Here is a 144179-nt window from a genome sequence, read left to right as displayed (position 1 = left end):
TAGGCATGGTGGTAAAAAGGAGCAATTTCTTACATAAGAACATAAGAAGTAGAAGCAAGAGTAGGCCATTTGGCTCCTCGAGACTGCTCCGTCATTCAATAAGATCATGGCTGATTTGATCTTGGCCTCAACTCCACTTCCCTGCCCGCTCCCCATAATCCTTGACTCCCTTATCATTCAAAAATCTATCTATCTCTACCTTCAATAACCCAGCCTCCACAGCTCTCAGAGGTAGATAATTTCAAAGAGTCATGACCCTCTGAGAGAAGAAATTCCTTCTCATTTCCATTTTAAACGGGCGACCCCTTATTCTGAAACTATGCCCTCTAGTTCTAAATTCCCCCATGAGGGTTAACATCCTCTCTGCATCGAGCCTGTCAAGCCCCGTCAGAATCTTATACATTTCAATAAGATCACCTCTCATTCTTCTAAACTCCAATGAGTATAGGCCCAACCTTTCTTCATAAGACAACCCCTTCATCTCAGGAATCAAACTCATAAACCTTCTCTGAACTGCCTCCAAGGCAAGTATATCCCTCCTTAAATAAGGAGACCAAAACTGTACACAGTACTCCAAGTGTGGACTCACTAATACACTGTACAGTTGTAGCAGGACTTCCCTACTTTTATAAACATATATGTGCACAGTAAAGCCATTTTGTTATATGAAATCCAGTACATTAACCTACATATCGATTGGTCAAATCAAATCGCACGGGGTAGCCTGGAGGAGGAATTCATAGCATGCATACGGGATTGTTTCTTAGACCAGTATGTTACAGAACCTACAAGGGAGCAAGCTATCTTAGATCTGGTCCTGTGTAATGAGTCAGGAATAATAAACGATCTCCTAGCAAAAGATCCTCTCGGAATGAGTGATCACAGTATGGTTGAATTTGTAATACAGATTGAGGGTGAGGAAGTAGTGTCTCAAACGAGTGTACTATGCTTAAACAAAGGGGACTACAGTGGGATGAGGGCAGAGTTGGCTAAAGTAGACTGGAAACACAGACTAAACGGTGGCACAATTGAGGAACAAGTGGAGGACTTTTAAGGAGTAAAAACAGTAAAAAGGAATATTATTTGAATTGGGAGAAATTACAACATGCTGCGGTGCAGAGGGACCTGGGGGTCCTTGTGCATGAATCCCAAAAAGTTAGTTTGCAGGTGCAGCAGGTAATCAGAAAGGCAAGTGGAATGTTGGCCTTCATTGCAAGCGAGATTGGGTAAAAAAGAAGGAAGGTCCTGCTGCAACTGTACAGGGTATTGGTGAGGCCGCACCTGGAGTACTGTGTGCAGTTTTGGTCACCTTACTTAAGGAAGGATATACTAGCTTTGGAGGGGGTACAGAGACGATTCACTAGGATAATTCCGGAGATGAGGGGGTTACCTTATGATGATAAATTGAGCAGACTGGGTCTTTACTCGTTGGAGTTCAGAAGGATGAGGGGTGATCTTATAGAAACATTTAAAATAATGAAAGGGATAGACAAGATAGAGGCAGAGAGGTTGTTTCCACTGGTCGGGGTGACTAGAACTAGGGGGCACAGCCTCAAAATCTGGGGGAGTCAATTTAAATCTGAGTTGAGAAGGAATTTCTTCTCCCAGAGGGTTGTGAATCTGTGGAATTCTCTGCCCAAGGAAGCAGTTGAGGCTAGCTCATTGAATGTAATCAAGTCACAGATAGATAGATTTTTAACCAATAAGAGAATAAAGGGTTACGGGGAGCGGGCGGGTAAGTGGAGCTGAGTCCACGGCCAGATCAGCCATGATCTTGTTGAATGGCGGAGCAGGCTCGAGGGGCTAGATGGCCTACTCCTGTTCCTAATTCTTATGTTCTTATGTTCTTACTTCAATGTATGTCTGCTTTTCTGTGGCTGAGAGTAGATATGGAGGTCAATTTGCTATGGGAGATAGAGTTCCTTCTATGACAGCATACTGAACTGTCGTTTCCCTAAACAAACTTCTTCTGAGACATCATTAAGGGAGTGGTGCACTTTGTAGACTGTGGCTCCTAGTTGGCCTTCCTCTCTTTAGATTGTGCATCTAACCAGGTTTGGGCAGGACTCCGTGAATGTTATGAGACCTAGCCATTAAGATCAGTTGGGCCTCCGTGTCCACGGACTCCCCGGGTGTGCTGTCCGCTTCGGGGCACCCGCGCACCGTACCCATCCCCATTTAATATTTGGGCCTCTGCCTATGTTTTCTATATCTTATTCAGCTAATTTGGATTTTATAATTTCTGATCCTTCTTTAACATATTTTTTTCAGCCTTTCCAATAGCTGAGTTTTCTTTCATTTTCTTTATTTTAATATTTTTTTCTTTCTCTGTTCCTCACCCTGCTTTGTTCTTGTCCATTTTCCAGCTTTCAAAGGGCCAAATTGTGTTTTTTTTAAATCTTGTTGTCATGTATGTAACCACAATGTAACACCACTGTATTACTGTATACACTCAACCTAGATGCACACCTTGACCTCAAGGGGTGAACTTGCTGGAGACACTCCTTACCTGATCACACAGGTATAAAAAGGGAGGTCCCATGCAGGGTCGTCGTCTTTGGAGTCCTGTGAATAAAGAGTTAAGGTCACAGAGTGACCTTGTCACCTGAATGTGCCTCGTGTAGAGTAAGGACTTTACATTGGCGACGAGAAACGGGAATTCACGACCCACGAGAATGGCCACCGGTAGCACAGAGGAACGGTACTGTGTTGGGGAAGACTGGGACGAAGCTTCGTTACGAAAGAATGGCTGGGGGATGCAGTGGCCGACAAGCGAAGGGCTCATCTTTTGACCAGCTGCGGACCAAAGACTTTCGCACTCATGAAGGACTTACTAGCACCCGAAAAGCCAGCGGACAAAACCTTTGAAGAACTTAGCAAATTGATCGGGGAGCACCTCAAACCGGCGAGTAGCATACATATGACCCGACACAGATTCTACACCCACCGACGTTGTGAAGGACAGAGCATACTGGACTTCGTAGCGGATCTCCGGCGTTTGGCCAGTTCACAGACGCCTGCAGAGGGAGATGCTAAGGGACTTCATTATCGAGGGCATCGGTCATGCGGGAATTTTCTGCAAATTAATTGAGACCAAGATTTGACCTTGGAACCGGCGGCGTTGATAACTCAAACTTTCATGGCAGGGGAGGAAGAGACGAAAATAATATATGTGATGTATGTAGCACTCAAATCACTGACTCCACACAGTCTGGTGTTGTAGTAAGTGCTGTGACCTTGGTCCTTTATTGTGTAACTTAAGAGTCCTCTTCAGGTGTGGTGGTCTGCCTTTTATACTCTGTCTCGCAGGTACTTTCGGATCTCCCACCACGGTGCCCCTTGTGGCACACCATTGTAACTATACATTTAATGTACATGGACAATACATAACATCTCACTCCCTCGCCCCCCCCCCCCCCAGCTCCAAAAACAAATTGCCGGTAACCTCGGCCTGGTTCGTCCTGGTTGATTTGTGAGTGTGAGTTCATGACCATCCACTTCCCTCTTCCCCCCCCCCCCCATATAGAGATTATGCTTGCGATCTGGTGCAAGCATGTGGTATTTGCAGTCCTTACATGGGTGATACAAGTACACAAACATAATCTCCAGTAGAAAGCAGGTATACATAGACAGTACTTCAGTATGCATTGAAGAGTTATATCAAAAGGTTTCAGGTACACTGAACAGTTATTAAATCCCAGCTCCACTGGGTGAGGTGTGGTGGCGGCATACTGCCCCTTTTTGCCCGAGGTAATGGGCTGCTCTGAGACAGGGTATGGCAACTAGTGCATTGCCTCTGTTCTCAGAAAATAGTTGCCTTTTGCGGCTTGTCTGCAGCTGTTGAACAATTGCATAAATCACATAAAATCAGAAATCGCATTAATCCATTAGTCATGTTAGTCACAGATCCATTAACCCTTTTAACTGTGCATTGTGATATTAAATCTTCACCAATCATCTCAATCATTTTAATCACAGTAATCATTTTAGCATCAAAATATTAACTCTTGCCTTAAATCACGTCATCATACAAATTACAGTAATCATCTTGACTCATTCTTGCCCTTACAAAAGTTTCTTTGTGGGGACCGCCAACGGTGTAAGGCCCCTTTAAGACTCCCGGGTACATTTCCCTTTTAAGACGCCATTTTGATTTTTCCACGAGGTTTCTACTGGGCGCCGCCGTTGTAGGTGCTCTGCTGGTGCCTGCCTGCCTCTCTCTGCAGAACTCTGCTGCCACGAACTTGCTGTGCTGCTGCCTTCTCCCCCTCTCTCTCTCTCTCCGCAAACAGCTGGCGACCAAAGCGGCCCGGAAGAGCGCTCCGGTCACGGGCGGAGTGAAGAAGCCTGATCGCTACAGACCCGGCACCGTGGCTCTGAGGGAGATCCGCCGCTACCAGAAATCCACCGAGCTGCTACCTGCTCTCCCTCTCTCTTCTCCAGCTCGCTCGGCGCTGCTGCTGGTTCCAGCGCCTCTTTCTCACTCTCAGACTTTGCAGGGGAGAGTCGACGACCACCGCTGCTCTGCCCAACCCCACACACGCTTCCTTCGCTGCCATCCGATCCGAAGGTGGAGGCCTGCTCTGCCTGTGAACATGGGGGACAGCGGTCTGTGGAGGAATGAAGACTTCCCAGCTCTCACGGACCTTCCCCATCCATCTCCTGCCGAGTAGCGTCGGCCCATCGCCTGCAATGATCCACAAAGGTAAACCGTGCGTCTCGCCCCCGTGAGATACCTGCACATCCGCTCTGCCAAGAACAGGTATCAGTTCCCTGGTGTAGGTACGCAGCTTCGCCGTGACCGGGACCAGCTTGGGTCGTGCAGCTGGGTTGATCCACAGTTTATCAAAAGTTTCCTGACTCATCAGCGACTGACCCGACCCCGTGTCCACTTCCATACTCATTGGGACTCCATTAATCTTGACTTCCATAATCACTGGAGCCGAATCGTCGGTACACGTATACAGTCCAAACGCATCATCTTCTTCTATCTGGGGCTGGGATGCCCGTCGAGCCAAACCGCAATGCTCCTTGCTGGATAGCAGATCATCTACCATCTCCTCAGCCACACGGTGAGTCGTGTTTCTTTTGCACATACGCTGAAGGTGGCCTTTCGTGTGGCAGGTATTGCACGTATACTCCGCAAACCTGCACCGGTGAGCCCCATGGCTTCCTCCGCAGCGCCAGCATGGTGCTACTCGATTAGCCCCCCATGGCGGACTCTGAGTTCCAGGACTCTGACGTCCGTGCTCTCTGCCCTGGGCAGAGCCACATTCTGCAGTTTTGTCCGTGACAGGCGCTATTCTGTGAATAGTACCTGCTGGGTTCGAGACCGTGTGGATCATCTGCTTGGTGCTGCAAGTCGAGGTCACAAATGCCCGGTTGATGGTGATGGCTTACTGCAGGCTGACTGTAGGTTCAGTAGATAGCAGCTTGTGAAGGAGACCCTCATGGCCAATCCCCATAACAAAGACATCTCGCAACGCCTCGTCAAGGTGTGTGCCAAAATCACATGGCGCCATGAGTCTCCTGATGTCCGCAGCATATTTTGTGACATCCTGGCCCTCAGGTCTGCAGTGTTGGTAGAATTTGTGCCTGGCCGTGAGGATGCTCTCCTTCGGTTTCAGTTGGTTACGAATGAGTTCAATCAGCTCCTCATATGACTTGTCCTTGGCTCTTGCGGGTGCCAGCAAATCCCTGACGAGACGTTAACTGGACAGTAATATCGCCTTACGCTTCAATATCAGTGCGTTCGTGTCCCCTGTCAGGTCGTTTGCTATAAAACAGTACTCGAGCCTTTCCATAAAGGTATCCCAGTCATTACCATCTGTGAAATCCTTTAGCGTGCCCAAAGTAGCTATGGTTGCGTGAAGAGCTTGTCCATGATGTATGTAGCACTCAAATCACTGACTCTACACAGTCGGGTGTTGTAGTAACTGCTGTGACCTTGGTCCTTTATTGTGTAACTCCAGACTGCCCTTCAGGTGTGGTGGTCAGCCTTTTATACTCTGTCTCGCAGGTACTTTCGGGTCTCCCACCACAGTGCCCCTTGTGGCGCACCATTGTAATTATGCATTTAATGTACATGGACAATACATAACAATATACGCGCACAATTCTGCCTCTAACGCGGCGATGGATCAGGGAGTCAACATCATCGATGCGACTCAGAGCCCGCAGGCAGGCAGAGGCAGGCCGACACTCCCCAGGCAGCAATAGACCCCAGAGTAGGATTTCAACAGAGACAATGGCAGGCTGAACGGATATTCACGCCATCACAGTGGACAAGGCGGCCCGGGATGGGGCCATTGACACCCACTAATAGGGCACCTAAGAGCAGTCAAAGGGACAGTCAGCACGGAATGCCTGGTCATAGTCCCTTTGTTCCCAACAATGGAAACTTTAACTCATGCTGGAGGTGTGGGGGAAAACACTCAGCCAGATCTTGCAGATTTCAACAGTTTGTCTGCAGGAACTGCAATCTCAGTGGCCACTTAGATCGAATGTGCAGGATTCGTGGGTGTCAATGGCCCCATCCCGAGCCGCATTGTCCACTGTGATGGCGTGAATATCCGTTCAGCCCGCCATTGTCTCTGTTGAAATCCTATTCTGGGGTCTATTGCTGCCTGGGGAGCGTCGGCCTGCCTCTGCCTGCCTGCGGGGCTCTGAGTCGCATCGATGATGTTGACTCCCTGATCCATCGCCGCGTTAGAGGCAGAATTGTGCGCGTATATTGTTATGTATTGCCCAGACTAATATATGAGGCGGATGGACCAGAAGAGGGTTCTTTGAGGCAGGATGACTTTTGGGGCACATCGATGGATGCCGAGGTTCAGCGGGTCCATGTGGCGAATATTCACAGTTCATACACCAAAACGCCACCAATGATGATGAGGGTTTTATTAAATGGTAACCCAGTACGCATGGAGCTGGATACTGGGGCCAGCCAGTCACTCAGGAGCGTTCAGCAATTTGAGAAGCTATAGCCACTTAAAGCCAGCAGACCCAAATTAACACATATTGAGACACAATTACGGACTTACACTAAAGAAATCATTCCGGTGCTAGGCAGTGCAATGTTGGCTATCACACACAATGGGTTAGTGAATCGGCTGCCGCTCTGGATTGTCCCGGGCAATGGTCCCGCACTGTTGGGGAGGAGCTGGTTAGCCGAGATGAACTGGAAATAGGGGGGATGTTCACGCAATGTCATCTGTGGAGCGAAGTTCGTGCTCACAAGTCTTACAACAATTCGATTCACTATTCCAACCTGGCAGCGGGACTTTCAAAGGCACTAAAGTAGTGACACACATCACCCCAGATGTCAAGCCAGTGCACTACAAAGCCAGAGCGGTGCCGTATGTGATGCGGGAAAAGACCGAGAGCGAATTGGACCAGCTGTTGAGAGAGGGCATCATCTCGCCTGTTGAATTCAGCGGCTGGGCGAGCCCCATCGTTCCCGTCCTAAAAGCAGATGGCTCTGTCAGGATCTGTGGTGGCTACAAGGCCACCATCAATCAGGTGTCCCTACAAGATCACTACCCGCTCCCGAGAGCATAGGACCTCTTCCCCATGCTGGCAGGCGGCAAGCTGTTCACCAAGTTGAACTTCACTTCAGCCTATATGACCCAGGAACGGGCCGATGAATCTAAACTACTGACCACCATCACCACGTACAAGGGACAGTTAGTTTATAACAGGTGCCCGTTTGGCATTCGATCAGCGGCCATGATTTTTCAAAAAAACATGGAAAGCCTGCTTAAATCAATTCCTGGAACAATTGTATTCCAGGATGACATCCTCATCACGGGTCGAGACACTGAGGAACACCTCCACAACCTGGAGGAGGTGTTACGCCGACTGGACTGGGTAGGCCTGCAACTCAAGAAGTCTAAATGTGTGTTCTTAGCTCCTGAGGTTGAGTTTCTGGGCAGGAGGGTTGCTGCAGATAGGATTCGGTCCACCGAATCCAAAACAGAGGCGACTTGACGAGCACCCAGGCCCTGCAACACATCGGAGTTGCGTTCATTCTTGGGACTGTTGAACTATTTCGGGAACTTTCTGCCGAACTTGAGCACGTTGTTGGAGCCGCTACACGTGCTCCTGCGTAAGGGTTGCGATTGGTTTTGGGGGGACTGTCAGGAATGGGCTTTTGATCAGGCGCGAAACCTACTGTGTTCAAACAAGTTGTTGACCCTGTACGACCCCTTAAAAAATTGGTTCTGACATGTGATGTATCGTCCTATGGGATTGGGTGCGTGTTGCAGCAGGGCAATGCTGAGGGTCAACTACAACCTGTGGCTTATGCCTCCAGGTCGCTCTCTCAAGCAGAACGGGGATATGGGATGGTCGAGAAGGAAGCGCTTGCATGTGTCTATAATGTAAAAAAAAATGCATCAGTACCTCTTTGGTAGGAAGTTTGAATTAGAGACGGACCACAAGCCACTAACATCCCTGTTGTCAGACAGCAAGGCTATCAATGCTAACGCATCTGCTCGCATACAGCAATGGGCTCTCACGCTAGCTGCTTATGACTACTCCATCCGGCACCGGCCCGGCACTGAAAATTGTGCTGACGCGCTCAGCAGGCTTCCACTGGCCATCACTGAGGGGTCAGCGGAGCAAAGCGCCGAGATGGTCATGGCTGTCGATGCCTTTGACAGCACAGGCTCCCCCATCACAGCTCGCCAGATCAAAATCTGGACAAACAGAGATCCCCTCCTATCCCTGATTAAGAAATGTGTCCTGACTGGGGATTGGGCGCCTGCACACGGAGCATGCCCTGAGGAGGTCAGACCGTCCCACAGACGGATGGATGAGCTCTCCATCCAAGCCGACTGCCTACTATGGGGCAGCCGGGTAGTTATGCCCCAGAAGGGCAGGGAGGCATTCATTAGGGAACTCCACAGCGAGCACCCAGGCATTGTGCTGATGAAGGCCATTGCCCGGTCACACATTTGGTGGCCTGGAATTGATTCAGACCTGGAACACTGTGTTCGCAGGTGCACGACATGTGCCCAGCTGGGTAATGCCCCCAGGGAGGCCCCGCTCAGCCCGTGGCCCTGGCCCACCAGGCCATGGTCACGCATTCATGTTAACTACGCAGGCCCGTTCATGGGAAAGATGTTCCTTATTGTGGTAGATGCGCACTCGAAATGGATCAAGTGCATCATTCTGAATTCATGCACGTCATCCACCACCGTGGAAAGCCTACTTGCAATCTTTGCAACCCACGGCTTGCCGGACATCCTGGTTAGTGATAATGGCCCATGTTTCACAAGCTACGAATTCCGAGAGTTTATGTCGGGCAATGGCATCAGGACTGCGGCGTTCAAGCCGGCCTCCAATTTCCAGGCGGAACATGCGGTCCAAATCATTAAGCAAGGTATGCTCAGGATTCAAGGACCCTCCCTACAATGCCGCCTATCGCGTCTCCTGCTGGCCTATAGATCCCGACTGCACTCGCTCACGGGGGTCCCGCTCGCAAAGCTACTAATGAAATGGATACTCAAAACTCGGTTGTCCCTCATTCACCCAGACCTGACCGACATAGTTCAGGGCAAGCACAAGTCACTAAATGAGTACCATGACCATAATTCGAGGGGGAGATGTATAGAAATAAATGATCCTGTATTCGTCCTCAATCACGCCATGGGGCCCAAATGGTTTGAGGGCACTGTAATTGACAAAGAGGGGAATAGGGTCATCGTGGTAAAACTCAACAATGGTCAGATATGCCACAAGCATCTGGACCAAGTAAAAAAATGGTTCAGCATGGACACGGAGGAACCTGAAAAAGACCATGAGATGGAGCTCACAACACCGCCAGTGAACGAGCAACAAGAGCAATCAGAAGAATATACAGGCCCTGCGGTCAGCCTGGACAGGCCGGAATCACCACAGGTGACAGACACTCACGTCAGTGTCCAACAACCAGAGCCCCACGAGGGAGCGTAGACCACCTGAAAGACAACCTATGATTCCAATAAGACTTTGGGGGTGGGGGGGAGAGATGATGTCATGGATGTAACCACAATGTAACACCACTGTATTACTGTATACACTCAACCTAGATGCACACCTTGACCACAAGGGGTGAACTTGTGGGAGACACTCCTTACCTGATCACACAGGTATAAAAAGGGAGATCCCACGCAGGGTCATCGTCTTTGGAGTCCTGTGAATAAAGAGTTAAGGTCACAGAGTGACCTTGTCCCCAGAATGTGCCTCGTGTGGTTTCATACTGTAGAGTAAGGACTTTACACTTGTAATAAGTTGAATTGGATCTGTACCACACAGATTCCTTCTGTTCTGTACTCTGCACCTGTCATAAACAGTTGCTCTCAAGATGGACTCTTGCTCACGAACTGCTGCTCACTGCATTTAAAACAGTTTACGAGTGGCCATTTAGCTCTATCGCTGTGTGTTGGTCTATTCAAAAGGCCTTAATTTGAATTCCTCACAATGGGCAACATTTTCCAGTTAGAATCATGGAATTTAGTCATCCTGGCTACGTTGATTCTCTGAATTAATTTAGTCTCATTCTCCTGCATTTCTAATGATCTATCAGATTTTTCTTTTTCTTCACAGAGCTACTCTGCAGTCACGGATGGGAACTATCTCTGAATCCAAGTCAATCTCAATCAGAAGAATTTGGAATTATTTTAAGAAGTCAGGATTTTGACACAATTCGGATAATCTAACTTTCAACACTCCATTTGCTAACCAGTGCTATGCATGTTCAGTGTGACAATTTGTGAGGCGTTGTTTATTTTGTACACAAAATGCTGTTATGACTGTGTGTCTCTATGACAGCATTTGTTTATTGTTAGGTTTTGATATGTCTGCCGTTATTGTTTGATTCCATAGAGTATTAATGGTTATGCCACCAAGGTGTCTGTTTCTATGGTTATATCTCTGTGAATGGGTGGTGACCAAATGCAAACATTAGCTTTTATCTATTGATCTTGGGGATTATGCATAAAACACCACAGGTTCCTTATTTTTAAATGCATAAAACACCACAGGTTCCTTATTTTTAAATAATAGATGTAAGGGATTATTTTGTATTGAGGGGAATACTTTACACTGAAAGTACTCCCCTAGGCATTCTGGCTTCTTTAATTCTTAACCCACAACCAAGGAATGCTAATTAAAGAGTGTTGTTAACATGACAACTGCAAGTGGCCAGAGACAGCTTCAAGATAGAACACAGCGCCAACAATCCTAGCAGACTTGTATTAAGAAGGAAATGCCGCACCACTGGGAGAATCCTACATCACCGGGAGAGCTGCACATCATTTTATCATAATGATTTCATACACAAGCAATCCAATTATGTTTCTGACTGAAAATTAAGCCATTGCTTTGTGTGTTCATCAAGAGCATTGAAGAGTTATGCAAGCAACTTTCTGACTGCTACAATGTCCCTTTGGGGCCTAATTGACTGAACAAACATATACTTACTTACTTACAAGACATTCTCTAAAGGGTATTGAAGCAATGGTCTGAATATTAACAAGAGCGGATTTCGGAGGGGAAGCCCAGAAGGCTGTGTTTCCCTGCTGCATTAGTGAACATCAGCAGGCCGGGGTCATTGGAGGGATCAGCGTGCGACGGCCCGGCACGGAAATCGGCGCGGTCCCAGCTTGTAAGATCATCAGCAGGCCGGGGCCATTGGAGTGAGCTACATGCAGTGGCATACCACTGCAGGAAGCAGCGCGTGCTGCTGCAGGAGGGTGACGGCTATGAAGCCAGGTCGTTGATTGCAGTGCGGGCAGGCACAGCAGGAGGGGCGAAAGAGCGGCAAGAGTCTGTAGAGGGAAGTGACCGGGGCCCAGGAGAGGCGTAAATCTGGGGCCCAGAAGAGGCGAGGGCCCAGGGGCAGCACGGGCCAGCCCATACTGCGATATGTGTGCATGCTCGGTCTGTGCAGCAGAGCTGGTCTCCAGTCATTTTGGGTAATCCTCGCCACTGGACCAAGACCTAGCTCTGTCAAGCCCGTGTGGTGGCTGGTGTGCAACGGCCACCACACGTTAAAAAAAATCCAAGCACAGGCATCTTCCACCCTTCACAATGTAGTTCAGGATCTGGAATATTAGGTCCTTCATTGAAACACCTGTGAACTCATCCCTTTTTGGCATGGAAGCAAGTCATCCTTGCTTTGAGGGACTACCTATGATGATGGTGGGGACTTAACTCCACAGCGTGTGTCTATTGTCCTTGACAGGTTCCTCATCTGGAGGTCAGCCTGAGTGCAGGCCACAGGACCATGTAGGTTCAAATCCACGAGCCGGGGGAGGGATGTCTGATCCCCGTTCCGGGGGAGGAGGCGGGGAGTTCCAATCCACAACCCCGGGGTAGGAGAATTCTGATCCCGACCCCGAAGAATCTAATCCCTGACCCAGGGACCTTTGTATGGGGTGTGGGTGGTCTGATGGGGAGGGGGAGCTTGGCGGGCCAGGATGGCACGCTCCTGATCTTTGAGCATCCAGTGCGGAGGGGAGTGGGCAGGTCGGAAGGCCTCCTCGTAGGACTACTTCTGTGCATGGCCACGGTGGCCATGAACCGGTCCAGGCAGTGGCCGGTCGTGGGAGTCCTTTGCCCAACTGCCTGCCTCTCTTCCGCGGTTACATTCGAGCCAGGGTGTCCCTGGAGATGGAGCATGCGATGTCCACTGGTATGCTGTCGCCTTCCGCGAGACGTGGGCGCCGGAGGGACTGGAGTGCATCATCACCCCCGGGAACAGGATTTTAATTTAATTTGCTAAAGTTCCCAAGTTAATTCAGATCTATGGGTTCTAATGCCCTATAAAAAAGGGGTACTTGATTTAAATATTCTTACAAACATAGTTGAAGCACTTCAGCTGTGTTCCTCTATTTCCTCTGCTCCACCTTTAGTGGCAGACCCTTCAGCTTACTCTCTGGAATTCTCTCCTTCTGCATTAGTGCCTCTCTGCCGACCTTCAAAAATCTCTGTGAAACTTTCCTCTTCAACCGGGCTTTTAATCAATATTTCTACTACTGCATACTTATATACCAGTTTTATTGAAAGTGAACTCCTTTTCCCATACTACTCATAAACATGAAAGGAATTCTACTGGTGCTGAATAAATACTAAAGTAACACTTTTCCCAATACTCACAAATTATTGATTCTTCTGAGCCAAGTCATCTATCTCTATGTACTACTGGAATGAAGAACAAACCACAGAATGAATGACTCTAAAATAACTGGAAAAGAAGTGTTTCCAGCCGCTTCCACCACCAGCTTTCCCCGAGCTTGTTCAGGGAGGCATCTGGCCAACATACCAGTCTGGATATTTCCACAGCTCAGGTAACATAAGGTTTTGCAAAATATATAAAAATGGGATATTTTCCTGCTTCAAGGATTTAGGCTGGAGTTACATAGATAATGCTACTATTCAGTGCTGGAAACATCATACCCTTTTCACTACAGGGGAAAGACTTTAACAGGAATATTCTTTAATATTGCGATACTACCTTGAACAATCTGCCAATTAAAAATCCATGTGTAATTGTACATTTAAATTAGTTTCAAGTGGGGTCACACTCCAATGCTAATCAGACTGTTGTTTCAAGCTCATGCACCTGCAATTTACTTATTATACAAGCGAATGTGCAGCAGAGACAGAAACAGTTAGCTCAGTATTGTTCCTGTCAATCTAACTGACCTAGAGGGAGGAGAAGCCAGCCAGGTTGGGGGTGCACTACAGATCTAACAATGTTTTAAATAATAAATATTTTAAAGTGCTGTCTGGAGAGACAAAGGTACAGATTTTCCTCTGCCCTACACTTGGGGAATTAACATTCCCCAGACACATTGCAAAGGAAATAGACATGGAGATCTGTCATGTTGGGTTCCGTCCCCTGTACACTGCCTCAGAATTTCCGGGGGCTTTGTTAACAACATAGTTGGGCCTGTATCCGTAATAGACACAGACCTGGCGTACCTACTCACATGAGATGGGAGAGCCATACCTGCTCTTTACCTCATTCTTCCTCTGGTAACACAGGTTTGGTGTTCTGGCAGAGAGACACCTATGGAAAGGTGATGCAAGTGCCTATCCCCAACTTGCTGCGGATTGAAGAGTCTGTAAGGGAACTGTGAGCTGGCTGAAAACACTGGGGGAAGTTTCAGAGTTACATTTAATTAGACCCCAGGTCAAATGGTAGCATCCAGCTGGAAAATCTCCCCTACAATCTACTCACATTAAACAAAGAAACCAAGAAATAAATAAAGCATACACATACTTTAAGATCTTTTGGATTCTTTATTGAAAACCGGCAAAATCACTTGGACTGAATGCTTGAATATATATATATATTGCCTAACACTTTCTAGAGCAACGATATCAAGAGTGTGAGTCTACATAACAATGCAGCAGAGGAGATTATTTTTAGATTTTTGTAACTTCCCCTATCATATTTCTGACTCTGCCGTCTGTCCTCCCTTTCGGACTTGCTTCATTAAACATTCTGAAGGACCTGCGATGTTCTGGGGCAAAAAGTTATGTTCAAAATGATGTTGCGTTGTCAAAAACCAGGAAGTTACAATGGAGGTAGTTGCAAACGCTATGTGAACATAGTAACAAGTGACATTTTAACATCCCCACCCGCACCATTCCCACTGGATGGGCAGGTTTAAAATTGCAACTGTAGTTTTTCTTGATTGGTCTGCTTAGAGTTTCTCCTGGTTGAGTCTGGGCTTGGATCAAGCTATAAAAAAAAATTCTACTTGACCCCAGATTATTAATGAGAACTCACTGTCCAGACTCACGACATGAATAATGCTGCTTGGGTGTGGTACTGAAGTACATTGGCGCCCGTGGAACTGTAACCCAGTAAGGAATCAACAGCTTCAGCAAAAGAGAGTGGGGAGAAATTAATGGGAAAAATAGTTTCTCAATAAATTCCTTTAATTTTTTTTCAAAGTTTGACAAAGAGGATAGGGCCACTTAATTTCTAGGATGTTGTGAAAGATTCCTCTGCAAATGCACATATGAAATTCAAGTGCATCCATTAAAATTAAATAATTATTACTTGTTTATCAGCAGAAAATGTCCATTTTTCAGTACTGAGCAGAATAACTCAAATCATACATCAGAGCCCACTCCCATACATTAGGGAACAGAATCCAGCCCATTTTGCTGCACAGAGGGAAGGTGCAGATTATAAATGACTACCGCTTTCATATTGGTTTCCTGTTTTTTTAATGCTAGGGGCTCAGATACAGGAGAAACAAGTGTCCCTTGGGCATTTTGGATGTCACATTGGACTACCACACATTAGCACCAACATTTTTGGGTTGGGAAAGGCTGTAAGCCAGCAATTGCACCTTTGTGGGGTCAGAATTTTTAGTGGGTCCGATGTATATTGGGTTTCTATTGCAGTAGTGCCCAGCATAAATTCTGTGGAGGTTCAATGCGCACTAAAAAAGCAACCACATGCAAATGACAGATGTAAGGATGGGTTGATATCACCTGACCTAAATGTCAGGACCCATTCATCAAGGTGGAAGTACATGGTTAAAGGGACACTGCAGAGATTGGTTGTGGAGACATTTAGCTATACCTTGGGACTCGCTGTTATACTCAGGACGCCTTTCTGCATTACTCCTGGAAAGCATTGTATTTCAAAATAGTTACTGAGTTCGTGTCTGAGGGCTGCACACTTTCTTCCTAATAGGATTCCCACTTTGCATGATCTATATGCTGGGGGAAGAGGAGTAGCAAGAGGCAGTAAAGGAAGCCACAATAATCAGGCAGCATCAGAGGAGAGCTAGGCACCACGTTCCTACTCACCCAGCCGGATATAATGACCCACGTGCACTTTCCAAGACCTTTCCCAGGAGCTTTGTTTCAGGAGGTTGTGCTTCAGTCATGAAGTTTTGGAGGCTCTCTGTTCATTGCAGCAGCCAGATCTACAACCAAGGTCCACTGTATGCACAGCACTGACTGGCAGAGGATGTGACCACAGCTCTCTACTTTTATGTCACAGATTCAATCCAGAGCGCCACAGGGAACTTTTGCTAAATCAGGTATTTTGCTGTGCACTCCTCTATAAGGAAAGTCACCAATACTCTCTTTGCCAGGGCATCTCAATTCAAAGGCCATCACATTTTTCAGCACTTTAAAAGGGTAGATTTTCCTTGATCCAAAAATATTTCAGTCTAATGGAGTAATGAATGTAGTGCTTGTATTTTTCAAGCTGTTCCAATTTTCTCCCAGCCCAGACTGGACTTGGTGCTGGGAGCTCCCAAAAGTGGGAACAAATTGCTAGAGCGATCCTTAAAGGGCCACTGGGAAAAGCTTAAGGGGTGCAGTGAGGTAAAGATATGTGGCTCCATAGAAAGGCAAAAGTTGTTTAGTTGTTAATAAAGGCTGTTTGGAACAAAAGTGGCTGGCAAAAGCCACCTGATAGCAAAATGAATGTGTTGGCATAATACAGAGTCTTGAGTAATAACTGCCAAAGTGGCTGCGCTGCTGCACGTGGTGGATGAGGGGAAGGTTGCCCTGTTTGGCACGCTGAGGCACTGTCTCCAGAGGATAGCCCTGCAGAACACCTGGCAGAAGGTTATGGCAACAACATTGAGACAAGTGATCTTAATTGTCGTAGGTAGTATTGTTCCTGTAATTCATGTTGGAGGTGGCATCTTTGTAGCAGATGGCACAGATCTGTAATTGGCTCCATGCTGACCCAAAACCTGTGGAGTTAGTTCCTCTTGTATGTTAGTTCCTCTTTATGTTAGCCAAGACCTAAGGATTTGGTTGATCGTATAATGCAGGCACTCTGGCTCTGGTGCCTGCTGATCTCTCATCTTGTACCAGTTCAATCATGAAATACTGTCACGTCAAAACCCAACATCACGATTCACTTGAATTTCCTTACGATTTGTCGGGGTCTCTTCACTTAGATGCTCTATTGCTCCCGTTGACCTTTGTACTGTAAGAGCTTGTCTTCATGCCATCTGGTTTTGTTAATATGTGTTCTGCTGAAGTCTTGTAAATGCTTCAATTGCTGATGAATTAGCAGACATTCGAGCCGATTCCCCGTCCTGAGCCGAGGATGGCACTCGCAGGTAGTGCTGCTCAGGAAATTGTCAGCCCACGCTGAGCAGAGCTGGTTGGGAGCAGTCAGCAGCACAAAGAGCAGGTTGGAAGTTGCCTGCTTCATGGATAGCAGATCTAGAATTTCCACTGTCCCAAAGACAGGTCATGAGTGATCAGCATTGAAGGAAGTGGGAGCAGGCAGTCAGCACTGAGGGCAGTGGGAGCAGATAGTATTGATGGGTGCAGAAGCTGTCTGCTAGCTAGTATCATGAAGAGCAGTCACCATCTTAAGGAATGGGGGGAAATGAGTGGCAGCACTGACCATGCTTGGTGATCAGTGGGGTTAACACTAAGAATTCGATTGTCCTCCCATTATGGGCTTCCGTCTGTCTACATGATTCCACTACTAATGCCCTCAGGTTTCCTAAAAAGGGCCTCATATTGTAATAGGGGCAAGATCGCAGCAGTAAAACTGCTGGTACTGGATTTACCACCAGTGGGAGGGAGAAAAATTGAGTTCTGCTACATCATTTAAAACAGACATAAAATGGCCGCATGGAGGGCCAATTTTGGGGACCAATGCCTCTCGCCCAAAGGGGCCATGAAAGATATCTTGATTCAGGCCATTTTTCTGCCGACGACCTAAAACAGGCGTTAGGCCCCCTACAAATGTAAATGAGGGGCCTAGTGCCTGTTTTAGGCCCCTTCTGGGAAACTGGATATTGGAGAGCGAGGCACGTTCCAGACAAGCTCTGCTCCGAATTCTTCATCCGAATTCTTGATACGGCCTAAGCAGCGGCCATCAACAACCCCACTGTTCCCCATGCACAACCTGTAGAAACGATTAAGCCATGACTTACCTCCTTATCTCTTGGGGCCTCTCGGTCTCATTATCTAGGTTAAAGGAATATTGACTTATCCACAGGGAACCTTTGGAAACAATAATACATCATGTTAACTGCAAACTACCGTGAAAAGTCATAGGGCTAGACTTTCCACTTCACATCACACATATATCGCCCAAAACAGCCCGCCTATCACCATTTTGACCAAAAAGTGGAAATTCAGGCTGGAACATCGCTGGAAAATTAAGCCCCCAAGTTTTGGTTTCGCATCACCGAGCTGATCGTTGAGGTGATCGCCCGCACATCTCCGAGTGGAACTTTCGGCACATCGCCAACACATCGCCGGGCTGATCGTTCGCCGAGAACATCGTTGGATAATAGTTGCTTTTCCCGGGCCTTCCTCACCGAACTGGGCACTACGGACACCATTTTGAATTTCGGAAGAAGGGAGGAGGCAGCTAAAAAACTCGAGCTTATATATTGTGAGTTATTCAAGAGTCTTTTACAGATAGATCTACTCACATTTATACTTGTATTTAATTATACTAATATTAGCTTAGTAGATTAGGTATTTTTTTACTAAAACATGCATTTATAGCAAGTGAAAATAATTATTGCTAGTGATGGGGCATTACTCGTAACTGCCATTACTTGTAACTGCTCACACGCTGGTTTCTGAAAGGATCAATCGATGAGATGGCAGAGTAATGCGGAGATAGAGTAAGCGAGCGTACAGCCAACAAAGGTACAAGGAAAAGCAATCTTACCTCAACTTATCTGAAAATGGGCGTCTTAGGAGGCTGCGCTTCCGGAAGGAGGTCATCGATGAAATTTGCCAGCTCATCAAGCGGGATCTGCAGCCTTCCAGCACCATCAGAGCCGCACTATCTGTTGAGGTGAAGGTTACTGTGGCACTATCCTTCTATGCATCTGGATCCTTTCAGGTTTCAGCTGGTGACATCTGTGGTATCTCTCAGCACACCACACACTGCTGCATTCGGCCGGTGACTGAAGCCCTTTACACTCGCAGGACGGACTTTATAAACTTCCTTATGACCGGGAGGGCTTTGGGTTTCTCGAGAATAGCAAACTTCCCCAAGGTGCAGGGAGCAATAGACTGCATGCACATCACCCTGAAAGCCCCTTTACAGAACGCGGAGGTGTTTCGTAACGGAAAGGGATTCCACTCCCTGAATGTGCAGCTTGTTGTCGACCACACCAAATTATTATGACAGTAAATGCGACATTTCCTGGCAGCATCCATGATGCGCACATCATGCGAGAGTGCTATCCCTGACCTGTTTGTCAATCAGCCAGAAGGTCATGGTTGGATGTTGGGGGAATAAAGGATATGGCCTTGCCAGCTGGCTGATGACCCCACTGCGTAATTCTGTTACTGAAGCCGAGAAACATTACAACAAAAGCCACATAGCTACAATCAACATCGTTGAAAAGACAACTGGAGTCCTAGAGCAGCGCTTCAGATGCCTGGACCACACTGGTGGCAATCTACAATACCACCCTGACCAGGTCGCTGAGTTTATTGTGGTGTGTTGCATGTTGCATAACCTAGCTATAAGGAGAGGACAACTAATGCCAGATGGGGCTGCAGGTCCACCTCCAGAAGGAGGGGAGATGGAAGAGCCAGACAGCGAGGAGCAAGAGGAGGAGGAGGAGGCTGGTAAGGACCTCGGTGAGGACAATCAGCCTGGCGATGAAACCATGGTCCCACCATTGACTTCCACCCCGCCCCCCCCCCCCCCCCCCAGAAGACCAGAGATACCTCGTGGCAGGTATGCGACTGCAAAGCTGAAAGCTGTTGTACCAGCAGCTCATAAATGAATGCTTTGCATGAACTTACATTGGGGACAGTCACATTTACAGTCACAGTTACGGTTAAACAGAAGTTGCATTGCGTTGAGTTACTTTTTAGCCTTGCCTGCACTGGCCTGTCCATTGTTGTGCAACATTTGCATTAATGCTTAACTTACCTAAACTTATGTTATTATAAGACAATGCACAACAATTGTTCAATTCAATAAAAAATGTTATTGCAACAAAGAATTTAAAACATTTTTTTATCAACACACCCCCCACAACTATGAATGCACATTAACAGTAACAATTTAACACTTTAACATTAATGCTAAAAAATTTAACAGTAACAGAATAAGCTAACATTGCATAAACACCCCCCTCCCTACCTGCGGCCACGTTTCCCTCAAGATCCTTTCCCCCCCCCCATATCTTAGCCCCATCCGCCCGTTTTGGTCCCCGGAGACCGAGATGATGCTGGCGTGCAGCGGGCCATGGTGGGGGTGTTGGAGTGGTAGATGAAGCTGGCGGTTCGTCTTCCGAATCAAGAGGAAGTGTTTCTTCCGTACTCACTTGAGTGCTCAGGGTTATACTCCGACCCAACATGAAACCTTGGAGTGCAACGCCGTGTTCAGCCAGCAGCGCATGCCGAAGGGCATTTGTTGCGGCGGTCTGTTCACGCACCCCTTTCAGGGTCTGCCGTGCTACCTCCAGTAGTTCGACTTGCACAGCAGACACCTGTGAAAAGTCACGCGCGAACTGAGAGAACCCCTGGAGAAGCTCGTGACCTATCGTGACCGTCTCCGAGCACATGGAGATCAAGCCCTCCAACTGATCGTCCAAGGGAGGCGATTGCTGACCTCACTGACCCGGCCGCAGTGGGGTCGGCGTGCGCAATATAATGCGTCTCGGTGTTGCCGGCTGCACACCGCTTGGTCCTGGTGTCTCTTCACTCTCAAATGAGATGACCGCAGGTTCATCCCCCTCAACAATTGTCTGCTGCTGCTGGTGCTCCTCCTCCTCGGGCTCAGTGGTGGTGATAGTGGTGTTGCGCTCCTCCTCCTCCTGTTCACCAGGTGCAGGTGCTGGTTGCACCTCGACCAGCGTCTCAGGAAGACCTTAAAAGCACATATGAGCTTATTACAGAGCTTTTTAGAACATAACGGTACACATTAACGAGAGACATTACATATCAATACATTTCACTACCCCAGAAAGCTGTAGCGGCTGCATCTCCTGCTTCTTATGCACAAAGGCTGCATGAATGACATGACAACATCATTCGTATATTGCATATTGCATTATAATTACAGGACATTACATTACTTTTTAACACTGTTTGACACATTACTCACGAGACGCATAGCTGGGCTCCACCAGACTGCGGGTGGTGGCCGAACGGCTTTCATGGCCCACCAGTGCGGCAAAGGTTGAAGCTGAGCAGAGCCCCCTTCAGTGTGCCTCTGCTCAGCGCCATTGTTAGATATCTTCTGCAAACGAGAAACGAGCATAGCATAAGCTAATTGACTAGGTAGTATCATGGAGTCACAACAGTTTAAAATGTTACATGCTACAGCTTGACACATATACATCTCTCTATACTGCAGCAGCCAGAGAGACTTCCATCCCATCAAACACTCCCAGGGTAGGTACAACACGGGTTCAATACAGATTAATGCTCCCTCTACACTGTCCCATCAGACACTCCCAGGGCAGGTACAGTACAGGTTAATTACAGATTAAAGCTCCCTCTACACTGTCCCATCAAACACTCCCAGGACAGTTACAGCATGGAGTTATTTACAGAGTAAAGCTCCCTCTACATAATCCCAGGTTCAGAGCCCTGTCCGGATCTTGTTTATGTAATACATGTATGAATAACAAGCTTAAATTCAATCCAAGAGATTCATTATAATTATTATTATAATTACAGTTAGCATCAGTACAATATAAAATGCAACTTACTTTTGCTGCAGCTACCAAACTGTCCCAGCACTTCCGGCACTGGTCCGACCCCCTTGTCTCATGGGAAGCCGAGGACACCACGTTTGCGATCTCGGTCCAAATCTTCCGATACACACGGTGTGGGGGTTTCCCGTGTGCACTCTGCATCAATTGGCCCCACCGGGACTGTACCTCATCAACAAGGGCCTCATTGGCCTTGTCACTGAAGGGTTTCGCCCTCTTTCTCTCCCCCTCAGCATTGTTAAAAGTTCTCAGACATTTTTACTAATATATCTTTTAACTGTATATCGTAAAGTCTGTAAACTATCTTATACGTCTGTAAACTATTAAACATCTTTTCTCTATTTCGCTCCTCTAATTCACTCCCTTCTTGGTATCTCCTCTCTCTCTCTCTCTCTCTGACCCTCCCTGTGCCTTCTGCGCATGTGGGGATGACCCCTGGCCTCCTGAAACGCGGGAAAACCAGTCAACAAGAAAAAGAAAAAAAAAATGGCATGCACAGAAGACCATTGCTAGGGAAGCTTTTGCCTTCCACATTGCTGGCCGTTCGCTGGGCGCATGTCACATCGCTGACCTTTCGCATCGACCATTTCACATTGCTGGCCTATCACCGAGTGGAAAATCACGATCCAAAAAATGGGCGATGTTCCAGCAATTTGTACAGCTGAGAAATCGAACACCGCTGGAACATCGCCCATTTTTTTGGACGCTAGCCAGCAAAGTAGAAAGTCTAGCCCATATTGCCTGCCACACAAGGTTTTGAACAAGAAGTGTTTAAAGGGTTAACTCTGATAACAATGGTATGCATGCAAACATATGAGTAATGTGTCCTTGCCAGTCACAATCCTTTAATTCTGTGTTCTCTCATTGCAAAGGAAAAGGTATTGTATAACGAGTGCCAAAAAACAGCAAACAGTAGAGGCTATAGGGAAGTAGGAGGCGAGGAGGCATGGTGTCAAGATCAAAGTGGTAAAGAAAGGTCATCTTGGATAATCCTTGCTTCTGGACCAAGACCTAGCTCTGTCAAGTCCGTTTGGTGGCTGGTGTGCAACGGCCACCACACGTTAAAAAAATACAAGCACAGGCATCTTCCACCCTCCAAGATGTAGTGTGGGATCTGGAATATTAGGTCCTTCATTGAAACACCTGTGAACTCATCCCTTTTTGGCGTGGAAACAAGTCATCCTCGCTTCGAGGGACCGCATATGATGATGATTTGGCCATTTTCATCAACTCTATCATGGCACTTTACCTGTCCAAGAATCAGCTACTTAAGAGGAAGTAGTAAGTCAGAAGGGTTTTCATTGGGTGAAGAACTGAGCACATGAGCATGAGGCCCTGGGAATGGAAGATTGGGAGAGGGCCATTCTTCCATGCAGGGTGCAGAAGTGATCGCACTAACCTGAGGATCCCATGAACCCTGTTTTAAGAGGCCCAGTCTTCAAAAGAATAATTATTCAGGAGCATTGATCTAATTTGCAGGCAGTGGAGATGGTTTCCATGTATATGGTAATGAAGTAGGGGGAGTCCACGACACATATCTATAACACTGGAAAGCGTGACAGTCCAGATTTCTGCAGTAACAAGGTGTCAGGAAAAAGTTTTAAGGACACTGGCAGTTTCCAGAGTGGCAGCTATCATTGCTTCAGTAGATACTTTGAGGACCAGCCTTTTGTGAGGCTCCCAAAAGTTGGTTACATCAGGTGTTTACCATTTCTGAGAGTTTGTAAAGAGCCTTGTGAGAGGTAAACTCCCATCCATCCCTCAAAAGGCAAATGACAAACTAAGCAGGGTCAGGGCAACGGGTGGGGAGATCCCATTCCTATCTATGGAAGGGATCTAGGTGTTGCAGTGGTGGCCATATGCACGGTGTGGTGAGGTATACGGACCTCCAAAAGTGTTCTATGTGGACCGCACCACTGGTGTCCAGAACTGGAAAGCAGCCTGGACTCCCAAAGGCAAAGGGGTTGAAATTGGTTATGGCCATTTTTGAGGCAGTCTGAGTGCTGATTTTAGTGCCAGGCATTAGGTGTAGCCTCAAACTGCCAAACTGAGTTTTTACGCTCAAAGATGAGAGCGTAGCACTTAAAGTGGCGTTGCACAATCATCCTCGGGCGCCAATGAGGCGGGAGCTCAGGAGGCCGACTCAATTTTGCACCGGAAGGCTGCCGGCATGCGAGCTGGAAAAACGGAGAGAAAAAAACCCGAAAATTTCTCCGACCCACACCCACACTTCCCCACTGGTACAATTAATAAATAAATGCTGAAATAAATAAAGAAAAAAACTTACTTTGCTCTCTGGGCGATTCCGCCTGAGATCCCCGATGTTGGAATGCCTGCCGGTAAGGCCACCGTAGAAAGCAAATATCGCGACAGTGGCGCCAAGGGGGCGTTGCATGCTGGATGACGTCACCACGTGGGTGACGTTAGAGGGCGCACGATACCTCTTGCCGCCTCCACCAACGACCAACTCAATTTTCAGGGAGGCGTAGACGTTGCTTACCGCGATGGTAAGCCTTTGCTGCCCGTTAGCCGCCCATTGCTGGTGTTAACGAACGACGTTATCAAAGGAATTTCGGCCCGAGACACTTTTGTAAAAACAAATTCTGGATATACCCACTTGCTCAAGAACCAATGGAGCAGTGTTGGAGTTGGGGGGTCTGGGAAATTCTGCGCCTCCAGCCCCACACAAGCAGGGTTTCTGGGGACATGAGACAAGCCGGTGCCAAAGATGTCCCATCATAACAGAAGCCAGTCTTTGGCCAATTCGATTCACTCCACATGATATCAAGAAACGGCTGGGTGCAGTGGATACAGAAAAGGCTATGGGCTCCAACAACATCCTAGCTGTCGTGCTGAAGACTTGTTCTCCAGAACTAACCGCGCCTCTAGCCAAGCTGTTCCAGTACAGCTACAACACTGGCATCTACCCGACAATGTAGAAAACTGCCCAGGTATATTCTGTCCATAAAAAGCAGGACAAATCCAATCCGGCTAATTACCGCCCCATCAGTCTGCTCTCAATCATCAGCAAAGTGATGGAAGGTGTCACCAACAGTGCTATCAAGCGGCACTTACCAGTAACCTGCTCACCGATGCTTGGTTTAGGTTCCGCCAGTACCACTCAGCTACAGACCTCATTACAAAACTGAAGTCAATGGGAATCAGGGGAAAAACTCTCTACTGGCTGGAGTCATATCTAGCACAAAGGAAGATAGTTGTGGTTGTTCTAGGTCAATCATCCCAGCCCCAGGACATCGCTGCAGGAGTTCCTCAGGGCAGTGTCCTAGGCCCAACCATCTTCAGCTGCTTCATCAATAACCTTCCCTCCATCATAAGGTCAGAAGTGCCGATGTTCGCTGATGATTGCAGTGTTCAGTTCCATTCGCAACTCCTCAGATAATGAAGCAGTCCATGCCCGCATGCAGCAAGACCTGGACGACATTCAGGCTTGGGCTGATAAGTGGCAATTAACATTCATGCCACATTCAGGAAGGATAGAATAAAAGGAAAAGGAGGTGGGGTAGCATTGCTGGTTAAAGAGGAGATTAATGCAATAGTTAGGAAGGACATTAGCTTGGATGATGTGGAATCTATATGGGTAGAGCTGCAGAACACCAAAGGGCAAAAAACGTTAGTGGGAGTTGTGTACAGACCTTCAAACAGTAGTAGTGATGTTGGGGAGGGCATCAAACAGGAAATTAGGGGTGCATGCAATAAAGGTGCAGCAGTTATCATGGGTGACTTTAATATGCATATAGATTGGGCTAACCAAACTGGAAGCAATATGGTGGAGGAGGATTTCCTGGAGTGCATAAGGAATGGTTTTCTAGACCAGTATGTCGAGGAACCAACTAGGGGGAGGCCATCTTAGACTGGGTGTTGTGTAATGAGAGAGGATTCATTAGAAATCTCGTTGTGCGAGGCCCCTTGGGGAAGAGTGACCATAATATGGTGGAATTCTACATTAGGATGGAGAATGAAACAGTTAATTCAGAGACCATGGTCCAGAACTTAAAGAAGGGTAACTTTGAAGGTATGAGGCGTGAATTGGCTAGGATAGATTGGCGAATGATACTTAAGGGGTTGACAGTGGATGGGCAATGGCAGACATTTAGAGACCGCATGGATGAACTACAACAATTGTACATCCCTGTCTGGCGTAAAATTAAAAAAGGGAAGGTGGCTCAACCGTGGCTATCAAGGGAAATCAGGGATAGTATTAAAGCCAAGGAAGTGGCATACAAATTGGCCAGAAATAGCAGCGAACTCGGGGACTGGGAGAAATTTAGAACTCAGCAGAGGAGGACAAAGGGTTTGATTAAGGCAGGGAAAATAGAGTACGAGAGGAAGCTTGCAGGGAACATTAAGATGAACTGCAAAAGCTTCTATAGATATGTAAAGAGAAAAAGGTTAGTAAAGACAAACGTAGGTCCCCTGCAGTCAGAATCAGGGGAAGTCATAACGGGGAACAAAGAAATAGCAGACCAATTGAACAAGTACTTTGGTTCGGTATTCACTAAGGAGGACACAAAAAACCTTCCGGATATAAAAGGGGTCAGAGGGTCTAGTAAGAAGGAGGAACTTAGGGAAATCCTTATTAGTTGTGAAATTGTGTTGGGGAAATTGATGGGATTGAAGGCCGATAAATCTCCAGGGCCTGATGGACTGCATCCCAGAGTACTTAAGAAGGTAGCCTTGGAAATAGTGGATGCATTGACAGTCATTTTCCAACATTCCATAGATTCTGGATCAGTTCCTATGGAGTGGAGGGTAGCCAATGTAACCCCACTTTTTAAAAAAGGAGGGAGAGAGAAAACAGGGAATTATAGACCGGTCAGCCTGACATCGGTAGTGGATAAAATGATGGAATCAATTATTAAGGATGTCATAGCAGCGGATTTGGAAAGAAGTGACATGATAGGTCCAAGTCAGCATGGATTTGTGAAAGAGAAATCATGCTTGACAAATCTTCTGGAATTTTTTGAGGATGTTTCCAGTAGAGTGGACAAGGGAGAACCAGTTGATGTGGTGTATTTGACTTTCAGAAGGCTTTCGACAAGGTCCCACACAAGAGATTAATGCGCAAAGTTAAAGCACATGGAATTGGGGGTAGTGTGCTGACGTGGATTGAGAACTGGTTGTCAGACAGGAAGCAAAGAGTAGGAGTAAATGGGTACTTTTCAGAATGGCAGGCAGTGACTAGTGGGGTACCGCAAGGTTCTGTGCTGGGGCCCCAGCTGTTTACATTGTACATTAATGATTTAGATGAGGGGATTAAATGTAGTATCTCCAAATTTGCGGATGACACTAAGTTGGGTGGCAGTGTGAGCTGCGAGGAGGATGCTATGAGGCTGCAGAGTGACTTGGATAGGTTAGGTGAGTGGGCAAATGCATGGCAGATGAAGTATAATGTGGATAAATGTGAGGTTATCCACTTTGGTGGTAAAAACAGAGAGACAGACTATTATCTGAATGGTGACAGATTAGGAAAAGGGGAGGTGCATTGAGACCTGGGTGTCATGGTACATCAGTCATTGAAGGTTGGCATGCAGGTACAGCAGGCGGTTAAGAAAGCAAATGGCATGTTGGCCTTCATAGCGAGGGGATTTGAGTACAGGGGCAGGAAGGTGTTACTACAGTTGTACAGGGCCTTTGTGAGGCCACATCTAGAGTATTGTGTACAGTTTTGGGCTCCTAATTTGAGGAAGGACATTCGTGCTATTGAGGGAGTACAGTGAAGGTTCACCAGACTGATTCCTGGGATGGCGAGACTGACATATCAAGAAAGACTGGATCAACTGGGCTTGTATTCACTGGAGTTCAGAAGAATGAGAGGGGATCTCATAGAAACGTTTAAAATTCTGATGGGTTCAGACAGGTTAGATGCAGGAAGAATGTTCCCAATGTTGGGGAAGTCCAGAACCAGGGGTCATAGTCTAAGGATAAGGGGTAAGCCATTTAGGACCGAGATGAGGAGAAACTTCTTCACCCAGAGAGTGGTGAACCTGTGGAATTCTCTACCACAGAAAGTTGTTGAGGCCAATTCACTAAATATATTCAAAAAGGAGTTAGATGTAGTCCTTACTACTAGAGGGATCAAGGGGTATGGCGAGAAAGCAGGAATGGGGTACTGAAGTTGCATGTTCAGCCATGAACTCATTGAATGGCAGTGCAGGCTCGAAGGGCAGAATGGCCTACTCCTGTACCTATTTTCTATGTTTCTATGTTTCACACAAGTGCCAGGCAATGACCATCTTCAACAAGCAAGAGTCTAACCACTTCGCCTTGATATTCGACAGCATTACCATCGCCGAATCCCCAACCATCAACCTCCTGGGGGGTCATCATTGACAGGAAACTTAAATGGACCAGCCACATAAATACTGTGGTAACAAGAGCAGGTCAGAGGCTGGGTATTCTGACAGTGAGTGTCTCACCTCCTGTCTCCCCAAAGCCTTGCCACCATCCACAAGGCACTAGTCAGGAGTGTGATAGAATACTCTCCACTTGCCTGGATGAGTGCAGCTCCAACAACAGTCAAGAAGCTTGACACATGCAGGACAAAGCAGTCTGCTTGATTAACACCCCATCCACCACCTTAAACATTCACTCCCTCCACCACCGGTGCACCGTGGCTGCAGTATGTACCATCGACAAGATGTACTGCAGCAACTCACCATGGCTTCTTCAGCAGTACCTCCCAAACCCGCAACCACTACCCCTAGAAGGCGCATGAAAACATCATTACTTGCAAGTTCCCCTTCAAGTTACACATCATGCTGACTTGGAAATATATTGCGGTTCCTTCATCGTCGTTGGTTCAAAATCCTGGAACTCGCTCACAGCACTGTGGGAGTACCTTGAACTGCAGTTCAAGAAGGCGGCACACCATCATCATCATAGGCAGTCCTCTGGAGTCGAAGATGACTTGCTTCCACATTAAAAATGAGTTCTCAGATGACTGAGGTTGGACAAATGGTGGTTGAAAGGACATTGGTTGAAGTGCTTGGGTTGTCATGCGCTCCTTCCGCTGTTTGCGTTTGGTCTCCACTTGCTCTCGCCGAAGAGACTCAAAGTGTTCGGGGCCCTCACGGATTATTCTCTTCCACTTTAAGTGATCTTGCACCAGCGATTTACAGGTGGTGGTGAGGATGTTGAACTTCTTCAAGGAGGCCTTGAGGGTGTCCTTGAAGCATTTCCTCTGCACACCTGGGGCTTGTTTGCTGTGTCAGAGCTCCGAGTAGAGCGCTTGCTTTGGGAGTCTCGTATCGGGCATATGAATGATGTGGCCCGTCCATCGGAGCTGATCGAGCATTGTCAATGCTTCGATGCTGAGGATGTTGGCCTGGGCGAGAACACTGACGTTGGTGCGCGGATCCTGCCAATGGATTTGCTGGATCTTCTGGAGGCAGCATTAGTGGTACTTTTCCAGTGCTTTGATGTGCCTACTGTATATATTCCATGTCTCAGAAGCATACATGAGGGCAAATATCACTACTGCTCTATAGACCATGAGCTTTGTGCTGGTTTTAAGGTTCTGGTCTTCAAACACTCTCTTCCTTAGGCGACCAAAGGCTGTTCTGCCACACTGAAGGCGGTGTTGGACCTCGTCATCGATTTCTGCCCGAGGTATGGAAAATGGTTCATGTTGTCCAAGGCCTCATTATGGATTTTGATAATTGGGAGGCAGTGCTGTGTGGCAGGGGCAGGTTGATCGAGCACCTTTATTTTACGGATGTTTAGTGTAAGGCCCATGCTCTCATACGCTACGGTGAACGTGTTGATGATGGTTTGGAATTCGTCCTCCGAGTGAGCGCAGACGTAAGCATTATCCGCATATTGTAATTCGATGACAGAGGATGGCACGACCTTAGACCTGGTCTGAAGACGACGAAGTTGAACAGTTTCCCGTTTGTTCTATAGATTATCTCCACTCCAGCGGGAAGCTTACTGATGGTAAGATATAGCATTACAGCAAGTAAGATTGAGAAGAGTGTTGGTGCAATGACACAGCCTTGCTTCACCCCGGTTCGTACATGAATTGGATCTCTGGTGGATCCATTGGTCAGGATCATGGCTTGCATGTTATCATGAAGCAAGCAGAGGATGGTGACAAATTTTTGAGGACATCCGAATTTGAAGTGTACGCTCCATAATCCCTCACAGTTAAGTGTCAAAGGCCTTTGTGAAGTCAAAGAGGGCCATATACAGAGGTTGGTGTTGTTCCCTGCATTTCTCTTGAATTTGTCAGTCGGTGAAGATCATGTCGATTGTGCCTCTTAGTGGGCGGAATCCGCATTGCAACTCTGGGAGGAGCTCTTCTGCTACAGAGAGAAGACGGTTGAGGAAGATTCTTGTGATAACTTTCCCTGTGGTAGACTGCAGGGAAATTCCTCTGTAATTACCTCAATATCGGACTTATCCCCTTTCTTGAAGTTGGTCATGATTACGGCGTCTCTCAGATCCCTTGGCATACTCTTCTTCCAAATAAGAGAAATGACCTCATGTGTTTGCGCCAATAGTGCTTCTCCACCATGTTTTAGTGTTTCGGTGGGTATTCCATCTGCTCCTGCGGCCTTGCTGTTCTTCAGTTGTTGAATGGCCTTTTCAAACTCATGCAGAGTTGGGGTTGTGCTGAGAAGATGGCACATAGCATGCTGTGGGATGGAGTCGAGTACACTCATGTCAAAGCCGGTGTCTCGGTTAAGGAGATCTTCAAAGTGCTCCTTCCAACGAGTACTGACTGCCTCTCTGTCCTTGATGAGAACTTCTCCGTTCTTCGACCGCAGTGGGGTAGGACCTTGGGTGCTTGGGCCGCAGGTGGTCTTTACTGCACTGAAGAATCCACACACACAGCACACCACCACCTTCTCAAGGGCAATTAGGTATGGGCAATAAATGCTGGCCTTGCCAGTGACGCCCACATTCCTGTGTAATGAGACAGGAATAATAAATGATCTCCTAGTAAAAGATCCTCTCGGAATGAGTGATCACAGTATGGTTGAATTTGTAATACAGATTGAGGGTGAGGAAGTAGTGTCTCAAACGAGCGTACTATGCTTAAACAAAGGGGACTACAGTGGGATGAGGGCAGAGTTGGCTAAAGTAGACTGGAAACACAGACTAAACGGTGGCACAATTGAGGAACAGTGAAGGACTTTTAAGGAGCTCTTTCATAGTGCTCAACAAAAATATATTCCAGTGAAAAAGAAGGGCGGTAGGAGAAGGAATAACCAGCCGTGGATAACCAAGGAAATAAAGGAGAGTATCAAATTAAAAACCAATGCGTATAAGGTGGCCAAGGTTAGTGGAAAACTAGAAGATTGGGAAAATTTTAAACAACAACAAAGAATGACTAAGAAAGCAATAAAGAAAGGAAAGATAGATTACGAAAGTAAACTTGCGCAAAACATAAAAACAGATAGTAAAAGCTTTTACCGATATATAAAATGGAAAAGAGTGACTAAAGTAAATGTTGGTCCCTTAGAAGATAAGAAGGGGGATTTAATAATTGGAAATGTGGAAATGGCTGAGACCTTGAACAATTATTTTGCTTCGGCCTTCACAGTGGAAGACACAAAAACCATGCCAAAAATTGCTGGTCATAGGAATGTGGAAAGGGAGGACCTTGAGATAATCACTATCACTAGGGGTGTAGTGCTGGACAGGCTAATGGGACTCAAGGTAGACAAGTCCCTGGTCCGGATTAAATGCATCCCAGGGTATTAAAAGAGATGGCGGAAGTTATAGCAGATGCATTCGTTATAATCTACCAAAATTCTCTGGACTCTGGGGAGGTACCAGCGGATTGGAAAGCAGCTAATGTAACGCCTCTGTTTAAAAAAGGGGACAGACAAAAGGCAGGTAACTATAGGCCGGTTAGTTTAACATCTGTAGTGGGGAAAATGCTTGAAGCTATCATTAAGGAAGAAATAGCAGGACATCTGGATAGGAATAGTGCAATCAAGCAGACGCAACATGGATTCATGAAGGGGAAATCATGTTTAACTAATTTACTGGAATTCTTTGAGGATATAACGAGCATGGTGGATAGAGGTGCACCGATGGATGTGGTGTATTTAGATTTCCAAAAGGCATTCGATAAGGTGCCACACAAAAGGTTACTGCAGAAGATAAAGGTACGCGGAGTCAGAGGAAATGTATTAGCATGGATCGAGAATTAGCTGGCTAACAGAAAGCAGAGAGTCGGGATAAATTGGTCCTTTTCGGGTTGGAAATCGATGGTTAGTGGTGTGCCACAGGGATCGGTGCTGGGACCACAACTGTTTACAATATACAAGATATGGAAGAGGGGACAGAGTGTAGTGTAACAAAATTTGCAGATGACACAAAGATTAGTGGGAAAGCGGGTTGTGTAGAGGACACAGAGAGGCTGCAAAGAGATTTAGAAAGGGTAAGCGAATGGGCTAAGGTTTGGCAGATGGAATACAATGTCGGAAAATGTGAGGTCATCCACTTTGGAAAAAAAAACAGTAAAAGGGAATATTATTTGAATGAGGAGAAATTACAACATGCTGCGGTGCAGAGGGACCTGGGGGTCCTTGTGCATGAATCCCAAAAAGTTAGTTTGCAGGTGCAGCAGATAATCAGGAAGGCGAATGGAATGTTGGCCTTCATTGCGAGAGGGATGGAGTACAAAAGCAGGGAGGTCCTGCTGCAACTGTACAGGGTATTGATGAGGCCGCACCTAGAGTACTGCGTACAGTTTTGGTCACCTTACTTAAGGAAGGATATACTAGCTTCGGAGGGGGTACAGAGACGATTCACTAGGCTGATTCCGGAGATAAGAGGGTTACCTTATGATGATAGATTGAGTAGACTGGGTCTTTACTCGTTGGAGTTCAGAAGGATGAGGGGTGATCTTATAGAAACATTTAAAATAATGAAAGGGATAGACAAGATAGAGGCAGAGAGCTTGTTTCCACTGGTCGGGGAGACTAGAACTAGGGGGCACAGCCTCAAAATACGGGGGAGCCAATTTAAAACAGAGTTGAGAAGGAATTTCTTCTCCCAGAGGGTTGTGAATCTGTGGAATTCTCTGCCCAAGGAAGCAGTTGAGGCTAGCTCATTGAATGTATTCAAATCACAGATAGATAGATTTTTAACCAATAAGGGAATTAAGGGTTACGGGGAGCGGGCGGGTAAGTGGAGCTGAGTCCACGGCCAGATCAGCCATGATCTTGTTGAATGGCGGAGCAGGCTCGAGGGGCTAGATGGCCTACTCCTGTTCCTAATTCTTATGTTCTTATGTTCTTATGGAACAAATTTTTAAAAAATGTGCCTGAAGTGACGCCTTTGTCTGTGGAATTTCAGAGCCTATTTAACAGATGCTGTTAATCTAGTTAAGGGAGAAGCTGAAATAGATTTGAGAGTGACAGTACACTGAATGTTTAGCATGTTAGTCATTGTGGAGCAGAGATGAATACAATTAACAGAATGCTGAAATATATTGTTAAATCAGTAGATTACTTATCTGAGGCTGTCATACTGACATGTACAGCTTTCTTGTCAGGCCATATTTTGAGTACGGTGATCATCTGATCACTGATCCACATGGAAGGTCCGAGAGACAGTGCAGAGAAAAGCCATGAGGCTGATTCTTATTGTCAGAGCACTGAGTAATGAGGTAAGGTGAGAAAAATTCACGGCTCTTCAAACTTGAAAGACTGAGAGGGGGATCTATAGTGCTCTGAAATTTGTCCTTATACGTGAGAGGTGCTACACAAATGTGAGCTTTGTTTAGCTATGAAAATTCTTAAATTAGTCGGCCTCAATATGCTAAGCCTCTACCACTCTATTTTCAGTCTCAGACAGTATTCAGCCTTTGTGACTGGATATGACTTAGTCTACAGGGTGGAGGGTTGAATTTGAGCCATACAGATGATGCATGCACAGCACAGTAAATAGCTATTCCATTCCCTTCATCAGTATGTATGAGTCACATGACATTACACGTAGACGCTGCAGAACAGTGATATGTAAACCTGATACTTTGTTTTGATGATTGTAATGGACAGGTTTTAATTATAAAATATACATTACTTTCAGTAATTAACTAATGGTAGTTCATTATATTTGTCCATGTGGAATCAGTGACACAAATTCAGTATGAGTTACTTACCTGAATTAAATAGCACCTTTTAAGTGCTCTAACTGAAAATTGAAATGTTAAGCTTTGACTATTACATCTGGATGGGGCCCTAAGCGTCTATCTCCATATATCTTCATAGGCTACAAACTATTGTTGTTATTAGCAGATGAATACTTAAAGCATTCACAATGTCTTTTCATTCTCTGCTATTTTAGCAAAGATCTTAACCCATAGAATTATCAAAGTTTATATCATAGAATGAGTCTGTTCAGCACTTTATTTCCTAGAGTAATCCAAAACTAATCTCACTGCCCTGCACTCATCCCACCGCCCTGCATCTTCTTCTGATTCAAATGTTTATCCATTTTTCCCTTAAAACATACAATAGTCTTCCTGTGGCAAACGTTCCATACTCTACAACTCTCCACATAGAGACATTTCTCCTAACCTCTCTCCTCATTTTCTGAGTGACAATTTTAAATCAATGTGTGCTTCTCTGCTGACTGCTCACCCAGGGGAAATAGTCTTTCCCTATTAACCCCATCAAAGTAATTCTTAAATTTCTAAAACAAAAACTCTTATTAAATTTCCTTTTAACTTTCTCTGCTGCAGTGGAAGTGGCCTTAGTATCTCAAGTCTCTCCTCATAAGGGATAATTTTCCTGGATTTAGCATCCACATGGGCACTCATTTTTTTGCTCTGTTTTGCGTCTGAATAGCACTGCAGTTGAATCTCTTTATGACTATTCAGGTAGTCGCACCTGACTGTGCCTGAAGGGAACATAGAAATGTAAATTTCATGCACATGAATGTCAGAAACCTGTGCGCTCAGATTTCTGGGTGTACTTCAGGAGGAAACTGCTCTCAAAAAAAATCTGCCACTATAGCTTTCAGAGCTGCTCTTCATGTGATATGTATCTTAAAGGGACAAGATGCTCTTGTCAAGAGAAGTCTTTGAGGTCGATTTTCATGTCTGCGTACATTGGGTGGGTGCCAAGCATGTCAACTGTACCGCCCACCACCCAGTGATGTCAGTGGGAGACCCGATCAAGTTTCACCTCTGGGTCTCATTTAAATATAACAGGCAAGCTGCCTGTCATAAAGCAGCTTGTCATTTGGGAGGGCAGGAAGTCCAGCAGGACATAGACTGATGTGGACCTGCAACAGCATCTGAAAAGATTGAAAGTCAATGCAGTCTCTAATGCCATAGTCCCCCAACGTCACATAGCCCGCTTCTACCTCCTCCTCAGGTCCACGGACAGGACTCTCCCAGTACATCTATCATTTCAGCCTGCTCCTGCCCCATGGAATTTATTTCCTCTAACCTTGACTTCATTTTTTCTCCCCTTATCCAGTCTCTAGCCACTTAAATCCACGGGTTTTCTGACGCCCTCAGGACTTTAATTGTCTCCTTTTCACTACGATGTTCAGTCCCTCTACACCTATAGGATGGCTTTCTAGACATTGGCTTTAGCCTTGAACAGCGGCCCAGTCTCCATCCATCATCACCCTCCTCCATCTGACTGAACTCAATCACACATTTAACAGCTTTTCCTTTAACTCCATTCTTCCTCCAAATAAAAGGTGTTGCTCTGGAAACATACATATCCTAACTATGCTTTTTTTTTGTAGGACATTCTGTTTCAGTCTTACTCTGCAGTACTGCTTTCTGTTCTAGTCCTGAGTTGGAAAGTGCCATTAACTTCCACCCCTTCCTTACCTTTACATGGTCCATCCCTGACTCTTCACGTCCCTTCCTTGACTTCTCTATTTCTTTCTCTGGGATAAATTGACTACTGATAACTACAACCCCACGACCTCCCACAACTACCTCAATTATACTTGCTCCCACCCTGCATCCTACAAGAACGTTATTTCCTTCTCCCAGTCTCTCCAGCTCATCTGCTCTGACGATGCCAGCTTCCACAACAGATAAGGTTGCCAACCCTCCAGGATTGACCTGGAGTCTCCAGGAATTAAAGACTAATCTTCAGGAAACATCTGTGAGCAACCTGGGAGGGAAAAAAAATCATCTAACATCATAAGAATGGTGCAGCAGAAATTCTGATGCTTTGAGAGATTTGGAGACTTCTCCAGTACAGGCCAGCCATCGTGTCTTGCATACTGCGATTTGCTGTATGTTGCACAACTTTTCTGTGCAATATAGAATAACCATAGAGCTGCCATGGGAGCAGAGCCTTCAGCCTTCCGAGGTGAAGATGCACAGGGGATTGATGATGCTAAGGATTCTGCTGATGAACCATAGTTTCTAGCTGCCAGAGCCATCTGTCAGAACCTGGTTTAGGGGTCATAAGAACATAAGAACATATGAATTAGGAACAGGAGTAGACCATCTAGCCCCTCGAGTCTGCTCCGCCATTCAACAAGATCATGGCTGATCTGGCCGTAGACTCAGCTCCACTTACCCGCCCGCTCCCCGTAACCCTTAATTCCCTTATTGGTTAAAAATCTATCTATCTGTGATTTGAATACATTGAATGAGCTAGCCTCAATTGCTTCCTTGGGCAGAGAATTCCACAGATTCACAACCCTCTGGGAGAAGAAATTCCTTCTCAACTCGGTTTTAAATTGGCTCCCCCGTATTTTGAGACTGTGCCCCCTAGTTCTCGTCTCCCCGACCAGTGGAAACGACCTCTATCTTGTCTATCCCTTTCATTATTTTAAATGTTTCTATAAGATCACCCCTCATCCTTCTGAACCAGTCTACTCAATCTATCATCATAAGGTAACCCCCTCATCTCCAGAATCAGCCGAGTGAATCGTCTCTGTACCCCCTCCAAAGCTAGTATATCCTTCCTTAAGTAAGGTGACCAAAACTGCACGCAGTACTCCAGGTGCGGCCTCACCAATACCCTATACTGTTGCAGCAGGACCTCCCTGCTTTTGTACTCCATCCTTCACACAATGCACACCTCAGACCTCCTCACATCTTCATCCTGCCCTCACTTCCAGATTTAACAAATACTTGTCAGATGCCAGGCAGACTATTTCTCAACTGACATTGCAATACGCAATATGATTCCAAAAACGCTCTCAGCACACAATGCAAATGAAATGCCATTACCTTTTATTTGACTACATGTGATCTTTGTCTCTTGCTACTGCTTGCCACTCCAATATTTTCTTGCTGCTGTTTTGCTCAACTCCTAATACAGTTATTTTTTGATCTGTAGCCCTAGTTTCTGGAGAATGGCGATTGTGTTTCATTTCTTGAGAGATGCTGGTCTTCGCCCTCAGTGTACAAGTGTCCGAGATGTCCCAGATGTATGCTGCACTACTCGGCAGCTGCATGAAAAATTCTTAAAGGGCTTGACAGGGTAGATGCTGAGAGGCTGTTTCCCCTCGCTGGAAAATCTAGAACTAGGGGTTCATCTCGGCTTTTAGGACTGAGGTGAGGAGAGATTTCTTCACTCAGAGGGTTGTGAATACTTGGAATTCTCTACCCCGGAGGGCTGCGGATGCTCAGTCATTGAATATATTTAAGATTGAGATCGATAAATTGTTGAACACTAAGGGAATTAACGTACATGGTGTAAGGATTGCACACTTTTACAGAAGGCACAGGAAGAGGCCACAAACTAAAAATGATTTAATACTAGCTTTTGGGATTGCCTGGACAAAGGGAAAAAAAGGTGCCAGCCTGGGGCAGGTGGTGACTCATCACCAATTAAGAGCAATCTCTGCGGTCGAGAGCCAGACCTGTTCATGCATAGAAACAAAGGGATTGATACATTTCATAAAAACCCACAGAAGAGCCCCTGAATTGATTGGCCAGAGGGGGAAAGATAATTCTCTCCAGAGACTCCAAGTCTGCAAGAAACCAGGACAACAAAAGGACTCCACAAGGTATACATATTTGGAGAGCGGGGTACTTAAGATAAGGAGTTATCTTTTGCACTGTAAACTCCGTGTGCAAATTGGGGACATCCAGGCCCATCATCGCAGTCAGTCAAACGGATCACCACAAACAACATAGACACATAGAAAATAGGTGCAGGAGTAGGCCATTTGGCCCTTCGAGCCTGCGCCGCCATTCAATAAGATCAAGGCAGATCATTCTCTCAGTATCCCTTTCCTGCTTTCTCTCCATACCCCTTAATCCTCTTAGCCGTAAGGGCCATATCTAACTCCCTCTTGAATATATCCAATGAACTGGCATCAACAACTCTCTGCGGCAGGGAATTCCACAGGTTAACAATTCTCTGAGTGAAGACGTTTCTCCTCATCTCAGTCCTAAGTGGCCCACCCCTTATCCTAAGACTATGTCCCCTGGTTCTGGACTTCCCCAACATCGGGAACATTCTTCCCGCATCTAACTTGCCCAGTCCTGTCAGACGTTTCCATGAGATCCCCTCTCATCCTTCTAAACTCCAATGAATAAAGGCTCGGTTGATCCAATCTCTCCTCATATGTCAGTCCAGCCAACCCTGGAATCAGTCTGGTAAACCTTCGCTGCACTCCCTCAATAGCAAGAACGTCCTTCCTCAGATTAGGAGACCAAAACCGAACACAATATTCCAGGTGAGGCCTCACTAAGGCCCTGTACAACTGCAGTAAGACCTCTCTACTCCTATACTCAAATCCACTAGCTATGAAGGCCAACATACCGTTTGCCTTCTTCACCGCCTGCTGTACCTGCATGGCAACTTTCAATGACTGATGAACCATGACACCCAGGTCTCGTTGCACCTCACTTTTTCCTAATCTGCTGCCATTCAGATAATATTCTGCCTTCGTGTTTTTGTCCCCAAAATGGATAGCCTCACATTTATCCACATTATACTGCATCTGCCATGCATTTGCCCACTCACCTAACCTGTCCAAGTCACCCTGCAGCTTCTTAGAGTCCTCCTCACAGCTCACACCGCCACCCAGTTTAGTGTCATCTGCAAACTTGGAGATATTACACTCAATTCCTTCATCTAAATCGTTAATGTATATTGTATATAGTATAATGTATATAGAGCTGGGGTCCCAGCACCGAGCCCTGTGGCACTCCACTAGTCACTGCCTGCCATTCTGAAAAGGACCCGTTTATCCCGATTCTCTACTTCCTATCTGCCAACCAGTTCTCGATCCATGTCAGTACATTACCCCCAATACCATGCGCTTTGATTTTGCACACCAATCTCTTGTGTGGGACCTTGTCAAAAGCCTTTTGAAAGTCCAAATACACCACATCCACTGGTTCTCCCTTGTCCACTCTGCTAGTTACATCCTCAAAAAATTCCAGAAGATTCGACAAGTATGATTTCCCTTTCATAAATCCATGCTGACTTGGACTGATCTCTCACTGCTTTCCAAATGCGCTGCTATTTCATCCTTAATGATTGATTCCAACATTTTCCCCACTTCTGATGTCAGGCGAACCGGTCTGTAAATACCCGTTTTCTCTCTCCTTCCTTTTTTAAAAAGTAGTGTTACATTAGCTACCCTCCAGTCCATAGGAACTGATCCAGAGTCGATAGACTGTTGGAAAATGATCACCAATGCATCCACTATTTCTAGGTCCTCTTCCTTAGGTACTCTGGAATGCAGACTATCAGGCTTCGGGGATTTATCGGCCTTCAATCCCATCAATTTCCCCAACACAATTTCCTGCCTAATAAGGATATCCTTCAGTTCCTCCTCACTAGATCCATGTCCCTTAGTACATTCGGAAGGTTATTTGTGTCTTCCTTTGTGAAGACAGAACCGAAGTATTTGTTCAATTGGTCTGCCATTTCTTTGTTCCCCATTATAAATTCACCTGAATCCGACTGCAAGGGACCTATGTTTGTCTTCACTAATCTTTTTCTCTTCACATATTTATAGAAGATTTTGCAGTCAGTTTTTATGTTCCTTGCAAGCTTCCTCTCATACTCTATTTTCCCCCTCTTAATTAAACCCTTAGTCCTCCTCTGTAGAATTCTAAATTTCTCCCAGTCCTCATGTTTGTTGCTTTTTCTAGCCAATTTATATGCCTCTTCCTTGGTTTGAACACTATCCTTAATTTCTCTTGTTAGCCACGGTTGAGCCACCTTCCCCATTTTATTTTTACTCCAGACAGAGATGTACAATTGCTGAAGTTCAGCCATGTGATCTTTAAATATTAGCCATTGCTTATCCACCGTCAACCCTTTAAGTATCCTTTGCCAGTCTATTCTAGCCAATTCACGCCTCATACCGTCGAAGTTACCTTTCCTTAAGTTCAGGACCCTAGTTTCAGAATTAACTGTGTCACTCTCCATCTTAATAAAGAATTCTACCATATTATGGTCACTCTTCCCCAAGGGGCCTCGCACAACAAGATTGCTCATTAATCCCTTCTCATTACACATCACCCAGTCCAGGATGGCCAGCTCTCTAGTTGGTTCCTCGTCATATTGGTCTGGAAAACCATCCCTAATACACTCCAGGAAATCCTCCTCCACCGCATTGCTACCAGTTTGGTTAGCCCGATCAATATGTAGATTAAAGTCGCCCATGTTAACTGCTGTACCTTTATTGCACACATCCCTTATTTCTTGTTTGATGCTGTTCCCAACCTCACTACTACTGTTTGGTGGTCTGTACACAACTCCCACTAGCGTTTTCTGCCCTTTGGTATTCCGCAGCTCCACCCATACCAATTCCACATCATCCAGGCTAATATCCCTCCTTACTATTGCATTAATTTCCTCTTTAACCAGCAACGCCATTCCACCTCCTTTTCCTCTCTGCCTATCCTTCCTAAATGTTAAATACCCCTGGATGTTGAGTTCCCAGCCTTGGTCACCCTGGAGCCATGTCTCTGTGATGCCAATTACATCATATCCGTTAACTGCTGTCTGCGCAGTTAATTCGTCCATCTTATTCCGAATACTCCTCGCATTGAGGCACAGAGCCTTCAGGCTTGTCTTTTTAACACACTTTGCCCCTTTAGAATTTTGCTGTAATGTAGACCTTTTTGTTTTTTGCCTTGGGTTTCTCTGCCCTCCACTTTTACTATTCTCCTTTCTACCTTTTGCTTCTGCCTCCATTTTATTTCCCTCTGACTCCCTGCATAGGTTCCCATCCCCCTGCCATGTTAGTTTAACTCCTCCCCAACAGCACTAGCAAACACTCCCCCTAGGACATTGGTTCCAGTCCTGCCCAGGTGCAGACCGTCCGGTTTGTACTGGTCCCACCTCCCCCAGAACTGGTTCCAATGTCCCAGGTTTGAATCCCTTCCTTTTGCACCACTCCTCAAGCCACATATTCATCCTAGCTATCCTGCGATTCCTACTCTGACTAGCACGTGGCACTGGTAGCAATCCTGAGATTACTACTTTTAAGGTCCTATTTTTAAATTTAGCTCCTAGCTCCCTAAATTCGTCTTGTCGGACCTCATCCCATTTTTTACCTATATCGTTGGTACCTATATGCACCACGAGAACTGGCCGTTCACCCTCCCCTTTCAGAATGTCCTGTACCCGCTCCGAGACATTCTTGACCCTTGCATCAAGGAGGCAACATACCATCCTGGAGTCTCAGATGCGGCCGCAGAAATGCCTATCTATTCCCCTTACAATCGAATCCTCTATCACTATAGCTCTCCCACTCTTTTTCCTGCCCTCCTGTGCAGCAGAGCCACCCACGGTGCCATGAACTTGGCTGCTGTTGCTCCCCCCGATGAGTCATCCCCCTCAATAATGCCCAAAGCGGTGTATCTGTTTTGCAGTGGGATGACCGCAGGGGACCCCTGCACTACCTTCCTTGCACTGCTCTTCCTGTTGATCACCCATTTACTATCTGGCTGTGTACCCTTTACCTTGGTAAGACCAACTCGCTAAACGTGCTATTCAAGTCATTCTCAGCATCATGGATGCTCCAGAGTTCATCCACCTGCAGCTCCAGTGCCGCAATGAGGTCCGACGGGAGCTGGAGGCGGATGCACTTCCCGCACACATAGTCGTCAGGGACACCGGAAGCGTCCCTGACTTCCCACATCGTACAGGAGGAGCATAACGCGTGTCCGAGCAGTCCTGCCATGACTTAACCCTTTGATAAATGTAACTTAGAGAAACAACGTATCGATCCAGACACATTAACGGAAACCTCAGCTCAGCGGGTGTTTAATTCATAAAATGGATATATATACACAAGCTGGGAGCAGCTGGGCGGGTGATTTATTGATAAAAATGGATATATATATATGAGCTGGGAGTGGCTCAGCGGGTGATTTGATAAAATGGATATATACACACATGAGCTGGTAGTGGCTTGGGGTGAACGAAAAGGAACGGAACGAATGCGGAAGAAACGGAAGAGAAGAGAATGACTAGAAGAGGGAAACTTCGAAGAGGAACAACCGGTCACGGAACCAACGACCACGAACCTACAATCTACGGTTGCAGCTACTAACTGGACGGGTGATTGTATGTCTTCGGTCAATTCTCTCAGAAGTCTTGTTCTGTAGTTTTTAGTTCGTTTTTGCGTAATAGAACTGACAGTTGGGTTAAGCCTAAATTTTGCTTCACGTGTAGTCCTTTCCTGTAATTCCCGAGGTCAACGAATCAAGGTAAGAGTGTAAAACGAATACCCTACAATGGGGATAGGGCGAGAAGGTGGAGATGATGTAAATCAGTCATGAACTTACTGAATGGCGGAGAAGGCTCGAGGGACTGTATGGCCTATTCCTGCTCCTATATCTCATGTTCTTAACTTCAGGGCCATCTCCTCCTTCTTGAACAAGGTCGGAGATTGCATTGATAGACTTCACTAAGCTCATTATTCTCATTGAGTCTGTTCTCACCAGATCAAAGGTATGCACCCTCAGAGTTGACCACTGCACTCTATCTGCCTTGGACTAGTTGGTGGCCGCTGCTGCTCCCCGTCCTGTACAAAGATGTGGCAGTCTTCCCACCCTGCATTCTGGTCCATTCAATATTCATATTATTGCTGGGAGAAACAGAATTCACCTGACACCCTCAATTGGAATATAAGATACAGTCACCTATTTAATTTGGGAAAGATAGATTTAGGAAAATCTTGTTTTTGTCAATTTCTCCACACATAAAGGACAAGAAAAAATATTTATGTTAGATGATGTGGCTTATTCCTCCTCAATCTCCACCCTTTTCTACCTTATTCACTGCATCCACTTCTCTCTGCTGCACTGCCTCTCCTCCTTTATCCTCCCTTCGCCCTCTTCATCACTCATTTCTTTCTGGCCCTACCCCTTCCTCTTCACTCATCCTCCTCTATCCTGCCCTACTTTCTTCCCTCATCAACCTACCTCTCCTCTTTCTCCATCCCTACCTATCCCCCTCCCTTTTCCTCCACCTCCCTCCGCTCTTCCTTCCCCTCCTCTCTTCCTTTCACCTCCCTTCCCCTCCCCTCTTCCATTATCCCCCTCCCTTTCATCCCCTCCCCTTTTTCCTCCTTCCCCTATACCCCAACCCATCCCCCCCTGCCCTTCATATCCCCTCCCCTTTTCCACCACCCCAACCCTCTCCCATCCCCATTCCCCACACCCCAACCCTCTCCCATCACCTCTGTCCCTCATACCCCCTCCCCTTTCCCCCACAACCCAACCCTCTCCCATCCCCTCTGCCCCTCATACCCCCTCCTTCCTCTCATACCCCCTTCTCCCATTCCTACCCCTCTCCCTTCCATCAGTGACACCCCACTCTATCTGCAGCCCTCCGCCCAGCCAGTGCCAGGCTCCCATTGACAACACTCCTCACAATAGGGCCCCTCAGCTGAACTAGCGTGTCATAGGCGATACCAACTGTGATTGGCCACAACGATTTCACAAGCGACCGATTGCGATTGGCTGCGCTGGTTCTCAGCAGCAGTCCCGGCCATGCTGATTGGCTGCAGTATGCGGCACTATCCCGTCACCGGGCGGCACGTTTGCTGCGATTGGCTGGGGCCGTGTGTGGGAAGCTGCGCCGTGCTGCTGTGGGCGGCGGGGCTGGGCTCAGTGCTGTCGGCTGAAAATGGCGAGCGTGGGGCGGAGGGAGCGGTCGGCCATGGCTGCCGATGGGCCGGATTCCCACCCTGCCGAGGAGAACTGGCAGCAAGACGGGGATGCCGCCGTGCCCCGCTGGGGCCCTCAGCATCCAGGCGCCAAGGAGCTGGCGCAGCTCTACTCTCCCGGTGAGTAAACCACAGAGGGCAGGGCGGCGGCGGCGGCGGCATCTCCCGGACACGCCGGTCCCAACCGCAGCGGCCTTGGGCCCCCTTCGCCCTGCGGAAGCTTCACACACACTGCACGCTGCCTGCGGTGGCATTGGCCACCATTGGGCCCATGATCCCGGGGAGCCCGGAATTCCCCGGGTATAGGGCAGGGAGTCTGTGTGGGGCTGACCAGGGCGGGAGACTCCGCCAACCGGTGGTGGGGGAATATGGAGACGCCCCCCCCCCCCCCCCCACTGTGATGGGGGGATGAGGAGAATGAGGAGACTGTCTTTCCCCCCCCCCCCCCCTGTGATGGGGGAATGAGGAGACTGTCTTCCCCCTTGTGACGGGGGGAATGAGGAGACTGTCTTCCCCCCTGTGACGGGGGGAATGAGGAGATTGTCTCCCCCCTGTGACGGGGGGAATGAGGAGATTGTCTCCCCCCTGTGACGGGGGGAATGAGGAGATTGTCTTCCCCCCTGTGACGGGGGGAATGAGGAGATTGTCTTCCCCCCCCTGTGACGGGGGGAATGAGGAGATTGTCTTCCCCCCTGTGATGGGGGGGGAATGAGGAGACTGTCTTTCTCTTCCCCCAACCCCCCGTGATGGGGGAATGAGGAGATTGTCTCCCCCCTGTGATGGGGGGAATGAGGAGATTGTCTTCCCCCCTGTGATGGGGGGGAATGAGGAGATTGTCTCCCCCCTGTGACGGGGGGGAATGAGGAGATTGTCTCCCCCCTGTGACGGGGGGGAATGAGGAGATTGTCTCCCCCCTGTGATGGGGGGGAATGAGGAGATTGTCTCCCCCCTGTGACGGGGGGGGGGGGATGAGGAGATTGTCTCCCCCCTGTGACGGGGGGGGGGATGAGGAGATTGTCTCCCCCCTGTGACGGGGGGGATGAGGAGATTGTCTCCCCCCTGTGACGGGGGGGATGAGGAGACTGTCTCCCCGTGTGGAGTGATAGGGAAATGAGTGGATGCTGGAAAGGGAGGAGACATCCAATTAGGGAAAGGAGACTTGTGCATCAATGGAGGGTGGCCTATGAGGGAATGAGACTTCCAATAGAGTTTGGAGGGAAGGAGCTCAAGACGTAGAAAGGTGACTGCTTTACTATGCAAGAAAATGTAACAAGGCTTGAGAGATTTAAATGATGTGAATCTTGAAATCAAAGCTTTGAGCAACTTGTGTAAAGCAAGAGCAAGAATTTGCATTTATATAGTGCTTTTCATTACCTCAGGACGTCCCAAAGCGCTCTTGCAGCCCATGAAGTCGTTTTTTGAAGTATAGTCACTGTTTCAATTAGGAAACCTGGCAGTCAATTTGTGCGCCACAAGGTCCCACTATCCAATAAGATAATGATCAGATAATCTGTTGTGATGTTGGTTGAGGGATAAATATTGGCCAGAAGGTGGGGAGATCTCTCCTGCTCTACCTCTAGTTCCATGGGATCTTTTACGTGCACCTGAAAGGGCAGATGTAGTCTCTTGAATTTTAAGCAAGTAGCAGTCCTCCCAGCTTTTTCAGTTTCTGAGCATTTCTAACTTTACTATTGCATTGAATCTTCTGGCCTTGCCTTCAGCCATTTAGGCTTAAGCTCTGGAATTCCCTCCCTAAATCCCTCTGCCTTGCTACCCCTCCACCTTCAAGACCCTCCTTAGAACATACTGTTTTGACCAAGCTTTTAATCAGCCTTTCTAATATCTTCTTTGGCTCGATGTCAATTTGTGTCTACTGGATGGCTGGGGGAGTTACTGTGTTGTTTGATTTTTTTTTAAGGGGCAAGGCACATAGTGTAAAAAAAATCACTACGGTAATGTATTCCAATTGTGTTTTGGGGCACCACAAATGGAATACTTATTACTTGAAGAATAACAGAGCTAGGAACAGTAGAATGGAGCTGTGTTCAATGGCTGTCCCTTTAAGGCAAGAATGTAATTGTTGTAAATAAACAAAGTGTTTCATTGGTTGGTATGGGAATTTTGCAGATTGGAATGTGCTGGTCAGTTTTGGATTGCAGCTCGGAAGTATGTATCATTAAGATTGAACTGTGATATCTGCAATGACTAACATACTGGCATTAAATTTCCTGAATGGATGTATCCAAGTAGTTAGACCCAGGGATGCACCCATTGTCCCGTTCTCAGGATGCTCCAGAATTCCCAGCCAATCTAAAAATGGGCATATATCAATGTAAACAATTGGGGCCCAAGGAAAGCACCAAACTTATCTTACAATCCATCTTTAAGTTTGAAAATCAATGATTCAACTCATTTAACATCATTCATGCACTTTAGGCACACATGTTTAAGAACCTACAATGGGGGAAGATTTTCAATTTTTAATGTACTTTTTTGTAATATGTAGACCAGAACTGAGTGCAGTATTCTGTACAGTGTAACCAAGTTTAACATAACTTCTCTGTTTTGAATTCTGTGCCTCTAGAAATGAATCCCAATGCTTTGTTTGCATTTTTATGGCTTCCTTGACCAGCATTGCTACTAATAATTTGAGATTCTGTCCCACTAGAACCCTTTGCTGCTTCAGCCCATTAAAACTCTTATTTTCCAAGGTGGCCGCCTTATTCCTCCTCACAAAATGTACCACCTCGCACTTAACTATATTAAAATTAATTTGCCATTTATACGCCCATTCAGGAAGTTTAATATTTTCTTGTATTTTGTCGCAGTCATCCTTAGTATTAACTATAATTCCAAATTTGGTATTGTGTACAAATTTTGATATTTCGATGTTTTGATATTTCAAAACATGTCTGTATATTTTTAAATTGAGTTGTGGCTGGCAACAACATTTTGGTTAACTAACAGGTATTGGAGCTAAATATACATGATGTCGTCGTCTGATGATGCCGTGGTTTTTCATACTCACTTGGGTGGCCAACCATTCATATGATGGCCGTATGCAGTAAAAGCTAACCAAATACAGTTAATGCAGATTGTTTGTGAACTTTTAGTACAGTGAATACTTCTCGATGTCGTCGTCTTCTTGGGCAATCCCCCGGAGTGGAGGATGACTTGCTTCCACACTAAAATGAGTTCTAAGGTGACTGATGAGACCAATGCGGGATCTGCAGTCTCTGTCGCAGGTGGTGGTTGGTGGGACAGGTGGGTGGGGTGCTTGATTTGTCGTACGCTCCTTCCGCTGTTTGTACTTGGCTTCCATGTGCTCCCAGCGAAGAAACTCGAAGTGTTCGGTGCCTTCTTGGATGCTTCTCCTCCACTTTGCGTGGTCTTGGGCCAGAGATTCCCAAGAGTCGGTGGGGATGTTACATTTTTTTCAAGCAGGCTTTGAGGGTGACCGTGAAGTGTTTTCTCTGCCCTCCTGGGGCTCGCTTGCCGTGACGTCGCTCGGAGTAGAGTGCTTGTTTCGGGAGTCTAGTATCGGGCATGCGGACAGTGTCCTCCTCATATTATAGCCAGTCCCTTGGAATCGATGAAGACTTGCTTCCACTCTAAAAAAATTAGTCCTTAGGTGACTAAACAGTTCAATACGAGAACCACAGTCCCTATCAGGTGGGACAGACTGTCGTTGAGGGAAGGGGTGGGTGGGACTAGTTTGCTGCACGCTCTTTCCGCTGCCTGCGCTTGATTTCTGCATGCTCTCGGCAATGAAACTCGAGGTGCTCAGCGCCCTCCCGGATGCACTTCTTCCACTTAGGGCAGTCTTTGGCCAGGGACTCCCAGGTGTCGGTGAGGATGTTGCACTTTATGTGGACAATGTGGCCCGTCCATCGGAGCTGATCGAGCGTGGTCAATGCCTTTATGCTGGGGATGTTGGCCTGAGAGAAACGCTGATGGTGTGCCTATCCTGCCAATTAATTTGCAGGATATTGTGGAGGCAGCGTTGGTGGTACTTCTCCAGTGCTTTGAGGTGCCCACTGTACATAGTTCATGTCTCTGAAGCATGTAGGAGTGCAGGTATCACTACTGCTCTGTAGACCATAAGCTTGATGCCGGGTTTGAGATTCTGGTCTTCGAACACTCCTTTCCTCATAAGACCGAATGCTGCATTGGCACACTGTTGGACTTCATCATCGATGTCTGTCCATGCTGATAGTAGGCTCCCAAGGTATGGAAAATGGTCCACATTGTCCAAGGTCTCGTCATGGATCTTGATAATCGTGGAGCAGTACTGTGTGGTGGGCGTAGGTTGGTGGAGAACTTTTGTCTTACTGATGTTTAATGTAAGGCGCAGACTCTCGTACGCTTCAGTGAAGGTGTCAACGATGGTTTGGAGTTCGGCCTCCGAGTGTGCACAAACGCAAGTGCCGTCTGCATACTGTAATTCAATTGACAGAGGTTGGAACAACCTTGGATGTGGACTTGAGGCGTTGGAGGTTGAAAAATTTCCCACTTATCCTGTAGATTAACTCCACTTCAGCAGGGAGCTTGTTAAAGGGAATATAAGAACATCCACTGCATGTAAAGACCGTAATGGTGTTGGTGGCTTATGCTGGATTGCTGTGAGGTCTTGGGTTACTTCTCGGCTTTCCTGGAATTCACTGGTGCTCAGTCAAATGTAGTCGTTGGACTTTGAGTATATTGGGCAGCATAGTATGACTTGTCTACACCATCAAAACTGATTGACTGACTGGTACATACTAGCCACATTTGGATCGATCCTTTCCGAGGTTTACCAGCCTATCCCAAAATAATACTTTCTTTGGTGTGACTGGTTTTAATTAATTTGCATTTGTGGTTAGTTGAAAAACAGTAATATTTTAAGTTCCATGTCATTATTTTCCTTTTCTTACTATCCAGCTCCCTTCTGAGGCTCTAGACTGGAACCCACCCCGCTAAAGAATTGTGAGGATGCACTAATCCCCTGTACACTGCTCTGAAACAAAAACAGCAAATGCTGGAAATACTCAGCAGGCCAGGCAGCATTCGTGGAGAGAGAAACAGTTAACATGTCAAATCTGAGACCCTTCGTCAGGACTGGAAAAGGTAAAGATGTAACAGATTTTAAGCAGAGGCTGGGGAGGAAAGAACTGTCCCGTTTGTTCTTTCCTCGCCTCCCCCTTTCCCTGCCTCTGCATCTGCTTAAAATCTGTTACATCTCAAACTTTTCCAGTCCTGACGAAGGGTCTCTGACCTGAAACATTAACTGGTTCTCTCTCCACGAATGTTGCCCGGCCTTCTGAGTGTTTCCAGCATTTTCTGTTTTTGTTTTGGATTCCAGCATCCGCAGTATTTGGCTATTGTCACTTATCTGAAACATTGAGGCACCAAAGAAAGTACCTAATTTAATACTGTAATGCAGAATATAAAACATAAATGGCAAGTTAAGTTTGTGCTGGGAGAAAACTGAAGCTAAACTTCAGTCAGATAATAAAAAAAAGGATTTCCAATCAATTTCCATGTTTGCTCAGTTATAGAAACATAAGTAATTAACTTCTGTTTTCTTTTTCTCCCACAGTGAAACGATTTCAGGAATGGGTGTGTGTTATTTTAAACATTGCTCTAATGAACTGTAACTTGTATCATCTGGTCATAAATTTCAGCTGGGACCACATCCATCTGATCCTTATTGGAATTAGTAAGTAAAAGTTTAGTATGTATAAGTTCCTTTTCTGGCTCCCACATTAGCTGACATTGTTAATGGCTCTTTCTCCTCAGGTACTGTCCTCCTCTCCCTCAAATCTGCCATCACCACCCTTCTCAAAAAAACAATCCTCGACCCCTCCGTCCTTGCAAACTACCGCCCCATCTCCAACCTCCCTTTCCTCTTCAAAGTCCTTGAACATATTGTCGCCTCTCAAATCGGTGCCCATCTTTCCCGCAATGACATGTTTAAATTCCTCCAATCTGGTTTCTACATCTGCCTCAGTACCGAAATGGCTCATTGAAGTCACAAATGACATCCTTTGTGACCAAGGCAAAGGTAAACTATCCTTCCTCGTCCTTCTTGACTTATCTGCAGCCTTTAACACGGTTGACCACTCTATCCTTCTCCAACGCCTGTCCACCGTCGTCCAGCTGGGTGGGCCCACACTCGCCTGGTTCCATTCTTATCTATCTATTAGTAGCCAGAGAATCACCTGCATCGGCTTCGCTTTCCACCCCCGCATTGTTACCTCTGGTGTCCCCCAAGGATCTATCCTTGGCCCCCTCCTATTTCTCATCTACATGTTTCCCCTTGGCATCATCCGAAAACACAGCATCAGTTTCCACATGTACACTGATGACATCCAGCTCTACCTCACTACCACTTCTCTCGGCCACTCCACGGTCTCTAAATTGTCAGATTGCTTGTCTGACATCCAGTTCTGGATGAGCAGAAATGTACTCCAGTTGAATATTGGGAAGACCAAAGCCATTGTTTTTGCTGCCCGCCGCAAACTCCATTCCCTAGCCACTGACTCCATCCCTCTCCGTCTGAGGCCGAATCAGACTGTTCGCAAACTTGGTGCCATTTTTGACCCTGAAATGAGCTTTCAACCACACATCTGCAGCAAAACTAAGACTGTCTATTTCCACCTCCGTAGCCTTGCCCATCACCGCTCTTGCCTCAGCTCACTGGCTGCTGAAACCCACATCCATGCCTTTGTTACCTCGACTTGACTATTCCTATGCACTCCTGACTGGCCTCTCGCATTCTACCCTATGTAAACTAGAGGTGATCCAAAACTTACTTGTCTACCTGTGTCCTAACTCGCATCATGTCCTGCTCACTGATCTACATTGGCTCCTGGTGAAGCAATGCCTTGATTTCAAAATTCTCATCCTTATTTTCAAATCCCTCCGTGGCCTTGCACCTCCCTATCTCTCTAATCTCCTTCAGCCCAACAACTCCTTCGCACCCCCCCCCCCCCCAACCCCCAAGATGTCTGCGCTCCTCTAATTCTGCCCTCTTGAGCATCTCTGATTATAATCGCTCAACCATTGGTGGCCGTGCCTTCCATTGCCTAGGCCCTAAGCTCTAGAATTCCCTGTCGAAACATCATCCACCTCCGCCCCTGAGAGCCATGATAAATTAGAGATATCAATAGGATTTGCATTTACATTGACATTAAGCAGTCACTCTTGAGCATAGTATTAAATAGAACTCATTTATTGTAGTTGGCAGTTGACACTTGGAGTTAACTGTCTGGCCTTGGATCCATACAAAAGCCAGCAACTTGAGCTCTATACATTTATCTTACGAGATGTGTATGTACCTTGTGCTTCATTTACATTATAGTACTGCCTCCAGAGATAGAACTGCAATATAAGTGAAATGATGCAAGTGCCTTGGGAATTAGTTTCACTTGCCTGTCTCTGGTGAGCACAAAGGTAAACAGCTGTCAGTGTCCTAGTCATGGATGGGCTAACATTGCTGGTGTGTATTTAGATGGATTACATGTTATCTGAGCCACGATTCCACCATCTTTGGCTCATGCCTATGTTTTAGCGTGCAAATCATAGAATCATAGAAATTTACAGCATGGAAGGAGGCCATTTTGGCCTATCGTGTCCCTGCCGGCCGACAAAGAGCTATCCAGCCTAATTCCACTTTCCAGCTCTTGGTCTGTAGCCTTGTAGGTTACGGCACTTCAAGTGCATATCCAAGTACTTTTTAAATGTGGTGAGGTTTTCTGCCTCTACCACCCTTTCAGGCAGTGAGTTCCAGATTCCTACCACCCTCTGGGTGAAAAAATTTCCCCTCAAATTGCCTCTCAATAATTTTAAATCTGCCCCCTGGTTGTTGACCCCTTAAATCAATTTCAATTTTTATTTAATTAAATGGGGAATTGATGCTAAGGCATGGGAGATGGACAAGGAGTGGTGATTGAACTTCAGGTTGAAAAGGTAGGTTTTAAAAGGACAGAGTAGTGAAGTCGATCAATCTCCAGCCTCAGAATAAGACGCATGAAAATAAATAATACAAATAAAAGCAACAACTCAAAATGGTGTCTGCCATGGCTCAGTACCAGTACCCTTGCCTCTGAGACAGCGGTTGTAAATTCAAGTCCCACTCCAGAAACGTGAATACAAAAATCTAAGCTGACATATCAGTGCAGTACTTTCTTCCTTATCTCCAGGCCATGAGGGGATTTAAATGTGAGCAGGTGAATTTTAAATTTCAGGCGTTGGTGGACCGGGAGGTAATGTAATTCAATGAGGACAGGGGTGTTGGGTGAATGGACTTAGTGGACGAAACAATATAGGCAACAGAGTTTTGGGTCAGCTGAAGTTTATGGAGGGTGCAGGATGGGAGGTCAGTCAACGGCATTAGAATAGTCAGATCTGGCAGTGACAAATGGATGAACGTTTCAGCAGCAGGTGACCTGAGGTAGACTAGAGGAGGGCAATGCCATGGAGGTGGAAGTACACATTCTTTGTGATGGCGAGGATTTGGGTTTGGAAGCTCATCTTGGAGTCAAATAGGACACTGAGGTTATGAACAGTCTAGTTTAGCCTGAGACAATAGCGAGGAGGGGGATGGAATCTGGAAAGGGTACAGGATATGTGGCAGTTGGCGAAAATGATGGCTTTGATTTTCCCAATGTTTAACTGGAGCAAATTGAAGCTCATAATACTGCTGTTGTAAAACAACATAATCTCCGACCCACTGTGAGCAATATCACAAGTGATATATAATATAGAAGTAATAATTGTTACAACTTGGACTTCCCTAGATTTTCTTTTCTCATCACCAACAAAAACTAGCTCCTCTAGAAAAGCTTGTACCTCTAGTGTACGGAAGTGTATAAGAACATAAGAAATAGGAGCAGGAGTAGGCCATTTAGCCCCTCGAGCCTGCTCCGCCATTTAATTAATATCATGGCTGATCTGATCATTGACTTAGCTCCACGTCCCTGCCCACTCCCCATAACTCTTTATTCCCTTAATGCTCAAAACTCTATCTCCACCTTAAATATATTCAATGACCCAGCCTCCACAGCTCTCTGGGGCAGAGAATTCCACAGATTTACAAGCTCAGAGAAGAAATTCCTCCTCATCTCAGTTTTAAATGAGCGACCCTATTCTGAGACTATGCCCCACCCCTAGTTTTAGTTTTCCTTATGAGTGGAAATATCCTCTCTGCATCCACCTTGTCGAGCCCCCTCATTATCTTATATGTTTCGATAAGATCATCTCTCATTCTTCTAAACTCCAATGTGTATAGGCCCAAACTACTCAACCTATCTTCATAAATCAACTCCCTCATCTCCAGAATCAACCTAGTGAACCTTCTCTGAACGGCCACCAATGTAAGTATATCCTTCCTTAAATACGGAGATCAAAACTGTACGCAGCATTCCAGGTGTGGCCTCGCCAATACCCTGTACATCTGTAGCAGGACTTCTCTGCTTTTATACTCCATCCCCCTTGCAATAATGGCCAACATACCATTTGTCTTCCTAATTACTTGCTGTACCTGCATACTAACTTTTTGTGTTTCATGCACAAAGACCCCTAGGTCCCTCTGTACTGCAGCACTTTGCAATTTTTCTCCATTTAAATGATAATTCGCTTTTTTATTTTTTCTGCCAAAGTGGATAACCTCACATTTTCCCACAAGATACTCCATCTGCCAATTTTTTCCCATTCACTTAGTCTGTCTATATCCCTTTGCAGATTTCTTTGTGTCCTCCGCACAACTTGCTTTTCCATCCATCTTTGTATCATCAGCAAACTTGGCTACATTACACTCGGTCTCTTCATCCAAGTCATTAATATAGATTGTAAATAGTTCTGGCCCCAGTACCGATCCCTGCGGCACCCCACTAGTTACCATTTGCCAACCGGAAAATGATCCATTTATCCCGACTCTCTGTTTTCTGTTAGTTAGCCAAACCTCTTTCCATGCTAATATATTACCCCCAACCCTGTGAACTTTTATCTTGTGCAGTAACCTTTTATGTGGCACCTTAACGAATGCCTTCTGGAAATCCAAATGCACCACATCCACTAGTTCCTCCTTATCCACTCTACTCGTTACATCCTCAAAGAACTCCAGCAAATTTGTCAAACACGATTTCCCTTTCATAAAACCATGCTGGCTCTGCTTGATTGACTTATGCTTTTCCAAATGTCCTGCTACTGCTTCCTTAATAATGGACTCCAGCATTTTCCCAACGACAGATGTTAGGCTAACTGGTCTATAGTTTCATGCTTTCTCTCTGCCTCCTTTTTTTAAATAGGGGTGTTACATTTGCAGTTTCCAATCCGCTGGGACATCTCCAGAATCCAGGGAATTTTGGTAGATTACAACCAATGCATCCACTATCTCTGCAGCCACTTCATTTAAGACTCCAGGATGCAAGTCATCAGGTCCAGGGGACTTGTCTCCCTTTAGTCCCATTATTTTACTGAGTACTACTACTTTAGTGATTGTATTAAGTTCCTCCCTCCCTATAGCCCCTTGATTATCCATTATTGGGATGTTTTTAGTGTCTTCTACCGTGAAGACTGCTACAAAATATTTGTTCAAAGTCTCTGCTATTTCCCTGTTCCCCATTATTAATTCCCCAGTCTTATCCTCTAAGGGACCAACATTTACTTTAGCCACTCTTTTCCTTTTTATGTACCTGTAGAAACTCTTATTATCTGTTTTTATATTTCGTGCTAGTTTACTTTCATCATCTATCTTCCCTCTCTTTATTATTTCTTTAGTCTTTCTTTGCTGGCTTTTAAAAGTTTCCCAATCGTCTGGCCTCCCACTAGTCTTGGCCACTTTGTTTTCAATTTGATACCATCCCTAATTTCCTTAGTTAGCCACGGATGGTTATCCTTTCTCTTCTCATTGAAATATATTTTTGTTGAGAGTTATGAAATATTTCCTTAAATGTCTGCCACTGCTCATCAACCATCCTACACTTCATATTTACCCAGTCCACTTTAGCCAACTCTGCCTTCATACCTTTTGCAGTCTCTTTTGTTTAAACTTAGGACACTGGTTTGAGATCCAACTTTCTCAGCCTCCAACTGAATTTGAAATTCAACCATGTTATGGTCACTCATTCCTAGAGGATCCTTTACTGGGAGATCATTTATTACAGTACTGGATCTAAGATAGCCTGCACCCTGGTTGGTGCCACAACGTACTGTTCAAGAAAACTATCTCAGATACATTCTATGAATTCTTCCTCAAGGCTACCCTGGCCACTTTGCTTTGTCCAATCAATATGAAGGTTAAAATCACCCATGATTATTGCCGTTCCTTCTTTACAAGCCTCCATTATTTCTTGATTTATACTCCATCCAACAGTGTAGCTATTGTTAAGGGGTCTATAGACGACGCCCACCAGCGACTTTTTTCCCCCCCATATTATTCCTTATCTCCACCTAAACTGATTCAACATCTTGATCTTCTGAGCCAAAATCGTTTCTCACTAACGCACTGAACCTCATCCTTTATTTACAGAGCTATTCCACCTCCTTTTTTCTTTCTGTCTGTCCTTCCAACTTGTCAAATATCCCAGCCTTGATCACCTTGCAACCACGTCTCTGTAATGGCTATCCGATATACCCATTTGTATCTATTTGTGCTATTAACGCATCTATTTTAGAAACATAGAAAATAGGTGCAGGAGTAGGCCATTCTAGCCTGCACTGCCATTTAATGAGTTCATGGCTGAACATGCAACTTCAGTACCCCATTCCTGCTTTCTCGCCATACCCCTTGATCCCCCTAGTAGTAAGGACTTCATCTAACTCCTTTTTGAATATATTTAGTGAATTGGCCTCAACAACTTTCTGTGGTAGAGAATTCCACAGGTTCACCACTCTCTGGGTGAAGAAGTTTCTCCTCATCTCGGTCCTAAATGGCTTACCCCTTATCCTTAGACTGTGACCCCTGGTTCTGGACTTCCCCAACATTGGGAACATTCTTCCTGCATCTAACCTGTCTGAACCCATCAGAATTTTAAACGTTTCTATGAGGTCCCCTCTCATTCTTCTGAACTCCAATGAATACAAGCCCAGTTGATCCAGTCTTTCTTGATGGGTCAGTCCCGCCATCCCGGGAATCAGTCTGGTGAACCTTCGCTGCACTCCCTCAATAGCAAGAATGTCCTTCCTCAAGTTAGGAGACCAAAACTGTACACAATACTCTAGGTGTGGCCTCACCAAGGCCCTGTACAACTGTAGCAACACCTCCCTGCCCCGTACTCAAATCCCCTCGCTATGAATTTATTTTGTTACGAATGCTGCGTGCATTCAGATAAAAAGCTTTTTAAAAAAAAAAGTTTTTAACCATTTTTTTCCTGCTTTGACCCCACTTTCTGATACACATGTTTATACATTCTGTTCCTTCCTGTCACGCTCTGGTTTCATTTCCCCCAGTGCTACCCTGCTCTATTGCCTTCTCCTTATTTGACTTTTTTTAAATTTCCGCTCACCTGAACCCTCATTTCCCCCCCCCCCCCACTAATTAGCTTAAAGTCCTCTCTACAGCCCTAGTTATTCGACTCGCCAGGACCTTAGTCCCAGCACGGTCTAAGTGAAGCCCGTCCCAACAGAACAGCTTCCTCTTACCCCAGTACTGGTGCCAGTGTCCCACGAACCAAAACCCATTTCTCCCACACCAGTCTTTGAGCCACGTGTTTAACTCTCTAATCTTATTTATTCTATGCAAATTTGCTCGTGGCTCAGGTAGTAATCCAGAGATTATTACCTTTTGTGATTCTGCTTTTTTAATTTGGCCCCTAGCTGCTCCTAATCCCTCAGTAGAACAACCTCTTTTTTTTGACCTACCTATGTCATTGGTACCCACATGGATCACGACAACTGGATCTTCCCCCTCCCACTCCAAGTTCCTCTCCAGCCCACAGGAGATGTCCTTAGCCCTGACACCGGGTAGGCAACACAGCCTTCTGGACTCGCACTCTCGGCTGCAGAGAACAGTATCTATCCCCCTAATGATACGGTCATATACTGTATGCATAAAGTCATTTGGGAAAGTGTGCTCTGGGTAAACAATAGACTTTTTTATTGTTACTGGATTATATGTAGGGGATCCACTATACATCCGTCACTTCAGAAGATTATCACTATGGATTACTCCGGATCCTTGCATAAAGGACTAAACTACCAAATTGATTTATTCACAGTGATTTACAAAAGCAGGTAATAGCCATGAGCTGTTGAAGCTGATCCAAATCTAATACAGCAATTCTGAAATGGTGCAAAACTTAAATGTAAAATCCCTGTTCCAAAACAATAAATGGTAAATTATCATTCACAATTGAATAAACTTTTCTGACATAGTTATGTCTGATAAGGTAACTCTGAAGCCACGAGTGATCACTTCCCCCTAACTAGTCATTAATAATGCTTGTTAAATAATCTAACTCATCAGAGGCGATGCATGCTCCTTTAAGTAACACCTGCACGTCAATGCATATTTCACCCATTCTAGAAAGATGTAGATACTATATAGATTAGGACGTGTATAAATTAGGAGCGATATGGCCCGGTTGTCAACCGGGGATAAGGAAGACACAATGAGTGTCTAAAGTTAAAGTCCCCAGAGGTGAATGTGTGTTTGCAATGATACTTTGCCCCCAACCTGCTCCACAACTGTGTCTGAACTTGGATATTGGTCAGTGCTCCAAGCTTGTCTACAAGTAAATGTCATCCCATCACAGGAACTCAGTCTTAACTTTTGACTCTTGTATTGTCTTTTCCCTAACCTCCTATTTACAATCAGGACATTTCTCTCCTAATCTTTACCATGCTTACGTAACCTAAACTCTCTCCGAGACTGAAGATAGGCATATTCTGCTCATAATAAAGGATGAAACTGTGTACACTCTGCAAGTGTGACCATGGCTCCTTTAATGCGACTCCAGAGTGCAGGTACCTCGTGGGTGGCCTGCTTATATACTGTATTCCCAAGGGATGCTGTAATACAGGTTACAAGGGTTTAAATACATAACAAGGCAAGTCTCCTGGACCTAATATTTCCACTCCAGGATGTCAAAAGAAGTAGATGCTTTAGTCATGATCTTCCAAAACTCTCGATTCAAGAATTGTCCCATTAGATTGAAAAATTGGCAATGTCTCCGTTATTTAAGAAGGGTGGGAGAGATGAACGAGGTAATCATAGAACTATTTGTTTAACCTCTGTTATAAGGAAGTTATTAGAATTTGTTATTAGAGACGGAGTGACTGAGCACTTGGACAAATATGAACTGATCATAGAGAGCTAACATAGATTTGTAATGGGTAGGTCATTTCTTACTAAACAAATTGAATTATTTTATTAACGTGTTGGGTAAGGGAGTGTCTGTGGACTTAAACAAGGAATTCGATAAGGTTCCACATGAGACTGATAGGAAAAATGAAAGCGCACGGACAGAAAGTTGTCAGATTTATTCTGGCTATGCTGCAGTTTTCACCAGTGGTAGGACTAATATCGCCTTTGGACCCCACCACTTGCCACTAATTCCATCCCCCTGTTTGCAACCTTGATGTTCAATTTGACCCCAAGCTGAGGTACTGACTCTCTTAACATCCATCATAAAGACCATCATCATCATCTTAGACAGTCCCTCGGAGTTGAGGATGACTGCTTCCACACTAAAAATGAGTTCTCAAGTGACTGAAGAGTCCAATGCTGGACCTACAGTCTCTGTCACAGGTGGGGCAGATGGTGTTTCTGCTGTCTACGCTTGGCTTCAGCTTGCTCTCAGCAAAGAGACTCACGGTGTTCAGTGCCTTCCTGGATGCTTTTCCTTCACTTTGAGCGGTCTTGGGCCAATGCTTCCCAGGTGTCGCTGGGGATGTTGCACTTTTTCAAGGAGGTTTTGATCATTCGGGTCGCTTGACCAGGAAACACCAAGACTGGTTCGACCAGAATGACCAGGCGACCCAGGAGCCAGTATGCCGCAAGCGCAAGGCATTCTTGAACCGGAAACCGCAACACAACTCAAGAGTAAGAAAGCAGCTCTACAGACGTCTGAAGGCTGAGGTCCAATAGAAAACCTGCGAGCTAAAGAACAGATGGTGGGTGGGAAAACACAAGAAATCCAGCAGCAAGCCAACAACCATGACGTGTGAGAATTCCTTAGCGCAGTGAAGACCACCTACGGCCCAAGCACCCAAGGCCCTACCCCACTGCTGGCCAAGAACAGAGAGGTGCTCATCAAGGACAGAGAGGCAGTCAGTGCCCGCTGGAAGGAGCACTTTGAAGATCTCCTTAACCGAGACTCTGTCTTTGACGTGAGTGTCCTCGACTCCATCCCGCAGCATGCCACCATCTCAGCACAACCCCAGCCCGGTACGAGGTTGAAAAGGCCATCCGACAACTGAAGAATAACAAGGCCTCAGGAACAGATGGAATCCCCGCCGAAGCACTAAAACATGGTGGAGAAGCACGATTGACCTAATTTCTCTTATCTGGAAGGAGAGCATGCCAGGAGATCTCAGATGCTGTAATCATGACTATCTTCAAGAAAGGTGACCAGTCTGACTGCGGTATCTACAGAGGGGTCTCCCTGCTATCGGCCACCGGGAAACTCATCGCAAGAATTCTCCTCAATTGTCTTCTCTGTGGCTGAAGAGCTCCTCCCAGAATCACAATGTGGATTCTGCCCACTAAGGGGCACAATGAACATGATCTTCACCACTTGACAAATACAAGAGAAATGCAGGGAACAGCACCAACCCTTTGACCTCAAAAGCCTTCAACACTCAACTGTGAAGGATTATAGAGCAGCATCCTCGGATTCGGCTGCCCTCAAAAGTTTGTCACCATCCTGCACCTGCTTCATGATGACATGCAAGCCGTCATCTTCTACCTCTGTAGCATTGCCTGTCTCTTCTATTCTCTCGTTTAAATCCCTTCATGACCTTGCCCTGCTTATCTCTAACCTTCTCCAGCTGTGCAACATTCTCGAGGACTCTGCATTCTTCCAACTCCAGCCTTTTTGCACATCCCCCACACCCTTTGCCCCACCATTGGCAGATGTGCCTTTAGCCATCTGGGCCCTAAGCTCTGGATTCTCTCAAATCTTAGTTTCTCCACCTCCCTCCTTAAAACATGACTCTTTAACCAAGCTTTTAGTCACCCTTCCTAGTATCTCCTTTGGCTCAACATTTATTTTTGTTAAGCACTTTGGGATATTTTGCAACATTAAAGGTGCTATATAAATGCAAGTTGTTAAATGGAAATTGATCATTGTTGTAAATACATTGAATTGATAGCTAAATTAGTACATAGCTATGGGTGAGATTGTATTTAAAGGACTTGTTTTAAACATTGTGTGCGTGTGCATGTGTATGTGTGTGTATCGTCTGCATAGCTTGTATTTTTTTAATACCCAAGATGGTATTTGTTCTAATTGTGTGTTTTTTATAGTTGCAGGGATGGTTACTGCTGACTTTGCTTCAGGATTTGTCCACTGGGGAGCAGACACGTGGGGTTCTGTTGATCTGCTTGTACTTGGCAAGGTACAGAATAGGACTGCATTTCTCCAACTTTTCCTCATGTTGATGAAAATGCCAGTATGCATGTCATCATGAATTTGTTGTTGAGACCTGTACACCATATTTAGTTTGTAGTTTGTGAAATTACATGATGCTTTTCTTCTTCACCCATTACATTTTGAGGGGGGTGGGGACGAAGACTTCAAAATTATCTTTTCATGTAATTTTTCTAAGTTACATGTGCAATGTCTGGGTATATTTACATTTGTATGCTTTTGTCCGTGTAGCATTAATAGGCTTGCCTTATCTTTGTGTGGAAAAGTGCAAATGTTCCTGTGAAAATAAGTAATGGATTTATTTTTAATCACTAAAAGTAAGACTGTTTTTCAGGGGGAAGCGATTGGCTTATTTTGCTGTGCTGTTCTCCATAGAGTCTACCCTCAAAGCCACAGCATGTCTGTACAGACCTCATTATTGACTGCCTATACCAGTATGTTCTGTCAGAAGCTATTGGTAGTGCCATGGTAAATCCATCATCCATTGTCTCTCTATGGTTCACTTTTAAGGACCCTATTTGACTGGTTATACTCCGCATCCCAATGCAGCCACATATTGCCAGCCAGAGGGAGGTGTGGCTTGGTGGGCAAACGGAGGGGGGAAGCAGTAGATTGTAGCTGAACAGATGGTGTCAATCTTGGTGACAATGAGCTCCTCACGCCTGGATCAGTTTCCATACGTGTGATGGTGGTAAACAGAATGCCTATTTGAAATGGTCACGGATGAGTGATAACTTTCTCCACTTTAAAACATTGGGAAAGCTGAAGTAATCTTATTTGGTTCCTGGTTTAAAAGCTCTACCTTTGTTCTTGATTCTATTCCCTTCCCAGCTACTCACTGAGGATGAACAAGATAATGTGCTGTCTTTTGTTCTGTTCAGTGAGCTTGACTTCAAACTCTGTATTCTATCCATTGCCCAAACAGTATTCTTGCACCTTCCTGTCCTGTCCCCTTTTGCAGTTATAAGAACATAAGAAATAGGAGCAGGAGAAGGCCATATGGCCCCTCGAGCCTGCTCCGCCATTTAATACAATCATGGCTGATCCGATCATGGACTCGGACTCGGGTCCACTTCCCTGCCCACTCCCCATAACCCCTTATTCCCTATCGTTTAAGAAACTGTCTATTTTTGTCTTAAATTTGTTCAATGTCCCAGCTTCCTGAGGCAGCGAATTCCACAGATCCACAACCCTCTGAGAGAAGAAATTTCTCCTCATCTCAGTTTTAAATGGGTGGCCCCTTATTCTAAGATTATGTCCTCTGGTTCTAGTCTCCCCCCTGCCTTCTCTGCCCTTGAAACTCTTAGCCATGTTTTCCTTGTCTCCAGACTAGACTTCTTCAATGCCCTTTATGTGAGCCTCCTAAACTGCTTCATTAAAAAGACTATTTGTCCAAAACTCCACCATCCTGCATCCTGTCCTTCTTGCTTGTCACCTGTGTCGTTACAGATCTCTTGACTGTCTCCCTTTCCACAAACACACTAAATGCTTGTTTTCATTAACAAATTGCTGCACGGCTCACCCTGCCCTATGTCTGCAACCTTCTCCAATCTTACATCCCAGCCCATATTCAACAGTCCTCCAAATGTGAGCTCCTGTGCATCCAGCCAATCCACCCACTCTCCCCAGGTATTTGTTAATCACTGACACAGCTTTCAGCTGTTTGGGACTCTCTACCTAAATCTGTCTGCCTTGTTACTTCCCTCCAAAATCACCAATTGTTCGTTTTATTTCTATCTTCTGTGAAGTGTATTAGGGTCTTTTATTATGTTAAATACACTATTTAAGTTGTCTCTACTATGATTGTGCCAGTCTCACTCACCAACTACTTGTTAATATGACCTTAGTGGGTATATTGTCTGCATGCCCCAGCAAAAAACAGGTGTGCCTTCTGTAACCATTCACGATTGTAATGCTGCACCACTTGGGTGCAAACCAGGAGGACTAAGTTAAAAGCAAAGGAGAATTCCTATCTACATTTTTAGTAAGAAGTGCAAACGTCTGTCAAGTTGTGCAAATGAGCAAGTCCATAGTTGACTTTTTTTAGCAAACAACTTTTCATCTGTAGGTTAGAAGGTGATAAAGGGAGAGGGAAGGAGGATGTGACGTGGTTAGGCTAGTAGTCTGGTCCAATTTAGGTACCCTCTGACTAGAACCATTTTTTGTTCCCCACATAAGTAGAATTAGATCATGGGCTGGATTTAACGGGGCTCGCTGTTCATTACACTTACAGCTGGCCACAGACCTTCTGTGGGTTTCTAAGCAGCAACTTGCAGTATTTAGAGATCCTTTTCAGTGTGTCGCCCTCTACAGGGGATTTGGGACATGTCAGCAGAGAAGGCGTGTCTCTTCAATCAATCAGATTTTGTACGAGCACTCACAGTTTGAGCCTTTCAATTCTGTCAACATCACTACTGAGTTGGCTCCCATTATTAGCTCCCACTGGTGCGCACATTATTAGCTGGCTACGCTACTCAGTTGCAATGTTCTTTTCCTGACATTTGAAGGGTGGTAGTTTGCAGTCTGCAGCAGGAACCTCCACCAGCTATTTCTGGTAGTTGCTGAAATTAACTCGCAGCCTACATTTTTGACCCATTTTAAGAATCCTTATAGCTCCTTCCACCTCACCTGTCTGAAAAGCAGCTGGCTGAACACATGCACCACGCATATCTTTCTCTTCTCCCTCCCACCCTCCCAAAGTCGTCTTTGTAATTCACTGGAAATGGTGATCGTTCTGGATGATCTCCAAATCTAGCTGATAAAAGGAGCTAATTCACTAGTGATGTTGACAGAATTGAAAGGCTCAAACTGCGTGCTTGCACAAAATTGTTTAAAATGTTATTGATATCCACGATCTTGATGCACGTTTATCAGTTTTGAAAAGCTTGGCTCTAACTATTTAATTCACAAGTGAATTGTCAGTTTAATCCTTTTAGTGAAATTGGTATTAACTAATAAATACAAATTCTGCCTTCTGTAACCATTCACGATTGTAATGCTGCATCACTTGGGTGCAAACCAGGAGGACTAAGTTAAAAGGAAAGGAGAATTCCTATCTACATTTTTAGTGAGAAGTGCAAACGTCTGTCGAGTTGTGCAAATGAGCAAATCCATAGTTGACCTTTTTAGCAATTTTTCTTCTGTAGGTTAGAAGGTGATAAAGGGAGAGGGAAGGAGGATGTGACATGGTTAGGCTAGTAGTCTGGTCCAATTTAGGTACCCTCTGACTAGGACCATTTTTTGTTCCCCACATAAGTAGAATTAGATCATGGGCCGGATTTAATGGGGCTCGCTGTTCATTACGCTTACAGCTGCCCACAGACCTTCGATGGGCTTCTAAGCGGCAACTTGCGGTATTTAGAAATCCTTTTCAGTGCGTCCCTCTACAGGAGATTTGGGACATGTCAGCAGAGAAGGCAACAGCGTATCTCTTCAATCAATCAGATTGAAGAATGCTCACTGAGACACGCAGAAATTTAAACAAGGAAGTATAAATTAGAATATTTAATTCAATCATGCACAGAAAGGGAAATAGAGAGGGAAAGAAAGATGGGAGTAAGATAGAGAGATGAGATAGAGAAAAATAATAATTCAATTCTAAAGGAACATAACCTAAGAACATAACAAATAGGAGCAGGAGTAGGCCATTTGGCCCCTCGAGCCTGCTCCGTCATTCAATAAGATCATGGCTGATCTGATGTTGGTCCTAACTCCACTTTTCTGCCCGCTCCCCATAATCCTTGATTCCCTTATCATTCAAAAATCTGTTTATCTCCACCTTAAATATATTCAATGGCCCAGCCTCCACAGTTCTCTGGGGTAGAGAATTCTACAGATTCATGACCCTCTGAGAAGAAATTCCTCCTCATCTCCATTTTAAATGGGCGACCACTTATTCTGAAACTATGCCCCCTAGAGACTCCACACTTGCAAAATTACATTTTCAGGGTCCGACAGGTTGTTTGGCAGCACTGTTAAAATGGAAATGTTATCTTCTAATGTTCACGAAAAATGTTCACAGGCTGCTGGCACAGTGCTTTTTCTGTAATAATGTTTTTGTGTTCCAGGCTTTCATTAGACCATTCCGAGAACATCATATTGATCCGACTGCTATAACGAGGCATGACTTCATAGAAACAAATGGCGATAACTGTATGCTTACGGTGCTTCCCCTGGCTAACATGGCATACAAGTTTTATACTCTATCCCCAGGTATGTTTGATCTAATGCACTGATTTTACAACAAGTACACTGTGATTGTTGAATAGAATTGGTGTTGTGGAATTAATGAGGACGAATTCATTCCTTTTAAAGCCTCCCCACCTAGCTTAGTGAATTTATCCAGAGAGCAGATGAGCCAAACACACCAGCATGGTCCCAGGTTTCTGTCCCAGGATTATGCTGAGTTAACCAATCTCAGCAGGGGTGCTGGTAGATGTTAGAATTGGCCCTCTCTAAGTGCTTGAGTGAGGACAGGATTAAGTTTCTCTGTGATACCCTCTGTTATCCAATACCCTGTTAACATTTGCTGTTAAATTTCATGTGAACAATGAGAACAGTACTGGAGACTAATTGGCATCAGTGGAACTGTACCACTGTAAGCTTTCATAAGAACATAAGAAATAGGAACAGGAGTAGGCCATTTGGTCCCTTGAGCCTGCTCCGCCATTCAATAAGATCGTGGCTGATCTGATCATGGTCTCTAGTCCACTTCCCTGCCTGCTCCCCATAACCCTATACTCTTTTATCGCTCAAAAATCTGTCTGTCTCTCCACCTTAAATATATTCAATGACCCAGCCTTTACAGCTCTCTGGGGCAGAGAATGCCATAGATTTACAACCCTCTAAGAGAAGGAATTCCTCCTCATCTCAGTTTTAAATGGGCGACCACTTATTCTGAGACTATGTCCTCTAGTTTTAGATTCCCCTATGAGTGGAAATATCCTCTCTGCATCCACCATGTAGAGCCCCCTGATTATCTTTTATGTTTCAATAAGATCACCTCTCATTCTTCTGAACTCCAATAAGTATAGGCCCAACCTACTCAACCAATCTTCATAAGTCAACCCCCTCATCTCCGGAATCAACCTAGTGACCCTTCTCTGAACTGCCTCCAATGCAAGTATATCCTTCCTTCAATACGGAAACCAAAACTCTGTGCAGTACTCTAGGTGTGGCCTTACCAATACTCTGTACAGTTTTAGCAGGATTTCTCTCTCCCTTGCAATAAAGGTCAACATTCCATTTGCCTTCCTGATTACTTGCTGTACCTGCATACTAACTTTGTGTTTCATGCACAAGAACTCCCAAGTCCCTCTATACTGCAGCACTTTGCAATTTTTCTCCATTTAAATTATAATTTGCTTTTCTATTATTTCTGCCAAAGTGGATAACCTCACATTTTCCCACATTATACTCCATTTGCCAAATGTTTGCCCACTCACAGCCTGTCTATATCCCTTTGCAGATTATTTATGTCCTCCTCACAATTTGCTTTCCCACCCTTCTTTGTATCATCAGCAAATTTGGCTACATTACACTCGGTCCCTTCATCCAAGTCATTAATATAGATTGTAAATAGTTAAGGACCCAGCATCAATCTCTGCGGCACCCCACTAGTCACTGTTTGCCAACCGGAAAATGACTCATTTATCCCAACTTTGTTAGCTAGCCAATCCACTATCCATACTAATATATTACCCCCAATCCCATTAACTTTTATCTTGTGCAGATAGCAATACCTCTAGGAGATGAAGGCAGGGGAGGAAATTGGCAAAGTAAAAGGTGTTTGAAATTAATTGTTGTGATTCCTGTTCAGTATTCGATCACGCGGTAACCTACATTTAAACGCCAAAACATCCTGAGGGTGTGATGAGTCACTATATAAGTGCAGGTTATTTTTAATTGTGCCATAATTGCTCTGTATAATAGAATCGTACTTCAATAAGAATTGTGCTGATAGATGGGTGCTGTATTTGTGCAATAGTGTCAGTACTCTTTCAGTGTCTCCCTTTAAATGCTGTAAATCGTGGAATGTGTAAAACTTGAAAGATTCCAAGCAAACTGCTAATCAGCATCTGTTATTATTGAATAAATTGATCACAATTCATTATGTTCTTTACTTCCACTTCCTCAGTATTCTCTATGTAAAGAAATTCATCCTAAATTATTTCTTTGATCTGTCAGTGGCTATCTTGTATTTATGCGTACTTATGGACTCATCCACAAGTGGAAACATTTTCTCCACATCCACCCTATCAAACCCCTTCATGTCTTCTTAGTCTCCTCTTTTCTAAAGAAGAGCCCCAGCCTGCTCAATTTTCCCTGATAGTTGCAACACCTCAATTCTGGTAACAGCCTTGTAAATTATTTCTGTGCTTTCTCTGGTGCTTCAATATCCTAAATATAGTGTAGATTCCAGAGAACTGCACACAGTACAAGTGTGCTTTAACCAAGGATCCATATAAATGTAACATTACCTCCCTGATTTTGCATTCTATTCCTTGAGAAATGAACCTGTACTCTGCTACGTTTAGTCATTTATGTATCTGTAGTCCAAGATCTTTGCACCATTTAGTTTACCCCATTCTTTTTTTAAACCTTGCAAGGAATAATTATTCCTTCTGCCAAAATTAACATGTCGATATATAGAATTTCATATGCCATTTATTTGCCCAATCTGCAAGTTTGTTTGTCTACCGTATTTTGGTGGAGTCCTCCACATTATTAGCTGTCCCCCCCCAATTTGGTGGTATCTGCAAATTTTGAAACTATCTCCAGTTTCTGAGTCCAAATCATTTATTAATAAATGTAGGTCAGGACACCAGGAGAACTCCCCTACTTTTTTTTTTGTTCAAATTGTGCCATGGGAACTTTTACATCAAACTGACAGGGGAGGCGGGGTCTTAGTTTAACGTCTCATCTGAACGATGACTCTTCCTCAGCACTGAAGTCCCAACCTAGATTATATGCTCAAATTTTCAGACTGCACTTGATTTTTAAAAAATATCCAGCTTTTTATACAACTTAATTTTCATTTAACAGCTTAATAGGATTGTTTGGGTTGTCACTGAGTGCCACAAATATTTGCACCAGCAGGGAATATTTATACGCCCATTGATGCTAGTCTCGGACATTCCAGCTGAAGTCGGCCTAGGACATGACGTGTTCAAAATCATGATCGCAGGAGACTTAACAGCGGGGACATTTTTTGGTGCAGTGCTACACCAACAACTGTTGCAAGATCTATAGATCTGCCATAAGTAAGGCAGAAGGAAAAAATATATCTCTTTTTTATAATTATGTAAATTGTTAAGGAAAACAGATTTTGGGAGGGAGGGGGGAAGAATAAAGTACTTGCAGGTGTTTTTTTTTAAACTTACCTCTAACTTACGAAGTAATATCACAGGTGTGTGTGTGTATGGCAAGAAAATTGGGGATGTATTGGCAGTCAGCTTAGCATACTTTAACTCCTGGGAGCAGCATTTAAATACAGCCCATACTTTGACTGAAAAATCTGCGTACTTGTTTGTATGTATCTTCAATGTCATGTGAGGCTTTTCTGAAGAAATTCCCATTAACATTGCCACGGTGATGTAACACACTTGTACCTTTCCTTCCCCACCAAATGTGTGAGGGTGATCAAAGCTATTTTTGAAAATGTGATTTTACCTTGCTTACAAACTAAATAGGCCGCTAAGCTGGCAGGCCTTTCTGGCTTCAAGGGTAATGTTACAATTGACGGCGCATTAGATGTGAGGGAGAACTGATGTACACGTGAACACAATGCTTTTCATGAACTTGTCACTTATGTTGAATGAATGGCCTGGATTTTGCAGTCCACTTCTTGGAAAAATGAAATGGCTTGTTTAGAGAAATCTGGCAATGGTTCCACCTGTAAAGCAAGGTTTCATTTACTTGTAACCTATATCTGAGTTCTCTCTTCTTGGAAAAAACAATTTCATTTTTCTAAAAAGTCCCCAGGGAACATTATGAAGTGATCAAATGTCACGGTTTAGTTGCTAACGAAATCGATGTGTTTCCTCTTCTGACATCAAGCGCTCTCAGGATAAGTCACCCCCCCCCCCCCCCTCACACACACAGAAACTGCACAGATGTCTTTATAAAATTGGAGGAAGGCCACCCCCTTTTTTTTAAAAAAAAAGGTGTTGCAGGTTCATGTACTATTGACCAGCTAAGAGAATGGCTGGTACAGGTTGAACCCCTCTCGTCCGGCATCATTCCCAGCCGCCGGGTGGCACACGTGCAGATCATTTTTTTTCGTACTTTCTGCTCTCCTGATCACCGGAGACTCCTTCCTCGGTCCGATTCAGAAGACACTGATTGGCTAAGTGCCTTGACGGGTATTCAAGTCGGTGGGTGGGGGGGCAGAAGAGAGGTTCAACCTGTACTACTAATAATATTTTTAATTAAATTATAAATAAAAGCTTGATAACTTATTTTATTCTCTGCTGTCATCAGCGCTCCCTCTGGGGTCAGGCTGGCGGGCTGTGTCCTCGAGCTGGCTGCTCCCCCTTCCCTCCCCTCCCCTCCCCTACCTGCTGCCTTCGACGCTCTGCCAAACAAAAGGAAAATACCTTTTCATTACTGTCAATGAGTCTTGGAGATGGTAGTGGGGGCGGGGGGAGGGTGGGTCAGCGGTATCTGTATCGGGGCTGGCAGTTGTAAGACAGTAGACCACATGACCTCCCCTCGTCCGGCAAAATCTCTTATCCGGCACAGAGTGTTGGATAAGGGAGGCTCAACCTGTACTTGTTAGATCTCTGTGCTACTGTTGCAGCAACCACTAATGGGTATCAGTTTTAACTACCCCATGGGGAGAAGTGCCTCGTTATCACACAATGCAGCTTTTTGACAGTATGGCCAAGATTTGGAATGTGTGTAGGGGTTTCTGAGCATGAATCTGCATCCTACATTTTCTTCTAAATCATAATTTTAAAGTGACTTACTCTACTACCTCTCCTTTGCGAAGGATTATAAAGCATTCTAATGCCAACATTCTTGAAGGGTGGGTGGCCAGTAGGCAGTGCCCTAGAATCCATATGTAGAACTCTGCCTGTCCCACTCCACAGCAATGAGAGTGTCCATTATAACTGCAGTTCTCTGCTAATGCCTGAAATGCAATCAGTACTATATCCGTTGGAAATTGTGACATTGAAATGTTTGGGACATAATTAATCGACTTTAGATATCATCACATTTAATTAAACATTTGTTCAATTTAATTATAATAGATGTCATTTTGAACATTCTCTTGTACTTCCCTCATTTTTGCACAGAGCAAAAATTACTGAAGAGCACCACCTGCAGGGTTTTTGGAGTTCAAGACTAAGTCAATCTACTTTTTGCTGTGCATTAATGCAATGAATGAGCCAAGATTCATAATCTGGCGATTCCAAGTGTATTGGGATACCTTTTTGGATGATTCATGAGAAATTTACTTTTAAAGGTGCAAACTTAGCAAAATTTTAAAAGCTGGTTATGAAATGCCAGTAAAGAGTGATTTAGCAAGGTGTGTCTACTATGGACCTTCTCTCCAGCTGCCTAAATGGTTTAAGTTAACATTCCTCCATAAGTTACATTTCAGTCACATTCATGATACTCTGCGATGCATGGTGAAAAGCACCACCCTTGCTTGAGGCAGCAAGTTTGTGTGTGTGTGTGAGTTCATAGCAAGAAGGTTCCTGTTTATTTCGGTGGGCCCACTGATGTTTCTGCCCTAACTCGACTTCAGTGAAAACCTCTGCAGATAATCAAAGTCATACTGTTTCCATAAACTGGAATCAAGCTCAATAGGATGAAAATAATTCTAATCCTTAGGCTATCACACACAGCTCATGGTGATTTCAGTTCATCACTTGGATCCCGTTTGGAAAGTGAGATATAGATTTTTTTCAACTGTGTTTTTCCTATTGGTAAAACAGTTTTGAAAAATTATGTTGGTGACATGAAACATTTGTTTTTAGGCATCAACTTTGTATTTGAATCTAATTTTTTTTTTAAAGTTTTAGTTTGACTATTTATATGGAACTTAATTGTATTTCTTGTAGTGGCTAGAATGTAATAACCACTTGGAAAATAGTTTTGGAAGAGAATTCCAGAGGGCCTGGGCAACGTGACTGAAAGAATATCAGCTGGTGGAATAGTAGGCTTGCGGTATAGGAGTGCAGACTGAGACATGAGTGGAGCAAGGCTGTGAAGGAATTTGTAGATGAGGATGAGGATAAGCATCTTGATCTGGGGTGCAGGTAGATAGTATCGTTTGCTAAAGGCATAATGATGGCTGTGAGGGACAGTGTGTGGGAGAAGAGTTGAGCTGTGGACTCCTGGATAAATTGAAGATTTTGAGGAGGGGAGTTGAGGAAGTCAGCAAGTGAAGCATTGCAGTAATCTATCTTTGAAGCATTCCAGCACTGAAGGGAGTGCGGTGGGGACTTAAGCAGGCAATGTTCAAAAAGCTGGGGGGGTGGGAAAGTAGCTTTAGTGATGAAATTCAGTTTGGGCTCTAACAATGCCAAGCTTTAGGTTCAGCCTAAGTGAACAACCAGACAGCTTCATGGAATAGGAGCCCAAGGTGGTGGGCGAGCCAATTAAGGTGGCTTTGGACTTGTTTTTGTTGAGCTGCAGAAAGTCACAGCTCACTCAAGACTTGATGTTAGACAGTCCTTGAATGAAGGGTGGTGACAGATAGAATATGGTGGCTATCAATGATGACAGCTTAGAGGTGAGGAATAAAAAGGGATGTGTGGCATGATGAAAGTATTGAAGATCTCGTGACTACCTTGGTACAGGTAGGAGTGGAACTGAGAAAGCGGTGCCGTTGGGCTGTACCACAGAGGAGAGATGTGGAGTAGAATGGAGTGGTCAATATTTTTGAAGGCAGTAAAAAGAATACATTTTCACTTCTCATGGGCTTAATTTTCCCTGTCATTTGCATCGTTTTATTGGCACGTACCGCTTTTTTTGGCGTAAGTTTTTAAATTAAAGTTTCTCCAAGGAGTCTGCGCCTTTTTACAATTTTTTAAAGTTTTTTTTTAACGTCATAGGGGACTCATGTCCGTGCCAGTTTTTATCATTTTTCAAAGTTTGCCTCCAAAAAATTTATCCTAGGTCGGCATATCTAGCCACTCCCGAAAAACCTTCTGGTGAGTTAAGAGAAAGCAGCGCACATTGAGAAATCATCGCAGAAAGGCGCCATTGTTTTTCATCGAAGTTTTGGAAGGAGATAAGAACACTTTAAAGATGCATAATAAAGAAATTTTTTTTTAACTTTACAATGGAGTAGATGGAAGTTTGATGGAATTCTGAACTTTTCATTTTTTTTACAACTTGCACACCACCACTGAACGTCTTCAGACAGGGCTGGAGGCTCGGGGCTCAGCTGCAAAGGACGACGACGACATTCGAGCCTGCACCACCATTCAATAAGAGCATGGCTGATCAGTCCCTCAGTACCCCTTTCCTGCTTTCTCTCCATACCCCTTGATCCCTTTAGCCGTAAGGGCCATATCTAACCCCCTCTCGAATATATCCAATGAAGACTGCAATAGACATCAAATGAGCCCGTTGGGATGGGGGGGGGGGGGGTGGAATGTGCTGTTGAACGCGATCGGAACAAATCACAAGACCGCAATGAGTCTGGGGGTTTTGGGGTGGGTGGGGGGGTGGGGGGAGAAAGGATCCCGATCACTGCGCTTCCATTCAGACCTTAGAAAGAACAAAGAATCTTGTCCTGCCTGCCGTTCGGAGCTTCTTGCAAAGGTAAAATTTAATCAAGGAGGCAATACTGGCAATGCCATACCTTGTGCAAACCTTTTGCATGATGGTGCTGCGGAGGAAACAAATGATTTGACGTCATCGCATGAGGAACCTCAGAGCCCGTAGTGATGGGCAGGAGGCCTTACCCATGTCGGGTATATTGAGACAGGCGTTCGTACCTGCACCTGAGTGATGCAGACTGTGTCAGAAGGCTGTGTTTCTGCAAAGCAGTTGTAACTGAGATCTGTGAGTTGGTGAAAGCAGACCTGCAACCTAGAAGCGTCAGGAGGACTGCTTTGTCAGTTTAAGTGAAGGTTACAGCTGCACTTTCATTCTATTCATCCAGATTCTTCCAAGCTACAACTGGGGATGTGTGCACCATTTCTCAAAATGCAACACTTGTCTGCATTCGGCAGGTGCCTGCTGCACCATATGCCTGGAGGAATGACTACATAAAGTTCCCCATGACCACCCAGGCAATGCGTGAAAGGCTGTGGGCTTCTCCAGGATTTCTGGCTTCCAAAGGTACAGGGCTCATTGATTGTACCCACATCGCCTTGCGAGCATCTTTGGAGGATTCCGAGATGTACAGGAACAGAAAAAGCTTCCACTCCGTTAATGTACAACTCGTGTGTGACGACATGCATCGCATCATGTCAGTTGATGCAAGATACCCTGGGAGCACCCATGATGCGCTCATCCTATGCAAGAGCGCTATATCTGCCATGTTTTAGCAGCAGCCAGAAGGGCAGAACTGGCTGCTGGGAGACAAAGGGTATGGCCTGGCCACCTGGCTCATGACTCCCCTACGCGTAACCCGGGTGGGTGCTGACTGGGAATACAACATGTCGCACATTGCGACATGCAGCATCATAGAGAGGACCACTGGCATCTTGAAACAGCGTTTCCGATGCTTGGACCATTCCGGAGGGTACTTGCTATACTCCCCTGAGATTGTCGGCCAGTTCATTGTTGTGTGCTGTATGCTGCATAACTTAGCCATCATGAGGCAGCAACAGCTGGCAGTAGAAGACCCACCTGTGTTGAAAGTGGCTGATTATAATGATGAGGATGCAGATGACGAGCAGGAGGAGGACGAGGAGCCATGAAAGTACCTGAACCCAGAGCACAATGGCAGAGGAGGGCGGGATATCGTGCCCTTTAACAATTGCTCGAGCCTTGCGCCAGTAGCTCATCAGTGAATGCTTTGCTGCCTGAAGGCTCAGCGGCAACTATTCCAAATGGACCATGTTTACTGTTTGGACCTGTTCCGTAATGTGTTGTGTTAATGGAACAAATGATGGAAATGATTCTTGGTTACTTCAGAAGTTGTGTTAATGATGGAACAAATAATGTAAATGATTCAATTTGAATAAAATATATTTTAAATTATAAGTTTAACAAACATTTGTATTTAACTTAAATAAAAATATTCTTGTATCAAACTTTAAAGTTTTTAGTTAAGATCACTTACTAACTTTAAACTTGTAAATTTACATAACTTACAAAAAACTTTTAAGTTGAGAACAATAGTTACAACAGTAACATCATCATCATCATCATAGTCCCTCGAAATTGAGGAAGACTTGCTTCCACTCTAAAAATGAGTTCTTAGGTGACTGAGCAATCCAATACGGGAATTATAGTCTCTCTCTCTCAGGTGGGACAGACAGTCGCTGAAGGAAAGGGTGGGTGGGATTGGTTTGCTGTGCGCTCCTTCTGCCTGCGCCTGGTTTCTGCATGTTCTCGGCGATGAGGCTCGAGGTGCTCAGCGCCCTCCCGGATGCACTTCCTCCACTTAGGGCGGTCTTTGGCCAGGGACTCCCAGGTGTCGGTGAGAATGTTGCACTTTATCAAGGAGGCTTTGAGGGTGTCCTTGAAACGTTTCCTCTGCCCACCTTGAGCTCATCTGCCGTGTAGGAGTTCCGAGTAGAGCGCTTGCTTTGGGAGTCTTGTGTCAGACATGCGAACAATGTGGCCTGCGCAGCGGAGCTGGTCGAATGTGGTCATTGCTTCGATGCTGGCTCAGAGACGTGGACCATATACAGTAGACAGCTCAAATCGCTGGAGAAATACCACCAACGATGTCTCCACAAGATCCTGCAAATCCCCTGGGAGGACAGACGCACCAATGTTGGCGTCCTCGACCAGGCCAACATCCCCAGCATCAAAGCACTGACCACAACAGTAACAATAATAACAGCAGCAGCAAAGAAATGCTGCACCCATCTCTCCTCCGCCTTATTCTAAGACTGCCTGCCATGCTTGGTCTTGGTAACTCCGCAGGCAGTGGCGTAGTGTTTCTGGGGTTGGTACCAAGCTTATTTTTCCGAACATCTCTGGTAATGCGCACCTGTTGAAGGGGGTGGGGGGGGGGTTGCAGGCAGCAATGTGGAAGGCCCGGCTTGGGGCTCTTCAGAGGCTGGTCTGGGGATTAGATTGGGAGTGGCAGTTGCTTCTGTCAATGGCTGCGGGGTCTGGGCGTGTTCCCTTATTGCAGCAGCTAACTCCAACATTCCCTCCCTCATCTTGAGCAAAAGTGTCTCAATTACCTGCAACATTCCCTCCCTCTTGTTCACTGACACAGTTTCAGCTGACGAGATATTCCCTCACTCATAGTCCCGGACATTGTTCCCATTTCTCCTGAGTGTTATTACTTCTCCCGACAGTCCCGAAAACTCATCACCACCACACTGAAGAGTGATCGCCTAAGGTCAGTGCTCTCTGCACTCATTGCCATCATATGAACCACATCAGTTAAATCCTGCACCTCAGGAGCACGTGGTCGAGCTCTCCTTCCCCTCCTCACCCTAGTGTGGCTCGCAGCATCCCAGTGGGACCCGCAGCCTCGGATGGTGGGGCCTAGATGTGCCTCGCTGCACCCCACTGGAATCCGCAGCATTGGAGGGTGGGAAACCGTGGAATGTCCCACCAACACTCAAACCACTAGTCAGGGAAGGGGCTGGCACCTCAATGGGCGGCACCTGCACCTCCTCAAAAGTAAGTACAACAGTGGGGGCTTCACCATCCCTTCCCCCTCAACCCCATGCTCTTGGTCTGGAAGATGGGATTGGAAGATGTTCTCTTCAGGCTCGTCCTCATCTGAATCATCATCTGCGTCATCAGGGTTGGCCTCAAGTTCAGCAAAATATAACAACAACAAATGGTTAGCTGCAGAGGAGGGGGCAGGGTGGCATGAGTAGGCTCACACAGTGCAGGCTGATTTGAAGGACTACGATGAATGATAGCACATTGCATCAATCCAAGCCTAGCTGATGGAGACATCCCCATGAACCGAAGCATGGCTAGCCCGCGTGGTACTTAGCATTTAGCAAAGCCAGACTGTGGAATTTGCAGGACTTATCCTCTCCATAGAGTGTGGGCCCAGCTTGTGCAGTGGTAGTTGCTTTTCTCTAGGCAGGACCCATCAAAGTAGCGACCCTCTCTTCCAAGTGTGTCTGTGGCTGCAGATTTACCGGGCCTCCTCCTGTTCGAGTTCTCTCCCTTTTGTTATGTGCCACTTTCCTCTGTAAAGATGAAAATACAACTTTTTAGAGAGGGTGTCTTTCTGCTGGGTGGGCCATATACAGCTGGTCACATTTATATTATAATTGCATTGAATAAATGAAAATATTACACTTAACTACTTGACCAAGGTCCTGCCACTTTTTGCACTGGCCTTCAGATTTTGGGGTGGTCACCATTGCATAGTAATCTTTTGCAAGTTGGTTCCAGTGTTTCTTCATTTCTTTGGTGGAACTTTTATGTGACCTCTGCTGGTGTCCAGCTCCTGCCTTCTGGCCTCAATCACAGTAACTAGTGCTTCCACTTCATCCTGTAAGAAATTCTTGGTCCTTGCACCGCATTGCATCTTGTTATTGCTGCAGCTATGATTTTTCCAATGTTCTCACACAGCATTCAATATTCCCTCACACACAACTGGCTCTTAAAAAATGGTCGATTGCAGACCGGGAGCTGTACTGCGCGTGCGCGCCCATAGGAATAATGTCAAAAACTTCCTTTTTTTCACGCATGCGCAGAAGATGCAGCATCGTATTTTAGGCGCAGACAGTAGGCTCCACTGCCCCCCCCCCCCCCCATCCAGGGCGACAGGCTGTGCGGCACCAATTTTGAAAAATACAGCAGGGAAACTTGGCACAAATATTTTGAGTATTTCTGGCCTAGAAAAATGGGCGTAACTCTGGCAATATGTTAAAAAATGGCTTGGGTAAAATTGAGTCCATAATGTCTTGTCCCTCAAGAATACCCCCTACAGGACAAGGAATGTAATTTTTTTTCCACATCTATAACCTGAAGCTTTTGAGTTAGCCTGCTTACGACCACATTGTGGAGCAATTTTGTGCTGTGGATGGATATGCACTGGTAAACTGGTTGGTGGAAACTAACTAGTCTTAAATATTTGTGTTGCAGACTTGAACTCGGCTGGTGGAGTTAAGGTTTTGCACTGATGCCGTAGCTCTACCACATTTTACGTCTTCATTGCAGCTATTCTAAATGCAGCCAATACTGCACTGGCATGCATTTGATCACGAAGCTGAATTTTGCAACCAAAATGTGAATGCTTAGATTCAAAAATTTTGAGTCCTTTATTTCTAAGACCATAGAATTCTCAAGATTCACTAGATATAAATACTGATTTCTTGCCGCGCAAGCGTTTACTCTAGACAATAGTTAAGAGGTGGTTACAAATCTGTAGTTATCTTTAAACCGGTTGTGTAAAATAAACGGTGACTTAGAAAAAATATTGTCATGATGGTGAATAATGGCGTGGTATGCATATATGCACTTTCAAAACATTGGTAGTTAGTGTCTTTCTGCTCATATGCTTCTAATTAAGATCTATTTCCTTCTACAGAGGCGATGTATGCTATATATCCCTGGGAGTGCTATGTCTTTTCTCTTGGATTATTTGTGACACTGACCAACCAGATTCACAAATGGTCTCATACGTACTTTGGACTTCCTTCATGGGTCTGCTTTTTACAGGATTGGCACATCATTCTACCCCGGAAACATCATCGTATTCATCACGTATCTCCACATGAAACCTACTTCTGTATTACCACAGGTCAGCAGTTGGAATTGGGCAGCTATATATAGACTTTAAAACTTGCATTTGTTGCTTCAATTTCCTAATTGCTTTGTGCATTTGTAGCTATACAACTAAAATCCTAACCAACTTTCTATATTGATGCTGTGGTCTAACAATCTGGCTTTTGGAGTGAAGTAAAGGGAGGAAGCTGGGCTAATTGTTCATAGGAACAATAATGTTAGACTTTCCTCAAATCCAATGTTTTAAAGTTCCATTATAGATATGGCTATGTCAATGCAATGTCAACACACCTTTTAATTCCCTGTCATGGAAAAGTAGGCCAAGAGTTAATTTCTATGACTGCCCATGTGTTGAGTTCTCAACCTAGCGAGGTGCTTAGTGGAGATTTTACAATCGCTTGGAGGAGAGCACTTCTGTGGGTCAGATTCCCTTGTGACTGGCTCAACAGTGGTGTTGCTTGAAGCCTGGGACCAGGTTATCTGACTATATCTAAGCCTGCATATGATGTGGAGTGTCCGAAGTATAGGGAAAATGCAAAATACATTAGTGAAAAATAACAGAGCTACTAAACAGTCAGGTGTGAAATGAATGCATATGTCCAGACTCCACTATCTCTAAACGTAGTATTTGAAAGAAAAATGAATCTTCTTTCTAATTAATGATGCCAATTGGTAACAACATAAAGTATTCTGTCTGTCCTTTTTAACATTGAGTACAGTAATGTTTATGTTTTAATCTTTTAAGGTTGGTTAAACTATCCTCTGGAGAAAATAGGATTCTGGAAAACTCTAGAGGACATTATCCAAGGATTAACTGGAAACAAACCCAGAGCAGATGATTTCAAGTGGGCTCAGAAAACATAGTAACCTTTTGCCAATGTTTTGACTTTTTAAACTACTTTTTGCCAACTAATTGCACCAGCCAAATCTATAACTGCAATCTGAAGAAGATGCATCCTGGAAGCACATACTACTACAAAAATAAGGACGCTCATAAAACTGAAGATGTTTGAAGGAACTTGAATGTATTTGAATAGTGATCCTTTGGTGTAGCCATTTCTGTTTTTCAAGTTAACGTTCACATAGTGTAATATGAGCATATAGAATGTGTGTTGCACTTGAATTTAAGTTAACTAGGTCAATCAAAATATGTTCTAGGGACACCATCATATAGCTGTGGAAATACTGGAATTTCAAGAGGGTAAATCTTTGGGATGGAAATGCCACAAAAAAGTGGTGTCCATATGGTGCTTGCTTATTTGTGTACTATAATACTGACAAGGCCTTAAAAATACTTTTGTTTGCCAGAGATATTTAACTTTAAAGTATTATTTTGAATGTGTATATATAAAATTCAAAACTGCTGCATACTAGTTATTGTTGAATTTAAAGTCATACTTTACAAGTGCTTGCATATAGTGATAAACAATTTGGCCTGAGATCTCGAAGCTTTTTTTATTACAGCTGCTTAAAATATAAGAATTTAGCTCTTGCATTGAGGAGTAACACAATATTAATATTTCTAATGTCTCCATTCAGCTGTCCAGTATTTTACAATAAGGAACTAATCTGGAAGCTTTAACAAAGTTTGAAAACCAAAAAGCACTCCACCATAGGTTATAAGACCTAGGAATATACAGCACTTTCCACATCATCAGCAATTTACATTTATTATTGATTTTCAGTACCAGTTGGTGAGATGGCTTGATGTACTTAAGGCTTCAAATATAATTGCCAAATAACACATTGAACCATTCCTAATACATGTAAATATTTGTGAATACAGGCTTTAGAATTAAGGAATATATGCATTTTACTGGTCATTCAGTAAAAATTGCCTGTATAGTTTGATATCCCTCCTTAAATACTAGTGTAACTACTGTAAATAAAGCCAAGGCCAACTATACTGGCAACTCAGAGCCTGCCTTGTTAGAAATGTTACCATGATTTGAATTAATAAAGGATGTCCACTCCGAGGACTAGCAAATTTGTATAATACGTATTGGATTTACTCACTAACCATGATGAGGGAATTTTTGTTTTTAGGAATACTCCAATAAGTTCCCAGCTCTTTTTTATGAAAAAGTACACAATTTATTGTATTGAATTATGTGTTCATTCGCATGCAGATGTTTCCTGCTGCTCCAGACCTGAGCCCATTACTTCTGTCTCCTTTTATTTCCCTCCCTTGGTCCCTCTCGGGCACTTTGTTCCTGTCCCCTTCCCTTGCAGTCATCATTTTATTTCTCGCCTCTTGTTTACTTTGCCTTCCTACTCTCCTGTCACAATTCCAGGCTTCTCTTTGCCTACCAAGCCAAACCCACCCTCTGGTTCCCCCTACCCTAGCAGTGAACCTGCACCTTTGTCTCCTTTCCTATCTCCCTCATGCGCTCTCTGAGCTCATCTTGCAAATGAAATTCACTTCTTACTCTCTCGACCCCAATCCCACCCAACTTCCCTTCCTGGTCTGTATGCTAGCTGACATTGTAAATGGTTCTCTCTCCTCAGGGACTGTCTCCCTTTCAAAACTGAAATCTTCACCTCCCTGAGGAAATAAAAACACCCTTGACTACACTATCCTTGGAAACTATCCCCCCTTTAACCTGCTTTCCTCTCAAGTCATTGAACGTATTGTTACCTGCCTCCCAAATCCATCCCATCTTTCCTGTAGTGACATGTTTGAATCTCTCCAATCTGGTTTCTGCCCTGCCACATCACTGAAACAGCTCTAACCAAAGTCACAAATGGCATTCTCAATAACTGACCATGATGCATTATTCCTCCTTGTCTTCTCTACAGTCTTTGAAGCCATCTTTGGCCCCTGCCACAAATGCTCTACCCTCGCCACTGACTCCATCCCCCTTCCTGGCTATTACAAGCTGAATTAGACTGCTAGCAATCCCTGTGTCCTATTCGAACTGAGCTTCCAACCCCATATACTCTCCATCACAAAGACCCCCTACTTCCACCTCTTAAAATCACCCCTGTCTTAGCTCATCTGCTGCTGAAACCCTGACTCGCGTCTTTGTCACCGCCAGGCTCTATTATTCCACACTTTCCAAGCCAGACTCCCATCCTCCATCCTTTAATCTTCAGCTCGCCCAAAACTTTCCTGCCCGTATCTTATCCCACATCAGACTCCACTCATCTATCAATTCTGTATTGGTCAGTCCTCCAACTCTTCCAATTTAAAATTCTCATCCTTGTGTTCAAATCCCTTCATTGCCTCGCCAATCTCTCTAACCTTGTCTAGCCCACAACCCTTCTCCAGAACTCTCTGTTCCTCTGACTGGCCTTTTGTCCCACCCTTGACAGCCATGCATTCAACTATCTAGACCTCATCCTCTGAAATGCCCTTCCTAAAACCATCTGCCTCTCTCCCTCGTTCTCCTCCTTACAACCCACCTCTTTGACCAAGCATTTGGTGAGCCCTCCTAATATCTCCTCCTTTGGCTTGACTCTGTGAAGGGCCTTGGTAGGTTTTTCTATGTAAAAGGCACTATACAAATATAAGCCATTGAAATTTCTTACAAGTTTTCTGCTGAGCAAACTTCTGATTATTGAAAATAAAAATGACAATTAAAAAAAAAGTGCCCAATGATGGGTTAGCTATGAAAGGGATCCAAAACTTATACATCGTGTATTGGTTTATCATTACTTTTGTAAGATTAAGTTTAACTGCTTTCATTTTGGCAAAGCAACTGTTGTTTTTGTGTATGCAGGACTTACATTTAATGCTGTCAGTTGATTTTGTTTTTACTAGCTTATCATCTTCCCAAGCTTTAGCATATCTTTCATAGCTAAACCTTACTGTCTTGTATCACTGTATTCTAATAATTCCACCCCCCAAAAAATAATATTCCTGGGCAATACATTTTTCTTATTTCTTTTTCTAATGAGCACGATAGTTACCAGCAATACATTTAAATAAAACTAATTAAATGTGACTCCTGTATATGGTTTGCACGGTGGTAAGATTATTTTGTTACACAGTATATACATCAGCAATTAAAGTTAATGAATCAGACATATTTGAAGAAGTAACTGACTTTTTTGCACATATTACAAAGATAGCATGAAATTGAAGTTATGTTTCACTGAACGTGTAACATCTGAAATGCTTTTCCTCGGTATCAGTGATTTTTAAAAACTAGCTGTGGAAAAAAAACACGAGCTAGAGAAATGTTCATACCACTGTATTGGGCAAATCAGCATTACTGTGCATGGTCTGTGGTTATTATTTTTGAAAGGGAAGAGGAATTTACACTCAAACCATGCAGCTGAATGCATGTTTTGGTTTTTTAAAATGTATTATTTCAAAGATTAGAGCTGTAACAAAGCTTTGGTCCCTGCAAGCCATGTTCAATTAAAAAGCTTTGATCTGACCGATTTTAAGCTTCTGGAATCATTCCTGTTTTCCTAACCCTGATCATGCTTACTTTATACTCCGCACTAATGTCAAAGTTCTGAAGCTTTATTGGATATGTCCAGAGCTTTGATATTTTTCTTCCACCCCCAAAAAGGTTTAGTTACAGCCGTATTTTTAGGTTGTGAAGACCTGACCCTGATGATCTGATGCATTCTGCTCATGATTAACTTCAGAGTATAAGTGAGATACAGTGAGCACTTGAACTAAGGTATGGAAAACGTGTATTGTAGTTTTATAACTTGCTGAAGTAAACTTAATTGGAAAAAAATTAAAATCCTGTGATCAAATGCAAAATGTGTCCAGTTATTTTACTTGTCGGAGGAGGAGGGGTGTGTCGCTCTTCCATTTATTAAAAAACTTGATTTATTAAGGATTGAATTTCCTCTAAGTTAGAGGTACTCTATAGTTGTGCATCTGGATATAATATGTCACAAAAGTATTTGAATAGTTAGCCAAAGTTCATTTAGGTCAGAAGGTTTCTAAGGAAAAATCTTTTGAATTGCCAATATCTTCAGTATTGCTGTACTGCAGATGTGTTTGTGTTGTGGTCACCACCTCTACTGCTTTGTACATCAGCAAAAGCCTGTGTCGGTATGATATAATTGTAATGTTTAAATTCTGCAGTTTGATTATAACCTAATGCATCAATTGCAGTAGATCAGATATTCTAGAAAATCTCCCAGAGATGTGTAAAGGAGTTGGCTCAGTCACTTGATCTTACCTTAGCATTAAGACATGAATTCACAAGAATCTAAATGCATAGGTTGGGGGGTGGGTACAGTTGCAATGATAGTTGGTGAGGAGAGGACCAATAGAGGAGCAGGACAGTGTGCGATGGATGAATAGAGTTACATAGAATTTGCAGCACAGAAACAGACCAATCGCCCAACTGGTCCATGCCAGAGTTTTGGATGAACTCCTGTTTGTAAGTTTTTGGTGGAATATGAACAACATGACTTCAATTTTGATTAAGTTGAGCTGAAAAACAAATTTTTTGCATCCTGGTCATGGTAGGTAAGCAGTTAGACAACAGCGTGGCTGAAAAATCACAGGTGATGGCAGAGGTAGAGCTAGCTGGGTGGCATCAGGATACTGGATACATGTGAAAGCTGAGCTGGTGTTTACAAATGTTGCGGAGAGAAGCATGTATAGGAGGAAAAAGGACACGCCCATGGGGACTGCAGGGGGAAAAGCCATTACAGTTGAAGTAATAGTTTTGTTGAGATTAATAGGAATAGAGCCACGCTAGGGCAGGACCATGGAAGGAAAGATGGTGGGTGAGGATGGAGTGATTGACTGTGTCGAATAGCACAGAGGGTACAAAGAAGAACAGCATACTGCAATAAATGTCACACTATATTGTTGGTGACTTTCACTAGGGCAGTCTTACGGCTGTGGGCAGGGTGGAAATTGGATTGAAAGAATTTGAAGAGACCGTGATGGAAGAATTGGTAATAAAACATTTAAAGACTGGAAAGTGAAAGGAAGTTTAGAGATAGGGTGATGGATGGAAGGAATGATGGTGGATTTTTTGAATAGGGGGTTAATGATGGTAGCCTTGAAGTGTCAAGAGGAACACAGCCAGTGGTATCCACTGATGTCAGTGAACTTTGAGCTGAAGAGGGATGATTGTGTAATGAATTGGGTCTAGACATAGATCGAATGAAAGAGGAGATTGGTGAGGGCCCTGATGGGAAATTGGGGAGAAACTTTGTCTGATATGGAGATGGTGTTGCTGAGGGCTGATTAAGGGAGGAAAAGGCCGCCTAGTTCATGGTCTCAATCTTTGAGACAAACCCAGAGCTTCTCACATTTGATGTTGGAGTTGAAGCTGGAGAGAAGAATGTTCGGAGAAAAGGAGTCTGGAATTGCCTTTACCTTCCAGGATAATCTTGGAGTAATAGAAGAATTTGATGAGAAGTGGTAGGCATGATACTATAGATAATGAGAGCCAGATCTGATGGTGTACAACGAGGTTAGTCGTGTGCTGCAGCTTGCGACCCTTGGCTATAAGAGTATGGAGATTAGAAATGGACTGCAGGAACTGCCCATAAGGGTAAATGATTGTGGCCCATGTCTACCGTCTGTTCTTGGTTTGTAAGACATCTTTTTAGTATAATCTAGGTTGCAGCAGGGTATGCATTAAAACTGCAACTTTCAGTTAAAACTGTTGACAACTGTCAGTTGGGAGCATGCTCACCTGAGTGAAAAGGTTGTAGGTCAAGCTCCATTGCAGGACTTAGTACACTGACACCTATGTGCAGTACTCGGGGAGTGCTATGTTGTTGCAGGTGCAATCTGTCAACTGAGATGCTAAACCAAGGTCTCAACTGCCTTTCCGTGTGGATGTTAAAGATGCCACAGCACTATCCAAAGAGTGGGGATTCTTTGTGTGCTTACTTTCCTAGCTCAAACCACCACCACCAACAAAAAAAAACAAATTAACTGGGCGTTCTTCTCATTTAGTGTTTACGATAAAATTGGCTGAAATGTTTACTTACATAACAAGTGGCTGCACTTCAACAGTAATTCATTGTTTGTGATGGATTGAGGAAGCAATGAGGTTCTATATCAATGTAAAAAAAATTTTGTATAGATTGCCTATAGATGGAAGATTTTGTGCATAGTGGAGAAAGACATACTTTATTGAAGTTCCTACTTAATTTCTTTGATGTACATACTTTGACTATATGTCGAACTTCAGAGATCACTATAGATCTCCTGTTTCTGTGAATCCATGCTGGTTGAATGTCACAAGCAGTCTGATTGTGTTGAACCTGGAAGTACCATTTGATCATCCTTTCTCAGAATAGAAAGTAGACTTTGTACATTACCTAACATCTTTACAGTTATAAAGAGGCCAAGGCCCTTTTACTGGTGGTGGTTTGGCATTGGCAGATCAAAAATTTATATTTTCTAATCAAAGCACAAATTTGTAATTTGTTTTGAAAATTAAAGATAAGTAATTGTTGTCTTTGCCAGTGCTAAGAACATGGCTGTCTAATGGTCCCTATCATTTATAATGTCCTTTGCTTTTTGTGGTACATATCAATGATTTAAACTTTAATGTAGGGGGTATGATTAAGAAGTTTGCAGATGATACAAAAATTGTCCGTGTGGTTAATAATGAAGAAAGCTGTAGACTGCGGGAAGATACCAATGAACTGGTCAGGTGGGCAAAACAGTGGCAAATGGAATTCAAACCAGAGAAGTGTGTGGTAATGCATTTGGGGAGGGCTAACGAGGCAAGGGAATACAGATTACATGGTAGGACACTGAGAAGTGTAAAGGAACAAAGGGACCTTGGAGTGCATGTCTACAGATCCCTGAAGGTAGCGGGTCAGGCAGTTAAGGTGGTTAAGGCGGCATAGGGAATACTTGTCTTTATTAGCCGAGGCATAGAATACAAGACCAGGAAGGTTATGCTTGAACTGTATAAAACACTAGTTAGGACACAGCAAGATTATTGCATGCAGTTCTGGTCACCACATTACAGGAAATATGTAATTGCACTAGAGAGGGTACAGAGGAGATTTATTAGGATGTTGCCTAGACTGGAGAATTTTAGCTATGAGGAAAGATTGGATAGGCTGGGTTTGTTTTCTTTGGAACAGAGAAGGCTGAGGGGAGACCTTATTGAGGTGTATAAAATTATGACAGGCCTAGATAGAGTGGGTAGGAAGAACCTATTTCCCTTAGCAGAAGGGTCAGTAATCGGGCATAGATTTAAAGTAATTGGTAGGATAGGAGGTTTAGAGGGGATTTGAGGTGAAATTTCTTCACCCAGAGGGTGGTGGGGGGGCTGGAACTCACTGCCTGAAAGGATGGTAGAGGCAGAAACCCTCATCACATTTAAAGAGTGTTTGGATGTGCACTTGAAGTGCCGTAACCTACAGGGCTACGGACTGAGAGCTGAAAAGTGGAATTAGGCTGGATAGCTTTTTGTCGGCCGGCATGGACATGATGGACCAAAATAGCCTCCTTCCGTGCTCTAAATTTCAATGAATCTATGATTTATCTATTCATTTTACTTTTTATGTTTTGAAAATCCTTTTATTTTTCCCTTTGTGTTACCTGCTAGTCTTTCTTCAAACCCTTTTTACCCTTTCTAAAATTTTCTTTTCCCCTTTATTTATATATTCAGCTTCCCTTCTGTTTACGATATTTATCAGCAAACCATCCATCACCTCAAACATCCACTTCCTCCAGCATTGGCGCACCATGGCTGCAGTGTGCATTATTGATAGGATGCGCAGCAGCAACTCCCATGAATTCTTCATGAGTACCTCCTAAACCTGTGAGCTCCACCATCTGGAAGAACAAAGGCAGCAGGTGCATGGGAACACCATCACCTCCAAGTTACATACCATCCCTACTTGGAAATATATGGCTGTTCCTTCATCATCGCTGGGTTAAAATCCTGAAGTTCCTACCTAACTGCACTGGGAATACCTTCACATATAAACATAGAAAATAGGTGCAGGAGTAGGCCATTCGGCCCTTCGAGCCTGCACCACCATTCCATATGATCATGGCTGATCATGCAACTTCAGTACCCCATTCCTGCTTTCTCTCCATACCCCTTGATTCCTTTAGCCGTAAGGGCCACATCTAACTCCCTTTTGAATATATCGAACAAACTGGACTCAACAACTTTCTGCAGTAGAGAATTCCACAGGTTCACAATTCTCTGAATGAAGAAGTTTCACCTCATCTCGGTCCTAAATGGCTTACCCCTTATCCTTGTATTTTTCTATTCGTCCTACCAAAGTGAATAACCTCACATTATACTTCAACTGAGGCTACGACTGTGTTTAAGATGCCATGGCAGAATGTCCAACATTCATCCCTCAACCAACATCTGCAAAACTAATTAACAGGTTGTTCACTTCAGCGATCGCCTAACCTGAGTATCAGTGTCTTTTGCACATGTATTTCTTCAATCTCTCCAAAGGTGGAACGAGTTGACAGCAGAAGTGACAAGGCTTGGTTTGAATTGTTCAGCTGCTTTACCTTGCAGTAGTCATGATCAGTTTCACTTGGTTCAAGTGATGCAACAGATCTCCACGTAACAACATAAAACACTCTGCACCATCCACATCAGTGGGTCACCTTGCTCAACTAAATAGACCAACTCCACTACATTCTGACTTTGGAGTCTTTTTGCCTCAGCACTACTCTTGTGACAAAAACTAGGTTGCCTTTTCTGTGCTTGTGACTCTCTTCTTAACCTCCACTTCACAGACACAGATCAACGGGTCTTCCAGCAGAGTCTTTTCTGAACACCTAGACAAGCAAACAAATTATTTTTTGTTTTTTTCCATTTAGCATATTAACCAACTTTTCTCTGGGTGTCTTTTTTCTCTTTTTTTGAGGACTTCTGCAGTACACTTTTAAAAGCGATAGCGCCAGTTTTTTTCCTTTCTTAAATCTTACTGAAAAATTGTTCTTTACGAAACTGTGTAAAGCTTCATATATATCGTGGAGCACATTCCCATTATGGCAACAGGTAAACTGAGGGGGGCAATATAAATGCACTGTCTTCTAGTATTTCTTTTGAAATTGAAACCCACAGTAAAGATCTACTCTTGGCCAGCAAGACACTCGATGTCTTTCTCCCTAGTACAATGAACTTCGCTGTTCCAGTTAAGTTTTAATGGGCATCGATAAAAAATTGGGTGAAAAACACAAACATTTCTGTCACGTCAAGTTTTAAAAGTTAGCCAATTTTACTTTACCTACTTCTCAACTAACCAGTATAACTAGATTATTAGAGGTAGCAATTCCCATTCTATACGCCAGGAAACATAGAAAATAGGTGCAGGAGTAGGCCATTCAGACCTTCGAGCCTGCACCAGCATTCAATATAATCATGGCTGATCATTGACCTCAGTACCCCTTTCCCGCTTTCTCTCCATACCCCTTGATCCCTTTAGCCGTAAGGGCCATATCTAACTCCCTCTTGAATATATCCAGTGAACTGGCATCAACGACTCTCTGCGGCAGGGAATTCCACAGGTTAACAACTCTCTGAGTGAAGAAGTTTGTCCTCATCTCAGTCCTAAATGGCCTACCCCTTATCCTAAGACTGTGTCCCCTGGTTCTGGACTTCCCCAACATCGGGAACATTCTTCCCGCATCTAACCTGTCCCGTCCCGTCAGAAGCTTACATGTTTCTATGAGATCCCCTCTCATCCTTCTAAACACCAGTGTATAAAGGCCCAGTTGATCCAGTCTCTCCTCATATGTCAGTCCAGCCATCCCTGGAATCAGTCTGGTGAACCTTTGCTGCACTCCCTCAATAGCAAGAATGTCCTTCCTCAGATTAGGAGACCAAAACTGAACACAATATTCCAGATTGGGCCTCACCAATGCCCTGTACAACTGCAGTAAGACCTCTCTGCTCCTATACTCAAATCCCCTAGCTATGAAGGCCAACATGCCATTTGCTGCCTTTACCGCCTGCAATACCTGCATGCCAACTTTCAATGACTGATGAACCATGACACCCAGGTCTCATTGCACCTCCCCATTCAGATAATATTCTGCCTTCGTGTTTTTGCCACCAAAGTGGATAACCTCACATTTATCCACATAATACTGCATCTGCCAATGCATTTGCCCACTCGCCTAACCTGTCCAAATCACCCTGCAGCCTCTTAGCATCCTCCTCACAGCTCACACCGCCATCCGGTTTAGTGTCATCTGCAAACTTGGAGATATTACACTCTATTCCTTCATCCAAATTGTTAATGTATATTGTAAAGAGCTGGGGTCCCAGCAGTGAACCCTGCGGCACTCCACTAGTCACTGCCTCCCATTCCAAAAAGGACCTGTTTATCCCGACTCTCTGCTTCCTGTCTGCCAACCAAATCTCTATTCACGCCAGTACATTACCCCCAACACGATGTGCTTTGATTTTGCGCACCAATCTCTTATGTGGGACCTTGTCAAAAGGCCTTTTGAAAGTCCAAATACACCACATCCACTGGTTCTCCCTTGTCCACTCTACTAGTTGCATCCTCAAAATATTCCAGAAGATTTGTCAAGCATGATTTCCCTTTCACAAATCCATGCTGACTTGGACCGATCCTGTCACTGCTTTCCAAATGCGCTGCTATTTCATCCTTAATAATTGATTCCAACATTTTCCACACTACTGATGTCAGGCTAACCGGTCTATAATTTTCTGTTTTCTCTCTCCCTCCTTTTTTAAAAAGTGATGTTACATTAACTACCCTCCAGTCCATAGGAACTGATCCAGAGTTGATAGACTGTTGGAAAATGATCACCAATGCATCCACTATTTCTAGGGCCACCTCCTTAAGTACTCTGGGATGCAGACAATCAGGCCCCGGGGATTTGTTGGCCTTCAATCATGTCAATTTTCCCAACACAATTTCCCACCTAATAAGGATATCCTTCAGTTCCTCCTCCTCACTAGACCCTCGGTCCCCTAGTACATCTGGAAGGTCATTTGTGTCTTCCTTCGTGAAGACATAGCGAAAGTATTTGTTCAATTAGTCTGCCATTTCTTTGTTCCCCAGTATTAATTCACCTGAGTCCGACTGCAAGAGACCCACGTTTGTCTTCACTAATCTTTTTCTCTTCACATATCTATAGAAGCTTTTGCAGTCAGTTTTTATGTTCTCTGCAAGCTTACTCTCATACTCTATTTTCCCCCTCCTAATTAAACCCTTTGCCCTCCTCTGCTGAATTCTAAATTTCTCCCAGTCCTCAGGTTTGCTGCTTTTTCTGGCCAATTTATATGCCTCTTCCTTTGATCTAACACTATCCTTAATTTCCCTTGTTAACCATGGTTGAGCCACCTTTCCTGTTTTATTTTTACTCCAGATAGGGATGTACAAGTGTTGAAGTTCATCCATGTGATCTATGTTTGCCATTGCCTATCCACCGTCAACCCTTTAAGTATCATTTGCCAGTCTATTCTAGCCAATTCACGCCTCATGCCGTCGAAGTTAGCTTTCCTTAAGTTTAGGACCCTAGTTTCTGAATTAACTATGTCACTCTCTATCTTAATAAAGAATTCTACCATGTGGACTTCAGCGGTTCAAGGCAGCGGCTCACCACTACCTTTTTAAGGGCATCTAGGGATGACCAATAAATTCTGGCCTTGCCACCAACGCCCTTATCCTGAAATGATTTTTTTTAAACTGCCCCTCTATTTTCTATATTCTGCTTGATTTTCTTTTGTTATTAGAATTGTTATGTGCCTCTGTTTAAGTCTCATTTAAATTTGAACAAGACTAAGACTAACCTCTTAACTTGTTATGGCAATGCATCTCGTTTGCACCCTAAGCATCTCTTGTTTGAACAGTTTCCATTGTCTAATCTTGCCATACTTGTTTCCAATTTATCTGGGTTAAGTCCCTTTCCTACTCATTGAAATAGTTTTTTCCCCCCCAGGCACGTACATCTTTGACTGGTCCCTCCTTTTCCATATCAAATCTAATTCTGTCTGGCAAGATTGTTCAACCACAATCCCCTCAGCTGGGCAAACACTACAAATATTAATACAGAGAGACAAAGTGCAGTGCTGGCAATATGAAACAGTTATATATGTAAACTTGTATTTACCCTGTACAGCCACCAGAGAACTCATCCACTGGAGCCCCAAGGGATCCCATAATGCCTTGGGAGCACAGGTATTTAAGGAGGCCTCACAGGCTGAAGAGGCACTCTGGAGACCTGCAATAAAAGACTATGGTCACACTTTACATTGAGCTCGCACTGTTCAGTCTGACTCTTTATCCATACGTAACAGAAACAAAAGCAAGGATGCTGGAAATAAACACTAGGTCATTCAGCCGGAGAAAAGACAAAGGTTATAAACCATACCCTAACCTGTCTTTTCTATTTACTGAGACGGCTAGCATTTTCTGTTACTGCGATGTTATTAAATTAATACAAAAAAGCTTTAAATGCATGTAAATAGCTTTAGATATGTGTTAATTAATCTGGCAGCTCGATATTGCAAAAAAATGCAATATACTAGCTGCAATGCACGGGTGCAATGTTGCAGCCACCCGCCCGCAGAGACTGACTGAAGTCCTGCAGCGAGTGCTTCGCTCACCACAAGGTTTGCGCCTCTCCGCTCAGCACCCGGAAGGGGGCCACGGAGAGGGCGCGCACACGCAGGCGCAAACAACGTCGCCGTGCCCGCGAAGCGGCGCGCGCCCCCCCCCCGCCGCCGCCTGTTCCCGCGTTTAATGACGTCACGACTAGAGGAGGTCAGCAACGACCGGTAGCGACACAAGATGGCGACCACTGGGAGCAAGAGTGAGTGGGGGCAGAGGGTGTGGGTGCATTTTTTTCCCCCTCCTCCGCTTTATAAAGTCTCCATTGGGAGGCGGCTGGGTGGAGTTAGTTAGCCGGCCGGCTGCCCCCTCCCTCCCCCCCGATCTGAGTGCGGTCTCTTTGCTGGCTCCTGGGGAAGGGCCCCGGGGAGCCGCGTCTGCAGGTTAGTCTGAAGCCTGCCATAATCTGCGCCCTCAACTGTTTGTGTGGGCAAACTCGAACGGTTTCGTTTTCATTGAGAAAATTGAGATCCGGCAACGGCCCCGACCGGATTTGTCAGCGGGGGGAGGAGAAGCGCATTTTAATCGGAAATAAAACGTTTGTTTTTTTTTTGTAATGCCATCATATTTTGTCGGAAGATATGTATGTGCCTTGGTGGCCACGGCAGAGGTAGAGGTTGCGCTGCTGCTGCCGGAGTCTGGCTGCGGTTTCCTTCCTGTGGGTGAGGCTGCACCGCTTTATCTCTGTCCTTTTTCTAGGGTTCACGCTTTGCCCGCAAATACGTCGCCCACGCAAGCCAGCGTCCTGCTTCCCCTCCCGCTTCCTTGGGGGATGGGGGATCCTTTCTCCTTTTATTAGCTTCAACATCTGTTTAGGTATTTGAAATTTAATTCAGATGTGTCATCGCAGTTACTCTTATTAGCATTTTATATAATCCAGACACAACGAGTTTTTTTTAAACCTTACATCTTTTTCAGCTATTGTGAAGCTACAAGAGGTGTCCGGTCCCACAGCATTTGTCATAGAAATTGTTACAACTATTTTGGGGAACCCTTTTCGGAAATGCTAGATTATGCTTCGAATTTAAGTGATACATATTGCATCATTTTTAACTTATTTTTAAGTGTCCGCTTGATCCAGTTTGATTGTAACAATTTCTATGACAAATGCTGTGGGACCGGACACCTCTTGTAGCTTCCCAATAGCTGAAAAAGATGCAAGGTTTTAAAAAAACTCGTTGTGTCTGGATTATATAAAATGCTAATAAGAGTAACTGCGATGACACATCTGAATTAAATTTCAAATACCTAAGCAGATGTTCGATTGTGGTTTCAAGCCTCAATCATGCATTTGTAAAAGATATATAATGTAGACAGGTTTTCTGGTGCACTCCTGTAGGAGTGGCCCATTTATTATCTCAATTCCCCCTCCCCATCAGATAATCCAGTTGTTAAGTTAGTCTGGGAGTTTAACCTCCTCCTAGATCAGACCTGAATGGAGCCTTAGTTAATTTGAACCTGTGTCCCCTTGTCCTAATGTTATAGTTGAATTTGTAGTAGTGTTCTATATGAGAGTGTATAATGAAAGAGCAGCCAACAACAAAGGATTTTAACCACACACAAGAAGTTTATAGTTAGCATTGAGAAAGGACAATTTCTCCAGGAGGTTGAAACAATGAGTGATATATAAGTACTTTATCTTGATTTTCACAGAAGATTGATAGTGGGAATGACAAGTTATGAGGAAAGAGTAAAACAATGAAATAAGCAATTAATGGTGCAGTTCAAAATATGGAAAGGTACTGGGCCCTGATGGCATGCATCCTAGGAACTTAGCAGAACTCTTCAACCTCAATGTTTCAAGCATCTTTGGATATGGAATTTATACCAGAGAACTGGAGGGTTGCCAATATAATACTTCTGTTCAGGAAGGGAGAAAGGGATAGACAAAGTAACTAACTATAAACCAGTTAGCCTGACATCATTCGTGGGCAAATTTCCAGAGGTCATAATACAAGATAAAATGAATTGCTCATTTAAAAGGAATAGATGTGAGGAATTAATTAAATGTATTATTACAGGTAATGCAGTGGATGTGTATATGGATTTTCAGAAAGTGTTTAATAAGGTCCTACTTAGCAAGCTAATTCATAAAAAATGAAGATACATGCATGATATTAAAGGGAATGTGTTACAATGGATAATAGGTTAACCAGAGGATTGAAAATAGTGTTGATGAATATCAAGTTTTTGGGACTAGATTGTAAATAGTGCTGTCTTCCTGGGGTCAGTATTAGACCATAAGGGGTGCAATATTTAAAAAAAAAAAATGCAGGCACAAAAATAAGAAATGTGGTTATCTAACGAGGACCGTAAACAACTTCAGGAGGAAGTAGGTTGAGCAGAGGAATGCCAGTTTAAATTTAATGTAGCGATATGTAAGGTGATGCATTTTGGAACAGAATAAGTGGAGTAACTAAGCATCAAATTGTAAAAGAGCACAGAGATTTGATTTAGACACAGATTTCTAAAGTGGGAAGAAAAGTTAAAACTGGATTTAAAAATCATTTGGAATTGTAGATTTCATAAATAGGGCAGAGTACCAAAGTAAAAAGATAATGTTAAACCTGTGCAACTAACTGCTTAGGCTGCACTTAGAATATTGTATTCAGTTTTGGGTGCTCTATTTTAGGAAGGATGCCAAGGCCATGGAGAAGGTAAAGAAAAGATGTGCGAAGATGAATACCAGGGCTGAGAAGCTTTAGTTAGTGCAGCCTACAGGGAAAACTGCTCTTATGTTCTGCAGGCCTGTTTCTTTCAATCCGTGGTCCCTTTTAAATTTCACGCACAAGCAGTATTTCCAATTTAAAAGCTCGTGAGTGGCCTGCGTGGGACCTTGCTGATTACTGTGTGGCCGTGCACACACAGTTTAGAGGGAACATGGATGAGGACACACAAAAGAAACTATGGTTCTTATCACCGAGAAAACTTAAGAGGAGATCTGATAGAGGTGCTCAAATTATACGGGGTTTTCGTTAGGTGAATTAGATAAAACTATTTCTACTGTTTGGTAAGCCAGATGGTGTACATTTTAAGAACATCCAAAGAGCAAAAGGAAAGATGAGAAGTTCTTTATGCGCAGATCTCAGTTGGGACATGGAATGCCTTATCAGAAACGGGTGGAAGCAGAATCTGTAATTACTGTTAAAGGGAGTGGATAAATATTTGGAAAAGCATTTAATAGTGTTAAGAGACAGGGCAGAGAAATGCAATTAAATACCTAGTTCTTTTACTGGCACAGGTGCAGTGGCCTACATGGCCATGACCTACGTTGTAATATTCTTTCATATTTACTTTCTTCTCATCATCATAGGCGGTTCCTCGTATCGAGGATGACTTGCTTCCTCGCCAAAAGGGGATGCGTTCAAAAGTGTTTCAATGAAGGACCTAATATTCCAGGTCCTACACTACATGTTGAAAGGTGGACGATGCCTGTAAGTGGATTTTTTTAATGTGTGGTGGCCGTTACACGCCAGCCACCACACGTGCTTGACAGAGCTAGGTCTTGGTCCAGTGGCAAGGATTAACCAAGACGACTGGAGACCAGCTCTGCTGCACGGACCTAGTGCACACACACATTGCAGTGTGGGCTGGCCCGTGCCTCTTCTGGCCCCAAACTCACGCCTCTCCTGGGCCCCGATGACGTCGCTCCACGATCACTCGCCGCTCCTGCTGTATCTGCCCAAGCTCCAATCAGCGACCTGGATTATGGTGACGTCCAATCCAGTCGCCCTCTTCACAGCCGTCGCTCTCCAGCCTGCGCAATACTTTGAAGTGGTATGCACCTTTTGAAGGCCCTGATCTATGCCTCTGTGGTTCCCCCTTAGTTGCTTCCTTTCAAGACAGAAAAGTCTCTCTCTTTCTCAACTTTCCTCCTACCTCAGTCCTCTAACACTGGGGGTCAGTTTTGTATCTCTCTCTCTTCTACACTGCCTTCTGGACTTTATTATTTCCCTTGACAGAAATAGACAGTTTCTTAAATGACAAGGGGTTATGGGGAGCGGGTGGGGAAGTGGAGCTGAGTCCATAGATGAGCCATGATCTTATTGAATGGCGGAGCAGGCTCGAGGGGCCGTATGGCCTACTCCTGCTCCTATTTCTTATGTTAATATAAAATGTGGTATTCAAGAGATGAAAAGAAAAATACATGCAAATACTGGAAATCTTAAACAAAAAAAACAATGCTGAAAATACATAGGTCTGCTGTTATCTGTTATGGGAAATAGGTTAATCATTCCACTGTGGAATATTTTTATTATGTAGTTTTATATAGATGCTTTTTATATAGATGCTAATGGAGCTGCTATATATTCTAGTCTCTTCTATTTTTATCACATTGTGCTGAAGGTATGGTGTTGTCTAACCAGATTGTAACTTCCTCCTCCTCAAACTTTACTGTTTGATTAAATTCCATTTGCTTTGTTAATAAATGCTGAGTCTGCTAAAACTCCAGATCTCTTTCAGTTTCACCCGTTGCTATTTTGCTCTCATTCATGCATTCTGTATGTTGCTTTGATTTACATTGCTATATGCAATACTTTGCACCTATAAGCCATGTTCATTTTGTCACTATCCTATCCATTTGTATATTTTACCTACTTCATTTTGTAAGTTCCTGGCTATCTCTTTAGATTCAGTTGTGTGCTTTCCCAATGTTGATATTGTCTGCACATTTGACTAGTTTGCTTTGAGATTTTGAGGGCACAATATGATGAAAGTGTGTTGTAAATATGCTCCCCATTGCTTTGTGTTTGGAATAATATCGATAGTGATTCGGAAATTGCTGGCAAACTATAGCGGAAGAAATAAAATCAAACTGCAAAAGGTTTATATTCTTTAAGAAAAATACTGAGATTGATGGATTTGAAGGATTATGGAGCTAAGGCGGGTAGAGGGAGTTAAGATACTGATCTGATTGAGGCTTGGGGCTGAATGGCCTATTCCTATTCCTATATTTCTATGAAAAAATGGCTTGGGTAGTGTTACGAGATGGATGATATTAGCTGAACTGCTTGATTCTGTTTTAACTTTGTAACATATTCCCAAATTAGTTGTTCTGGCCAATGAGTTAAAATTAGGTCCTTGGGGTCCTGAACTAGTAATTTTGGCAGCAGCTAAGAAAGCACTAGACATTTTTGCAAAGAACATACTGCAATACATATACAGCATGTTTTCCAGATCTGAGTTGCATAGTAGCTAAATTTATATGGCCAGCTAAGGGGGTGCGCTGTGTTCTCCTAATCTTAATTTGAAAACTCGATAATGTGTTTAACTTGTTAAATATCCATCTACTGGAGCCCAACATGAATAAAATGCTCCCAAGTTCCTTCATCAGTCCTGGACTGGGTAGATCTTTGTGGTACAGTACTATGTTCACTGCTTGCATTTAAAATGGTGGTTGCTATTTATAATGTCAGACTTAGCTTAATGGTAGTGCATGGCCTCTGACTCTGAAGACCAGGGGTTCAAGCCCAACTCTGGAGACTGGAGTGCATAATCTAGGTGGACACTTCGATGCTGAGGGAGTGCTGCACGATTGAAGGTGACATCTTTTGACTGAGGCTCTACCTGCCCCCTCAGGTGGACATAAAAGATCCCAACCAGCATTTATCCCTCAACCAACACCAAAAAAAGACAGATTATCAGGTCGTTTGCCTTATTGCTGTTTGTGATAGACTGCTGTGCAAAAATTGGCTGCCACATTTCCCTACATTACAACAGTGACTACACTTCATTGGGTATGGAGTGCTTTGGATCATCCTGAGATTATGAAGGTGCTATATAAATGCTCTTCCTTCTCAGCTACTTTCCTTCCTTCATTCTACTTGTGTTTTGTGTGATATACTGGAAACTATTGTATCAGAAGTATATATCAGAAGGACAGAATAACAAATTAGGTTTTGGAATATTCTAACTGGTGTATCATGGTCACAAGTTCTAGATTTTAAATGTCTGAAGGCATTTCTGACTGATTTATACACAAGTATGTCTGATCAGAATTTTAACCATTTGGAAAGTTAGCTATACCTTTTTAAAATTGGAGTAAGTTGTATTTGTCAAATACTACAAACGTTACTCATTGGCTAATTTGAGTCTACAAAGATAATTTGTAGATTTTTCCAGCGGTTGGTGCAATGATGAGACTTGAGTGTTAGAATTGGCGGCAAGTTCCCCCCCCCGCCCCCCCACGTCCAACACATTAGTTGACACAGTGGTATCAATACACCAGAGCGAGGTCAAATCCAGATGCAAGTAACATGGAAGTTTAAACGCTGAAGCAGCCTGCAAAGGATGTGGTTGTAGTAGTGAAACATTTTTAGTAGAATCCTTTCATCATAGAACACCAATGTATAGCAAAAATGTTTTTTGCAGCAGATTTTTTTTTGAGCGGTTGTTTTAATGACGAGCAGCAGAAAAGCAAGCAACTGAATAGTAGTGCATGTTTATTAAGGAAGTGGTAACAGGGCACTTAGAAAATTTTAATATTAGGCAGAATTGTTTTATGAAAGGAAAATTGTGTTGAACAAGCTTATTAGAGTTTATTGAGGATGTAACTAGCAGGGTGGATGAAGGGGAACTAGTGGATGTAGTATATTTGGATTTCCAAAAGGCGTTCGATAAGGTGCCACATAAATGGTTGCTATGCAAGATTAAGGGCTCATGGGATTGGGAGTAATACATTAACATGGATAGAGGATTGGTTAATGGACTGAAAACAGAGTAGGTATAAATGGGTAATTTTCGGGTTAACGGGCTGTAACTAGTGGGGTGCCACACAGATCAGTTCCTTCAGCTATTTACAATCTACTAATAACTTGGATGAAGGGACCGAGTGCAAAATATTCAAGTTTGCTGACGATACAAAGCTAGGCGAGAAAGTAAGCTGTGAGGATAAAACACAGATCCTATGAAAGGATATAGACAGGTTAAGTGTGTGGGCAATAAAGCGACAGATGGAGTATAATGTGGGGAAATATGAGTTTATTCACTTTGGTAGGAATAAAAATACAGAATTTTTTTTTTAAATGGTGAGAAACTATTAAATGTTGGTGTTTAGAGAGATTTAGGTCCTCGTACAGGAAGCTGTGTTGGCATACAGGTACAACAAGCAATTAGGAAGGCAGTGGCACATTGGGCTTTATTGCAAGGGTGTTGGATTACTAGGAAGTCTTACTACAATTGTACAGGGCCTTGGTGAGACTACATCTGGAGTACTGTGCATAATTTTGGTCTCATCTGCGTAAGGACATACTTGCCTTGGAGGTGCTGTAACAAAGCTTCATTAGATTGATCGCTGGGATGAGCGTGTTTTCCAATGAGAAGCAATTGAATAGATTGGGCCTATACACTCTGGAGATTAGAAGAATTGGAGGTGATCTCATTAAAACATATAAAATTCTGAGGGAGATTGACTAGATAGATGCTGAGAGGATGTTTTCCCCGATCTGGAGAGTCACAGTCTCCAGATAAGGGGTCGGCCATTTAAGACTGAGGTGAGGAGGAATTTCTTCACTGAGGATTGTGAGTCTTTCGTATTCTCCAGCCTATAGGGCTATGAATGCTGAATCATTGAGTATATTCAAGGCTGAGAGAGATTTTTGGACTCTAGCTGAATTGAGGGATGTGGGGATCGGGCAGGAAAGGAGTTGAGGTTGAAGATCAGCCATGATATTGAATGGCGGAGCAGGCTTGAAGGGCCGCACTACCTACTCCTCTACCTAATTCTTATGTTGTGTATATAGATTACCTATGTGGCAAGACCTTGTTTCAACCTCATTCATTGGGGTAGACGCCATATGTTTTCCAAAGGATGAGAGGAGTCACCTCACTTCCTAATACTAGAGTTCTCAATCGCAGACACCTCGAACTGATCATCTTTGCCAATTCGGCTATGCAATGATGGCTGCTACAGTGAGATCTAAACAAACGCATTTAAAAAGTGAGGCAGATGCGTGCTTTTTATATTGTAATGAATTAGGTAATGTAAAACAAACTACTTGTCAGCTACTTTAATCAACTTGTATAATTTACAACCTTTTCCAACATACTGTTTTAGGGCACTTGAAATTACATTTTATTTGCCTAACAAAAGTTGACCTGCATTAAATTGTGCCATTTTTAAGTACTTATTGCAAACTAGCTGGGTGATATCATTGGATTCTGTTAGCAGGTGCTTACCAATCTGCAAATAGGATTCCTATGATATTGGAGTTTCTGTTCACATTCTTGATATTTTGACAAGTCGTGTAATCATTTAATAAATGCATAAAGAATCACAGATTTGTTAAATGTTGAGACAAAAAAACTTGGAATTTTAGAAGTGGTGGCTGCGACCAAAACCTAAATCTAAGGATTTGTTCACACAATCTGTGGTTTGCGTTCAAATGGATGACTGAAAACTTTGTGTTGCTCAAAAATAAAGTCTTGGATCCAATGGCTGAGCATCGTCTAACAAAGGAGTAGCTGATTTTGTTTCTCCTTCCTCCCTGACCCACCTCCCCTTTTCCAATCCAATTCGCTCTATTCTTTTCTATGCTCATGCTGGAGAACCAGGTTTACAGGCTCCACTATCTCACCTAAGTGACCATTCTTGTGTTTTAGGCTCGTGGGTGGTGCCAAGCTTTTCAACTGTGAGTGCCACCAGAACGGAACTTAATTCTGCTCTCATGCACATTTTAGTACAAACTAATGGACAGTTGTCAGGAATGGGAACCCTGCCTGATCTTGAGTTGCCAAATGGCTTACTCCTGCTCCTATTTCTTATGTTCCTTTTTTCTCTCTGTCTGCTGGGGATAGTGAGGAATGAGACTAAATAGCACATCAATTGTAGTCACACCCAAGCTGAGATCAGATATCTCACTACAGACCAAAGAGCAAGCTATGCTTTAGTTACACAGTGGCTTTACCAACTAAGTCATTAGGGGAACTGGTCGACCTGTTTCTGAACTGCTAGTGCTGATTCATAATTGGATGGGGAGAAATGTATTGTCCTTGCCCTGAACCACTTGTTCAGTGTAAATTAGGAATTTGCCATGTGAGCAATTGTAGAAATGCCCTTCATTTTAACAAGGTACCCAAGAAGGTTTCTATCAATGTATTCCTGTCTCGTGCTGAGAAGCACCAGTATGGCAGAGTGGTGCCACTAACCAGAAGGGACATTGTGGGTGGCAGGCACACTGGGGCTAGTGGTGCAGAGAGAGGGACTAATTCTTTGCTCTCCCAGTAATTTAGAAGAATTTGTGTTTGGTTTAGCTCTTTAGATATTAAATATATATTTTCAAAAACACAATTATTTGTAATGTGACTTTGCATTTTTAATGAGCTGTTTTACAGGAGAAGGGCAAGGTCAAAAATAAATCTTCTTCAAACTGCTGTAAGCCTCCACCATGAGCAGTGGATATGTTGACATGTTGCTGCAGATTTGAAGGTGGAACTGTGTAGTCAGAGAATTTGAAATAAATTCAAATGCCCAAACATTGATGAATACAATGGCAAACGAAGTCTGATTGCATGTTTCCTGTTTGGCACAGTAGAGGAGGTTTTGGTATGGAACTGCACACATTAACCAAGACACATTCTATATTGTCAGGAATCCCCTATTATGTACAGAGATCTTCTGCTATCTCATTCATCAATTCTACTGAAGCTCTTATGGGATTGAAAGAAAGAAGTAACTTGAATAGTTGATATCTATCAGAAGAACCCAAAGCACTTCATATATGACAAATCACTGAAGTTCTTGTTATTTGGACATGCATTGCAGCCATCTTGCATCTAGTAACATAATACAAACAGCAATGGGATGAATGACCAATTGATCTATTTTTGGTGGTCTTGGCTGCGGTAAGAATGTTGACAAAAATACCAAGAGAACTCGCTAATACCATCAAAAAATCTTTTAATATTCATTGGAATATCCAGATAGAGCCTTGGTTTAATGTTTCACCTAAAAGACAGCACTCCCTAAATACGCTAGTATCAGCTTGATTGATTTTTTTGGAGCGGTTGTCTGGAACTATATTGAGTGACTGCATGTGATTAAAATATTTGGGGAGTTAGCGGAATTGTGATTAACACTATTTCTGAAACAATTAGCTTATTATAAAACTGGCCAAACATTTGCATGCACTTTTCGCTATCTGATTTGCATGCAAGATCTGGGCATTATATTTACAACCGAATATATTTACATTTATTAACCAACCGTTTGTTACAAGACTTAGTTGTACAGTTGTTTTTTCAAAGCAAGATGGGACTCGCTCCTCATTATTTTCTTTCTCTCTCTCTCACACACATTCTTGGTGCTAGCTTTGTTCTAGACGACTGAAGGATGTGATGCAGATGTATGATCAATGAGTCTTGAGCAAAACCAGGACACCTGTAGATTCATTTGTGAAAAGTTCTTGCAGAACCAAATAATAGCAGCAGGCACTGGGCATAACGCAACTTGTTGAATGCTCACACGACCATATCGAGCCTGCTCTTCAGCATTGCAGTCAGATTACTGAAACACTCCAGATTGTCAACAAGAGTTTCCAAACCCCTCCAGCTCCTGCAGTCTGTTTTACAGAAGTCTTGGAAACAGCTAGCTAGCCCACATGCCATAATCTTCATCCTGGAAGTGTGATAGCTATGGTCAGGAGTCCTTACCAGCTCCTTTTCTGTGGCAGCTTTGAGGGGAATATGATGACTTGCCACAAGGCAGGCGACTTTTGAAACTCTAGAGCTTATTTGCAAAAGTGCGCAAATGGCTGAACACCTGATCAGCCTCTTGATGAGAATATTGAAGTGTTTTGTGAAATCCATTCAAAATGCAAGGTCCATCTGACTTGCCTGATCACGGAGTTCTGGCAGGTATATTTTATGATGCAACTCAAAGGTACCACATCATAATCAAGCCAGTGTACATCACGCACAGTTTTGTCAATTTAATTCTTCCAGCATGTGTTCAATCTGAGGGTGGTTCAGGCTTCTTGCTTGATTGAGGGTACTTGCCGTAATGTATTCCACTTGCATTGAAGTGGCGGCCAGGTCAAGCCGATGCAATGAACATTACACCAATTGGCTGCAAGTTGACCCACCAGAGCCTCTTGGTGTAAAAAGCAGTGCTGGCTGAGAATTTGATTGTTTATCTGCAGCTCATTGTGAGTAACAATTATTTCCAGGATTTGCAAAGTAAGCAACACCCACTGAGTGCATCTGCCAAATACGGGTGGGCGTGTTCAGTGGGTCATAATGCTGGAGTGATGTCATGCATTACATTTTCTATCAATATCGCCATAGAAATGCTGGACGCCAGGAATGCAATTCTGTTCCTAACAATCAGTGTTGCTATGACATCAAACGTCCGGCAAATGATTGCAGTTGATCATTGGGCAACTGTATTGTGGAAACCTATATTTCAAAGTCATTTTTTTGAAGTTTGGAAACTGGTACTATTCTGCTCCTGCCCATTGTTGATACAGATGCACCAACCCCCCCCCCCCCAAAAAAAAAACCCTGCTGCAGCCTTTCCTCTGCCCTAAAGTGGGCATCGTGCCAGGGGCCTGACAATTATGCTAATTAATCTGACCCTGGAGAAATTTGCATTGAGTGGCGGCCAAGTCAAGCTGATGCAAAGAACGTTATACCAAATTCATACTAGGTTTCTGCCAAAGCATGGTTGCGGAGCATCAGTGGATAGTCCAACAGACACGGCCCATGACACCTTCATGCATGCATATGACTTTTTTCAAATGCGAGGTGTCAGATTCTCTTAAATGTAATGGATTATCTTTGAACGTGGAAATTATAAACGGGTAATATTTAGGTTTCTTGTTACTTATTTGTTTTTCTCGTTCTTCAAATCTGTTTACCTATTGCATTGAAGGAGTTATTGACTCTTTTCTCCAAGACGAGCAGCTGGACAATATTCACATTCTGTGCTTCTGTCCACAGAGAGCTTGTACCACAAGAAATGATGAGTCTTATCAACCAGTTGCACTAATGTCTTCTGATGTTTGTTCCAGACCCTGTGCTTGTGTTGAACGATAAGCTGGTGTTGACAGAGACACCATGAACAGATCACTTATGCTATGACCTTTATTCTCAAAGCTTCACAACAGCACCATCTGAGAAGGGCTTTGTGATCAAAACTAGCTAGATGTATGCCCTATTTACCCCCCTCTGCATGCTGGAATATGCGAGTTGATTTTTCAAATCACTGACCTCACTGCAAAAATCTACCAAGTTTTGCTTCAGGTTTGGTCTTGTTGTCCTCTTGTAATTTGAACTCCATGAACTGTTTGACACAGGATAGAAGTCTTTGCTTTAGTTTCACAAAAAGCCATTGATCTGTCCACCTATCTCAAGATATGACACTCAGAATCTTCCTTTTCCTACATTTCCTGTTTGCCATTTCAATCAGACAATCTAGCTTTACAAAGTCAGCTAACTTAATTAGGGGCTTTTAAATAATGTGGAAACAATGTACAGTGAAGATTGGATAGGCTGGGTTTGTTTTCTTTGGAAAAGAGGAAGCAGAGGGGAGACCTCATTGAGGTGTATAAAATTATGAGGAGCCTAGATAAAGTGGATAGAAAGGACCTATTTCCCTTAGTAGAGGGGTCAACAACCAGGGGGCTTAGTTTTACAGTAATTGGCAGGTTTAGAAGGAATCTGAGGGGAAATTTATTCACCCTGAGGATGGTGGAACTCACTGCCTGAAAGTGGTAGAGGCAAAGACCCTCACCACATTTAAAAAGTACTTGGATGTGCACACGAAGTGCCATAACCTACAGGGCTACTGACTAAGATTGGAAAGTGGGATTAGGCTGGATAGCTCTTTGTTGGCTACGTGGACACAGTGGGCCGAAATGGCCTCCTTCTGGGCTATAAATTTCTATGATCCTATGTTACATTATTTGAGAATCTCAGAAATATGTGAAACATCTCACTATATTCCCAAGATGAATTTGAATTGGCTTTCTTTGAGACAAATATATGTTGACATGTTTTAGCAGACTAAAAGACTGAGTGGTGCCTACCAATGCATGATGCAATGTTTTATTATTTTAAGTTTAGTGCAATATGAAAGAAAAACACATTTTCGTTTTCAGGCAATAAGAAACTATATTGCTCCTCGGGTTGCAAATGTGATCTTGCGTTTAGTAATAATGGCCTGGGATTTGCAGTAAGAATAATGGTGCGACTATCAGTGCTCACTGTTATCATGGAGTAAATCGGACAGTAATTTCCAGTGTCTGCACATTCGCATTTAAATGTGGAAATGGTGAAGTTGCTGTCCGATTTGATCCACTTCTCCATAAGCTTTGCTACGCCGGTACCTCACCAAGAGAGCCGGCATTAAAATACATGAACGTGAAGTTGCTGTACTTGCGCACTAGATCATCATCGTAGGCGACCTCTCGTATCGAGGATGACTTGCTTCCACGCCAAAAAGGGATGAGTTCACAGGTGTTTCAAATGAAGGACTAATATTCCAGATCCCAAACTACACGTTGAAGGGTGGAAGATGCCTGTGCATGGATTTTTGTAATGTGTGGTGGCCGTTGCACATCAGTTGCCACATGGGCTTGACAGAGCTAGGTCTTGGTCCAGTGACTAGGATTAACCAAGATGACTGGAGACTAGTTCTGCTGCATGGACTTAGTGCTCACACACATCGCAGTGTTGGCTGGCCCGTGCTGCCCCTGGGCCCTAGCCTCTTCTGGGCCGTACCGAATGCCGGGTCTGGCTGCACACTGCTCCTTTGAATCGCGGAGTGAAGTGATCAGGGCCCAGGAGAGACGTGAGTTAAGATAGCGTTTCCTCGTTGAATATCAAGGTCTACCACTTGAGGAAGGCAGATTTATCTTACACTCAGGGCTTCACATCAAGACAAAAAGCTGGCCTTCGATTTAAATATTCCCGCACTTAGACCTAGCTACAGATTCATATAAAATATATAACAAAGAAATTCTTAGAACAAGATCTATCTAGTTTCAAGTTATATCACATAGATCTTTATACTATTATCTATCTTACACATACTTAAAATAACGAGATCATGATTCGGAAAACATGATATGGAAATTCTGTACCACTAGAATATGTCAATGCCATTTCTCTTTTCTATTATCTCACTTAGCAGTGCTTGCTTTTAATATTATGTGCCATTTTAGCTGATTAAACTACACCAGCATTTTTGGGCGTACTTGGGCAAACTTAAGCATTGGCTGTTGCCAACCTTGCCTAAGCTCTCTGGGTACCTGGCATATGAGATGCTGGTAGGGAGCATGCATTGCATATCGGGCAAAGAGAACGTTTACTTGGGTGGATTTCTTAGTAGCTTGGTTTGGAGATTCTTAAACATAGGTTCCTATGCCCATGGAACACCTGCCTGACCAAGAAAAAAAATTGTACTTCATTTGTCAGTAATATTTAAAATACTCCCGATTTTTAAAAATATTTGTATCTTGTACAGTTTTACTGGCTCTGTACATCACTGTGATCTCCGAGCTCTGTACACTTCCATCTTTCAGTTCTGTAATTTAAAAGGGTGAGACCACACAACTCAATGTTGTGTAATAACTATAATGTAGCAAAGAGTGTTGCTGCCCTCATTGTTAATATAGCATTTCCAGATGGGATAATTTTGAGATTACTGGTGGGAACCTTCCTTTCCCTCCCCCCCCCCCCCCCCCCCAGAACATCAGTGGTGTCCTAGTTGAGGCCGCATTGTTACAAGGGACCAGTAAAACAAAAGGGCCTAGAAATTTTTGGTGCTTGAGGGATGAAGGGTAAGTATACAGCACCAGAATGGTGAGGTCAGAGGCCCCTGCGATATTGGCACTCAGAACTCATTGCCATAGAGCTGGCAAAGATTGGAGGAAGTGCAAAGAAAAATCGGGACGGTGCTAGTGTCACATTGGCCCTCGGGTAAGTGGGTCCCGATGTCAGGTTGAGGCCGCAATCGGGTCGAGGGTTGAGTTGGGGGGGGGGAGAGAGAGAGGGTGATCAAGGGGTCAGGAGCAGCAGCGATGGGGAGAGGTTTGGGTCAGGTCCTTTCTAATGCGGGGTAGGAAGAAGGCCAGCAGGGGTAGAATAACTAGAGCTGCTGTATCTTAAAAGGACATCTGTGCTTTCTGTGCTGTTCAAATGCACAATTTGTCAGAAGAGAAGGCAGGGGTGGGGTACTGAGGTTGCATGATCATATTGAATGGTGGTGCAGGCTCGAAGGGCTGAATGGCCTGCTCCTGCACCTATTTTCTATTTCAATGGATTTAGAAGCTGTCAAAGCAGATTACAAGGATTCAGCTGTGGTGGTTCAGAGTTGAAGCAAAGGAAGGTTGCTCTCTTTAAATTGGAGGGGCTCCCTCTGAAGAGGTGAACTATCCAGATTGCATGGGAATAGGTCGTGGACTAGGTAAATGCCATTTCTATGGACAAGATATCGTCCCATAGATGACGATGAAATTTAACACCAAGAAGTCTGCCAATGTTATTGTCTGCTGAATTCACCTCCATTCAATTCATGTGGGCCACTGCATTAAACTGAGGAGGGGAGTGCGGGGGGGGGGGGGGGGGGGCGGGGGGATCAGCCACAGCAGTGTCATAAATGAAACCTTGCACTTCAGGAAATGCAGCGGTGTTGTGAACTTGCTGGGTTGTTGGGTATATCAGATACCCACTAAACAGCAGAAAAAGTTAGGGATTGTCCATTCCAGTGTAACTGAATTTTTAATGGCATTATGAGTTTTAATTACTGCCAAACAATGTATCTGGCGCTGAGTTTACTTTACAAGAGTGTAATCTGATTTTAATTATTGTTAGATTTTTTAAAAATTATATTTACTTTTGTCTCTTTGTGTCTCTCCCTTTTAATCCCATCTTTCCCTCTCTGTTTTCCTTTTTATTATTCACACTAATTTCTCTCATTTTCAGATCTGTACATGATTTGACATTTAAATTAAATATTCTAACTTGCACTTCCTGTTTTAGACTGTCTCAGTAAGGATTCTTCAATCTGGTTGAAGTTCACACAGGTCCCAGATCCCCTGTAGATGGCGCCGCGCTGAAATGACTTTCTAATTACAGTAAATTGCCGCGCAAAAGCGCACTAAAAGTCTGTGGGTAGCAGTAAGCATAATGAATGGTAAGTGCTGTTCGTTCTCTGCTGACTGCAATTCTAGGCCATTGTCATTTAGGTAGCATTGTAACACACTACTGGTATTGTCCAGGTGCAACATGTTTATGAAAAATCTGTGATGTGTTTCTACATGTTTTTACTTGCATGATCCTGACATTTCCAAATTTTTCTTAATTGTTTTTTTTATTCTGGTTCTCTCTCATGCGGCAGTTTTGGGGCACTATGGTAAGAGTAGGTTGGGTCCCTTGAACAGATATGAAAACGGCTGAAAGAATCGGTATAGAACACGTACCTCATGTAAACACACGGTGGCTGTTTTATGTGGATCAAACAGATTTTTGAAAGGTGTCTACCTTGCTTTAAAATCACTATCCGTTTTCAGTAGTTCCTATCGTGTTAATGAATAAATGTCTCCTTTCTGCGACACTATCATAAATGGCACAGGCATTATGCACAAACATATTAAGGATTGATTATTGGTCTAAACAAATGCATTGGGATTGATGCTTTACCTGAAAATGTGGTGGAAGCTGATTCCACAAATAATAAAAGGGAGTTGGACGGGTACTTGAGGATAAGTTACTTACAGGGTTACAGACAAAAAGCTGGGATATGGGACCACGCATGACTGCTCTTTCACAGAGCCAGCACAGGCATGATGGGCTGAATGGTGCCTCCTGTGCTGTAAGTTTCTATGATTCTAAATATAATATTTTTTGATTAGAGGAGGGAGATTTGTGCTGTAGGATGTCAACATTAGTTGACCAATGTATTCATATCCCATAAATAAATCTGAGTAAATTGGGTGAGTTTACTTCGAGTTTTGAGTCTGTAGTCACATGCTCATTCACACAGCTAACTCCAAGCTCAATCTGAGCTGGTGGCGATTCTTTTGATGTTGATTCCCAGGAGAGGCAATAAATTGGAGAATAATTTGATTTAAGAAAATAACATTTTAAACACCGCTATGGGATCTCTAGTTCAGATCTGAAATCGGCTTGTCCTGGGATTAGACAGTTGTCTAGGTGTTATTTCGATCTGCTGTCACCCGTTTATTCAAGCTTTAGCATTGCTGAAAAGCAAGAACCACTTCTAATTGACACTAAAGATGGTGTGAATGTATCCTAAAAGTTTTAATGCCTTTTTTCTTTCCATTTAATATTCTGATCTCATCATGTGATTGATACTGCAGTAATGCTTCATTTATGTTCACCCTGCCAACATTCACTCTTCATTACAGTGTATTGATGTATGTTTATGATAAAGATGTCAACTGTTCTTCCAATGAGGCATCTTTCACACACTGAGCTACAATCCCAGCAAATAGCACTTTGAAACTGGGCCCCGAGTTCATCCAGTGAGTAGCTGAGTTATAGACCAGGAAGGTTCCAAGTTTGATCACCATTCTGTGCTAAGGAGCTAATCTCAGCCAGCGTAGCAATAGGGTTAAGTTTGAGCATTGAATTGGGGAGCAGAGAATTGGATCTCGTTGATCACTATCCTGCAACTCCTATTGGGAGTGGGTGGATATGCATGGTAAGGACAGCATTGAACTCTGTGATGCCCCATAGTTGAACGGCTTGGCAACAGCACTGACAATTGGCAAATGCATAATGGCCATTTAGGGTGAGGTAGTGGAGGGTAACTGACACTGGAAATTGTACCAGCACGAAGGTTTCAGGAGAGAAGATGATTTGAAATCCTGTCTTTAAACCACTCAAGCGCACTCTTAGTTAAGCAGTGACTGACATTTCCTTAGCTAACATTGACAACATGTATCAAAAGATGAGATTCAGTACAGGCCTACAGTTTCTTTTTACAGAAATTAAGTTCAGATAAAGATCTATTTGACTAGTTATTTTCTAAAATCATATAGATCCCTCAAACTTCAAAGATTCTTGCGGTTTCTGAGAGAATTAAATGGTGATTGTGGCTGAAACATAGAAAATAGGTGCAGGAGTAGGCCATTCGGCCCCTCGAGCCTGCAACGCCATTCAACAAGATCATGGCTGATCATCCACCCCAGCACCTCCCCCAGCGCCCCCTCCACACCCCCACAACCCCCCCAGCCGCAAGGACCACATCCAACTTGAGTACATGGGATTTGAGTACAGGGGCAGGGAGGTGTTGCTACAGTTGTACAGGGCCTTGGTGAGGCCACACCTGGAGTATTGTGTACAGTTTTGGTCGTCTAACCTGAGGAAGGACATTCTTGCTATTGAGGGAGTGCAGCGAAGGTTCACCAGACTGATTCCCGGGATGGCGGGACTGACCTATCAAGAAAGACTGGATCAACTGGGCTTGTATTCACTGGAGTTCAGAAGAATGAGAGGGGACCTCATAGAAACGTTTAAAATTTTGATGGGTTCAGACAGGTTAGATGCAGGAAGAATGTTCCCAATGTTGGGGAAGTCCAGAACCAGGGGTCACAGTCTAAGGATAAGGGGTAAGCCATTTAGGACCGAGACGAGGAGAAACTTCTTCACCCAGAGACTGGTGAACCTGTGGAATTCTCTACCACAGAAAGTTGTTGAGGCCAATTCACTAAATATATTCAAAAAGGAGTTAGATGATGTCCTTACTACTAGGGGGATCAAGGGGTATGGCGAGAAAGCAGGAATGGGGTACTGAAGTTGCATGTTCAGCCATGAACTCATTGAATGGCGGTGCAGGCTAGAAGGGCCGAATGGCCTACTCCTGCACCTATTTTCTATGTTTCTATGTAACTCCCTCCCGAACACATCCAATGAACTGGCATTAACGACTCTCTGCGGCAGGGAACCCCACAGGCCAACAACTCCCCGAGTGAAGAAATCCCCCCCCAACCCCAGCCCCAAACAGCCCACCCCCCATCCCAAGAGCGTGCCACCCCCCGGCTCCGGACCCACCCAACACCAGGAACACTCCCCCCACACCCAACCCGCCCCGTCAGAATCCTTCCTAAATGCCAAACACCCCCGGATGTCGAGCCAGGAGCCACGCCCCCGCGAAGCCAACCGCACCACATCCACCAACCGCCATCTGCGCTGTCAACCCATCCACCCCACTCTGAATACTCCCCGTACCGAGGCACAGAGCCCCCAGGCCCGCCCCTCCAGATCGTCGCTGCAATGTGGCCCTCCTGTCCCCCACCCTGGGTTTCTCTGCCCCCCATCTCCACCACTCTCCCCTCCATCCCCGTCTCCCCTCAACTTCCCTCTGCCTCTCCGCACATGCTCCTATCTTGGGAGCGGTAACCATTCTGAAATGGAGGGCAGCTAAATTTGATCTTAAATTATGGTTGAATCAAATTTTACACTGCAATCATTAAAGTAAAATTAAAGCTTCAAATTGCCAGCTTCAATTCAATGTTTAATTGAATAATGCATTTCTCCATTCTTTTGGCTTGCACTGTGCAGACTTATCAGACCATTTTAAGATGCATCTTTCGACCCATCTGGAGCGGCTATTAACTGGCTTGGCCGCGTTGTACACCATGTTCCTGAAGGGTGTTGTAATGCTATCTCATGGCGGAGAACGATACATTTTAAGTTCATGTAGTTTTTTTAAACAAGTGATCAATAGACTAATTTTTCGTAGGATCTAAACTTTGAAGGATAAAAAATGGAACACACACAAACTCAAGTTTAAAAGATGCCAAGAATCTCATTTATTTTAGCTGCAGCAGGTAGTGCAGGTTCACCTAGCGAGGACTTTCCAAACTATTCATTGCTGCTGGAAAACAAGTTGAGAACATTATTTTGAAAGCTGTTCTGCTGATAGATGAAGTAGGGGGGAAGTGCTTGAAACTAGATATTTTCTATCGAATAAAAGTTGAGTATAAAATTTGGTTTTAACTAAGTTTTAAACTTAACTGCTTTCAATGTAACAACATAAAAAAAATATAATGAATGGCAAATACTTGATTTTATACCAGACTTGATCTTAAATACTTTCTAAATATTAAATGTTGAAAGAGCTCAACAAAAGACATGGATGTGTGATCATGTCCACCTCCTTCTCATTGGCCTCATTCCCACTAAACTGCTGACCACCAAAATTCCGTTCTTGGCCCCATGCTAGCTGAGATTACAAGTGGATTCCTCTCCTCGGGTACTGCCCCTTATCATTCAAAACTGATGTTATCTCCCCCTCAAAACACCCATCCTCGACCATGTCCATGCAAACTGCCACTCCAGTTCCAACCTCCCTTTCCCTTCCAAAGTCTTTGAATATGTTATCATGTCTCAATTCAGTGCCCATCTTTCCTGCAACTCCCTCTTTGAATCCATCCAATGAGGTTTCCGCTCCTGCAACAGCAATGAAATGGCCCTGATCAGAATCACAAATTACATTCTCAGTCACTGACGATGGTGCATTTTTCCTCCTCTGCAGCTTTGCACATAATCAACCTCAGCATCCCCCTTAAATGCCTCTCTACCAGCTCAGTGGGACTGCCCTCGTTTGGCTCTACTTTTCCCTATCCCATCATAGGAAGAGAATATCCAGCAATGGCTTCTCTTCCTGCCCCCGCACAGTTATCCTTGGCTCGCTCCTCTTCCTCAGTTATATGCCGACATTGTCTGAAACATGGTCAGTTTCCACAAGCATGCTACCCGTCCTCCACCTCTCAATTTCTCTCCTTCTCCCACATCTCTATTGCTTCTGTGTTGTCAAACTTGCATGTCTGACATTTAGTCTTAAATGAGCCTCAATTTCCTTCATTTAAACATTGGGAATACTGAAGCCATTGTCTCAAGCCCCGCTACAAACTCCTGATTCCGTCCTCCTCGGGCACTGTCTCTGATTGTACCAGACTGTTCACAGCCTCGGCGTCCTATTCAATCCCAAACTGAGCTTGCTTCCCATATCTTCACAAAGACCACCTACTTCTCCCTCCATAACATCATCTGCTGAAGTCCTCATCCATGCCTTTTTCACCTCCAGACTTGACCGTTGCAATGCTCTCTTGGGTCGGCCTTCCAATACTGTAAACTTCTGTCCTTTCAAAATTCTGATGTCTGTAATTTGTCCCACTCATCCATCACATCTTTCTTTGCTGGCCTATATTGGCTCCCAGTCCCCCAGCACCTCCTTTGTAAAATTCTCGCCGGAATGTTGAACCAGCAGTCTGGCACCAGAGAGATTGGAGGGGATGAAAGCGATGGTGAGAGGCAGAATAGGATGGTGTTGGTGTGCATGTAGAAGCTGACCCTATCTTCCATGCAACAGCGTGTGTCATATAGCACCTTTTTACGGTGCAAATCCCCTGGGAGGACAGATGCACCAACATCCGTGTTCTCAACCAGGCCAACATCCCCAGCATCGAAGCACTGACCACAGTCGACCAGCTCCGTTGGGCGGGGCACATTGTCCGCATGCCCGACACAAGACTCCCAAAGCAAGCTCTCTACTCAGAACTCGTACATGGCAAGCGAGCCCCTGGTGGGCAGAGGAAACGTTTCAAGTACACCCTCAAAGCCTCCTTGATAAAGTGCAACATCCCCACCGACACCTGGGAATCCCTGGCCAAAGACCACCCTAAGTGAAGGAAGAGCATCCGGGAGGGCGCTGAGCACCTCGAGTCTCGTCGCCGAGAGCATGCAGAAAACAAGCGCAGGCAGCGGAAGGAGCGTGCGGCAAACCAGACTCTTCACCCACCCTTTCCTTCAACCACTGTCTGCCCCATCTGTGACAGAGACTGTAATTCCCGTATTGGACTGTACAGTCACCTGAGAACTCTTTCAGAGTGGAAGCAAGTCTTCCTCGATTTCGAGTGACTGCCTATGATGATGAAGGTACTTATGGGGCAAAATAGATGCCAAATCAAAGGACCTATTGGGGTGACTAAAAGATTGGTCGATTGGTCCAAGAAAATGGAAACAACTAATTGTGACCTCGACACAACTATCACTCTGATATCACACTATAGTTGTGCTTATCCCATTTTTGTATACATTTTTATGGCAGCGTTTGCCATCATTTCACCTTTGAAACTGACTAACTTCAGGATCTAGTGTACGCGTAACCTAATGTGAAAATTCTGAAGTTACGGTCTGTCGTTCATTGCTCCTCCACAGGCTGCCTGTGCCCCCCACCACCCCCCACAGAGCTGGCAATCGGTGAATTCTCAAATCATGGAAACTGAAACGTCAGCTCTTCCACTGTTCAATTCCCCAGTTAGACCTAAAGGGATTAAGTATAACTGGGCTTTTAATAGTATATTGACTGCTAAACAAAGGTTATGACCCTGCAAATCTAATTTTAATTTTATGGTGTCAAATTTATCTGTTTTAATTATAAAAATTAATATACTTTATAAAAAAAAATGTAAAGTTTGTTCATTATTTCAGGTTTTCCCTTTCCCCATGTGAGAGCCCCAATCTTTTTTTTTTCTCATTTTTAAAAAGTTAGAATTTTTTTAAGAGCTTACCTATTTCCTTGTTCGCTGTCTGAGAATTCTGTGTTTTGTTTGGCTACTTACTCTGTTGACGCCACGGCAGCTCACACTAGGGGATCCCCACTAAATGCGTCGGAAAATTCGAACTTCTCAACTCTGATCACAAGATCTTGTGGGAAGCTTACTTTTAGTCCTGCGGAAAGCACCTTTTGTTTCGTCGTTGACTGCAAATTCCAGGCCAATATTTCTAAATCCTAAGCGATTATATTCTAAGGACAGATGCTTTAGCATTTGTTAGGACTTTGTGTTCTACTTTTAAAATGGAACTAATCGCCGCTTTTTAAATCTAAACAAGCGAGGTGGATTAAACAAGTTGTATCATTGATTTAGTACGAATAGAATACATGCATACTGGTTGGAAGACAGGATTAAAAATAGTTTGCACTTCTGTTTTATACTTTTAAATAGGAAGGAAGTGATAATATAAGTGTTAACTATTTCTACCTTTGCATTCATTACTTTGAAAACATTGCACTTTGTAAAAAGTATGTTACTTCCTGTAGGTTCCCATACAGGAAGTAAACTACAGTACATGTTTAGAATTTTGTAATGGTTTTGCGCTGTCCTGTTTTTCCATTAATGAGTTGCATAACGCTGCAGCATAGAAATCTCCCAGTAATAAAGTTCTGCACCATCAGATTCTTGCTGCATTTGTTTTAGAATGATTTAAGCACTAGACTCAGACACTCTGGCACTAAAACTGTCTTGTCTGTCCAGTTTCTGGCCTACCTGACATATGAAAAATTAAAGAGGCTGAAACATATAAACATAGAAATTAGGTGCAGGTGTAGGCCATTCGGCCCTTCGAGCCTTCACCACCATTCAATAAGATCATGGCTGATCATTCAACCTCAGTACCCCTTTCCTGTTTTCTCTCCATACCACTTGATCCCTTTAGCCGTAAGGGCCATATCTAACTCTCTTTTGCATATATCTAACAAACTGGCCTCAACAATTTTCTGCGGTAGAGAATTCCACAGGTTAACAACTCTGAGTGAAGAAGTTCCTCCTCATCTCTTGTCTTAAATGGATTACCCCGTATCGTTAGACTGTGACCCCTGGTTCTGGACTTCCCCAACATCGGGAACATTTTTCCTGCCTCTAACCTGTCCAAGAAGGCTAACTTTGAAGGTATGAGGCGTGAATTGGCTGGGATGGATTGGCGAATGATACTTAAGGGGTTGACTGTGGATGGGCAATGGCAGACATTTAGAGACCGCATGGATGAACTACAACAATTGTACATTCCTGTCTGGCATAAAAATAAAAAAGGGAAGGTGGCTCAACTGTGGCTATCAAGGGAAATCAGGGATAGTATTAAAGCCAAGGAAGTGACATACAAATTGGCCAGAAATAGCAGCGAACCTGGGGACTGGGAGAAATTTAGAACTCAGCAGAGGAGGACAAAGGGTTTGATTAGGGCAGGGAAAATGGAGTATGAGAAGAAGCTTGCAGGGAACATTAAGACGGATTGCAAAAGTTTCTATAGATATGTGAAGAGAAAAAGGTTAGTAAAGACAAACGTAGGTCCCCTGCAGTCAGAATCAGGGGAAGTCATAACGGGGAACAAAGAAATGGCGGACCAATTGAACAAGTACTTTGGTTCGGTATTCACGAAGGAGGACACAAACAACCTTCCGGTTATAAAAGGGGTCGGGGGGTCTAGTAAGGAGGAGGAACTGAGGGAAATCCTTATTAGCCGGGAAATTGTGTTGGGGAAATTGATGGGATTGAAGGCCGATAAATCCCCAGGGCCTGATGGACTGCATGCCAGAGTACTTAAGGAGGTGGCCTTGGAAATAGTGGATGCATTGACAGTCATTTTCCAACATTCCATTGACTCTGGATCAGTTCCTATAGAGTGGAGGGTAGCCAATGTAACCCCACTTTTTAAAAAAGGAGGGAGAGAGAAAACAGGGAATTATAGACCGGTCAGCCTGACATCGGTAGTGGGTAAAATGATGGAATCGATTATTAAGGATGTCATAGCAGTGCATTTGGAAAGAGGTGACATGATAGGTCTAAGTCAGCATGGATTTGTGAAAGGGAAATCATGCTTGACAAATCTTCTGGAATTTTTTGAGGATGTTTCCAGTAGAGTGGACAAGGGAGAACCAGTTGATGTGGTATATTTGGACTTTCAGAATGCGTTCGACAAGGTCCCACACAAGAGATTGATGTGCAAAGTTAAAGCACATGGGATTGGGGGTAGTGTGCTGACGTGGATTGAGAACTGGTTGTCAGACAGGAAGCAAAGAGTAGGAGTAAATGGGTACTTTTCAGAATGGCAGGCAGTGACTAGTGGGGTACCGCAAGGTTCTGTGCTGGGGCCCCAGCTGTTTACACTGTACATTAATGATTTAGATGAGGGGATTAAATGTAGTATCTCCAAATTTGCGGATGACACTAAGTTGGGTGGCAGTGTGAGCTGCGAGGAGGATGCTGTGAGGCTGCAGAGCGACTTGGATAGGTTAGGTGAGTGGGCAAATGCATGGCAGATGAAGTATAATGTGGATAAATGTGAGGTTATCCACTTTGGTGGTAAAAACAGAGAGACAGAGACTATTATCTGAATGGTGACAGATTAGGAAAAGGGAAGGTGCAAAGAAACCTGGGTGTCATGGTACATCAGTCATTGAAGGTTGGCATGCAGGTGCAGCAGGCGGTTAAGAAAGCAAATGGCATGTTGGCCTTCATAGCAAGGGGATTTGAGTACAGGGGCAGGGAGGTGCTGCTACAGTTGTACAGGGCATTGGTGAGGCCACACCTGGAGTATTGTGTACAGTTTTGGTCTCCTAACCTGAGGAAGGACATTCTTGCTATTGAGGGAGTGCAGCGAAGGTTCACCAGACTGATTCCCGGGATGGCGGGACTGACCTATCAAGAAAGACTGGATCAACTGGGCTTGTATTCACTGGAGTTCAGAAGAATGAGAGGGGACCTCATAGAAACATTTAAAATTCTGACGGGGTTAGACAGGTTAGATGCAGGAAGAATGTTCCCAATGTTGGGGAAGTCCAGAACCAGAGGTCACAATCTAAGGATAAGGGGTAAGCCATTTAGGACCGAGATGCGGAGGAACTTCTTCACCCAGAGAGTGGTGAACCTGTGGAATTCTCTACCACAGAAAGTTGTTGAGGCCAATTCACTAAATATATTCAAAAAGGAGTTAGATGAGGTCCTTACTACTAGGGGGATCAAGGGGTATGGTGAGAAAGCAGGAATGGGGTACTGAAGTTGAATGTTCAGCCATGAACTCATTGAATGGCGGTGCAGGCTAGAAGGGCCGAATGGCCTACTCCTGCACCTATTTTCTATGTTTCTAATCCCGTCAGAATTTTATATGTTTCTATGAGATCCCCTCTCATTCTTCTAAACTCCAGTGAATACAAGCCCAGTCGATCCAGTCTCCTCATATGTCAGTCCTGCCATCCCGGGAATCAGTCTGGTGAACCTTCGCTGCACTCCCTCCATAGCAAGAATGTCCTTCCTCAGATTAGGAGACCAAAACTGAACACACTATTCCAGGTGTGGCCTCACCAAGGCCCTGTACAACTGCAGTAAGACCTCCCTGCTCTTATACTCAAATCCTCTAGCTATGAAGGCCAACATGTCATTTGGCGCCTACTGTAACTGCTTGCCAACTTTCAATGACTGATGTACCATGACACCCGGGTCTTGTTGCACTCCCCTTTTCCTAATCTGTCACCATTCAGATAATAATCTGCCTTCCTGTTTTTGCCACAAGTGGATAACCTCACATTTATCCACATTATACTTCATCTGCTATGCATTTGCCCACTCACCTAACCTGTCGAAGTCACCCTGCAGCCTCTTAGCATCCTCCTCACAGCTCACACCGCCACCCAGCTTAATGTCATCTGCAAACTTGGGGATATTACATTCAATTCCTTCATCTAAATCTTTAATGTATATTGTAAATAGCTGGGGTCCCAACACTGAACCCTGCGGCACCCCACTAGTCACTGCCTGCCATTCTGAAAAGGACCCATTTATTCCAACTCTCTGCTTCCTGTCTGCCAACCAATTCTCTATCCACGTCAATACATTACCACCAATACCATGTGCTTTAATTTTGCACACTAATCTCTTGTGTGGGACCTTGTCAAAAGCCTTTGAAAGTAAATACATCACATCCATTGGTTCTCCCTTGTCCACTCTACTAGTTACATCCTCAAAATTCCAGAAGATTTGTCGAGCATGATTCCCCTTTCATAAATCTATGCTGACGTGGACCAATCCTGTCGCTGCTTTCCAAATGATCTACTATTTCATCTTTAATAATTGATTCCAACACTTTCCCCACCACCGAGGTCAGGCTAACCGTTCTATTATTCCCTGTTTTCTCTTTCCCTCATTTAAAAAAAAAAAAGTGGTGTTACATTAGCTCAGTCCATAGGAACTGATCCAGAGTCAATAGAATGTTGGAAAATGATCACCAATGCATTCACTATTTCTAGGGCCACTTAGGCTGCATTCCAGAGTACTTATCAGGCTCTGGGGATTTATCTGCCTTCAATCCCATCAATTGCCTTAACACAATTTCCTGACTAATGAGGATTCCCTTCAGTTCCTCCTTCTCGCTAGACCCTCGGACCCCTAGTATTTCCAGAAGGTTATTTGTGTCTTCCTTAGTGAAGACAGAACCAAAGTATTTGTTCCCCATTATAAATTCATCTGGTTCTGACTGCAAGGGACCTATGTTTGTCTTCACTAATCTAATAGAAGCTTTTGCAGTCAGTTTTTATGTTCACTGCAAGCTTCCCCTCATACTCTACTTTCCCCCTCCTAATTAAACCCTTTGTTCTCTGCTGAATTCTAAATTTCTCCCAGTCCTCAGATTTGCTGCTTTTTCTGGCCAATTTATATGCCTCTTCCTTGGATTTAACACTATCCCTAATTTCCTTTGTTAGCCACGGTTGAGCCACCTTCCCCGTTTTGTTTTTACTCCAGACAGGGATGTACAATTGTTGAAGTTCATTCATGTGATCTATAAATGTCTGCCATGCCTATCCACCACCAACCCTTTAAGTATCATTTGCCAGTCTATCCTAGCCAATTCACGTCTCATACCGTCAAAGTTACCTTTCCTTAAGTTCAGGACCCTAGTCTCTGAATTAACTGTGTCACTCTCCAGCTTAATAAAGAATTCTACCATATTATGGTCACTCTTCCCCAAGGGGCCTCGCACAACAAGATTGCTAATTAGTCCTCTCATTTCACAACACAAGTAAGTCCCCCAGGGTCTCTCTGATTACAGCTCCATTAAAGGCAATTTAGAGAATATGGCATTGTTTAGCATTCAAAACAAAAGCGGCACTCTTGTTATTATATTGGGGAAAAGAATCTCTTGCCATAACTCAAGTGAGATTTAAAGGCAGACTTGTATAGATCAGACTATTAACACTTTTTATCCCTCAGTGACAGTGAATTCAACAAAAATAACCTTTTTTGGTGTAAATCATCATCCTCATATGCAGTCCCTCGGAATCGAGGAAGACTTGCTTCCACTCTTAAACTGAGTTCTTAGATGGCTGAACAGTCCAATACAAGCAGTGCATTTAAATAAAAAAACTAAGCGTGCTCCATCCATTAAGATCGTGTCTGCTTTCTTTCGACCTTTTAACATTTGGTTACATACGAATTCTGAGCCAGTAATTGAGATCTAGACAGGATGAAGGTAACAAAGTGTGACTGATAAAGCCAGACATCGAAATATCAAAACTTTACTCTAGTCCCACTGACTTATCAAGACAATACATATTAATTGAAGTTATCAGTCATTATAATCCACTAATACTTTGGTCACATTATATAAATAGGAAGCATTTACAAGTCATTCTATGGCAACATCCTTCTAAACTACAGGCAAAGCCTGAGCGATTTTTATAAATGTTATCTAAGCCCTGAGTTTGTCTTGTTGGCCTTAAATCCCTCCTTGCAAAACCAGAGCTCCCTCAAATTGTACAGTATATAGCAACCCCTGCAAGTAAGCTAACATGCTAACACATGGCTGGCAACACCATGTTATAAACTTGTGTTGTATGGAGATCCAACTAATTCACTTTTAAATGTATTATAATTCAATCCTATGGAGATTAATTTGATGTACCTGCAGTTGAAGTGGCTTAAGTGCAACTACTTTAACCCACTAAATGTTAAACTGTTGTAGTTTTATATTTATCTTGTTTGTTGCAGCTATAACAGTTCCACGTAATTTCCGTCTTTTGGAAGAGCTAGAAGATGGCCAGAAGGGGGCAAGTGATGGGACAGTAAGTTGGGGACTTGAAGATGATGAAGATATGACACTTACAAGGTGGACAGGGATGATTATTGGACCTGCAAGAGTAAGTGTAGTTTAAAAACAAATCAAAACACAGTTGTAGTGATACCAATCTGGTGGCAGTGTTTGGTTACCCAGATTCACGTGCTGTTGGATTAATGTGATATTTTCACAGTTTTAGATGAGTGTTGTGGAAATGTGGAATTTGTGAGAGTACTGAAACAACATACAATTTTGATTACAGGCCAGATCCTGTAGGCACAATGGAACAGGAGTAGGCTATTCAGTCCCTCAAGCCTTTACTACCATTCAATTAAATCATGGCTGATCCTTCCTTCAACTCCATTACTTGCCTTTGTTCCATATCCCTTGATGCCCTTACCTAACACAAATATCTTCATCTCAGACTTCTCCATTTCAATTGATCCAGCATCCACAACCTTTTGGGGAGCAAGTTCCAGTTTGTGGAAAAGTGCTTTCTGATTTCACTTCAGGCTCTAATCTTAAGATTTTGCCCCCATTAAATAGGCTAGATATATTGAAACTGTCATTTCTCTTAATCATTTTAAATACCTCAATTTAGATCACCCCTCAACCTTCTAAACTCGGGAATACAAGCAAAGTTTATGTCTTCATAATTTGATGCATAAACCCTGACATCATTCTGGTGAATCTGCACTGCACCCCTTCCAAGGCCAATATATATTTCCTGAGGTTCAGCGCCCAAAACTGAATGCAGTGCTCCCGACCAAGGCTGTGTACAACATCAGATGCTGCAGCTGCTTAACAATATGATTTACCAGCAGAGCATGCACTGCCAAAGCTGGCCGCATACTGGGCATTAATAAATTCCTGTTTTTTAAATTTATGGTGAAAATTAAATTTTGAAGTTTTTGTTTTCAGCTATTACAACCTTCTCATTGGTCATAATGAAGTTCCCCAATGAGATGTGGTCTGAATCTTTCCATGCCTAAATTGCAATCATTTTAACTGGAAATCTAGACATGAAATGCTGGTGAAACAAATATTTGAATGCATTTGGTTTATTAAACAGTAATACTAAACCATATAAATTTTCTTTTTACAGACAATTTATGAAAACCGAATATACAGTCTTAAAATAGACTGTGGCCCTCGATATCCAGAGGCAGCTCCACATGTTCGATTTGTAACAAAAATAAATATGAATGGAGTAAATAGTTCCAATGGAACGGTAAGTTTATTTGCCATCATAGATAGCTGTGCTTGTTTTTCAATAACCACATTAATTTGACTAATGTATTTAAGGTCTCACTGTTACAGTACCACAGCAGTGGAATGAATGAATGCCCTCTGGTAGACTTTGGGGTAATTAGAGGATTTGACTCGTCACCTGTCATATGGCTTAATTTTGATTGGGATCCATCATAAAAGTTATTATGCTCACCTTCTGGCTCAGTCATTTGGAGAACTATGAAGCTTGCATGTTTTACTCTGAATTGGCTTTTCTCAACTGAAGCCAGCATAGTAAGTTGGTATAGCTGAGATCAGCAGTATGGGTTCAGAAGAGGAAAAATTAACCCATGTTTCTGATTGCTATCCAGCAACCCCTGTTGGAAGTGTGTGAGAGAGAGAGAGAGAGAGAGAGGAGGTGAGGCTTGGCTATGTTTCATGTCAAACAGCCTGCTGATCCACACATGGGAATAGGAGTAGACCATTCAGCCCCTTGAGCCTGTTCTGCTATTCAATTAGATTATGGCTAATCTGTATCTCAACTCTCTTTACTCACCTTTGATCTGGATCCCTTGATATTCTTACCAAACAAAAATCTATCAATTTCACTCTTAAATTTCAATTAATCCCACATCCACAGCCTTTTGGAGGAGAGAATTTCAGATTTCCGCTATCCTTTGTGGAAAAGAGTTTCTTATTTCACTCTTGAATGGCTTAGAACAAGGGGGCACAATCATAAAATTAGAGCTATCAAGACACACACCTGAATAATGGCTGAAGATAGTCTGGTGCCAGTGCAACTGTTCCCCAAAAAGTGCTTTGAAAAGTGGTGAGAAACATTACTTTAAAAAGTAAAAGCCAGGTGTATTTAGTTTTAAACAAGTTGTCAGTGCAAGCTATGTTTATCTTGATTTACATTTTAGTAATGGTCCTTCTTTTACTTATTCCCAATTTGGGGCTGTTGCACTATAAACTATTTTCAGTTGAGTGGGTAATAAGATAGGCAGTCATGTTAATTCCTTGGACCTCACCAGTGGGATGGGTGAAGATTTCAGTTCTAAAGCTGACCATTCCTGAAATTCAACGAACCTAACTTAACTAACTTGAATTGGGTCAATTTTAGGCTATATCACAAGATGGAGCAATTCTTAATAGTGGAACACTAACTTGGAGGAGGATGAGGCCCTACCCTACAAGGTTGCAAACTTGCCTTGTGCTGGCTTGCATATGGAATGTTTAAATTTATCATTGTGTTCAAAGCACTTTACTTAGATGTTGTCTTTTTTGTTTAAGGGGTAATTTTATATGTAACTTCCACCATTAGCGTTGTATTATTTATCACTTGTACCTAAGTGTATGGAGTGCATTTTTCAAGTTAATATGCATTTTCATGTAGTACTTTTTTAAAATAAAATATTCCGTCACATACTTTGAAAACCAGTGGCAAATATTGGTTCTTTGATCCTTGGTCATAATATGTAGGAGGATCAAGTGTATGATTTATAGTGTAGATAGAATTTTAAAATAAATACATGGAAACCTAGTACTATTGTTTTAATATAGCAAACTAGTAACCTGGTTCACCTCTTTGACTTTATTTGTATTTAAATCAAATGTATAAAATTTACGATGTCTTTGGTTCCTTTCCGCCAACCCACAATCAAGTCAACAAAAATATTTGATATTTGTATTTGCACCTTCTCCAGGTGGATCCAAAAAGCACATCAGTTCTATCTAAATGGCAGAATTCATATAGTATCAAAGCTGTTCTGACGGAGCTGCGGCGTCAAATGATGTGTAAAGAAAACGGGAAACTCGCTCAGCCTCCAGAAGGACAAAATTACAGCAATTAATCTGGAATTGTACCTCCCTCAATTCAAGCTTACTTCATTCTCCACTGTAGTAATTTTTTTCTAGGCGCATCTTGTAGATCTCAAAGTACTGGAAAAAGAATAATTCCCATTAAAAAGCAATTAATCTTAAAACTGTAAATGTAAGCCAATACTAATTGTTTTTGTTGGACAAAAGTTGTATGATAACACGAATAATCTTGCGCGTAACCACTGTCTACACAGTAGAATCTTTGTTGTCAGGAATTATCTATTGAAATTAGTACTGTTGAGACCAGTGTGGCACATTTAGCTAAAGCTGTGAATATGCACATCACACAGACACTTGCTGCAGGTTTGGCCTTTAAATTATTGTCCCTTCGCAATAGTATTAAAGCTCAGGGCTATTTATTAGAGTCCAAACACAAAGGTTGGAACGATCAGTGCAGTATTGTTTTCTGGTCTCCATCTGCCAATGGGATTTATCTTGCTTTCAGAGCCAACTTTTCCTTTGTGCTGTCTCTAGTAAATGCTGAACACGGCTGATGTATTTTGGACCACTAACCTTAGTTTGCTGTAATGTGGATGCAAGCTACATGTATAACTATTTGGTGTGTCCAGGAATTTTTTGACATTCATGTTTGTACAAATCCACATTTTAAAGCAGCGGGTATCACCACAACTCTTAAACAACCATTGTTTCCATTAAAAGCATATTTTGTTGAAAAATGTTTAAGATATTAGATGTATGGATATAACAGTCTCGGAAATTAAAGAATTTAACATAACTTAATGGTATTCTATTAATAGCCTTTTATTGTGTCAACCTGATTATGAAATATTAAAATTGTTCATTATGGGTAATACATGGATTATATTTAAACTAAATTGTAAATACAGTAGCTTTGACCGATTCTAAAGTACAAAGGCATCTAAAATGCAGGTCAGAAAAACATTCTCTTTATAAATTTGTCATAAGCTTTTTCATGTACTTTTACTTTAGTAGACTGAATACTAGTGTCTTGTACTGCACTAAAGGTAATTGTAATCGAAATAAGGCATTTAAAAATATATATTTGGATATGTCTGGGCTATTTTGTATGTGTTGGAAGTTTATCTACAGTAGCCACAGAATTGTTTAAATTAGTTACAGTATTCCTATGGAACAAGACAGTCCAGTGAGTCAGAATAATTGTCTTGTATCTCTGGGAGTTCAGCAATCGAACTAATAGGATGAAACTCTGCTACAATGGTTCAATGTGAAATGATTATGTAAAATCGCAACCTGGTTCTCAGTGGGCATGAATCCACAACCTGAGCTGCTTTTGGTTAAATACTAATTGGTAATCTCGCTTCGAAAGGTCACAAACGTAGGGATAGAAACTGTTCCAATAGTCCATCAGAGGGTGTACTCCCAAAATTGGTTATGCCTTGTTCATGAGATAGATTCAGATGAGGAAAGTCTTTTGATCAGTTTTACCTCATCCATTCAGTAAGTATCTGCACCCCATACTGCCTGCAGTCTCAGCATTAAACTGTTCCTTACTGATTCCAGACCTTATCCTATGCAACCTTACTAGGAAGTATATGCTGCATGTTGATCTGTAGTTATGTAACAAACTTCCTGACATCTGTTTCTGTGCTGAACTTTGTCCAAGTCTTTTTGGAAGACAAAGTACCCTACATTGTAAGCCTTTCCACAGTCCACTTGGAATAGCTTCAAAAAAAAAGTCACTGACTTTGGTCAGACAGCATCTTCTGAATCTTTGTTGGCTGCTGTTAGGTTGAGAAAGGCTTATTGTTTTTTTTAGTTCTCTTGGGTTCAGCATTATGAACAACCATTCCCTATCATACCGAATGAGCCCTACAAGCTGCCCAATACTAGGTAAATGATAGTGAGACCCAGAGATTGAAACAAAATCCTTACTGTACTGTAGCTACTGAAATGCCATGTGCTACCAAAACTCTACAAAAGTACACTAATGTATGCTCCTACCAGACAGACTCGGACTTTGGACCAACGAGTGGTTTTATTTGCATAAGACAGATGAGTGAGCAATAAAAAGTGACAGTGAAATAATAGATTTACGTATCTCAATATAGATACGACTCACTTTCTAACCATAGACATTCAAATGTAGACCTGACCATACCATGTAGAAAGTTTATCTCAACTGTTACTGCTGGTTAGTCCAAACAGTCTGGCTGCAAGACTGAAAAGAGATGTAGACTGACTTCCAGGTGAAATAGGCATCCATAGAAATGAAATCTGCTCTTGACAATAAATGGCTGTGTCTTTTGTGATTACATTAGATCAAACACCAATTCATCATTGTTGAATGGTGGTCAAGCATTGAAAGTGCCAAAAGATGTTTGACTGCATATAATGGCCCTGGGTTGATTGATCAATTGACATTTTATACAGCAACTTGCCCCTTCGGGAATCCTTTCCAATAAACTTGTTGAGACTGGGCTGGTGGCTTTTTCTGACCTTGGGTATTGTGCCCTTGCATGCTGTTTCTAGTAATATAGAATACAAGTTAAAAATTAACACTGGCAAAAAACATTTTTTTTGCTGCCTGATCTGGGTGCATTTGCTGCTAGCATTGGAAGGTAAGTAGTAGGAACATGTTCTATTAGCTAGCACTGACAATTTAATGTTCAACATAAATTCCATTTTACTTACAATGTTACTAGAGTATTCTTTGTTGGAACAGCCAGCACTGATTTCAAATGCCACTTCGGAATAGGAGTCGGCTATTCATCCCCTCGAGCCTGTTCCACCATTCAATTAGGTCTGGATTGATCTATATCTTAACTCTCTTTACCTGCCTGCAGGTAAACGTGATTTACCTGCCTCAATGGTAGCCATAAAACATGAGAAAATGCAAAAATTATAGTCAACATGATAGATCAAAGAGTAAAATTGAATACAAAAAAGTGGAAGATTAAACAAAATCAGCACTAAAAAGACAGTATATAAAAATATTTTTTTTTAATCCAGTATTGTTAGTGAGCGTAGCTTCTCTACCTTTTCTCAAAACTAGGATGCCATATGCGAAGGCAAGAAGAGAAATAGGAGTAGATGAAATATCTTTTTTTAAAAAAGAAATAATATAGACTCCCATAGTCCTGGTTCAATCTTAGTCCAATATTTGGCTGATCTCAGCACAACAGTAAGGTTGCAACAATTGATAACTGCTTCTGGGATATGAAGATGAATATCGACCAGGCGCCTGCACGTGATCACCATTTGTGTTGGAAAGTGTATTAATGGAAGTTGGGTGAGGGCAAGATTGAGCTAAGCTCTGAATAACCTTTTATTTTAAGCGATTGATTTTCTTTATAGTTACATGGTTCTGATTTCTTGCTGTTTAGATGAAATTATGTATTCATAAATCAGCCAGAGTGTGACAAACTTTGGCATCATGCAAATTCCTTTCACACTAGAGATTGACCCTTGAGGTGTGTTGGGCAGGAAGTGTATGCTATATATACTGTTAATACATTAGATTGTAGATATCTTGCGGTAACTTGGAGGATATACCGTTTTATAATGAGGGTGTTATGCTATGTAATGCAAGTAGTATTGGGAATACTGTTATGTGACTGAAGAAGTCAAATTATATTGCATAGTGTTCTGGGGTTTTGACATTTTTGAGATTGAGCTTGAAATTCCATTCTCTAATATGGCAGAACTCACAAGCAAAGAACCATTGAGAGGACAGGAGTTGTGTGATCTGGCAGCACTGGGAAGGAAGGACATGATCAAAGAGTAGCAAACACAAAAGATTCCATTCTTGTGCCCTCTGTTTCTACCTATAGCTCAAAATTAACACATGGCTGCTTTAATATATAAACACAATAAATATAAGAAATAGTTCATACATTGTTTTTAAAATTACCAAGAAACATAGAAATGGCAATTCTTCCTTTTCCTCAGTAAGGACAGATGTCAGGTAACTAATAACTCTGGCTTAATTCCAGCTGCTCAATATAACGCTCAAGCAGCAGTGCCCCTTTGCATACCGCATATCTATAATTGAATGTAGTACATATCCCTCACACTTCAAACTGTCAATACAGGCAGTCAATGTCATACTTCTGATTAACTCACATTCAACTATCAATAATGATGCTAATTACCAGAAATAAATTTGATACTTAAACTGTGTGATTGACATTTTAGTATAGCTTTGAAAGTTATTTTTGTTGCACTTTACACAAAGTATCTGCATTATCTTTGGTGCATTACTTGCTATTTAGGTGCTGATGCATCTCCTTTTGCAGATAACTTTTCCCTGTGCACTTGCTGACACCAGCAACCGCAGTGTTCCGCCTGGGAATTCCTTTGAGCATTCCAAATAGCAGTGATGGAGTTAGAGGGGGAAGAGGAGTTACTGCATGGAGTAATTGCACCTCAGATGTCTGACACTGACCCACTTCTCTCTGAGTCTTCAGACCTAGGTACAAGTGTTTGGGGATGTCTGAAGACACCTGTATTTGCTTTCTATGCTACACTATGGAGACTGCCGTGCTATTAAATCACCTCAAGCCCGAATTCCAGACAAGATTTACCACAGGCATAACCTCTACAAATGGAAAGGTTACCACATCATTAATTATTTCATGTAAAAATCCTTACAAACCACTACCGGTGACTTGGTGGAGAAGTCCATTTTTAGCCCACCAATGCCTAAAGTAAGGACACATTCTTTGCTGGGAGGAAAACTTAAATCAATTTCCCCATGAAAAGGAGGTGACAACACAAGAATGTGCAGGGCTTTTACTAGGTGGCATATGTTCCAAACCTGCAGAATTTAATTGGCACATACGTGCCCACCAGGGCCCCTAGCAATATAAATAGGAATGGCTTTTACTCTCGTGATGTTAGCACACAGGAGCAGAACACTACAATGATCAAGCAATATCCTGGCAGCAACTGCAATGCATGTAGTTTGTGTCAGTCTACCATGCTAACATTATTTGAAGAAGCATGAAGACTAGATAGCTGGCTACCATGTGACCAAGCTATATCTGCTGCAGACCTGGCTAATGACCCCATTCTGAAAAACCCCAAACAAAGATGAAACACCGCTATGAAGCTCATACCTCCATCCAAACTCTGGTGGGACATATAATTGGAACGCTTAAACAGATATTTTGATGTTTGAACTGATCAAGAGGAAGATTGCTCTATCATCTTAACATGATGCAGCATGTTAGAAAATGTCACCATTCAAAGGAAACCACACAAGAAGACCAGGAGCCTAGGAATAATGGAGGAAGAAGAAGAAATAGTTGATGGTTAAATGTAGCCAGGGTGACAGGTGCATCAATCATTGATTGACATGACTTACTTAATTCTGTAAATGTACCTCTGCATGAATAGTCCTACGGCCTGAGCAAAAGGCCCATTCAACATTGCCTTCAACACCATATATGTTTAGCAACCCTTTACCTGCTATGTTAATATGTCCGTTCTGAAAATATCACCTTCCAAAGAAGGTGCAGACAGTTTATTTTCCTACTACTGTTTTGTACACATACTCTTACTGTTTGCTTCCCAAGTGCTTGCCCTTGATAATTTGTAGAGTGAATGGTAGCTTCTAGCCTTTTTTTTTGCTCTTAAGTGCTACCCATGTGCCTTTGGCAGATTTCCATAGCTGCTCTTCAATGCAGCCAAAACAAACGATTCTAAAATGGAGAAGCAGCGTGATGAATAGTGAGAACACAGCAATTCTGGCTTCACTTTTGCCGGGATTGCTGAATCGGCATTTTACGTGAAATAAATTTGGATAGTTTGAACCCAGTTCCTATTGGGCATGGGTCCACCACACAAAATTGAAAGTCTGCTATGGAAAATACAAAAACACATTGGGACAGTTGATTTATTATTTATTATTTATAAAATGGATATTTAAACACATGCTTGGGGTAGAGTAGAGGATGTCTCACAAAAAATTTTAAAATGTTGGTAGATTTATTACATTCCTCCCCCCAACTCTGTTGAGTTGGCAGTCTCACCTGGAGAGAGGGCTGAGTAGACCAGTCAGGAAAAGGGTGAATTTTCACCTAAATCCTTTTGGACACTTCCTCGTAACTGGTTTGAATTAACAAAGGCTGATGACTAAGGACAGGTTCCTTGCACTTTTGGCTGCATATCTGTTGCCTTTTCAAACCAAAAAGGTAAGAAAATTAAATAAATTAATAGGTAGCACATCATTTTTAAAAATCTGTCATTGACACTAAGCTTGATGACTATTGTTTCAGGCCAAGAAATAAAAGCTGTACAAGACCATAGTGTTTCAAGATCATAATCAGATTTCCTTGTGTAGTATACAATGTTTTCCTTTATGTCTTGGTTATTTTTCTACATACTCATCTGTTAAAAGCCTCAAAGAAAAGTGTGAAGCATTGAAAGTGCTATCGTATTTTGCAAATTGTGAGTTATCAAATATTTAATCAGATAGAGATAATGTGAATGTATTTTAAATTCTGGAAATGTAAGCCATTTTGGCACTGGACAGAAAACAATAGGAACCAGTTAATTTGGGTACTATTTTTTTCCTTCCATCTTGGGCAATTTTTTGACAAAAGCAGAAATATCTCTACACACCTAGAATACATCATAACTACCATGAAGGGAAAACATTCTTTCGACTCCCTTTTTAAATGTGAATGGAAATTTTGATCCAGGTTTGTGTTAATAAGAAATGTTATAACCTCCTTGAGTAATTATAGGTAACTAGATGGGGCTTGAATCAGCTAACAAGTGATGATCAATATTTATATTTGGAAAACTACACTTCATTGTCTAGAGTGCCTTTAGCCATTTTGTAGCAGTAATTTTAATTGCACAGCATAAACCTGTTAAGCAATCACTTGCTCTAAGCACTTGTTTTTCCAACTGGCACCTGTAATGCACAGCATTCATGACATCAATTTATTTATCAGCTGAAGAAAAGGGATAGTTTTCTAACAAATGGATTTTAAGGAACAGCAGAGGAGGACCTAGACGATATGTAAATAGTAGAAATATTTATATGGCTTTCACTATATACACAAAACCAGGATTGTCCATGTTTTGCGTCCATACCATGAAGTCTTCTGGACCACATATCAGGGATAAATCAACATTCCCATCAATTTGCAAATACCTCAAGTTGCAAACTAATAGATGTTAGTGTTCTAATTTAGGGTTTATTCACAGTGATGCAACAGCACCAAGTGTAGCTAATTCAAAAAGCCTATAAAATGCAAAATGGGACAAACCAGTGAGTATGGAATATAAGATTAAATAGACTGAGTTGCTTGCTGGACTGAATTGCTAAGGGTTGAGAGCTGGAAATGGTCCATGGGCCATAGTTTAGAACACTTCTGCCCTAGACAGTACTGTTTATAGAAAAAGTGTTTCTGGTTGGCTTCAACAATAAACAAAATTAGTTGAAAATGTAAGCCCCATTTAAAGTCTGTGAATAATTTCGAAGTGGAAAAAATGCATAGTGGTAATTACTTTTGGGAGAGAAAAGTTTTGTACTTTGTAGAGTTCTTGGGTGCAAAATTGCCTTTTTTTAATAGCCCCATTAGCACTTCTGGGGGGTGCTAATGGGGCACAAGGCCATTTTCGCCTGGGGAGAGGGCGCTACTGCCTCCTGGGAAATTGCCCGGAGGTTTGGGAGATGCTGTCCCGGCAGCACCGCGCTCAGCAGTTAGCGCCAGTGCCCCGTACCCGCGCGCAACCAGCAATGATGTCATCGCCATGCGCGCCGACACCTCACCGCCCTGTGCCAACCCCTTAACGCCCTGTGGGGGAAATTACCCTGCGTGCCGCAAGGCTGGTGCAGGTGGATGTCAATGCCAGCTTCGCGGACATCCACTCCCAGGGTGCTGTTTAAGGGGGAGGCATGCAGTGCCCCAGACCGCCACCTTTGTTGGTTGGCCGACTCTTAGGTTGCCATTGTGTAGCCCGGCACTTCATTTTGGGTGCCGGGCCACTCGCCTGATCTCATGCATCCCAGGTGGCCACCAAAGAGCCAAACAGAGTGTGCAGCAGCCCTCTCCCTTAATGGAAGGGGCGGGGTGTTGTAACGAGGAACATCCATGTAACGTGGACTCAGCACCACGCTACCGCCCCGGGAGCAGCCCTCAAAGGAAGCGGAGCACCAGGGACAGCACTCCACTTCCTCTGAGGGGCGTAAGGCCGCATCGGGGGCTGGACCCTTGGGCCGGGCAATAACAGTCCCGGCCCTGGAAGGTTACTGCCCCCAATCGGGACCCGGGGCAATTTCGTCGTCCCCCTTGAGTTTGTCAACTGCTATGCATAGGGAAGATCCTACATTTTAAATAGGCAATGTCACAGATCTCACAACCATCTGCAAAAGCAAATCCTAGAATATAGTAATTTTTTAAAAAGTGAATGACTTCAAGTACTATATGATCAATTATAATTAAATATATCATATATTTTACAATTAATGTTACAGTCTACATTAAGAAACTCTCAACCTACAGAGGAAAAAGCAGAAAGAGGGTGAGCTGGAATTCCTTTTTGTGTTGCCACTTGATGTCTTTTAATGTTTTTAACTACTTTGATTCATCTATGTACTTTTGAGAGACCTCCATGCGATGTTTTACAACCATTTGCTGTAGATTGCAGTTTAAAAATCCTTTAGAGGACATGCTTAACTTACTAAACCTTGGTTACAGTCCCTGTACAGAAGTTAGGATTCCATTGCTATCTATGTCTTCCAAGGTACATCATCAATAGAGATCTTGATAAGATCTGTGATGAGCAGGATTTGAAATATGGTAACAATTGCTTCATACAATTACTCCTCAATCTAACCTGTTACAATGGAATAAATATACAAACATGTATAATACCTGTCATTCACTGTGCAAGTTATTTCATGAACCCTGAAGAACCGTGCAAGTTTTTTGCAGTGAAGCTTGATTAGATGGAAATTGACTTGTTTTAAGTAATGTTGGTTACAGACAGCAGGGGGAGCTGGTGCCTTTGCACAGTCTCTCTTGAATGAACCCGTAACAGGAATGCAAAAGCAAAATACTGCAGATGCTGGAATCTAAAATAAAAACAGAAAATGCTGGAAATACGTGGCCTGAAATCAGGGTTGGGGTGGAGTGCAGTTTACAAGCCCCTCCGTCAGGATGATCACAGATGTACAGTTGGCGATCTTTGCCAATATGCTGGGAGTATACCTTTTCCTCCTTGTCCTGTTGCTGTTACCCACCCCAAGAAACTAGAGTAATGGAATAGCACGCGGGCATAATACTGTGACAGTGTGAAGATTAGGACTAATAACAAATCGATTACTTGAAAGATGGAAGCTAGCTGAGCAGATGAAACACGATGCACATTGGACTTCGCAAATACCACAATAAAGAACAACTGCAATAAATGTGTTTTTGTACTTAAGAAATGTGGCTTGTCAATAAATACTTGGCTTATTAAAATTGCAAAAAAAAATATTCAGTAGGTCAGACAGCATCTATAGAGAGAAACAGAGTTAACGTTTCAGGTTGATGACCTTTTATCAGAACTGGAAAAAGTTAGAGATGTAACAGGTTTTTAAGCAAGTGTAGGGGCAGGGAAGGGGGGGAGGGGAGGAAAGAACAAAAGGGAAAGTCTCTGATAGGATAGAAGGCAGAAGAGATAAAGGGCTAGATTTTCCCTAAAGCCCTCCACCACCCGTTTGCCGCTCAGAAAGACCGCTAAGATTCTGCAAATAACGGTGGTGAAAATTTCCATAAAAAAGGTTAAAAAAAATACTGTCCAGCGAGAAAATGGCTCTTACACCAAGATTCTCGGTGGTTAAAGGCGAAACTAGGTAAAATTAGCGGTTCTTACCGAAATGGATGGTAAGTACTTAAAATATAGTCCAAGGCTGCAGTTGGGCCTAGGGAGGGGGGAAAACTCAAAAAATATTTTTTCAATTAAACAAAAAATAAAAAGTTATAAAGCATTCTCAAGACACTTTTTAACGTAATCGTCGTTATAGAATTTTAAAAATAATTATAAAAAACCTTTAACTTACCTTTCTTTGCAGGATACTCACCTATAGCCCTGTTTCAGGTGGCTTTCCGTGGGCCGTTTCCTCGGCGGTGTGTATGGGTCCCTGTTGAGGCAAAACTTGGATCCTGGCGGTTTTCTCGGTGGTTTTTCACCAAAAACCAGCTGTACCGCCGAGAAAACTGCTGAAAATGAAGGCAAAAGTCTAGCCCTAAGAGACAAAAGGCTTAATGGTGCAAGGCAAAAGGAGATGGTAATGGGACAAGTTGAGAAACAGAAGGGAGAAAAAAGCACTTATGGACTGAATGGAGGTGTTTTCACTAGACAATTTCATTCACTTTGCTTCCAATTTCCACCCTTCCCTCAGCTTCACATGGTCCATATCTGACTCTTCTCTTCCCTTCCTCGACTTCTCTGTCTTCATTTCTGGGGATAGGCTATTGGCAAACATTCACTATAAGCTCCCACAGCTACCTGGACTACACTTCCTCCCACCCCACTTCTTGTAAGGACACTATTCCATTCTCCCAGTTTCTGCGTCACCGTCACATCTGTCCTGAAGATGCCACCTTCCATACTAGTGCCTATGATATGTCTTCCTTTTTCCTCAACCGAGGATTCTTCTCTATCGTGGTTGACATGGCCCTCGACCATGCACTTCTACTCTCACACCTTCCCTTCCTTCCCAGAACCATGATAGGGTACTCCTGGTCCTCACCTTTCACCCCACCAGCCTCCATGTTCAATGGATCATCCTCCGCCGTTTCCGCCACCTCCAAACACACATTACCCTCGCCTCCCCTTTCAGCATTCCAAAGGGACCACTCCTTCCCTGACACCTTGGTCGACTCCTCAATCACACCCAGCACCCCCTCCCCTTCCCGCGGCACCTTCCCGTACAAGCGCAGGAGATGCAACACCTGCCCTTTTACCTCCTCCCTTCCCACTATCCAAGGCCCCAAATACTCTTTCCAGGTGAAACAGCGATTTAGTTGTACTTCTTTTAAATTAGTATACTGTATTCGCTGCTCACGATGTGGCCTTCTCTACATTGGAGAGACCAAACGTAGATTGGGTGACCGCTTTGCAGGACACCTCTGTTCAGTCCGTAAGTGTGACCCTGAGCTTCCGGTCGCCTGTCACTTTAATTCTCCACTCCACTCCCACGTGACCACACCGTCCTCAGCCTCTTACACTGTTCCAATTAAGCTTAACGTAAGCTCGAGGAACAGCACCTCATCTTTCGTTTAGATACTTTACAGCTGTCTGGACTCAACATCGAGTTCAACAATTTCAAACCATAACCTCTGACCCTATTTTTTTTCCTGTTTTTTTCTTTCTTTCCCATGGCAGCTGATGATGATTCTGTCATTTCCATTTACATCCTATCTAGCCTGCTCTTCTGCCTTCCACCCTATCACAGACCTTCCCTTTTGTTCTTTCCTCCCCTCCCCTCCTCCCCCTCCCCCCTTTCCTTGCCTCTGCACTTGCTTAAAAACGTGTTACATCTCTTACTTTTTCCAGTTCTGGTGAAGACTCATCGACCTGAAATGTTAACTCTGTTTCTGTCTCCACAGATACTGCCTGACATAAGAACGTAAGATATAGGAGCAGGAGTAGGCTATTTGGCCCCTATAGCCTGCTCTGTCATTCAATAAGATCATGGCTGATCTGATCTTGGCCTCAACTCCACTTCCCTGCCCGTTCCCCATAACCCTTGACTCCCTTATCATTCTGCTCCCTGATCTGGTGAGTATTTCCTGCATTTTCTGTTTTTATTTCTTAACAGGAATGACTTGTTTTGTCAACCAGGAATTATGCGTACACACCATTCTGATGACAAGGTGAGATTATGCCATCATTGCTGTTGCTCGCAGGGCAGTCAATGGGTTAGTATGATAAGTATAAAAGATGGCAGCAGATGGTGCAAATTGACAGCAGAGATAGAATACAGGCCATCATTAACAATTTCAGAAATAGAATGCTTTTATTAAAATATTTTGAACTTCTGAAACTTATTGTAAAAATTAAAGCAGAAGAACCGAATTTCCAAGACACCAATTGCATCGAACAATTTACCTCGGATTCAACACTACAACAAGAAAGTTATGTATATGATTTATATTTAAGAATTAAAAACATTACAACTTTTGGAAGGATTTGAAGCAATTTTGCGCATTCTTTAAAAATGATTTGTGATATTGTGTTGCATTAATAATAACAGGAGTGACTAAATTGGGCTAGATTCGGGGTATTAACTATGGGAGGAAAATGTCAGTGTGTGTTTCTCTGTATTTTAAGGTCACTGACTGTTAATGTTATAGCTGCATGCCAATATCCAATATTCTCAACTGATTCTTAATCTGGAAGTACCGTGTTTGTAGGAGGTGCATTAAATATAAAAAATACATGTTTTTTTTCAGTATTGTGTCATGCTAGGAAAGCATAATCCAGTACTAAAGTATAAATCTGAACTGTAACTACTAAAAATGTCTTTCTAATGTCAACCATAATGTTTAATTTAAATATTTCAAGTCGTTCCTGCTTTTTGGTTCCCTGCTTCCATTCAAGTAAATCATATACATAACTTTCTTCTTGCAGTGTTGTTCTGCTTGAATCTGAGGTAAATTGTTCGATGCAATTGGTGTCTTGGAAACTCGGTTCTTCTGCTTTAATTTTTACAATAAGTTTCAGAAGTTTAAAATATTTTAATGAAAGCATTCTATTTCTGAAATTGCTAATGATGGCCTGTATTCTATCTCTGCTGTCAATTTGCACCATCTGTTGCCATCTTTTATACTTATCATACTAAAGCACTGACTGCCCTGCGAGTAACAGCAACGATGACATAATCTCCCCCCCCCCTCCACCCCCACCCCTCGCCCCCCCCCCCCGCCCCCCCCTGGGTCCCTTTCACATGCATTATTAAAAATCTTGTGTATGGGTGCATTTTCTATCCAACTTTCTGTTGTCACAATTTGTGGTTATATTTTAATGCCAAAACCTAACATTGAAACTACCTATGTAAACATTATGAATGGGAATCCTGTAAGTAAAGTTACTTGCAGCAATGTAGTTGTAGGCTCTGGCCAGTAGGTGGTTCTGTGAAGTGAGTTTCTGAAATTCCTCTCTCAAATCCATTTTCACCTTGTATATAAAACAAACTGGTATTCATCAACTGGCTGGGCAATGTCATAGACAAATTACCAGTACATATGAAATTCTCAGGTCCAGAGATTACGTAAATATGTGTTCTTAGCAAACCAAAACTCAAACTTACATTTTTGATGCTGAAATGAGCCACTCTGTAATTTAACCTATCGAGTGGAGGGTAGCCAATGTAACCCCACTTTTTAAAAAAGGAAGGAGAGAGAAAGCAGGGAATTATAGACCGGTCAGCCTGACCTCAGTAGTGGGTAAAATGATGGAATCAATTATTAAGGATGTCATAGCAGCGTATTTGGAAAATGGTGACATGATAGGTCCAAGTCAGCATGGATTTGTGAAAGGGAGATCATGCTTGACAAATCTTCTGGAATTTTTCGAGGATGTTTCCAATAAAGTGGACAAAGGAGTACCAGTTGATGTGGTATATTTGGACTTTCAGAAGGCTTTCGACAAGGTCCCACACAGGAGATTAATGTGCAAAGTTAAAGCACATGGGATTGGGGGTGGATTGAGAACTGGTTGTCAGACAGGAAGCAAAGAGTAGGAGTAAATGGGTACTTTTCGGAATGGCAGGCAGTGACTAGTGGGGTACCGCAGGGTTCTGTGCTGGGGCCCCAGCTGTTTACATTGTACATTAATGATTTAGACGAGGGGATTAAATGTAGTATCTCCAAATTTGCGGATGACACTAAGTTGGGTGGCAGTGTGAGCTGCGAGGAGGATGCTATGAGGCTGCAGAGTGACTTGGATAGGTTAGGTGAGTGGGCAAATGCGTGGCAGATGAAGTATGATGTGGATAAATGTGAGGTTATCCACTTTGGTGGTAAAAACAGAGAGACAGACTATTATCTGAATGGTGACAGATTAGGAAAAGGGAAGGTGCAACGAGACCTGGGTGTCATGGTACATCAGTCATTGAAGGTTGGCATGCAGGTACAGCAGGCGGTTAAGAAAGCAAATGGCATGTTGGCCTTCATAGCGAGGGGATTTGAGTACAGGGGCAGGGAGGTGTTGCTACAGTTGTACAGGGCCTTGGTGAGGCCACACCTGGAGTATTGTGTACAGTTTTGGTCTCCTAACTTGAGGAAGGACATTCTTGCTATTGAGGGAGTGTAGCGAAGATTCACCAGACTGATTCCCGGGATGGTGGGACTGACCTATCAAGAAAGACTGGATCAACTGGGCTTGTATTCACTGGAGTTCAGAAGAGTGAGGGGACCTCATAGAAACGTTTAAAATTCTGACGGGTTTGGACAGGTTGGATGCAGGAAGAATGTTCCCAATGTTGGGGAAGTCCAGAACCAGGGGTCACAGTCTAAGTATAAGGGGTAAGCCATTTAGGACCGAGATGAGGAGAAACTTCTTCACCCAGAGAGTGGTGAACCTGTGGAATTCTCTACCACAGAAAGTAGTTGAGGCCAATTCACTAAATATATTCAAAAGGGAGTTAGATGAAGTCCTTACTACTCGGGGGATCAAGGGGTATGGCGTGAAAGCAGGAAGGGGGTACTGAAGTTTCATGTTCAGCCATGAACTCATTGAATGGCGGTGCAGGATAGAAGGGCTGAATGGCCTGCTCCTGCACCTATTTTCTATGTTTCTATGTTTCTATTAAGCTTATATTGAAGCAAGACAACCTTCTTTATACCTATCGATCAGATATGCACACCATACAATGATGATCACTTCCTGACCAAGGTTCCTTCTGTCCCATCAATGAGTGCTATGCCGTTGTTAACTCTGGTCTTTCTTATGAGATCAATGGCTAAAAGAAGGTAAATATTGCATAAGTGTACAATACCTATGCAAAGGGTTGTCATAAATTCTTTTTATTTCAAACATGTTCTCTCTGTTATCACACTACAAGGGACAAGCTGAGCAGAGCGGACTAGACATGTGTGTCCTGAGGCTATGCCTGATGTATGATTAGACATTTTTCATAATGTAGTGTACTTTAAAATAAAATAAATGTTCTCTCCTGAGTACTTCTGATTGAAGTGCATTACCTTGCTCATAGCTGCCTCTCAGGACTGTTTCAGAAAGTTGAAACCCTGTAACTAATTGTACATAGTAGTCTTTTACATGATAGCTAAGGGCTACTTAGTGTACATTTTAACTTTACATTTCAGACTGAGTGATCTTTGGTTGCTGTAAAACATGGCATTCTATTGTTTTAAATTGGTGTATCCTAAGTAAATGATGAGCAAGTTATTGCAATGGTATATTTTGCATTTTACTTACTTTATCCAGTAGAGTAATGACAGTTTTATGGCAATAGGTACAGATAGTCGCTAAGCTATTGGCTTGACAGATAGACAGGCACAGTAATCCATGTAATCCTCTTCAGGTTTTATAGCCCTTAAACAGGCTTAATGAAGAACTTAACGAACAATGATGGCTGTTTGAGAAGAGAAGTGAAAAACTCTTGGGCACCAGATTAAGTGAAATTTATTATGTTGTTTCAGGTTGTTTGCCAGATGTTCCTTGGATGCTTTTTCGGGTTGTTTGATCAACACCAAGCAAGGTTTATTCAAAGATAAATTTATAAAATGAGTGTATGTACAGCATTGTCAGCGTTAAGTTTTCAATTCTAACCTTCAGCAATCCCTTAAAAAGTACGACAATCATTGGCAACTGTGTTATTTTTCTTTTTAAAACAGGGGATCATTGATGTTTTCTGTAGCACACTTCCATATCCTGCGTGGGCCAGTGTTGGGTTGCCACCTGCTATTGCAGTGTATGACTGGTCCTCCCCCTCATTTCTCTGGCGCCAGAGCAGTGTGGTCCCTGCAATGTGATTATTTGTGTTAGCAGATAATTTAGCCCAGCAGACACATGTGCCAAAGCTGCCTGTACCTCGTAATGCTCTTCAACAAAAGCTACTTTTATGGCTCCCTCCTCTCCATTTCTTTCCAAATTTTGCTCACATTTTGTGTGAGGAGATTATTTTTGTCTGTTGCTATGAGAGACTGTATTGTTTATATAGTCTTTAAGGGGATTCCAGATTGATTCAGTCATTTCAATAGACTTCTGACATTTTTACATAGAGTTTACACTTCCTGTTTAGTTATAATTATGTGGCAATTAAGTTGATATAGATTCTACTACATTGCTTCATAGAAAGAATTATTACCAGGTAAAGACCTGAGAGCATTTTGTACTGGAAGCCAATATACATAATTCTAAGGGGGTAAAATTACAGCTTTCACTTAATATTGCTTCAGTAACATTATACGATGCGCCTACATTTAAAACCATTACGAACTCACTGTGAGAAGCAAAAAGTTAAATTGGAAAAACATTTAGCATGGAAAGAAAATAAGTTGTAAAAGTAAGACCGGCTCGCTCAAGTGTATTTATTTTTATAGGGTGGCCCAAACCTTATTTGAGTGATATTCAGAAATATTCCAAGCTTATATTCCTTAGTTATCCACATTTTTTGAAATTCTTCTTCTTTAACCTGCAGAATATCCTTGCTCTTTGTTTCTTGTTTCCGCTTGCCGATTTTTTGCTCTCTTCTCCTGAAGGCATTGACATTTTCTGTTGGTGTCTGGTTCCATGGGTATTCATTACCGTCTGGTACTGTATCTAAATGACCAGTGTTTATTATTCATGAATGTGCCATGACAGTGAATGCCAATAGGCTAGATGGCCATGGAGGGGGAGGGGGGGGGCATCATAACTGGGCCTACTCCTGACCTGACCCAATGCCACATACCCCACTGCCAGCAGTGGATTGCAATCAAGAAGCGAATCATGGGATGTGCCCTTTGTGGCTCAAGGGTGCTGAGGCCAAACTGTAGCATTCCTACTTCTATCTTAGCCAAAGTCAGCTATCTCAGCATAGCCTGGGGCTTTCTTGGTCTGAATAACTTAGTTACTGATCCATTGGCCCATCAGTGGAATTCTTACTTATGTTCCACTCCAATTACCCAGCATGTTTTAAAATATCTGAATGGAGAAACAAATTTACAAAACATGCATATTTCTCACAAATTATTAAGTATCGCTTTCATATCTGTTTTTTTTGACAGTTCATGTGAGTTCTCCATCTTTTCATCAAGTTGTATTCAGGAATGTTATAATTTGAGAGAAGATAAACAGGAGCAACTAAGAAAACAAATTCTTCCTTATCAGTTTTGTGCAATCATTTTGTTTATTTAAAATGCTACAGAAAATAATAGTGAGTTAATGTTGCATTTGTAACAGCTTCTTATAATTCATTAATCTACTGCAACTAGCTTTGGATGTATGTTCTGCAGCTTGGCTGCATACGTCGGGAGGATCCACAGTTAGATAAGGCTGTCCTGTGTTCCCATCTCTTTTCAGATACACTGTCCATTGGCTGTGCAGGTGTAAGAATTGATTTTCACACTATGTATTGTAGGTGGCTCCATGCCTGTGTTTTGACTTTTGGTCTGAAGCCATTCTGGCTCAGCAATTGCAATAAAATCACGGTGTGTAAAGGACACCCCAGTGACTACAAAGTGACAGTGAAGAATTCTTCGTCTCTCGTCAAGCATGCTTTAATGCCTTGTGTCACTATCATGTTGCTTGTCCATTCAACCCTGCTGAAATATATTTTTACTGATGCAATCTTTATTTCATAATCATTGTGTTTTATCTCAATCAGCAGTCAATTTTGCAGCATTTTGATAATGGCTACAGAAGATTCAAAAGACTTTTTAATGTCTGAATTTGTAATTTATGTTGTTCTGTAGTTTTATTCGATTTTTTTTTAAATTGCATGCGCATGGACCTTAATCCCTTTTAAAACCAATTTGTAATTTGATATAATAAATTGCAGTTTTTTAATGGTCATATTAATGCAAGTTGGTAATGGTTCTAATGTGATTAAATTACATAATTTCTTTATTTTTATTTTTATGTACAATATCATGAGCTAATCAAAAGATATATAGCTAAGTAGCAATACTGCATTCAAAGGAAATATCAAGTTGGTTTAATGGTTTGCGAAGTGAACAAGTAGTATTTATTTAGATAAAGACATATGTTCACACATTTGCAGTGGATTATCAAATATTGGAGATTACTACAGGTTAAACAGATCACTCCTGCAATATTTAATTGTGTCACAATCCTGTTTTAAGGGCACATCAGTGCTGTGAGAATTAAGGATAAAAAAAGCTGTTCCTTGATTCTGTCAATGTTCTCAATTATAAAGGCAACAAGTGAGAGTATATTTAAAACCAAGCATCTACCCCGAACCTCTATTGCTGGGTTTGAACACTCTCAGTGCATCAATGCTATTCTGGGCTGTTTCTCTTTCAAATCAAAGCAGAAAATCCATGAAAGTTGAAAAATGACTGTGAAGCTTCAGATGTCACTCTATGCCAAAAGCACTGTTGAGAGACGGCTCTCTACTGTGTAGTATGCAGGTGTTGAACAGATTTGTTCTTAATGGTTTTTAATTGTGTTTTTAAACTGTATTTCCCCCACTGTCCCCCTCCCCCCATCACAATTGGCATTTCTGGTTTTAAAAGTACACATTGTCCAGGTGGCTCAGTGGTAAATACATCATAGTGTGGCTCTTGGCATACAAATGAATAAAGTCCAAGATTTGACCACTAGTTTGTGCTGAGATAACTTATATAAACCTGGCCAGCTCCGATCAGCTATAACTTCTTCAGGCCAAACTTACTACTCCTGACCACTCCATGGTTCCGACCAGAAGTGGATGTGAGACAAGATAAAGTTGAGTTGTAATGATCCTGGTGGTTAAAATGCCACCATCCCGATCCACAGAGGCTGAACTGACACTTGGATGAAGTACGGAAGGGCCAGCACCATCAATGGTACCCAGAAAGGGCTTGGTTAAGGGAGAACAAAAATCAGAGAACATTGAAAGAAAAATGTAAAGAAACGTCTGCCATCTTGGAAACATTATGAAAAGAACAAGTGTGGTTTTGGGGTGATTTTCAACTATAATGCAAATTGGGTAGGTGCTGGGTGCGACTTCCACAATGCCAGCCCAATGAAACCAGTGGTTGGCTTACATCATTGTTGTGGTTGGGTCTCATTTGCATAATGTTGGAGCGTCACCATTGCTCAATGAATACTGCCCAGCAGCTCACCAAAGGAGGGGAAGGGAAATCCGGCAACTCCTTTTATGGTGCCAAGACGGAAGCGTGTGCGTAAAATGGGGGGGTGGGCCGGGTGGGAGCAGGAAAGAACAGAAGAACTGACAGTCAACTGGAAGATATTTTGGGGCCAAGAGGAGCATTCATGCTACCTGAAAATTGCATTGGGGTCATGCAACCGACACAAGGCCCTGATTTAAATATTTGTCTGTTTTATGCAGAAGTGCTCCAGGCCTGCACGAAAATTACTTTAAATTTTTGTCTGCCTACCTCCCTGTTTTACAGCTTAAATGAAATAGTAGGCAGATGAAAATAATCCTCCATTATTTTTTTTTAAAGTGAAGTGTAATTGCTTGGTTTAGTTGCCTGTCCTGAGGCTTGTGGAACAGCTACATGGTTCAAGATGATTTTTGACTCTCAAATTACATTTTGTCACCACAACCACTTCTCAATCAACTCCCTTAAGCCAAGCATCCAGTCCATGGATCCAATGCAGTCAGGATAGACTGAATGAATTCACAGTTAGAAATGACTGTATTTCACTTTTTTCTTTTTAAACCTTGTGTTTTGAAAAGCACAATCAATTCTTATACTATTATTTTTGTAAGAGTTTGTTATTTTGTTCTGGCGCACAGGAATGCCTGGCCGGGCATATTCCACTGAGGAATGTTAGAATTTCGACGAGGAATAAATTTCCCAAGATGGTTTAAAGTTTTAGTAAGAACACAAAATATTTATTTTTCAGAAGGATACTGAATGTTTGGTGAGGGTAACGAGAGGCTGAGAAGGGCAGCAGTGTTCTTGGGGGGGAGGGGGGGGGGGCGTTGGGGGCATATCTTTGCTCTCTGAGTTAGTGGCAGTGCTGCAGTTATGACAAGTGGCTCAGGAAGCTTTACTAAGGAACAGGACTTGACCCGACTTTCTACTTTTTCTAGTTCTCCTGAAATAGTAGGTCTTTTTGAAATTTTGGGGGAGTGGAAGGTTTATTGTAGACTGAGCAAACAAAAGGACCCGCAACTCCGAAGTGAATGCACCGAGGGTTTTCTCGAGAAATTAATTGGAATACAATTTTTCTTAAACACCAAGCACTTTATTTAATTTTATTTGTGCACGAGCAGTCAGCAGATAGATACATCATGTGTAGTCAAATACTGTGGAGGAATTTTTGCAGCTTGATTCTTGAGCTGTCACAGCACTGCCCTGTACCCTGCTGAGATGATTAGCGTGTGCACTGCCCTCAGATGCTGCCTGTGGTGAGCTAAAAAGGGAATGGGACTTGAGCCCTTGATGCTGTGGAATTTGTTAATCCAGTTGATTGTCATATGACTTGTTACGATACTGAATTTTTAACCCTTTAAATTGTGATTTTACACAGTGTGACATGTCTTCACAGCACATAATGAAGAACTTAGGTTTTTTTCTTTTGCAAAACCTCACTCTAAATTACAAATACCATGATAATACAAGGTTGCCTGAGTTGTGTAATCTGTGTGAATCATTGCACCTAGGCAATTATCGTGGGAATCAGCGTTTTTTGCTTAGAAAGAGAAAGAAGCATCTTCTGAACAAGTGTGCAAGTGTGACACTAAATAGTTGGGGAGAAGGTGCATTTACCCAATCAGCCTTAGGAGAGCGTTGTGCAATGTTTAATCTCACTTCAAAACTCACCAACTGTGGGAAAGACCAGAAAATATGAAAAAGTACCCATCTTTAGGATTCACATCTGCATCAATTAGGAGAGTTTTCTTTCAATAGTGAGGTAAATTTTTGTGCATTTGATTCCATCAGGTAGGAGGCCAATGGAAACAATATGAGTCCCGACCAAGTTTCATGGTTGCGCCTCATTAGAATAATTTTGATGAGCCGCTCTGCATTGCTGGGCAGCTCACTGATCTGGGCTGGTTGGAAGGGAGGAGAGGCAATCCGGGGGTGGGGGGGGGGGCATGTGGAAAGATTTGGTGGGGCCAGGAAATCAGTAGGGCCCCGATTGTACGTAGGCTCCTGCCTGTTTCAGATGGGAATGCTGCTCGCCTGTTTCCCACCCACTTCACCTTAGCGGGCCAGGCGTGGGTGGGAATGGGACAATAAATGAAAATCAGCCCAGTTTATTATAAGGGGTATTGTCCTCCATCCCATTGAGCTGCACTGTACAGGTAATTCTCCTCAATGCAGAATAGAGCCAAAGTAAACTGTGGTTA

The 144179-nt window shown here is 43.4% G+C and overlaps 1 protein-coding gene and 1 pseudogene across 2 annotated transcripts; both read left to right on the top strand.

Annotated features, from left to right (window-relative positions):
* Window positions 1-43710: 43710 nt before the first annotated feature.
* On the top strand, window positions 43711-123472 carry LOC139277494 (ubiquitin-conjugating enzyme E2 variant 1-like). 2 transcript variants are annotated; one of them, XM_070896010.1, is made up of 8 exons: window positions 43711-43934; window positions 49393-49512; window positions 60265-60356; window positions 64456-64600; window positions 77043-77255; window positions 119554-119702; window positions 120726-120851; window positions 122557-123472. In XM_070896010.1, the coding sequence occupies exons 1-8, from the start codon at window positions 43775-43777 to the stop codon at window positions 122701-122703; spliced, it is 1152 nt and encodes a 383-aa protein (XP_070752111.1). In that variant the 5' UTR covers window positions 43711-43774; the 3' UTR covers window positions 122704-123472. The 2 variants fall into 2 exon arrangements, with proteins under 2 accessions (XP_070752111.1, XP_070752110.1); XM_070896009.1 differs by lacking the exons at window positions 43711-43934; window positions 49393-49512; window positions 60265-60356; window positions 64456-64600; window positions 77043-77255 and adding an exon at window positions 90882-90968.
* Window positions 123473-131842: 8370 nt separating this feature from the next.
* LOC139277006 (dolichyl-diphosphooligosaccharide--protein glycosyltransferase subunit 4-like) lies at window positions 131843-131951 on the top strand (annotated as a pseudogene).
* The last annotated feature ends 12228 nt before the right edge of the window (window positions 131952-144179 follow it).

The sequence above is a fragment of the Pristiophorus japonicus genome, chromosome 12 (genome assembly GCF_044704955.1).
Source record: "Pristiophorus japonicus isolate sPriJap1 chromosome 12, sPriJap1.hap1, whole genome shotgun sequence".
Classification (NCBI taxonomy): Eukaryota; Metazoa; Chordata; class Chondrichthyes; family Pristiophoridae; genus Pristiophorus; species Pristiophorus japonicus.
Note: the sequence above shows the minus strand (reverse complement) of the source record. Positions and strands in the feature narration are given on the sequence as shown.

What these genes read in the sequence shown, in the direction of transcription:
- LOC139277494 (XM_070896010.1), top strand. Translation starts at nt 43,775, where the DNA reads ATGGCGAGCGTGGGGCGGAGGGAGCGGTCGGCCATGGCTGCCGATGGG. An exon ending in TCTGATCCTTATTGGAATTA is followed by an intron (nt 49,513 to 60,264) that starts GTAAGTAAAAGT and finishes TGTTTTTTATAG; the next exon opens with TTGCAGGGATGGTTACTGCT. An exon ending in CTACTTCTGTATTACCACAG is followed by an intron (nt 77,256 to 119,553) that starts GTCAGCAGTTGG and finishes TGTTTGTTGCAG; the next exon opens with CTATAACAGTTCCACGTAAT.